The 119,528-nt window shown below is 42.7% G+C and overlaps 1 protein-coding gene across 1 annotated transcript; it reads right to left on the bottom strand.

Moving 5' to 3' along the window:
* Positions 1-15,013: 15,013 nt before the first annotated feature.
* ELOVL6 (ELOVL fatty acid elongase 6) lies at positions 15,014-94,669 on the bottom strand. The gene is made up of 4 exons (XM_066186232.1): positions 94,391-94,669; positions 44,235-44,366; positions 23,152-23,303; positions 15,014-21,228 (listed from the first exon to the last, which is right to left on the bottom strand). Exons 1-4 carry the CDS (start codon positions 94,477-94,479, stop codon positions 20,804-20,806), a joined length of 798 nt encoding a protein of 265 aa, XP_066042329.1. The 5' UTR covers positions 94,480-94,669; the 3' UTR covers positions 15,014-20,803.
* Positions 94,670-119,528: the final 24,859 nt, after the last annotated feature.

Genomic DNA, 119,528 nt, shown 5'->3' with positions numbered 1-119,528 from the left:
CTTCTTTTTAATGACTCAAATTTCCCCCTCCTACTCAGGCATGTCCAATATCAGTAGCAAAACTCCAAAACTTCCTGTGTGAGTGAATAAGTAACTGAGCTTTATTCATTAAGTGTGTTTCTTTAATATAGTAAGTTTTCAGTGATGAACAAAGACTGGTAATTTAATGGTAATTTAATATTGGAACCAATTATTCAGGTCCAGTCCCATGCTATCAAAATTGTGGTAGTGGTTTATTCCTTTGTCTCCACAATGAATCTCAGTGGGAAGACAGAAGATACACCATTATGTTAAAAAAAAATAGACCCTAATCTTAAACTTTATCACTTCCTATTGGAAATCCATATAAATTCTGCCACCATCACTGGCAGAGGATGACCACTGGAAAAATACCAGTTGGTTTTTAGAGAGTTACAGTTTTTCTATAATTTGCTGTATGTGACAGAATGATTGATTATGGTTTTAGTACCATTTTGCCTAGTAGCTTCTGGGAGACTTCTTTTGGCCTTTTTCTGCAAGTAAAGTATACTTTTTTTTGGTCATATATAATCCTCTGGAATAAAACCCATCTGTTCCTATTTAGAAAGTGAATTTTACGGCTTTATTATTGACCATACAACTTGGTAATTGTGAGTTTTATGTTTCTTAGCAAATTCTTTGTACAGCTCTAACTTGGAAAAAATAATTGAGGAAAACCCATTGAGGGTTGCAATAAAAATCATAGCAGAACAGGGTTGAAAAGCAATCCAGTAGCTTGCCTGGTTCTTTCTGCTGCAGGATAAGAACAATTACCTTTATAAAATACTGTATTCTATTATCATATTGTATCTTCTGTACTTCCAGTGATGAAAGCACCATACCACAGCCTTGCCTGCAGTAAACACTGCAGTACTTGTCTCGTCTTCCCACTACCCTCTGTCTCACCTTGAGACAGTGTGAGCTATAAATCCTTCACGCAGGCTGTGGATGCTTTGAAATATTATAGATGAGCCCCAAAAGGTCAAGCCACACATCTATTTCAGAACAAAACTTTCTGACTGACCTTCCTCAAAATGGTGGGTTTGCAGACCAGCAGGACTGAAACTGTGGAGCTTCTTGATTTATGAAGAACCAGGAGTCTGATCAAGAAACATGATTTCATTTTAGCTTATGAGTGGAGAAAAATGTCCCCCAAAAAGCCTTTGTACATGCCATTGAACAAATAGAAAAATGGCAACTTGCATATATGTGCACGTTTATGTCTGAAAACAGGATTAGTTTCCTCCAGAGAAGGAGATGCTCTGTGGTTTGCATGCTTCAGAAAAAGCTCTGTGAGTGATATTCCACAAAGTTTTGAAATTACTTGACAGCACGGAACAAGATGTTCTGCTGTGCCCAATCATTTTGACTGAAAGACACTGGAATATTAAAAGTTATTGCTGCCCCTGAAAATTTCTGTCTATCCCCAGAGCAAGTTTGTAAAGAATTAAAGGAAGCAGATCACTATGAAAAAAAAATCAAATCTCAGCTGGTACATAAATAGTTAATTATACAGATTAACTATTTATCTGTAACCTAGGAAGAGTAGCAAACCACTGATCCCTGTTTGCTTTTTACCGCACTGAGTAGTGACTCTCTTTGGACAAATGGGAATAACTTTGCCAAGATTTCCTATAACCTGTTTTTGTGGTTTGATACTCTAAGGGAAAAAGTACACCACAGTGAATTAAGAGAAGAGCTCAGGCTGTGCTATGTCTTGGTGTGCTGACAAGAGGTAAAAATAAAATGTGTTGAAAGTATGCAACTGTGAGAATGACCTACCCTCAAAATTTTATGTAAAACCAAACAGCCTACATTTGGGCAACTAAAGACCTGACCACCTTGTAGCAAAGCCCAAGCAGCCCTACATCTTAGATGAGGCTTGCAAATGCTACTTTAATGCAGGCACGAGGCATCTTCAGCACCTCAAGGTTTTCTGGGCAGAGTGTGCCTAGGCCCAGAAAGTCCCTTCTGAATAAACCCCCCTCAGCCTGGCACTGAGAGCAAAGACACTGGCAGAGGAAGAACTGAGAAATACATGCCTAGAGCTTGGCTGAGCTGGTGCAGCCCTGCAGTGTGGTGTTGCTGTGTACTGCCTGGCTGGATTAAAATTGAAGCCTCCCCTTACCACTGCCCCAGACTGCCCACCAAGCTCCCACACCAGTGTGCTGCAATACCCATCTGCTAGGAGTGATAGCAGGGGAGTGGATAGGCCTAGGAGTCAGATGTCCTCCTCTTTCTCACTCTTTCTCTCTGGATTAAAAATAGAAGTATAACAAACCACATCTAATTTGCTGTGTTTTACAGAGAGATACTGTAGTTAATGCTGTGAATTCAGGTCTAGTGATGCTCTTTGATCTTTCTCCATTGGCAAGTTTTTTACAGTCTAAACTGCAACTGAGTGATATTGTCATAGAATAAGGATTCTTTTGTCAGTTTTTAGCATTGACATTTAAAGCAATTTTTTTGGATCAATAATATAGCGCTTTTTTTGTGTGTGTAGCTGCTGAAAATCCCTGTGGTAGTCAGGCTGTTAGGAAAGATATATTTGCTTCAATATACTTTATGTCAGATTCCTGGAAAATAAGTAACTGCATCCTAAGAAAGGAAGAGGGTAGATTCTGTTCCCAAACAAGAGTCTGTCTGGTTGAAACCTCTGAGCATCCACGTTGTTTTGATTGTGCACGTTCATTCTTTGATCACCTCATTAAAGATGGAGAAATGATTGACTTGCTCTACTTTGTTCTGGCCTTAACAACTTTGCAAGATCTGTGAGACAAACAAAGACTCCTCAGGAAGGAGAAGAAGGAAAATGAGAAGGAGAGAAAATGCTGAAAGGTCTTCTGGCTTTGTGAGCTGAAGCAAAAAAAATTGATTCTGACAGTTCTTGTGGCAAAGCATAGACCTGCAGAAATTGAGTGTTTAACTTCTCAGGAGGTTGGTCTCCTGGCTGATGTATTGCCTAACAGCAATGCAAGCCATTCATGCTAGCCCACGTGCTCACCATGCTTGTACTGATCCTCTCTGCAGAGGGAAACATCAAAGATCTCTCTCACATTTCAGAAAAAAAAAATATTTAATCCTGCTAAAATTCCTTACATCATTGCATAACTGCTCGCCTCTGCTATGGAAAGCAATGGAAACAGGGGATAGCAATTCATGCTAGCTGGTTCCCTGCTGTGAGATGAACTCGGGCTCCCTTGGAGGCCAAGTTCTAATCAGAGTCCCTGTTTTCTCCTCACACTGCCCATCCCCACATTTATTCCACTCTCAGTGTTTCTGTCTTCCCACTGGGTGTGCAGGATTACAGTCCTGGAGGATTAGACCACTTCTGTCTTCACCATTTCCTAAGGGCTAGTCTGTCCCTTTGGGCTGGTGACTTTCTGGGTGGCTCCTTCAAGGACAAGGTTTCACAAGGCCTTAAGAAGAGCAATGAGTAATACTGATTGATGAAATATCAAGAAGTCTTTAAAAATTTTTTAAAAGTGAAAGTGACACTGGAGTCCTAGTGAATGGAAAGATTAGCTTTTTCCTCAGTTTAATTTTCTGAGTCTTCTCAAGGGGATGCTGCCATCTTTGCCAATTTGCATTGAGTAAGTAGTTCCCCATTGCTTTCTGGCTGGCCTGTATTATTTATGCAAACACCTCCTACTCTGTCAAACGTTCCCCCAAATCACATATGCACCACATTTAATGTAGGGAAAACCCTGGGTCTAGTTCATAATTTGTAGCTTTGGAAGATTAACTCAAAAGCACGAGTGATGTCTGAAATGTTGTTTTGTGCATCTGATGAAAGAAGAGAACCACTGGATTGACCCATCTACCATCTATGTGCAATCATTCCCTGGTCCACTTGCCTGGGCCAAAGGATAGGAGGAGTGAGAAGGGAGCTAGGAGGAAAGGGACAACAGGTGGGAGTGAGGATGTGCATCTGAAATGCAGATTTAGTAGGAGTCATGGAGGGAGCTGACTGACACACCTGAGAGTGTTTCACCATGCTGCCAGCTCTAAGATCATACAGGTTACCTTGGCTTGCAGCTGTCCCGCTGATGCTCTGAATGCTGCCAAAGAAAACAAAGAGCCATGGTTGTCTCTGGAGAATGGTTTTATCCCTCCCCTTATGAACAAGCAGGCCACACTTTTTTTCCTACTGCTCTCTTCCTTAATGGGACGAGGATTCTGGTGGGGGCGGCACCAGAGATGCTTCTCACTGCCAGAGCTCTGCTGGGTTATCCAGCTCCTCAGGGGCACCAGCAGAGAGGAATTCCTGATACTCCCACCTGTCTGGTCCATCTGCCAAAGAAAGGCAACACAGGGCTGTTGGTGTGACTGAGCAGGGTGAGAGCATAGCTGGTGGGCAGGGCTTTCCCAAAGGTGTGGGAGATGCTGCTTCTGCACCCTGCTCTGCTTGATTTATATCAGGATTGGTAAGGGAAGGCATCTCTTATCTGTTCATCAACCAGACAAGGTCTACTAATTGAAGAGACAGTGAACAGAGCAGGTTTTCTTCACAGCTCCTGCATTCCCTTTTATATACAAAATATTTTTATGGGAGCAGGAATGTGAACTATGGCCATTTACACAGGAAAACCAGATCCACCAGGTTACTGAGTGAGCCTCTCCTTTGCAAATTCTCTCTGGTTTCCTAGAAGCAAATTAAACTATCCAGCAGGAAGAGGCTAGTTAATGGGTGTAAAAGAATGAAAATGGAAATTTCTTGGGCAAAACTGTGGGACAAGTGGCACTGAGCCAGCCCTTACCTGGTTCTGTTCTCTGGATTTGTCATGTTTGTCTCTGGTGCTTGTCACCTTGTACTGTTACATGAGGATTTAGAGAGGGAAGTCAGTTTAGTTAACCATTTTTTCCAGCAGAACATCTGAAAACTCACTTAAGAGAAGTCTGCAGACAGGAGGAGTAACGTGGCTTTTTTTTAAATTTGAAGGCTGTAAATTTTTATTCTAGAGACTGATGTTTTACTAGGTAGTGAAGCAGCCTGATTAGCACATTCGGGAGCCTTGCACTTGTGCAAAACAAAAACAGAGCAGCTATCACTCTTCAGACCCACATTTCTTTTAGCAGGATCTCTACACCCAGACTGGTGTCCCACAGAGCATCCAAATTACTTTTGTGTTTTCTTTTGCACTTCAGACAGGTCGGACATGGCATGTCTGACACTCCTGCTATAACAGAGCAGGGTTGTGGCCGCACTGCAGCTCAGATAGGTGCTTCCCACCTTTCTTGGGGAGAACCTTCAGGTGGCCAGCAGGCTGTGTAAGGCAGGAGTCCACAATTGCAGCGTACATCATCCACTGGTTTTCATGTTTAATTTCCATGGCAAAGTAAAATAAAGATTCCTTCCTTCTCTTGAAATGTCCCCTGTGCTCCTCTTGAGGGCTACCTATGTGAATGATTAAAGAAAGCCCCAGAGACATTTACTTTCTTCCCATGATATATGTCTTGGCATAGATACTTGTTATTCACTCATTTGCAGTCACTTCCTAGCTCCTTCCTGATCTCAATTCTCTTGTTTAGAAAGCAGGAATTTTTGGGAATGAGAGATTTTCCCCCGTTATTAGACCACCTGAGAGGGTTGTCAAAGAGGATTTTTCTTCTGGAAGCCATGCAGCATTAAGCAGTCAGCTACCCTGCCAGTCATTTTCTCTCCCAGTTTTTGCACATACCTTGCAGTAGGCTTGGCTCATGGGTCACAGAGAGCCCTGGCTGCATGGTAGACATGTGCTCAGAATTAAGTCTCACCCACACTCTCACAGGACAGCTTCATCAAAACACAGTCCTGGTGGAAACTTGTTTCTTTACCTTTCCTTCAGATTCTATCCAGAAAACCTCAGACAGGCTTACATGTGAAGGAAGAAAAGGAACTTCAAAGAGAAAACACCCCTTCTTCCCTGCTGTGTTCCCAGGGAATATCCATATTTTCTTCCATCAGAGCTGACTTTTCACATGAATATCTCCTTACCTACCTGAAAGCTTGTACAAATGCAAACATATGACAATCCCTTTCCTGATCCAGAGGAAGTCTTCCTTCCTCCATCCTGTAACTCAGTATCATGAGACAGAATAAGAAATGACACCAGGGCAGCCAAACCAAGATCCTCCAGAGGCTTCTGCACAGGCTTGCTTGATCTCCCCTTGCAGGCTGGCGTGCCCAAGCTACTCAATTTCCCTCTCTCTGCAAACCCTGGCCTCCTGACTCCTCCACAGTAACAACCTCCAGAGTCTGGCTGGAGCACTCACTTCCTCTCCTCCTGAGCTGCAATAGCAAAAGCCTAGGCACCCTGTGATTTTAGGATTGGTGCTCTCTGCTTATAGCCTGGAGTTTAGTAGCAAAATGTATTTCTAGGGAGAAAAAGTACTGGCTGATAAAACCAAGGACTGCTATTCCAGCCCACAGCGATCCTCAGAGCTGTGAGGTGCCCAGCTGCTGCTTCTCCTGCTCCTCCCTGTTCAGGGACTTGGTGACACAGGCTCTGCTTGCAGGCAATGGGCCAAGAAGCAAAGCTTTCTGAGTGCCAAGGCACGTATTTGTGTTGACCTGCTCATCCAGGTCAACACAATCCATGTGCTGCCAACAGATGATGGAAGGCTGGCACAGAGGTTTCACCTTCATGCTGTGTGGCAAAAAGGAAGCTGAAGCTGGGAAGGGCATGGTACTTCTCAGTTGGAAAGCAACTCAGAAAAAAAGAAATATCTTGGAGGCCAACTTCTTCCACATACTTTGTGTCTGAAGTGAGTCCTTTGTCTACAGATCTGTCACCCCTCTGGTTAGCTGATCACCCAGTCATGCTCTCTTTTGGCAAGGAAATCCCAGGACCTACTTGATGATTTCCTTCATGGGAAAGAAGTTTGTTCCAAGCAGGAGTAGAGACTGCTTTTCTTTCAATTTTAAAGAAAGATATTTTTTTCAAAGTTTCCTTTAAATCCTGGTACCATAGGAAGGGAAGAAGAGTTACTACAAGAACAAAACTTAGCTTCTCATAAAGCTCAGGCTGAGAAAGTTGAAAATGCACTAGCTTAGGATCCAAGCTTGAGATGAAAGCTGGGAAGTTTTTTTTTCCCCAAATGGCACATTCCAGAAATTTTTAAGGTGAAATAAAATTCTTTCATGTTTTCCAGGTCCAGCTGGTAGAAGGAAGGTAGATAACCCCTCATCCCTCAAAATACCATCTCTGGAGAGAAGGACCTTGTGAAGAGCAACAGTCACTGGCCAGCCAGATGCAATCCAAATGTCGGATCGCAAGTCATGGCAGCACTCACTGTCCTCTTGGCTAAGCATGTGAACAGGCAGATTGCAGCAGACACAGTGTCTTCGACCCTCAAATCTCATCTTTGGGAGGACAGGAAGAAACAGAGAAAGGCAGGTCGGTAGAGGGTCTGCAGAAGGACAGTGCATCTGTGGTAATTTTGTACTGCAAAGCAGAGACTGGTAACATCATCATGGCCTCTCATAAACCAGGAGAGGTTCTTTGAGGCATTTCTTGTGCACATCTTCTAACTCCTCTCCAAATGGAGAGCTGTCAGGCTAAGCAAGGGCATTCATATCCACGTGAAACCTGAGTAATGTAATGAGTGCCAAGAACTTTGTCAAAAGATGGTTCATGCCTAGAGAGTAGGTCACACAAATCCCATAATTATGTACTACCCTCTAATCATGACATCAAGATTTTCATTTTGTGTCTTTGAAAATGTTTGCAAGGTTCAAGGGTCCTAATGCAATAATTACCCAAAAGCATAGAATTCATAACAGTCCTGCTGGTGAAATATCTATTTTTAAGAAAAACACTGGCTCCCATCCTACCATTGACATGACCAATGGAGAGATTAACTTTAGCTAAAATACAAAAATATGTTTGTCTGGATCCTTCTTTATATTTGTTTTGGAAGCTTTCCCAGTTAATTATAGCAGTATTCAGCACACACTGTAAATGTGGACTTAAAGAAAGCTCTGATGAGTCATTCCTTACTGAATGCTACTTTCTAAAGTTAAAGATTTATAGTTTAACTTGATTTTTTTATTCTAACTATTTCACCCTCCACAGAGATGTAATCCCTGTAAGGTATATATTGCTTAACAGCATAAATAATCTACGTGAATTCAAGAACCATTTGTGCTTCTCTTGCACAACTTATGACTATTGCTATGGAATGGCTCAACCAAATAGCAAGCAGGACTGGAAGTTTCACGCTTGCAGCTCTTGAAAAGCATTGTGAAAGGTGGTGGACAATATTATCTTTCTTTTTGGAACCAGTGAAAGGCATCTAATTGGAGTATGCCAACAAAAAGAATAACAAATGATGGAACAAAGAGGTATCTTGCAGATACCTGAGCAGAACTTTGAGGAAAAGTTAAACTAGTAGCTTAAGCTCTGGAGACATGTAGAATGACTACTACTGCTTTACCCAGATGGTGTCTGCCTTATCTAGGCAATCTCAATAAAGAATAGAAGTTTTGCCTGGCTAATTAACACTGATTATGAGGTTACATGTTGGGTTCAGTACACAAACAGGACCATCAATGTTGAGAGCTCATCAGCAGCTGCACTTAAGCCCAGTGTTATCAGGGGGAGAAATAGAAAGAAAATTACACACAAATCAAATCAACAAACAAAACAGCAGGTTCACAACTGACCAGCCACAAGCACTTACAGGCATCTCACCAAGCAGTCAGTCATTAAGCAATGGATATAAAGAATCCTAAATGGAGAGTTTGGTAAATGAACTGGTTCAGTACATCACAATGCCACAGTCACATCTCTGTAGGCTACTGCATGCGCAAAGCCTTTTTTTTGTTGTTATTCTCAGTGCTTCTATTTCCGTGGTTTGTTTGGGGACATGCCTAAGACTCACATTTTCGAACTCTTGCAGCAGAGAGGACACAAGTGCCCAGCCAGCCTGAGCCTTTGGCAGTCCTGGCATTGGTAGCAACCAAGTGACTGTGAATATCTCCTCAGACATGTGGTGAGTTAAAGTAACTCTTTCACTATTTCACCAGGCATCATTCTGGACAAAATAATTTGTGTCCTTTCACTCTTTTCTCCTCTTTTAGGCTTACCAGTTATTAGAGAGGAGCTACACAAGGAGAAGGATTTGCTCAATGTAATGGACTCAAAGCCAGAGGTAACCTGTGTGCTTCAACTCAGAAGGGGATGACTCAGGAACAGGAGACTGTGTGTAGAATTATAGCAGGTAAGAATTTACAAAAAAAGATCTACAAAAATACATTACAGATCTTAAACCCAGAGTGTCTGACATACTGAAGGATTAAGCTTATCAGTATGAGTAAAGAACAGTTTGCTTCAAGCATTATTGCTTAATTTCAAAATTAAAAAGTGATAGCTGCAGAATTACCAACTTGTTGGTGTCTGATATACACACTTCACTCTGCAGGCAGCTGACCAGCACTGTGGGGTTTTGACTGCTGAGAACTTTCCCACTGAAGAATGAATTCATGAAGGACTGGCAAGTGCATGCTACATAGAGTTATACAAGTCCTTTCTGAAGGCAGAATCACGAACAAAACTGTATTCTTCAACCTTTATAGTTGGTTGCCATTTCACAGCACTGCTTGTAATACTGCAAGTTCTAAGTTTGCATGGGATACTTTCAAGCAGTGAGTTGTTATTCATAATCAAAGTTATATATTCTTTAAAAAATCTCCCAGTTTTAAGAACAAACTCAGTTGCTGCCTTTTAAGAAAATAACTCCAGGAAGTTCTATACATAAAATATTCATCTTTGAGACCTTTGCAGTTAAAATATTGGTATTTTTTATATATATATAAATGCCCACATACTTTTGATAAGTTTTCTAGATTTCTACAGAATCTAAGCAGCAAAGTTAGCTCCTGGTTCCTCTTACTGCCACTATCATACACACAAAGGAGTTTGAGAAAGTGAAAAAGAAAAGAAAGAAAATAAAAAAGATCCCACACAGTTGAGAGCAATTAAATTTTCTAGAGACACTTGTACAGTTTGGACTTACTGAAGCTGTACATGATTGAAGTTCACTCCTTTACAAGTGTGGAAAGCTCCCCCTGCCAAGGAGAGATGCACATCCACCAGCCCTGGGCAGGCAGAGAGCCCCGAGAGCTGCTCAGCCTCTCTGGGACTCATGGGTGAGCAGAGACATCACAGCATGTCCTGGTTTGCCAAGCTGTGGCAGAGGTTTTTGGTCAGATGTGCAGTATCTGAAGTTATAAAAAAGGCAGGCCTGGGAAAGTCAGGCTGGGTAATGATGACAACCAGTTTGTCCTCTTTCAAATACCAGCAATTTTTCTTTCTGTTTTACCTCTGAAGTTAATTTTTTAGAAGTTAATTGCTTTTATTTTCCAACATAAGACCCTTAAGCTCATTAGCCCTGCCCTATTAAGGGAGGTGGAATGGAAAGGAGCCTTTCTGTTGCCCAGTTTTTGCTGTCTCCTTCACTCAATCCTCCCTGTGGTGGTGTATGATTTTAGAAGACAGAGATGTCTTTGTTCCTGAGACTCCTATGCAGTGTTGCCTTGCCAAGCTTGCTCTCTCTGAGCCATGCCATTTTGTGTGGTGGCCTGGAGCCATGGGCAGCATGCAGGACCTGCCAGTGGCATTTCTGCGGCCGTCCAAGACAAGTATACAGCCTTAACACTGCAGCTACCTCCTCCCCTGCTACAAACGGATCATTTCCTTTGCTCAGGGAAAAGCCCTTTGTCTCACTCACTTGCGCACGGACTGAGGTCACACCATGGGGTGGCAGAACAGGGAGTAAGTAGTATTTTGTCAAGGCAGTGCAAGAAGTGAGCAGCCTCTGAGCGCCAGAGTGCACTACCACCTCCTGGGGCACCAGGGATGGGCAATTCAGTGAAGGAAGGTCAAAAGTGCTTACAGCTGCATGGAAGAGAACATCCCAGTGCCAAGGCTGTGTAAGTCCATGGTAGTTGTCTGTTTGGAGTTTCTGTGTGGTTTCTTCACACTGGGCAAGCCAGGTGTTCCCAGCCTCTGGATGCAAATCATTACAGGCCACCAACGTTATATATACATGCATGCAATGGTCCTGGCCAGCTGCCATATCTCATTTCTTTTGTTTGAAGGAGCAGGTGTCCTGATTTAATTCAAACAAGTCTAGGATAAAGCAGGGAAAATAGCAGCTCAAAGGTGTTCTCTCAAAGAGACATATATTGCATAGGAGCAGATATTCTGGAATTTTGTTCCCTGGGTGTAGTTCATACTTAAAACTCTTAAACTCATGCAAATTTTTCTCCCGGCCCACATGGTATATTGCACTGGATGGTTTCATACTGACAAGTCGGGCTTGAAAAGCAGGGTGGAAATTCACAAAGGACCTCAGATAGGACCATGTCCTTAAGCTGGAGTCCTTGAGATTTTCCCAGTTTTCTCTTGAATGTTCCATCAGCTAAAAGCAGCAGATGTTTTTCAGAAGCCAAGTTTCCTGTAGCTTTTATGCTTTTCTGTTTTAAAGTATCCCTGTGAAGTTATTAGCACTATCCTTGTATGATTTTCTGCATTACGGTCAACATTCTATGAAAATTAACAGCCACATGCACTCAGACTGCATCTGCTAGCTCCAGGCACTCTGCCTGGCTGGGCCAAGGTCCTCTTCTGCCAACCTAAAACAACAGCTGCCTGGGGCAACCTGAGGGGCAGAAATCCCACCAAGAGTAGCCCACAGACCATGTCTTGTGGTCACCAATGATCCAAGGCTATCTAGACCTTCTCCTAGCTCCCTGGGAGAACTGACACCCGACAGACAGGGCAGGGACCCCCTAGGATGGGTATTTCTCACAACTGCAGGATGCCAGGCCCAGCACACCTGCAGATGCACTCTCCAGCTTGTGTGCGTGTGGGTTCAAGCCCCATGTCTGCACCATGCTGATTGCCATGTGGGACAAAGGAGTTCATGTCTGCTTGGGGCTTGCAAAAGCTCTACCTGAAGCAACAGTATTATGAGATATGCTTGAAGTGACTTAACATCCTACCAGCCTAAAACTCTGTGGACATCAACAGCTGTGAATTAAATACTGAAATGGTACAGAGTTGCCATCATGAAATGCATAACCATCTTATGTGATAACAGGCCTGAACAGCTTTTATCTCCCTAGACAAAGACTTTGTTACACAACAGAAAAAACGTTCCCAAGCAGACAGCACACGCCCAAATAGCTGTGATCTTACCTTACAGACAGATGCTCATCAGCCTCGGTGGACTCAATTTATCTTTTATGGATAAAGCCATGTTGAAAGAAAAGCAGTAGTGAGAAAGCAGAAGAGGTGAACAGCAAAGCCTTTGTTATTTTGTTGTCTAACAAGTACTTAGGAAAAAGGTTTTAAATGTTCTTAGCAGTTCGAGTGTCCCCATTTGTGTGCAAGTGCCAGCATTGCACTGGACAAACCTCAGATCCCTGGAATTTCTAGTAAAATTTTAAAGGAAAAAATACTGACCAAAAAAATCTTTTACATGTGACCTTTAAGGTCCTTTCAGCAAAAGTAAATTATTCTTTTGATCAAAACCTGGTATTTTCTATTACCGTTTCCTTTATTGTAACTTTACCTCCTGCCATTTCTATGGTTAGGTTTTCTTAATCACTCACCCTGTGGAGGTGCCAGCAGTGCTGGGGCCAGCAGCTGAGATGCACTGGTGATGCATGAAGAATATGAAGAATTACAGTGACCACAGCAGCAGAAAGGATTCGAGTACTGAATTGCCAACTGCAGCTGGAAACAGTGGGATGGGGACTGGAGCAGGTGGACAGAAAAGCCCTCCTCTGTTACACAAAGCAATGGATTTCAGCCTGGGCTGAACAGACAGTCAGTCAAAATCCTTGAAGTAGCAGGGCCTGGTGTTGTGTAAAGCAGAGAGGAAATGTGAAGAGCAGTGTAGATGAGTGGCAAGGCAGAGCACTGTGCCCCGGCAGAATTCATCTGGCTTCATCTGTCTCCCTCGGATCAGTAATTTAGGTAACAGAGCCTGCTCCATCTCTGTGAAAGTCATTATAAACAACTCCTTTTAAGCCTTCTCTGGTGAGTTTCTGACATAGCAGCAGGGAGGGTTTGCTGCCTGACAAGTTCTCAGGCCTCCAAAGGGCTGGAAGGTGGCAGAGCAGGCACAGCTGAAGGCGTTTATGTGGGGGTTTCTGGCAGGGATTTTGTGGGCACTTCACCCTGAGGGAGCACAGAGGTCACCAAGCTACTTGGAGGAGAATGGATAATGAATGGTTATTCACCATTTTGACATTAAGCAATATGGCAAAGACTCAAGATTAACTTCTTGGCCAAGTCCAGCATCACTGTAGAGTCTGTGTTTGTTTGCATGGACTTGATGTGAACTTTGTGAAGTGTTTCAGCTTTGTCATTGAGGCAATCGCTGTGCATGAGAGACAGAGCATGGCTGAACTGGGGCTGTGCCCTACTCCCTGCACAAGCTGGCAGGAGAATGTCAGCTATGACTCCATAGCCCCCTTCCACTGTGGCTGGGCTCCTGCATGTCCTTAGCTTAGGAAAATGTTTCTTCTTGCTGGGGTGGCAATAAACAGAACACTGCTAGAGCCATGTGGTGATGAACCACTGCCTGTCCACTCAGTGCTGAAGAACAAGCACAACACAATTTCTTTAATCCCGATACTGTCTTTCTGGTTAAGCAGCATCCCACATTTAGTGAATGTCCCCCGGATGACTAATTCTGCTGGAGACTTCTAAGCACAAGCTCAGTGCAAGCCACAGCAGCTTGACAGAGGGAACTAGAAAGAAGAGCTGACTTTTGTACTTGGGGGCATAGACAGTGTCACAGGTACCTGTCAAGCATAGAGAGCTGGAGGAAAGAAAATGTAGTTTCTGCCATAAGCCTGAAACAATTCTATACAGTCTACCTCCTGATTTTTTTCTGCCTTGTTATTGAACCACTTATTGAGCTGCATTTACCTTGGAAATACCCGTCTGCTTTGCTGCATTATTTGCTCTTTCACTCTCCCTGTGATAATATCGAAGACAGTGGGCAGCACTTCCCAGTCCGTAAGTGCAATTCCCTCTTCTTGCTGTTTCATTTTTAGACTGCTCCTTGGGCTGATTCCCAAGCCAATCCTCAGGAAGGTCACCAGGCTCTCTCACATCCCCATGTGTCCCCACTCGGGCTTCCCAGTCCACTTTACCCTCCTCCCTCTGCCTCCAGCTTTTGCTGTCTTTGCTCAGAAAGCTGTTGTGGGGCTGGCAGCCAGCGGGGGAGTGGTGAAGGTTCAGCAGGGTGATGATGCAGCCCAAATATTTTTCACTTTAGATCTTGCCTCAGAATTTGGTTAGTCCTGTGATAGATGCAAGTCACTTCATTGCTTTGTGTATATAGGGCAACAAAGCTTTTCCTTAATAGCCTGCTTTAGCTTAACTCCAAAAGAGTAAGGGCAGAACAAGCCATGAACTGCTCTTGCTGAGCAGAGTGGGGATCGCTGCGTCCGTCATTCAGCAGGGGTGCCTGTCTGCTCAAGTTGTGCTGCCGGCAGAGGGATAACTGGGATGTTCAGGGAACAATGGACACAGGATTATCCAGAAAATGGCTGGTGCAGAGACACTGCGGAACAGTCAGTGCCATCAGTATGGCAGTGACAGCACAGTGCTGGCAGGGCTCACTGGCAAGCGCTGCTCTCATGGTCTCCCTGCACAGACGGTACCATGATAGACAGGGATCCTGTTTCTACACAGACAGAAAGATTAGAGTTTCCAAAATGTAAACATGTACAATCAGGACATTTAAGCACTTAGATGATATGCATTCTCATCACAGAGATGCATGTGACACACGTAAAAAGAAGAAACCCCACAACACTTCTGTGTGGTGCACAAAAATATGAACTTGGTAGAGATCTGCTGGGAAGTGACACAGTGGTCATGCTGTAGTCTCGTATCTGGAGAACCACTTCTCTTTTTCAGTAGATGGACTTGGTGGCAGTAGAGAGAAAAAAATGGATGTTTACAGATTATTAAGACGCAGAGACAGATTTTATTTTGAACCAAAAGTTAAAATTTATTTGGAATATCAATATACCCCAAAAAAATAAAAATAAAAACTTCCTTTTATGTAATGAAATAGCCATTTGAAAATGGTAAAATAAAGATATTTCTCATACTATTCTCTTCTAGTTATTGTACACATATTAAGGTTGTTTTTCTTTTTCTGAATATAAATCTAGCTTGAGCTTTAAGGCTCCAAAAAGCCTAAAGCATGTAGTGGCCCTTTTTGAGAAAGAAGATAAGTCAATCAGAGCTGCATTTTTTCGGCAGACAGGCCTGTTTGAAGCTGTCCAGGATGGGACAGAAGGGAGATTTCTCAGGAAGGTCACTGTTTCAGGGAAGTATTATTTTATATTCATTGGGAAATACACTCTAACCCCTCTTCATGCAGCATTTTACATTTTGATGTCCTGGGGAGGGCCCTGGTTCCCCTTAGCTGTCAAGTTAATGTGCAGATCCAATCTTACTTGTGTTGGTACAGCTGATTTAAGAAATCAAATCCTACCCTGTGGCGTTTGCTCTGCTAGAAATTAAGTCAGTAACAAGACCCTGGTCATGCCTTTATCCCTGTAAGCAAAAGCCTGTGTGTGGGGCACTGGCTGCAATGGAGCATTCATGATAGCAAGATCAGGGACTTGTCCTTTAATTTGCTTTCAATAAAATAAACGGAATGGAAAATGTATTGAAATAAACCAGTGGAAACCCACCAACAATTCTGAGTCACAATTCCTCCCTTGTAGAGGGCTCACTGATGCTAGGATGGAAAATGTGACTGAAAACCCACTTCAGGGCTGAGCAATGTCCCAGATGGTTCATGTCACCACTAAGCAAAAAGGGAATTTAGGTCTTACATCACCCTCTGCAACTGGGCTCCAGTGAGCTGAAGCAAAGCTACCTGAAGTCGTTAGACATCTCACCAACAATCTCACTTTCAGCAGACATTGGATCAATTCCTCAACTTAGGCAGTATGGTCTGAAATTGGTTTTGATTTCTTCCTTGACCAAAGCCATATTCATTACTTTATGTCTGTGTTTATGGTTTCTATACAAAGATGTTATACTTCTGCTTCTGGTTCTGAAGTACAGGATAGGCTACGACTACCAGAGATAGTACAGAACTACTGCATTGTATCTGGCACTGCTCACTGTTAAAAGGCTGCTGTTTCATGGTCACAATAATTGGTCTCTTATGCTCTTTGTTGCATGAGACCACCTGAATGTTGCCTGAACCATGAGGTACTATTGTTTTCATCAAAAATGTCCCGAGTTTTTACTTTACGAGAAAAAAATAAAATACACCCAGGACTTGAACAAATTATCAGACTATGGATGTTCCTCCAAACAAATCCACAGACCCACCTTTGCACTCAGGGACTGACTGCCTAATTAACTTCTGCAGGAGGGACCCCTACATGGAAGATTTATTCCTTCAGCCACCCCATCCTGAGCACCTGGCACCGTGCAGCCCACCCTCCTTCCATGTTGCCTTTCTTCATCTTGGAAAGGAGTGAGTGTTCAGCCTGGAAATACTTTGTGCTGGGATATGGAATACATTTCCCTCTGTGTCTCTCCTGCAACTTGTGCCAAATATTTTATTCCTGCTATCTTGCCTGACTCTTTTGAGTGATTCCCTTTGCACACTTTGGCCCTTATCTTGCAAGTAAAACTTGTATCATTTTACTATGAGATGCTGGTGAGAGGTCTCTTTTGGAGCCAGCTGCTCCAACTTGGGTTTTATCAGTGAGCCCAGACATAAATCATTTGTGACTCTGAGTTACAGAAGGTCTGTAAGAATGAGGGGTTTCCTTCTCATCACAGGCACAGTTTAAAGAGGCTGCAGAATTATCCAAGCTTTTGTTCTTTTACTAACTAGTTTAAAATATTTTCCCTAAAGTCTTCACTACACAGAAGTAGTGTTAAGGAAGAGCCAAATTCTGCTGGCAGCTGCCTAAGCATCCATACTGACCTTTCTGGTTTATTTCAGTACATTGGATTAATGCATCAAAACATAAAACACAGACTTTGACCCTGGCAGAGTGATCTCATCACCAGTGGAACTTTCCTGACTTTTAACAGTGGATCCCATAACAGCATTTCTAGCATCTCTCATGGCTGTCATAGGTCCTATAATCCTTGGTAAATTTATATAAGGTTCGAGTTCCCCATGGCATGCGTGAATGCAACACAATTTAAAATAATTAGGGGAAAAGGAATTCTGGTACTGGACAGAAAAATCTGAAAATACAACTCCAAGATTCAAGCCAGGGAAAATAAGTAGGACCCAATTAGCTCTGTTTGTATCTTGTGGCTCAAAGGGTGGAACAGCAGGAGTACCGTTGAGGTGTCATTACATTAGGGTTGACAAGCTCACTGTTTAAGTATATGCAAGTGGATTAAATGTGATGTCTAAATATGATGCATGTATGTTTCAGGAGAAGAAAAATAAGAAAAAGTTTCAGCTGTTTTTTGCCTTTTTGTCAAATTCTTTAATGCCAGTCACCCCATTTGTCTCCAGTGGAAAACCTCACAGGAAAAGCCCAATGGTACAGTAGGGCCACAGGACCTGTGTAAATGTGATGTTATAATTTCCTGAAGGAAACAGCAGTGTCACAGCCAGTTCCCAGTGTGACAATAACTGTTCCCTAATTTTTCACTGTACCTTACATGTGTGATCCTGCTGCCACATCCCTACAAGCATGCTTGTCTGCAGCCCAGTCACCTGCCAGGATGCCCCCTGCCTTTGGTGCTCAACTTCCCCTGCACGGCAGGGGTGCATCTGCGCTGCCTGCTGAGGAGGTCACTCGGGCTGGTGACTGCACTGGAGCCGCTTCCCAGGCAGCAGGGGAGCTGCCTCTCCCACACCCAGCCTTGTCTGGCAGGGCAGTGGGCATGGGGAGGAGCAGGTGCTGGAAATAGGGCAGAGATACCCATGAGGTCTTTGGGAGACAGGGAAAGAGCGGGTGGATTTCTTGCTCTGCTGAAATCAGTGTTGGCATTGTCAGCGTTGCCATCCAGGACCTAGAAGTGTGGGGGTTTAATCCTATGCAATTAAGGGAAACAGAGTATTAAACAGGGTAGATTGCTGGTTGCAACCCCACCCTGTCTCATGCCCATGTGAAAGTTGGGCCACAAGTCCTTGCCATGCTGTGATGTCACTTGCCATCGATAAAGGTTTTGAGTCATGAGCCATAAGCCTCAAATTCACAGGAGATATGCAGGGCTCCTTCCCCTCTGCTCAGATAAAAGCAGTCAGGCACACCGGCTCTGTTCAAAGCACAGCAAAGCCTCCACTGACTTCAGAGAGTCCAAGATTTCTGCTCCAGCTTCAGCTCCAGACACTGGACCACTTCCAGTCCCTCTTGCTCTGTCTGAGAGACTTAAGACACACAGGACTGAGGCTCTAAATGGCACAATGGTGGGCTTTACTAACGCTTTATCAGCTAATTGCAGTTAACTTTAATTTTGCCTTTTCCACTCTTTACTGGTCTTAACCTGCTTTTTAGCCAGGGTAAAATTAAACATGAGGAAAAAGGCTTATTCAGCATTATAATTACCTACTCCCAAGCTGTATAACAAAATGGTTTACACATTTAATTGGTTTTGTCTAATATTTTCACGTATACAGTAGTCCTATTAATGAATATCATAGCTTCATTACTGCATATCACATTTTGCTATGTTTTGTACCATAAAATAATGTCAGCACATCAATAACTTAAATAACACAAATGTAAACTCATTTTCTGCTTGTTATAATTACGATTTGAGCCTGAAAAGGCCTTTGATTTGTAAGACCATTCACATAATATGGAATGTAACTTTATTTTTCTTTTGTATATAATGAGACACCGAAAGCCCTTGTCATCTCTTAACAGGATACTAAAGCAGCTCTGTTTCATGAATGACAGCACAATTAAAGCTAAAAATCATAATTAAAAAAAAAACCCCTTTGTACTGTACAATCTCAAATTAAAGCAAGAAAGATAATGACAATCTTTTGCATTAGCCAGGAAATGTGATTCTCTGCCACTGGGCTGTTTTTTCTTGTTGACAATTCACAGAATGTGTATATGGGTGTAGTTATAGGTGTGTGTATATTCTATGCAGAACAGCAGTCCCTATTTTGTTGATCTAGTTCTTCTAATTGTTTAGTTAAACTACCTAGCTGTTACAATTTAGAATACTACATTAACACATTTAACATCAAGTGTACATACTTGCGTCTTTGAAATACTAGGAACTTTTACACATTTTATTTGGCTTTGTAAGGACTGGAATATCACAGATAATGCAATCTACTTGTCTTTGAAAGAATATGGCTGTTCTCAACTAACTCTCTAAGGTTCAGAGTGAAATACATTTCTCCTTAAATCTGTAGCTGACTCCAGAGAAGAAAGAGTGTCTTCTTAAGTGGTCAGTCTAATGTTACAGTACAGATTCTGCAGAGATATATTTATTTAATGAAAGATAACTCTCTCTGGACTTTAGAGTCAAGCTGTTGCAGCAAAATTACTCCATTTAGACTATTTTTTTTCTACAGAAATCTCAAGAAAAACCTATCCCAAGTATGTTTTGTAGTAGTATCTCCACATGACCAGAGGAGGGCACTTTGAACATCTTTGCACTGCCCAGGAGGCAGATGCAGAAGCACAGTGATACCCAATGTCACACAGTCCTGCCACCTCTCCCAACTCAGGCAGGCATCCTCGTGTCTGCAAAACACAGAATCCAGATTGTACCACAGGGCTCTGTTCTGAAAACAGTGGGCAGATAAATCACTCTCTTCTCGCTAACTGCGATTTCTCCCGATTTCCCCCATTTAATTCAGTGTTGCTGCAGGCTAAATTAAGAGTAATGGATAATTCCTAAAAATCTCATGAGGGGAGTCGTCTCCCTCTCCTTCCTGAACATCCCTCCGCTATTAGCCCCTGGTAATTTAGCAAATATTGATTGATTTAACCCTCTATGACTTATCCTGCTGCAGAAATTCCTTGCCTCTAACTGAAAAATGCACTTGGAAAATGCACTCTCTGAGATATGTATTGCAACAGTGCATCTTCTCACATTAAACTCCTGTAAAAGTACTGCTCCTTTCCGCCTTCTGAGGGAGGTCACTCTGTGTCCCAGATCTGCTCTCCTGGCAGAGCACATAGCAGAGAAATCAATCTCTTCTCTTTTCCATACATAACCACAGTGTGGAGTTCAGCCAGTTTCCATGCAGGAAACACATTTTTGGGCTTCATTTTGGCTAAAGGTATCAACCTTCTATGGAAAAGATTTTAATTCTGCAATCTTGTTGTTATTATAGACAGATATTTTTTGTCACATCTGCTTTTTTTTGATGCAGAGAAATTATTAGAAAGAATTTAGAAACCTCTTTTCTTTTTTTGAATTAAAGTCTCTCCTCCACCTTGGGGAAACACACTGCTTATTTAATGTACTTTTTTCTCCCCCCTTAACATTATTCCATTTCTCTTTTCTTCTCTTTTTTCTTTCCTTTTTTCTTGATTTTTCTCTTCTTTTCTCCTTCTTTTCTAGAGCAGAGAGGTACAAGAAGGAAGTTGTCTTTCATCAGCAGTCCTTTGAGATAGAGTAGAATTCAGTGAGTCCTCACCATGATAGGATCATAAACTTACTGGGTTAAACCAAGCTAACTTTCCCTAAGCTGCCAAGTTTTAGCTGCACCATACATATATGTGTTTCCTTGTGCCTTTTTTTTTTTTCTTATAATTTTGTTTTTCTTGATGACCCTGAGCTATGGCTTCTCGCTTCTACCACTAGTCAACCTTCCTTTCTTTTCTGGTTTTGCCAATATAGGCCTCAAAGAAAAAATGGCAGAAGAGCACAAAGTAGCTGAGGTACATGAGAGAGGACCAGATGATGTTCTGCACGTGGGAATGGCACTGGCCCTGCTGCATCCAGGAGAAGACCAGGTAATTGATCACGCAACCGATCAACATCTGAGTGATCTGCGACAGGGTGATGAACATGGCAAACTTGCGTGAGACCCTGAAGCCAGCGGCCCGCAGGGCATAGTACGAGTACATGACGGCGTGTACTCCATAGTTCATGGTCATGAACCAGCCACCGCCAGCCACCATGTCCTTGTAGGAGTACCAAGAGTAAAGTAACACAGTAATGTGGTGGTACCAGTGTAAGAAGATGAGCTTCTGCTTCCTAAGGATAATGAATATTGTATCACCTGTAATAAGAACAAAACACAAAAAAAAAAAAAAAGAGGGGAGGAAATGAGAAACATATCAAACAACTCCATAATTAACGCAGTGCTCTCTTCCCTTTGCTGTTGCTGGAGTATACACTACTTTAGAGCATGAAATCCGCCTCACCTCTAAATCTGAGAGCCCCTCTGAGAGCCAGTTTGGCTTCTAATCCCTATGCAATCTTTAGCAAACCAATGCATCTATGTTTTCCTGTATGGATAACCCTGTCTGAAAACTCCATAGGTTTACTTGGTAGCCCTTTGCTGCAAAAGTTATCCACAAAAGCCTGGGGTGAGGTATGTGCACGTATCGTCTCTAACTGTGAGCCTGCCAATCATATACTGTGACTGGAAGAGAAATGCAGCTTGACAGAGAGCAGAAAACCTAGAGGAAGCAGCACAGTGTCCTCTGATTCAACTGTCTACGTGCAAACTGAAGCCAGTTAAAACCAGCACAGCCTTTTGAGGTAATACACAAAAAAACCTGTTGCATATGCAACCTACCATGCCAAAACAGATGCTTCCAGAAAGAAATTTGGGTTATAATGAAACACACATCCGATTTCTGCAAATCCATCTTACTATTGCAGGAAAGTAAATATTATTCCTCTGTCTTGCTTTTTTTCTTCCCTCTGCTTCTCATGATTGCAATGAGCATCTCAATTAGATATATGGATATACATGTATGCTACTTGTTTTCCACTGTTATACACACAGTGTTTCCAAAAGAATCACTGAGATTTGAACCTGGGAACTTAGTTTGATGTGTAAGTATCCCAGGAAACCTAAGTCATGGATGGAAGCAAAACTGCACTGTCTTCACAAGGTCTATAATAAACCATAACACTGCTGTTCACTTCATTAACCACAAGACGTTGACTCATATTTTAATAAGTAATCATATGTTCAATTTTTTGTTGCTGTGCAGTTTTAGCTGATGTTCCTCATTTTTAACAACTACATTTCTGTGGGTTTGCAGCAATTTAAGCAGCAGGAAACCAAAGGATTCTGACACAGCAAGGCAACTGGTGTCTGTCTCATTGTAGTTTTAATGCTGATGAATTGCTATCCTCTAATTTGCTGAACCAAATTACCTGCTGAAAGGTAAAGTCTTATTTTTGCTGCACACCTGTACACAGTGAGAACTGCAGTCCTTTGGGGTTTAATAAGGGTATCCTCCAAAATGAAAGCTGGAGGGCTGCTCCTTTCCATTAAAACAGCCCTTTCTTACACTAACAAGCCATGGATGAGAACACATGAAGACTGACTTTCAAGTTGGCTTTCACATGTATATCGTAAGTATCCTTATCAAGAAACAGCTGGAGAGATATAAGTTTATAAAAATCAGGACTGAAAAAGCTAGGGATATTATGGGAAATTGGTTTCTACTTGGAGGAAGCAGTCAGCCACAGCTTTCATAGTCTAGGGAGGAAGCACCTTACTGTTCATAATTGCACACTTAGATGTGTATTGAAGAACGAAAGCTGCAGAATGGAAGCAGAGCTTGACTCAAAGCTTTTTGCTGGCACGGCTGCAACAGCCCACCTCCGCTTCTGTAGCCACAGGATGTGCCAATTATACCACTCCTATTTGCCTACAAGTAGTTCGGGAAGAGGTATGGACCAGATTGCTTTTACTTCTTGACTGCCCTGCTGTGTATAATCACTGCAGTTTATTCCTAGGCTGGGAAAGGTCTTATTCAGCTGCACTTAGATCTAACTTCAGGCAAGCTGAAATTGACCTCTAGAGACTAAAACATGCAGTTTGGGGCTGGTTATGCTTACTCAGTTTTTCTGAAACTTAAATGGAATTTTGACAGTGATGAGACCCTTCTTGTGCATCCTGCATGGACACTTCTTCTCTAAAAATACACAAATGCATATGAGAGAGAGAGAGGGTACCCACCTAGTTCAGGTGCTTTGCTTAGCACAAATGCATATGCCCAGAATTTGCTGACAGGTCCAATGTAAAAACTCTGGTCACACACTGACTGCTTCAGGCCTTTGGTCATCAAAATGTACAGCATATAAGCACCAGTTCGAACAGCACCGAATATACTTTAAAACAAAAAGAGAAAATTAGAAAAGGTCAGTGGACATTTGAAATCTACAAGCATTCACTTCAAATCATTATGAGGAAAAGGCCATAACTGTGCTGAAATAAAAAGTTTGAGACAGCTTGAAAGTTGGAGAAACTCTGTTGGGTTCTAGGAAGTTACTCTGAACTCAGACCTGTAAATTGGACTGCAGCCACATCCCCTGGTAAAAGTCTGGAACGATAACATCAGTGTTTTTATTTCCTTAGCACAGGAATGATCCTTCAGTTTTCAGGAGCAGGGAAACATCTATTTCAGCTCAAAACAACATGCAGAATTTTGATACTGATGGCTGGGAAACTACAGGAAATGAGTTGATAAAATGCGGAATTAGCAACTTAATCAGGACCAATTCACTCTTCTGGTTTCCTCAGAGTTTTCTCTCATCTCTCCCTGTATTTGTTACATCCACAGGAGCTCTGAGCACAGCCATTCTCAGGTAGGGCACACCGATTTTGATGAGGAATCTCAGTCAGAGCCAGTGTTTTGGTGCAGATGTTTGACTTCATCCCTTAACAGGTCATGGTTAACAGTGGGAAAAGGTAGTTAAATCAAGCTGTGAACAGCTGATTCACCTTCACCTCATCAAAGTGAAATGCAAGGTAACAGTGTTCTGTTAATGAGAAACTTCAAGAGATTTGTAACAGTATTAATTAGTGCAATTACAGAGGGGATAGGTTGACATCCAGCTCTTATCAGGAACAAAGGCTTCTGTCTCACCAGCAAGGAACTCTGCAGAAGGAGTTTTGTCTCATTGTTTTATGGCAAGAACATGCCTGCCTGTTGTCTACCACTGTAGGATGGTGTCCCCACAGAAGCTGTGATGAGTACTGGGTGAAGGAAGTAGCTTTCAAAAAGAAATTAAGCAAAGACAGACTCAATCTATTTTGGGGTTGCGTATATCTTACTTTATGTCTACATCATACGTCCTCATCCCTCTACCCAGCTCCATCTTTTCTCCCTCTAACTTCTTTGTGACCTTGACCTAACCTGGTTCCCACTCTGCCTCATTGTCTTTCGTGATTATTACATGGCAGCAGGCAAAACAAGCCACCTAAAACTGATGTATAAACACATGTGGGTAATGCAAGCTGCCATTTATGCAAAGTGTGTGAAAGAAGGAACAGTTCCCCTGAAGTTATAGACTCCCTGTTAATTGTCCTTGTCTTGTGCAGTCAGTATTCTGTAAAAAAACATATTTTAAAATCATCAAGGCAGCCTCAAAAGCTGAGTTCAATGGCAGTTTTTATGGTACTTGGTCAGACTAGATGGTTCTAGTAAGCCTACTGCATATAGAAACTGCTACCTAACATATATAATATGCACAGAATACTTAGATTTCCACATCTGTAGCATTGATACACCCAGTCAAATCTGCCTGCTTATAAGGAACAAATGCAGCTTGCTCTCCCCTGTCCACTGCACAGAACACGCAGCACAGGAGTGCCACAGTGCCTGCTGCTCTTTGGGCTGTCAGCAGCATCACAGATGGGGCTCTACAGCCAGGTCATACCCATGGAGAAGTGCTGCATCCTGGCTCCTGCACCATTACCCTCTGATGCCTGAGGTTTCACTGTGCAATCAGGAAACTCAGACTGTGAGCACTTACAAAGCTACTATTATTATCTGCTATTTGCCAAGTGGTATTTGCGCATTGGCTCTGCTGCCAGATGAGGCCCCTTGTGCTATGAGCAAGTAAAAAACCACCCTGCTGTGGTTTTCAGGTGTGCTGAAGAAGTTTAGCTGAGTCTATGTTGCCCATTAGCATTGCCCAAAGCAACGCACATATTCCCAGGCTTAGGCAAGAGAGCCACTGCAGTCTCTCACGTACACCCACCACTTCATGCAGAGGAGACAGTGCAGTGCTCTCAGCATCTACACAGCTCATAGTGCATCCTCTCCATGTAGGGTTGTTTCCTCCCAGAAATGCTCTCTCAGCACACTTTTCCCAAGTCTTTCAGGCATCAGTCATTTTAACTCAGCAGAGAGTGCCAAAACCTGCAGGAAGAGTTTTGAAATGAGGTGCAACTTATTTTGTGTCTTCTCTTTGGTGTTTAAAACATCCCCCCCCCACACACACTTTTTTTTTCCCCTTCATTTTTTTTTTTTTTTTCTTCTCAGGAGCTGGATTTCTCACTCCCAGGAAGACAGAAGATCCTTACAGAGATGTGATTTGATGACATCCTGAGGCAGTAAACTCAGGCTAGCCAGGGCATGCTGCTGCCTGCTCTTATGTTTTGGGTGGTTGCAAAACTGGGTGGAGGAAGATCAGGCAGAATACCTAATGATACACTGGTTCTCCCATTAGCAAGTATCTCAGTGCTGACATTAAAATGGGGGGAGAAAGGGAAATTTTAAATAATGAAATCAAACAGCTGCAAGCAATATGTCTTTCTCTATAAAGAAGCTGTATTGCTGGTCTAACAAATTGTTTGCTCCTTAAGTTTTAAAACCAAAGAGAATTCTGTGCCATGAACACAAACACCAATGAGAAGAACACTTGTTTGAGCAACAGTCAAACATGATCTAACAGTGATTGGGTATGGACACTGGGTGTGTGTGTCCCACCCAGGGATCTAACCTAGACTGATAACAGAGCCACAGAGTCTGGTGGGGATTACAGTGTCCCTTTGCTGTTTTTGAGATAATATTGATGTAATTCTGCCAGTCTTTCCATTTAGCAACTACTACAGAGCTCCCCTTGGAGCACACACATGATGATTCCCACTCACACACTTTTCTACAATTCCACAGGATGGCAGCTTCCTCTAGTTCCACGACTCTTGAAGTGACCCCAGTTACAGCTGTACATGGTGTGACTCAGACTAATCTCTATTTTTTTATCAGCAGAAACCAAGGTACATTTTCACACAATTCACCATGGAAGGCTTTATGCAAAAGAAGGATAGCAAACTCCAAGTAACTGATTCAATTACCTAAATAGACACCATGAGCAGGTAGCTGCTTATAAGAAGTGCTGCATGCCAAACCACTACCTTGCCAACAAGTATGCGCCACCTGAGACTGAAAAAGATCTAATGCATGCATGCAAATGTCTTGGAGCCAGAGAACTAAGAACTGCTTTTTATGCCTCTGCCACTTGATCTTGTTTGTACTGTAAGGTAAAATCAACCAGGAAATTTCTATCTTGCAAAGACATGATGTGCAGCAGAGTGATGACATTGCTTACTCAGTAAATTACTTCTGCTTCATTCTGTCCTCACCCTGCTCTCTGCTGTAGCTTTTGTGAGGTATTGAAATGAACTGCTTACCAAAGCAGTCTATCTGGTGGGAATCATCTGCAGGGATTTTCAAAATAAGGTAGCAGTGAACTACTGTACAATTACAGTCTTTTAAAGCTAGAGAGACTGATCAGAAACAAACTGCACCATCTAATGCAGCTTTCTTATCTATTCGGGCTCAAAATGTCCTACATTCTCCTCCCTTCAGGCAGTGACTTCTCTGTAAGTTAAAAAATGCCCAACTGATATTTTACTGTCCATTGTATGATCAAAATATATCCACAAGTAAAATACAAACTAGTATTTTTCCCTCTCAAACTTGTTTTCAAACAGGGGTTGTTGGGTTGACCCTGGCTGCATGCCAGGTGCCCACTAAAGCTGCTCCATCAGTCCCCTCCGCAACTGGACAGGGGAGAGAAAATATATCAAAAGGCTCCTGGGCTGGGATAAAGGCAGAGAGAGATCACTCATCAGTCACCATCAAGGGCAAAACAAAGCCAACTTGTGGAAATGACTTTATTACCAACCAAATTAGGGTAGCATAATCAGAAATAAAAGCTGAATCTTAAAAACACCCCCCATCTTCTCTTATTTGTGGGTTTAACTTTACTCCTGAATTCTCTACCTCCTCTTCCCAAGTGGCGAGGGGAGGAGGGGGATGAGCAATGGTCCTCCTGCTACCAAAACCTGGCCACAGAAATCCAGTACTCAGAGGGCCACAAAACATATCCCATGCACGGCTTAGCTGCAGAATTAAGAAGAGTTGGAGAGCTGGCTGATGGGAAGACAACGCAGGTGTTATTGTATAAGGCCTATTGCTACTTTCTGCTGTCTCCATCCTACCTGCCAGTAGGGAGTGAAGTATTTGTTCGTCAAAAGCCCATGTGAGTAGCAGGTACCTCAAGCCTTCAGTCCAACCCCAGCTGGCGTTGGAGCAGGCTCAGCTGCTCCTCACAGTGGAGGTCATTGCCTGTTTTTGCTAGGGCTGCTTTCTATTGAGACCTATCCCTGCACTTGGCTCCTGACACCTCTGGACACCCCAATCCAGGATCAACACTGCAGAACAGATCTGCAGGGAATGTGACTTCCAAGAACAAATTTAGAAGTGCAGCATGGAATATAGCCACATGTCCTAAAGGATAGTTACCGAGTGGAAAGTCTCTACTCTGGTTTTAAAATAACTTAACCAAACAAACCACGTAATCTATATATGCAGTGCCCAGCTGGTTCAACCAGTTTCTGAGGTGTTGGACTACAGTGTGCTGTGGGTGTGCTGGGCTAGTCCAGCAGTGAGCCAGCTGACCACCCAGACAGACCTCCCACAGGTCCAGCTCCAGTTCCTAGCCTGAGGCCCAGCTGGAAAAGAAAAAAAATATTAATTCTGCCCCAACCTCCTTACAAAGTGACTCAAAGGTGTTCTGGCAGGTAAGTCTGTGCCCTGGAAGCACAAGGCTATGGCAAAAAGCACAACGCCGTCCTTCGTGAAAGCCACATCGAGCAGACAGTGGTCCTGGGAAAGCAGCTGAGATGACCACACGGACACAGCCTGCTTGTAGCGTAACATCAAAAAAAGAGGGGAAGCAGGTTCTTTAGCTGTTTTATTTTTTATTTTAGCATGTGAAATATTTACAGAGGGAGCACTCTGAAATGTCTAAAGGGCAGCAGGTGAAGATGTGGAGCTTCCTACACCTTCTTTCATGACAAATCAAACCATGTTCACCTTCCTGTTCTGGTCAGCAGCAGTACTTTGGAAGTCATTCCAAGCTTCCCTTCTGCTGCTGAAGAGCTTTCTCATAACATAATAAAATGGCCTTTCTGTGCCCTTTTGATTTAAATCCTACAGTCCTCAGGAAAGAGGAAGGAGTTGCACTGCAAATGCTGGGTCAGCACAGGAATGTGGTAAGTACAGTGACCAGAGTCTGTCAGTTCCAAAGCAGCAAGGCAGCCCTGAGAGCACACCTAGAGACAGCAGTATCTGTAAAAAGGGGCAGCAAAGTATTTCTGTGCTTAGCCAAGCAACAGAACACACACAAACTAATGAACTGATACTGGGAAAATGCAGGGAGGAAGCATGTGTAAGAAACAACACTCAGAAATAATTTTCTTGAAAAGAAATGCAGCTTCATCAAGCACTGCTGAACTCCCCAACAGTACAGATGTTAAAAGAGTAAAGAAACTCAGGAACTCCTGGTATTACCAAGCACCATGTACCAAGGTGGGTGCGTCTCCATGTCAAAGAACATCTCACAACATTCAGTCATTCCCTTGCTGTGCTTTTTAACTCATTCCTAAAAATAAGTTTGTAACAAAGCAATTTTTCCACGAGTGGTAGGCTTGTTTTGCAGTTCTCTGGAAGTATTTACAGTTTTTCTTCTCCACCTGGTAAGGGTGAGCTTCATTCCAATCACACTTTTCTTCTGCAGTTCGAGAGTACCAGCCCATCTGAGATGTGCACCACAAAGATAACACAGAAGAGACAGGGCTAGGTGATTTCTTAAGAAACTGACAGCTTTTGTTACTGGAAATTAAACTGTTTGTAGGAGATTTCCATCTGTCTCCCCTAAGACCCTGCTTTGGCCACATGAGAAGGAATGGTAGTTCTTCTGACTCAGTAGACACTGGGGGACCTCCAGAGCATGCAGGCATTGAAGGGGGCACTTGCCAACCCACAGAGGAAAGAGTCTTTTCCAAGTTTGTATTATTTTTTCCTAGGTGAGTACAGAGAAAGTTGGCAGAGCAGTATTGGGAAATGGCCTGTTCCAGGGAGGAAGGACATGATGACAGGTCCTACTTGGCAAATAGGGCAGGAGTTCTGGCAACATGCATTTGCATGGCCACCACATACTAAATATATATTTACAGCTGTATTGTAGAAAGATAAACCTAAACTACTAGTCAGATCACAGTGTGCTTGCTGCATTGCTCTTGCTGTGGTGATTATACTATCAGCCCAGTGGGAAAGAGGAAGATTTAATGAACCATTGGCCTGCTCCTAATCTAAAACTGGTCTCTATATTTTGTGGTGGTTTCATGTCCCCTAGGAGCAGAGTACTCTGCGAAACTGCTAACCATAATGGCAGAAAGAGAAGACTGTCAAACAGAATTTTACCAGTAGAATCAGAATGCTTATGGGAGTGTGGCCTCAACATCAGTAAAAAAAAAAACAAACCCAAACAAAAAACAAAAACAAAAACAAAAAACAAAAACAAAAAAAACCCCAACCCAAAACCAAAAACTGCACTTTTTTCAGTTCTCTCAGGATGTGGCTATAGAGAGGATAGTTTCTTTTTAAAGTTGAGCAATATCAAAAGGGATAAATCATTTTATCAGGTTAAAGCATTTATTAGGGTAAGGACAAATCAGGAAAGGATACACTGTGGTCTGGTTTGTGCTGACCAGAATTATGGACCAACACCCTATTGACTTTTACTGGTATTTGGGTGCTTATTCAAAGCCTATTGCTCCAAAAGCTTTTGTGGACAGATGTGCCAGACTGTTTCAAGGCTGGGAAATTAATTAAGACCACAAGAGTAGCCTCCCTAAGAGCCTGTCTGACAGAGAGAGCATTCCTTCCTCCATGGGAGGGGAGGGTGAAAAACCTGGTCACACATCAACCTTCCAGCGTACTGAAGCAAAGGACAAATGAGAAATACATTTCCTGGCTATTTAAGTTTCCTTAAACTTTTGTGTCCATGGGCACATGTTTACAGGATATCACTGAGAGAGAATGTGAGTCCTGTGGGCCCCACTTCCTGGGGGGTTGGCATGTGCAGGAACATGGCAAAGGAGCAGCACAACCCACCAGAATTTGCAATGTTTTGATCTGATTTCTGACACCCAAGCTGCTCTTGGGTTTGTGGATTGGTTAGATTTCATCGCACCTGTTCCTCTACTTCTTTTTTTTTATATGAATCACCTCTAAAGTCTCGTTGTGATTTTTTTCCACTGATGGGCATATTTGTCCACATCTGGCCAGCTCTGTAAGGGGAAGGGAGGAGCAGTACCAAATTCACTGGGCAATGTGCAATATATGATGGTGCAGTATTAAAAAAAAAAAAAAATTGAATTTTCCAGATGGAACAGATCTTCTAAAAGAGAGAGGGAATCAATTATGCCTATGAAAATCTTAATATTTAGTGTCACGAAAAGGTTGTCAGACCACCTAAATGCTATCTTAGACGTGACTCCTGTCTTAGTTTCTCTTGATGGTATTCAAGAAAATTTAAGTTACATAAATTCCATGAATTACCCAAAGTCCTGGATCTTCCTGTATTTACACAGGTGTAGAAACTATATGGCTTATCCTTGATTGCAAAATCATGATATTTCTACTGTACGGTGAAAAGCTGATCATTAAGCATGACTGAAATGTGACCAGTGACTGAAAGCTATCGTTTGACTGTTGTGCCAGATAGTGACCTACATGGAATTAATGCTTTTATTTTGATTTCACAGAGTTAATGAGATCTGTTTTTAAGTCAGTGCAAAATAATGAGTCCATGAAACTCACAGAAAAGCAGCCTGGAAAAGGATCTGGCACCCTGCATCCTAAATGGTCAGTGTGACACAAGGGCAACCTCTATGAAATATTAATTTGTATTAATAACTGACTAGAAGAACCAGCTTTGTAAGTCTATGCCTAGTTATTAAAAATATTTCACTAGGTTTGTGGGAGAACATTTAACTTTCCAAATTAAATTAACCAGTTTCTTGGTCAGTGAAGGATACACAGCGATATGGTACTCACAAAAAAGTCTGAAAAAGAACGGTATTGAGTATGGATTTGGTCACTCTTAACTCTAAATGTAGTATTTTTGAGTTGTTTTATAAGCATTTAAAAGACAGGACTTCTTAACAACGAGTTACCTTGAAATCCTAAAGAGACACTTATTCAAATCACAGCTGGTGAACTCAGGCCAACTGTTATTTTGTAAGAAATGGCAAAGAAAATGAATGTAATTAGGCTATTGTTTCATCGTCTTTCAACATTTCCAAAGTGCTTTCAAGCAATGCTAAGGTTAGTCATGAAGAGGGAGACCTGTTCTTGCAGAAAGGCTGTTGTTTTAAGACATTTGTAAAGCACTCTGTTTTGCCTCCTAGAACCGATCCAGGTACCTCCTCAGAAGGGTCTGCCTCCTCACTGAATCCACTTCATATGAACATCTCCATTCTCTCCACAGAGCAGACCTTCCTCTGCCATTTCAAAACCTTGGTCTTCTCTGCTTTCCAACAGCCAAGACCTACCACCTCCAGCCTGGGCTATCCCAGAGTTCTCAACCTAAATAATACTCAGGCCAGCCATTCCTTTGGGTCAGACATTGCTGTGTGAAGAACTGCTAGGTACAAAGCTGTTCGTAAGCTGGGGTCTATTCAGGTAACTTCCTTTAAACTTCTGTCCATGACGGCATCTCCAAGGCCCTTAACATTGTATGGATGAATTCCTCACAGAACTTTACGGCCTTTACTCATGTGATAGCCTTGTAAGGTGGTTAAGCAAAAAAACCCATTTCAAAGACAGAGAGGTGAGGCAATCTGAAATTTAACTGTCCTGTCAAAAATCTGTGTCCGAGCTGGGGTAAGAAATGATGTGCAACTTCATGAGTCCAAGGCTGTGGGTTCAGTCCCCGTATGGGCCATTTTCTTAAGAGTTAGACTTGATCCTTGTGGGTCCCTCCCAGCTCAGGTTATTCTGTGAATCTGAGTTCTGGTTCAGTGCCCTACCCATGAGGTCTGTTTGATGTAAGCAGAAAGAGGTCTGACCTCACTCTGTATCAGTGAAAACATTATAGTTGAAAAAACAGTAGACACATTCCCATAGGAGGAATTATCTTCAGAGTCCCTTGACCTACTGCAGATTTTCTTTTCCTTTTTTAAAGTTCTCTAAACCTTCAAGTCCAAAGTCCTTCATCTTAGTAACCTAAGGTACACCTATATCTTTCAAGATAAATAGTTTATAGACATAAAAGCTATTGGGACACCTCTTAACAACACTTCATTGCTTGTACATTTGATATTTTGGCAGTACACTTTCAAGATCTAAAAATACAGAGTGATGTGCAGAGACATACAGTGCAAATTTACAAAGCTGTGCTGTCCTAGAAACACCAACAGCTGAAAACGTTCTGACCTAGCCTGAACACCAGATGTGCCTTCCACAGATGCAGTCAGACCCTTGCTTTCCCTCTGTTTTCCCGTAGGAAAATACGTTAGGCAGACACGAGGGTAGATTTGGCCTGACACAGCTGGACAGACATGACAGAGAATGTGAACTTACAAAGTGAATTTCAAGAGTATCCATGCTTTTACCTCGTTCCCATTGAGTTTGCATAGGACCAGACTGCAGCAACTGACCTTAACTGTAGGTGAAAATACTTGGATGTTCTCCCTCACAGAAGTTTTGCAGTTGTTTTAACTATTGTAGTTGTTTTGCACCAGTGAACTCCTCGGAATAAAATCAGGTATGGATTCAAATCCATGATGGGGTGCTTAACTCCTTGTGACATGAGGAGACACAAAGGTGAGGTGGAAATTTTAATGCCAATATTCTTAAAAACTCCTGCTCTCCTTTACTTATGCCTTCAATTGATAAAACTACAAAAATGGAGTGTTAATCCTATTCAGCAGCAACGGAGTATGTAGCAAATCCATTTTTAAAAGGCCCCTATCCAGCCAAGTCTATGAAGGAAAAGCCTGAAGACAGAACCAGTGAGTCAACGATGGACAAAAACAGAAACCTAAACTCTCACAGTAAAATGAAAAAATCTGATTATTTTGAAGTCAGTCTTTCAGAGGATGCAATGCTTCTTTTTGTATGTTTGGGCTTTAGGACTATCGTAACATTACCGAGCACCACCCAAGCTGAACTCCTTTCTTCTCTATATTGTTTGCATTTCTCTGGAAAAAAAACCTAAAAAAACCCAGAGTGGCTAGAATTTTCTCACATTTTCCTTTAAGAAAAGTAATTTTGGGCACAGATGTGAAAAAATGTTACCAAGTTTTCTCTGGTGCCAATTAACTATGGTAACTATTTACATGCTCATTCTATATCTAGTAATTTTAGTGTAAAATTGTAAAAACAAAGAAGGAGCCTTGTGCCACCATATTTTACCCCTTGTTAACTGTGTTTAGACAATCATGTGTTCAGTTACTATAATTCAGTTGCAGCAGATAATTGAAAGCACAGGAACAACTCCCTCATGCCTGCGTCCTCCAAGGCCTAGCCTATAGATAAAATTATTTGGGATTATTTATTTATTTATTCTCCTTTATTTGGGATTATTTATTTTCTGACAACATGCCAGAAAAAGAAAAAAATACGGAATAAGCACCTTGGTTCCATGATATGCTTTTTTCTTACGATAACTGAACACCTTTAAAAGCACTTTTTCAAAAATTAACGTAACAGTCATTTAAGAGCACTTATGTTAATCTCATTCTTTAAAAAGAACACAAAACTCATCTCCTTCAGCCCATATGTCTGAAAGGCTGCAAGGTATCTATAAAATGACTAAACTATTGTAATTAAGAGCACAATTTTCACAAATGTTTCAGTCTAGAAAATGTCTTTAACTTCCTAAACTGCCTGAAAGCTTGTAATGACTAATGCCTTTGTTCTCACTTGTAATTTTACCTCTCCAGCTGAGAGAGGAGAAGAAATGCACTATTTGAAAATGTTCACTTTCTTTGGGGAGGTGAATGTGATTACTAGCAATGGGCATTCTCTGTTGCTCTCCTCTGCTCTAAGTTCCTGTATCCATGCATCCCACAGTGAGCTCCAGCCCTCTCCTGCTGGAGCTATCCTATCATTCCACCGATCCCACAAGCAGGTACTGTCTCCTGTGCCTTGCTGCCCAGCCCTCTGTGCTGCTCTGGCTGGCTCCATGGCCATGCCATTTGCCTGGACACATGAATGATGCAGCTAAATAGTCTCTCCTCCACTTCTTAATGACATGATTTTATTGCTCTCATTCATAGTGGGGAAAAAGAAGACCAGGAAAGGTAGGAGCCTTTCCAGCCAGCCTTGGCACTAGAGTTCAAAATGTGGCTCTGAGCAGCTGTTCTGCTCTAAGAAGCCACTGAAAAGGAATTTAAGACAGCGGTTGGCATCTCTGCTGGATCTTGTTTCAAATGCGGCCCTTTACAGGGTGACAGAAAATCCCAGGACTGACTCAAAAGCTTGGAAGTACACAGGCCACAGTTGAGAATGCAGCAGGAACTGTAGCAATGCTGTGTTAGGTACATTAGGTTTATTACAAACTGTATAATCCACTGCTCTGAGTAACAGACATGGGTCCCTCCAAAATGTATACAAATGCAAGGGCATGAGAACACCAAGAATTTAACAAGCCCCAGCAGTAAAACCCTCCTTCTGATGTTTTGCTGCTCCTCAGCCTCTCCCCCTGATGGTTTCCTTACTGGGAAGGAGAACAAATTGATCTTGCAGTTCATCCACACAATCCTTCTTAACAGGACTTGAAGGTGAAGGATACTCATTCAGGGTGATGTCCAAGCCACAGCAATGTTAAAAAAAAAAAAGTAGGAATAGGGGAAGATAAGGAATAACAACTTTTTTTCAGTATGGTGCTTGCTTATCCTAAAATCTGCTGGTTAGCAGTACTGGAAGTGTTTTATAATGAGGTTCTCTGGCTCTCAGGACCATGTGTGTGAGCACAACTTGAGCTGATCTTTGGAGTTATTATCAATCCTTTTGGCAGAAAACTTCTTGCTGCATAAACTCATTCATTCTTTGAGGTTCGGGCTCAGTCCTATCAAAATCCCAAAGCAAATTTGAGAGAATTCCCCTTTCACTTTTAAAAAAGACCCCTACCACTGCACCAAGCACACAAGCCTTGTTTTTCAGACCTGTCTACTGCACTGATTCAGATGCCTTCCTAGAAAGCTTTTCACTGCAGATCATTTGAGTTTTCAGTTGGGATCAAAACGTGAAGTCAGGCCAGCTCAGACTGCCTTAGAAATTGTGCAAATATTTTACATGGCTCCAAGAAATAATACATCGTTTGTACAGCTTTACAGACCCATAAGCATATGCATGCATGCATGCCTGGGTGGTGTTAGGATCCCACGTGATAAATTTTAGGGAAGGTAATGAAGTCTAATGTGATGGCTCGCTCTGTGGTTTCCAAGTGAGGGCAGATACTGTGCATCTTGCATCAGCCTTTTTTTTCTTCCTGGCAATAAATCCCTCAGTGTGGGGCCACTCCCTTCAGCCCTTCCCTCTTGTTGGCAGAGTTCTTAGTCATAACTCACCTGGCTCCCCAAACCATTACTTTGTCCTTTTTATTGACAAAACTGTAAGGAAAGTCAGACCTAACTTATTTCTTTCCCTCCCTAGGGACCTCATTAAGCACACCCAAACAGTGACATCTCTGCAGGGCTCCCGATCAATGGACACTGTCATCTGGAGAGTTTAATCACATTAACACCACAGCAGAGGAAAATCCATCTGATTCTCCCTTGCTAAAGTGGCAACCTCAACAATTCTGCCAGTTGCTGCAACTACTACTCGTAAGGCTTATTTGTATGTGCGGATAAAAGTCAATCTACCACAGGTACTGCTTTCCAGCCTCTCCTCACGGTGCCTGAATAAATGTAGTTTAATTCTCCAGATCTGCTTTCCTTATGACTGGGAAAAGCTATACTCAGACAATCCCGAGGGCAGAGCACAAAAAGAAATAATCACTAAGTGAGGCTTTGTGAGCTGGTGGAAGAACTTGCGCTGCTTAAAAAACACAGTAGAAAAAAAATAATGCTGGGTTTAATTCCCTACCAGTAGTCTGTGCAACAGAAGGGAAGATAACTGGTGAAAGTGAAAAGAGTTACGCTTGCATGGAGAGCCTTACCCAGAGCACTCAGCAGCTATGCAAGGCCCACTGGGTTTTGGCAGAGATAAGCAGGGAGCAATGGTCAGGCTGAAGGGCAGCTGCACTCAATCATCACCCGAGGAACACCAGAGGGACACTCTTGTACCCACGCACTGCTGGAAATCACATAACTGTTTTCTTACAGAGAATGAAAAATAATTTTCCAGCTCTGCCCACACATCCCTGTACCACCTCTGACTTCCAAATAGCCAGTTACAAGCTAATCAATAGTAATTACCTATCACCTGGTTTCACAGGCTCTTCAGTGTGCTGCTATTGCTTCCTGGTCATCTGGCACATGGAGGGAACAGTATTTCTTGATGAAAGCTGTTACTTCTCCAGCAATACCATCACTAAATAATAACTGGACTTTGTTGAAATTCCCTGGCAACCTGTGAAGGCTGCATACTCAATGAGATATTTTTCTTTCAAGAAGTATTTCCTAGTTCTTGGATATTTATTTCAACAAGTTTGGACTGTGGCTCAACTATAAAAAGAAAATAAAAATCAATTTTCAACTTAAGCCTTGTGTTTGGTGCAAAATCTCATAGGAATTAAGGAATCCATCTGAGGATTTCTAAAGTAGCCCATGAGGATTCATAAGCACAGTGTGCCTCTTAAGCAATCCTTAATGAATTCATCAGGGGCATTTGCACTTGTTCCTGTGTTGTTATTGAAATTATTCTCAGCATCCAACATCATCTCAAGGCAATCTTCAAGTAAGTACAGAATTGCAGTGATTTAAATGAAATCCAAAAAAGTGGCATTATCTAGTTCTGCAGGATAAATTAAAGATATTTACAGGATCAAAAGTATCAAGTTGGCAGAGTAACTGTCATGTACAGCACTGAAATGTATGTACTCAGGAGTTCGAAATTATCCTATGCAAATAAAGTCAAACAGTAATAAAGTAAAAGATTTAGCAAAGAATCAAGCCAACGAAAGAAGCCAGCCATCAGTAAAGCTGTAAAACTAGGAGATAACAAAGTAAGAAAAATCTAAGTTACAGGGAAACACTAGCATTTGACAGAATAAAGGAGGCTTAAAGAAACTGGAAGTTATAATACAACTGTAATGAGCTGCTCAGATCCATAAATTTAATACCAATTGCTGGCCTGGAGCCAGTGATCTTCTTTTTCATTTTGTCCTCAGTGGGGTGATACTCCTGCAAGCACCTAGAGAAGGTCACATCTCAGGTACTTGCCCACAGTTGGCAAATAATTTATTTTTCCTCTTTAATTCAACAACCTAGGGGGAGGATGCTGAAGGATACGGGCACAAGGAGAGACGTTTGTTTAGAAGAAGCTGAACTTGTGACAGAAGAGTGACTCGACACCCGCAGGCAGCCCAGCCCTGCGTGTGAGCACGGCCGGGTCTGGCAGTGTTTATTGACAGCTCGTCCGCAGACAGAGCCTTGGGTTTGACAGGTCATGCAAGTTAACACCTCTCAGGGTTGTGTTCCCGCTGTCTCCAGCAAGCACAAGCTGTCGGGGCTTACTCAGAAGAAAAGACATGGGGACACCAGTTCCCCAGCGATTTCTGCACGGAGAAGGCCCTTTTACCATGCTCACAATCCAAGTTTGAGGCTGGGTAAAATACTGAAGTGCCACATGGGCAGAGAAGGGAGGTTTGATTGATTCCTTTAAAATCAATTATATACGTTCTCTCTAGTACAGTTCCCTGCTTAAGCCACCAGACAGATGGTCTTTATTCCTCAAATGCACACTTCAGTCTGATCCCTGTACAAAACTGAGAGGCAAAGTTTCACTCTCAGGGGCTTTGCTTTGGGTATTGTTCATGCTGGGTGGTGGGTGACCTGTGAGGGCTCCCATGGGCTGGGACAGGGTGAGCTCACAAGAAAGGTGTAATTCAAGGTGACACAATGAGTGTCAACACACTCATTGACTGTGAGAGAGCGAAAGGAACAAGGGCAAAATAAGCACAACCAAAGCTTTTCAAATGATACACTGAATTAACTTTGATAAGATGTTCATTTTCCAGCAATAAAGACAAGCAAACTAAGTCAGAGAAAAAGAAAAGGTTTTAAAGGAAGAAGGCCCAGCTTAAGCACTAAGAAAAGAGATTTTCACAATAGTTTTTAGAAAGTCCTCTCCATATCTCCTGTAAAGTAGAATCAGACAGGCCTCACAGTGACTCTTTGGTTTATTTTTAATTAGGCCAGAGTAGGTAAAAACAGTAAAATCAGTTTACGTTCAAAATTACTTTGAGGGACACAGAAGTCCACAGTGGAGTGAACAAAGGGGTGAGATTTTAGAAGCCGGGCACAGCATTTTGTCACATGGCATCAGTTACAAATCTGGGAATAAGGATAGTTAGAATAAATAAGGCAGATATTGGAGATACATCTTCTTAGTCTGTATATTTTCATTACCTCTACACCATTTTTTTAATGCCAGCTAGATTTTGTTTTGCACTGTGTGAATTCACTGCACACAACACTGTTTGTATTTTCCTACTGGAATTACAGTAACTTACAGAAAAGAAACTTTTCTTCTTAAACTGTTAAATTTCATCCAATGGATTTTTGTCTTCTCTCCAATCATTCTGAATTTCTACTGTTCACCCAACATTCAACTTCATCTCCAAAATGGTAATTTAAAGGATGTTTCTTTATCTGTTACGTAAGAAAATCAGGTAAGTATGTAAAGATGAACATGGTCCTAGAGAAATAAATTGTTAAGCAGGTGTATATTAAACCTTTTACTGGTTTGGGTTCTGAGAAATGTCCTGAGAATATGCATTAATGCTTTACAAATACAGGGAATATTTCACTTTGAATTAATTTCCTTTTACGTTTATAAGTGAGAAGATTATTAACTCACCTTAAATGCTGCTTATTAATTTTACTATTAGTAGGCAAACATTCCTCTTTTCAGTAATTATTTTTCTCTTTGAATGTACTGTCAGGACCCTGTAAAATTTCAGTGTATTTTATGATTTTGATGGGTTGCTCAGCAACACATGAAATTAAGTTGTGTTTAAATCTCCATGGCAAGTATCCGTCAATAGCAGTTCTTATGATGGGACATAAATCTCAATCATCTTTCATCGATTTTCCTACTTACATGCATGATAACTAAAATGTATTTCAGAGTCACAAATCCAAGCAACTGAAATCTTTTCTTTAAACATACGTTTTGGTTTTTTCTGTTTAATTCAGCTCAGAACTGAGCTCTTCACATGAAGGCATGTCTCAGACTACCTTCTCAGGAGCTCTCTGCGGGTGCAAACCCCTCTACACGTGCTACTGTGCTTCCAGTAGTAAATCAGTCAACACCAGCACCGTAAAGGCGAAGTGAGTCACCTTCCTTTAGTGTGTCTTTTTGGGTTTGTCTTTCAAACATAAGACCTGCTGTTGTGGGAATTACTTTGCTTTTGAGGCTGTGGTTAGCTTTGTGGCAAGCAGCTAGCAACCTTTTAGCTACATTTAATACTATTTCTACTGCTTAGAGAAAGTGCTTACCAGGAAGAAAGATATCTGGAAATCCTGTTCTGACAGCTACTAAGTTCCACCACTGCTACAAAGCATAGCTGGATTTGGATTAGAATCTAAGTGATCTCAGGAGATGATAAGAGCATGACAGTGGTGTGGCTTGGCTAGATTAAGAGGTGTTTTTCCTCTCACTGCACCCACCAGCCACAGTTAAGCTTAGCCTCTGCCTACAAATGACTGCATCATGTTAGACATTTTAGTTTCTTTGCCTCCTGCATTGATGTGACAGTACTCCCTAGAAAAGACAACCTTTTACTACTATTAGTTAGAGCCCTGACCCTGAAACTTCTGTTGTCAGCCCCTTAAGGATGCACAGGAAAATGGTGCCATGCTGCTGTCCTCCGTGAAGACGAGGTGATCAAACACGTTCAAGCTCCTTAAAAGAAAAGCTACCCGTACACAGGCTCTGTGGCCTATAGACTCCATGTAAAACATTCAATGAATGGCCCCAACTTTATGTTCAAAGTGTCACAAATATAAAACTGACAATGCAGGTTTGATGAGTTTTGCAGATTTTTAACCCCAAGAAGTATTCAGAAACACAGAAAGACCTTTTGCATAGCTTCCTAACAGCAGGTTCCTGTTACCACAGAGCAATGTGGGACTGCTCCTCCACAACTTCAGTACACAAGCAGGCTGGGTAAACACACTTAATTAAAGTGTAGAAAACAAAACAAAACGGAACAGAACAAATCTTCACTGACTGAAACAAGTCAACAAACCTGCTAGGGGACCAAAAAACCAAACCAGCCCAGCAACCCCAGTATCTCAAACTAATTTCTCAGTAAAAGATTTCAGGAGATGATGTTTTCACAGTGGTTTCCAAGTGAAAAGCATGATTTACGGTCTTTGCTCCTACTGAAGTTTTCAGTGACAAAATGTTCAAAACTAGTCAATGCTTTCAAAGGGAAATAAAGCTGCTTTTTTTCTCAGAAAACATGCTGGCTGCCAGTGTTGACACAAGACTCACTCTTGGCTCTTGACCCGGCTCCTGAATGCTCAGCAAGCTCAGCAGGGTGGTGTAATTGTTTTGTTCACTTATAAGCGTGGCAAGTTTCCTACTGTAGCAGCTACCACATTTAAATGATCTTGGCAAGTGCCAAGGCATACAGGATACATTCCGAAGAAGGACGATGTGATTGCCTGGCAGGCAATTTCCTTTTCTTTTAAAGCCCAAAACATATCTTTTCAGCCTCTGCTAAGTGTTACTATTTCTGAGGATATTTGAAGCAGGTAAAAAGGTAGGAGCGCTAAAAGGCAGATAAACAAGGAGTCCAGAAAAAAGCCTCACACTGACCTGAGGCAGAATACTGAGGACTCTCCAGGCAGATTCTTATTCCTCAGTACAACCACTCATGGAAGACAAATAAATTACTTAGAATTTCTGTAAGGTATTGTAAAAGTCAGAGCATTTTAGCATCCCAGAAAGCCAAAGAGGAAGTCTTTTGAAATTTAAGAAGCATCTTCCTGGATCCATAGTAAGTCTACAGTCCTCTAAATGAACCTGAATTGACCTTTGGAGGAAGCTGGAATGCCTTTCAGACCAAGCAAATATAAACGCAACACCAAGTTATGACAGGAGCCAGGAAAAAATCGAATCCAAGTTACTTGAAAAGTTTACAGCATTTCAAGTGCTGCTTGCTGAGACAGTCAGTAAGACTGTGACCAATGGCGCCAGAAAGGACACTGCCGCTGAAATGAAGCACCAGGTAATGGATGTTCCAATGAACACTTCTGTAAGTCTTAGACATTTTAATGAATTCTTTGTCACTTCTCCGGTTTTCAGGCAAGAAGTCAAGGGGTTTTGTATGGGATTGCATGCTGTTATGGAAGCTACAAAGGTTTCATGCACTGTCTCACTGCAAACATTTGGGGTTGGTTTTCCCCCTTCCCTATTTCGCTCTTCTGCACACTACTCAGCACCTCAGAAGAGCAAAGCATAGTCATATAATTTTCATAATCAACTGATGCCCACGGCAAATCCAGCAGGTTAAATGCACAGTGCTTCTGTGCAGGCCAAACACCTCACACACCCCCTCCTCTCTGCTGTCTCTTTTCCTAAAATACAGAGGAAAGGGTGAGTTCTGCAGTGCTTGGGGAACCCTTGCCCCTGAATAGTGTTATTTGAGCTGATGGAGCAAGCAGACGGAGTTGTGAATGTCTCCCTTAACTGTACCCTTCTGGCCAATGCTTCTCATCTGCAAAAGCTAAGCTCTCCTCGAGTGCCTGCCCTGAGGTAGTTTCTGTGGCAGATCCATCCTGGCAGCTTGTAGCTTCAAAACATGAAGTCCACATTTTTTTATCACCCAGCATCACTCAGCATCTCATGCTGGCCAGGAGTTAGCTATTTAATATGATTATGATGGGAAACTCCAAGTTTCCTTGGAAACTTCCAGTACTTCAGCAAGTAATGAAACTGTTGATTTCAAAGTCCATCTAGGATGCGTGGTGTAATTTCAAGCTATTCATTGATCACTTGTGATTTTGGGAGGAAATTAGCCACTGAAATTGCTTTAAAACCCCACACTGTGAGTGTCAGCCACATCTCAAAATAATTTGATTTTTAAATTTGCCCTAGACATCTTATGTAAAAGAAGTTCCAAAATCAATGCTTCCCCACCTCAGATTGAGAATTAACCTACAAATGCTTTGTGTAAGCCAGCTAGTTCCTAGTGTCCACATTCAATAAGAAAGTACAATCAGAACTGTGATCCTGCTGGCTACAAACAACTTTACAGACTTATCCAAAAACAAAATTCCATCTAGGAACCCATTCAACAGCTGCTGAGATTCAGCCGTTTCTGGAACAAACAAAGACAATTGCTTACAGGACCTTAAAGCAAAATGATGTTAGACACACAGCCATAAATACAGCACCAAGTGCAATGAAATGAAAATTACAAATTTCCACAATGTTGGAACTTAGTCTCAAAGTCATCCAGACCACTAAAAGTTTTGTCTGCTCAGAGATATTCTTTGATGTGCTGACGAACTATTAAAAACCAAGCCAAAGTTAAATTCTTTTGTTAGCATGTCCTAGCTATTAGAAATACAATTTATTTTCCCCTGCCAGAGTTTTGGAAAGTTTCAAGGTGATACAATTTTGGAGAACAAAAGGAAAAGCCATGAAAAAAGCCAAACTTCTCCATTCCTGCTTTATTTCATTCTGTAGAATATCTTGGCAAAAACTATTTCCATCCTGTGAAAAGTAATACACCATTCACACCCGCTCAGTAAAGCAAACTGTGCGTAAAACTAAAGTGTTTTATGTAGTTGTGAAGTAATATAATCAGTAATTATTATATTGATATTAGAAAGATAGAAGTAGCAGTGTTTGATAGCAGTTTGTGGATGGTCTATATGTTGTTCAGACTTACAGTCCCAATAGTTCCTGATACGAAGGACAGTCCTCAGGTCTTCTGCGCACTATTACTAGTAATTTGTTTCAGAAGTCATGTGTTTGTAAGGGCTACTTTTATAAGCATTTGTTTATTCATTCATTTATCTTCAGCCTCATTAAGAATTAGCAAATTAAGCATATAAAGTGGAGTTCAGGTTGGTCAATTTTACTTCTGACTTCAACAACTACCAACAATTTGAACATGATATTCCCCATACTAAATATGCATGCAACACACAGCTGAGAGACGTGCATCACTAAAAAACAGCCTTTCCCTGTGGAGCAACCTTTTTGCTATTCAACAATAGAATTTTCTCTACATAATTTTTTGCTGCAGTCACAAGCAATTTGTGATGGAATAACCAGAAGTCAGCTCCTGATATCAGCTACAGGGGTCTAATCTATCTGTCATCAAAGCAGTGGCTTTTGTTTTACCTCACTGTAATGGAGATCAGAGTCCTGGCTAAATATTCCATATATACACACCACATAAACGTAATACTACTAGTATGTGAGAACAAGACTAACATCTTAATGAGTTTGTTTCCATTTGTAGCTTGCATGGTAAATGTATTGCAATGATTAGGTCTTTTTCTCATGTCCTCCTTTATTTTCACCTTTGTTCTTCAAGAGGTTTATTGATTTGTGCCCCTTCTAAAGCTCTGTGATCTGGTAAGGCAAAGGGGATCATTTCAACGTTAAGGAGTGGATCAGGACACAACCCTGAATAGCAGAAGCAAAGAAATGCCACTTCTGTGTGAGCCTGTTGTTCCACTAGCAGTGCTGCTGTACGTGAAGAACCCCAAACCACTTCAGGGCCTGATGTCAAAGGCAGGTGGTGTGAAGAAGTGCCTACCTGAAGACGGCGAGGCTCAAAGACCAGAGCACTAGCGGCTTCCTCAGTTCAAATTTTGCTCGTTTGTTCATTAGGTGCCGACCACCAAATATAAAGGCAGCGTACAGAGCTGAAAACAGGAATGATTTCTTCCTGCAAAACAAAACCAAAAAAACACCTGTCAAATGTTTAATTAGTATCAGATACACGGCGGAGTCACATATGGACGTCACTGCTAAGGGCTTGTGCATTTCCTTGAAAGGAAACTTTTGGAGACGTTCCTGCACCCCAGCTGAGCTTATCGTTTCTGTATGAAACTACGTGGCTGCACATACTCAGGGCTGGGTGCAGGCAAAACTGACCCTGGGGAAGTTCTGGGAAAGGACAGAAAAATTTGGCTCCTATCCTTCGCCAGTTTCAGAAGACTGAACTTCTGTGAGGAATAGAAAAGATATTGCAGAGCTCAGACACATTCCCCTGCAGGATCCTCCCTACATGGCAATTTAGTTTCCCATTGTTTCCCCTAAAAAGACACTTAAAGATCATGGGCACTGCAACACATCATGATGAGCCTCACAAGAAGCACAGAATCAGTGAGGAGAGGTCAATAGCCCCCTTAAGCAGCAGGACCACGCTGGTTGGCATTGTGCTGTGACATTCCCCTGTGGCATCACTCTGCCCCCGAGTGCTGGTTCAGGAAATCCAGCGCATTTGCTGAAAATTCAGGGAAGGGAACTTCAATTATACTCTCCAAATTGCAAATTTTATTTTTAAAACTGCCTGATAATAGTCCAGCTTAGCAATAATCACCAAATATTTGAACTCTGCTACTATAACTCATTGTAAATCAACCATTAGAGGTCAAAAAATAGACTCACCCTGGGATTCCTTCCCACAAAGCACAATATTACACTGACTAAGGCTTAATGATGTACACCATTAATGGTGGCCTAACTGGAAAGGCACCTATTCAAGAATAGAATTTTCTCTACATAATTTATCATTACATTCACAAATATAGGGTGCACTATGGTCTTGAACCAGGAGGTTCTGGTTCCTACTGTACTGCCAAGAAAGAATGACAAATACTCTCAAGGAAGGTAACTACTTCATTAATGTGACAGAAAAGACAGCTACAAGACCTTTAGGTCCTTCTGACACTGGAATCCCGAGGGCAGCAGTGGCAGACAGGCGTAAGATCAGAGAGGCATGGCACACTGCCCAGGCTTCCCACTGGGAGAGAGGCTCACCCATACTGAGGTGTTCAGATTTTCATAGGATTTTCAACTGGATTTTTAAATGACAGTATGTTGTTTCACCTCAGGATAAAGACAAGGATGTGTCGTGGTGTCACCACTGGTACCACCTCTGGGCTCTTCCACTGTGACTGGCCAGCTGAGGTTACCCTGGGGCAAGGAATCTGTCCAGCACAGCACGGTCCTGAGGGCCAAGCTGTGTGGCACAGCACAGCATATGCCTGCGTCTCCTCAAGGCAGCTGGTAATGGATCACGAGACCCTCAATGGCCAAGGATCTTCCTGGAAGGTTCAGAAAAAACTAAGAAAAGCTGTAGCATATCAGAATGGAAATACAAAGAAAGCCCATGCAACCTTCAACCAAGATAAATGAATTGAATTTTATATAAGTTTGAAAGCTAAGAAAAAACTATCTCCAAAGAGACAGACGCATATCAGTATGCATTCTGCAGCATGCCATTTTCTGCCCACTGAGAAACACTGTTTCTACTGATGTATTTATAGCTCTGTGTTGTAAAATGCAGGTAACTGCATGAAAATACACCTGATGCTCAGAGAAGGGAGGACCCCATGCCTGTAATCCACTGGGTGAGCTTTAGCATCCATGCTGGCAAAAGCCCCAGGAAGACCAGGATGACCACAGAGCCAGTACCCTCTCACCTTGTGCATTGAGATGGCCTAATTGCCATGGCAATGGTTACCATGACCAGGTTTTGAAAATCACAAAGCCTTGGCCCTTATCCATATAATACAGAGAAATGCATTTATTTTTACTTCACTGGTCAGGGAAGGGACAGAATCTCCAATCTGAACGCAAGACTGCACTTTAACTTGGCTGGAGATCAGTAAATATTTGTTAACTTCTTTGGGTAATGCTGAACCACCTCAAGCTTGCTCATACTGAACCACCCAACACAAGTCTTGTTTACACAAGACTTACGGGTTAAAAGATAGAAGCAGGCTCTTAGTGTGAGTCTGGACTGCATTCCCATCTCCTTCCCTCTGCAGCCTCTTCAGCAGCAGTGTGAAGCACAGCCCACTGCCACTCTGGGCATGGGTGAGGTCTGCCCTGCACTGATCCATGCATGGATCTCCAAAGCAACTGGAGCAGTGCAGGGAAAAAGACTGCAACACTGCCATGCAGCTGCCAACACAGCACAGGCTGCGCAGGCTGGCACGGGAGGATATCAGGATTGAAGAGCAGTAGCTAGAGACACTTTGCAGGAAGGCAAGCTAGAAGTTCTAGATCAAATACAGCCAAGATTTCAAAGTTACGGTTCAACTTCAGTTCCAGTTCGAGACAAAAAAAGCAGTCTGAATGAGTCAGCAGTTCAGGTATATGTTCTGTCTCCCTCCACTTCTTCCTGAGCCAGATAATCTATATATTTACATCAAGTAACATTTCATTTTGCTTCTTATTACTGAAACTATCTTCGGTGAGTTCAATCAATTTATTGAGGTCAACAGTTATGTTACAGTAATTAGAACAGATAAATTCTAGGTTGCTTTAGAGATTTGTAATGAATATGGCATTATTTACAATGGTAAATGGTGCTCCCAGAGTAAGCAGCTTTATATCAGCAGTGGCAGACATGGCAAGATTTGACTGCATACATGATGTGAACTGCAGAGAGCAGCTGTAAGCAGTTTCAGACAAGAAGGGACACAGTAGTATTATCTCCTATCAGAGGTAAGCACAATACTGAATAATGATTTGGCTGATCTTGAAATCATCCACTGTTTTGATGTCGGCTACTTTTTACACTCAAAGGACTTTGAATTTTCCCCATTTTTTCAGCCTAAAAATGGTTAAAAGAACTGAGCAGGCCAGGTGATAGAGTTACAAAGGGGTTGCAGAAGTATGTACTCTTAAGATAATCTGATAAACTCCATTAGACTGGTATTAACCAGTTTCCTACCAGTGTTTTTATGATGGATTTTCCCAAAGGTTCATACTACAGTCAGGTCCTGGGCTAGTGACAGAAAGCAATGGCAATCTGACAGAATTCAATTAGGTCTGGTATAATTTTAGCCAAGTGACAGTAATATTGAACAAGCATTTTGAAAATACAGAGGTTTGGAGTTGTTCTGGAGTAATGTAACTTTTCATTACTATTACATGAAGAGAAACTAAATAGTGCAGAATGATGACAAAGAAAATTAACCTTGAAACTAAAAAACTAAAATCCCTCAAAGTAATTCAGTAATAGACTTGCATCCAGTAACTTAAATGTTAGCACATTCATATGTTTGTCTTCAATTCTGTTCTGCAGGGTAACACAGTAGATATAAAGACAGGGCTGCCAAATCCTCCACATTTTTCTGGCATTTCTGTTTCTCACAGTTGTCTCCCACCTTCCTACATTTTCAGACTTCAGGGACTAAGTACTATCTCTACCGAATACAACTCCATGTTCCTATGACAAAAGTTGCCAGCTCTTTCCCCCTTTTTAGGTTTCTGGAGAACCTATTAAAATCTGTATTTGGGCTTACTACAAGAGAGGGAGGCAAGAGGGGCTATGAGCTTAAGTTGTGAGACAGATCTTCCAGGACAGAAGCAGAGATGGCAGTGTCATGAGGCAAAGAAGAGGAAGATGAGAGACAGGATGAGAGAAGGAGAAGAGAAAGGACGAATAGTAAGCATGGCAGCAAATGATGGGAGCTGGCAGCCATGTGATGGACATAGAGCTGGGACAGCATGGAAGGCAAGGAAGCTTGAAGTCCTTTCTGCACTGGAACTCTTGGAAGGATGCTTCCTGTATCCATGGGCACACCTATGGCAGAGGAACAGAGACAGGAAAAGTACAAGAACAGGGAGGCAGAAGAGGCAGAAACTGAGAATGATAAAGGAAGAAAGGAACAAAGCTTCTCCTCATTTCCAGCCAGGGAGTCCCATGCAGGAAAGCCCACTCAGGCACCATGGAGTGACAAGAAGAAATCAGCCACCCAAGCTTCAGGCAGGAAAACACAACACTGAGAAGGGGCAGCAAATAATCCAAAGAGGAAAGCAGGAAATGGCTAAGGATTAAGAAATCCTGACTAACTCAGAAGCACTTATTTATAAAATGCTGAAAAGATAAGAATTACCATGGGGTTCTAAAATTAGGGGCCAAAGCCTGAGGGTATGCCTCATGTGCAGTAGAGTGAGACAGCCCCTGTCTCTGATGCAAAGTGAAATAGCCCTGAATATTGCAGTACTGCTGAAGGAGGTGCTTTCGAGCGCAGATGCACTGTTGCCATTTTCCCCCCTGAAAATAGCAGACTGAGTCATTATTGTAGAGTTCTCTGATGTTAATGAGTAAACTGAAACAGATATATATATATATATATATGCGTTATAAAATTGACTATTTCCACAGGATTTTCCTTAATCATTAAGGAAAATTCTTATAGAAATGCCCAAAGGACAACCTTATCACAGATTGTTTAACTATCTTTTATCATGTCATACAGGATTATCTGAATAACAGCATTCAGTAGGGGAGTAGTAAAGTGGTGTTAACCCCCTTTCTAAATTCCATAGGATTTTGTAAGCTTTTTTTAATCAAGACATATTTACTTTGCACATTCAAAGCTCATTTTTTAATTCACTACTACTTCTTCATCTGTTGTAAAGGGAGCACAACAGGTTAAAAAAAAATATCCCACTGCCGCTGCCAGAGCAGAGTGTTGCTTGAAAGTAAACAGGCAGTTTCAGGTTCTTGACGTTTTTCTCTTGGCCTTCTTCATCACTTTTTTATTGATGTAAAAAAATAAAATAGATTTACTGAAAAGAAAAAGAAATAGAAGAATGTTTGGCTATATGAAATATAAGGGAATTTTCCTACTGTTTTCTCCCAGCTTTCAACAGAAAGTAACACCAATCACTTGTGTTTATAATCAAAACTGCTAACTTGAACTGCTAGCTCAAGTGCTTTAATCCGAACCCATGTGAATCACACACCATACCCATGTCCACACATCAGCCAGCAGGGTTGGTAGCCTTGGTAAAGTTACTTTCTCTCTGGTGCTTATTTAAAAATCACACATTCTGTATAAAAAAGGGTGTGAAAATGCTTCTCAGTCTCTCGGTGTTTCTACCTCAGAAATACTGTCAAAGCAAACCTTTCTCTCTCTTCACTGATATAATTTTGACAGAACCCGCAAGAACAGATCCAATGTGTGTATATGCCAGATCTGCGTACAAAAATATCACCTGTACTCCTGGCTTAGATCTGAGTTCCTGCAGCTGCTTCCCATTGACTGTAGCAGACTTCATCATAGAAAGAGAAGGACACACAGAAGAGGAAGACCTGTCTGATACACACATGCCAACAGAATCTGATTTATTGCTACAGCTCAACATCCTTTAACATTTATATTTAGCACAGCAATGATGACAGTCACACACACACGTAGGTGATTCACTGATGATGGCCTTTGACGTAAAAAGCTATCAGAGAGTAAACGCAGACATATCTCATACCAATCATCTGATCCCTTGATTTCTAAAGCCTGCATCTCAAAAGGCCATTCAGCCTCCTCGTGACAGGTACTGTTGGATGCACAAGTCTGTGCTTCCCAAAAGGCTGGACCAATTCTCCAGGCACCTCTCTCCTGTCTGAGAGCAAGGGAAGGGGAGTCAGGGCCTGGGAACACATATGAGACAGGGACTGTTATTCCCCCACAAGTGCCTTCTCTCTGGGGTGCTGTTCCTATCACCCAATTCATGTAATTACTGCCAGACAGTACTTGTGTCAGTGCCCCGATCCCATAACCCACACAAAAGAAAGAAACATGGGGCCCGGAGGCTGCCAGGAGGAATGCTGTGGGAACTGTCCCAAGCAAAACGTTGCTGGAAAGGAGGGAAGATGAGGAAGGCTTGCGTGTGCACTCTTGCTCTATGAGTGCTAGTGGCTGAGCTGAGGGGCAACCTGAAGCCCAGGTCCCCCACTGCCCAGATCAGAGTGCCAAAGGTGAGAACTGCAAAGGCAGCAACCTCTGAAGAGCAGAGCAACTATTTTTTTGTGGTGTATCACCAGCTCATAGCCTGCTCTGGTCCAGTGGAGATAGCTCCAGTTCACCACCAGCCAATTTGTATGAGCACCGACCCAGGGGACCAAGAGGCTGCCCCCACCTGAGCCTCTGCCCACACTGCATTCAGTCAGACTCAGGGGCAGGAAACCACTGGCATTGGCAGGGCAGCCAACAGCCCTAAAATTACAGAGAGGAGAAACAAGGGCACGGAAGTGTGGGGCATGGGAGAAGGTGGTTCATGTCCTGCACCTCCCTGATGGTTGCATCTGTTCTGTTGAAATGTTTGCCAGTAATTTGTAACATTCGTGTTTGTAAAACATACATGTTACAGAGTATTAGCCATGCACTTAAAATGTGGGCAGCTAGGGACAAAAAAATCAGCAAACTTTTCTTGTTTTCTCTGAGAGTGGGAAAATATAAGCATAAGGGTGAGAAAACAAAGTTAAAATTCAGGAACAATTTCGGTTGTTTTTTGTTTTGGTTTTTTTTTTTTTTTCATATAGAAGGGGCAAAGTCAGCTCTGTAGCAGAGTCCCCTGTTCTTTATAAGCCTCATAAAGGCTTGATGGAACAAACCATAAACCTGTAAAAAACTCGTAAGTTAGAATCCCAAATATAAGCTATGTCACAAGAGAAAAGAATCTCTCAAACAGAAAGCATTTCAGAAAAAGACCCCAAAACAAGTTCTAAAACTTTGGGTTTTGAAACCAAGTTGCCAAAATTATCAGTGAAGGAAAATCAGCTTCATCTCTGGCTCTGCCCCCAGACTTCCTCCACTTATGCTTTGAATGCAGACCCACCCAGTGGAGATGGCAGGTGAGTGTTCTTGCCATGACAACAGCCACCCCTGAAGTTTTCACCTGGCACAGTCAGCAGTGGAAGTTGCAGCCCAGTGGGTTGGGTGACTGGGGTGAGCCACATCATAACCTCCTACCTAGTTGGCATCCCCAGTGACACGGTTCAGCCTAAGTCAAAGCCTGCGTCAACTGATCCTCAGTTGCCACCACACATCCCAAGGATGGGTGACATCCCAGGGATGGCATCTGACCCCACTGTTACTGACACTGATCACGTGTAGCAACCATTTTTGCACAACTCCCTCCGAGATTTACAGTGCCAGTGCTAAGAATTGAATCTAGCCCCACAGGAAAAATTATGACCATTCCTGTCCCAGTTAAGAGCCTTTACAGAAGCTCAGTGAAATCTGAGAAACTCCTTGACTGGGAGCCTCTGCTAAATCCATTGATATCACTCTGACAACATATATAGTTCTTAAGACTAAGATTTGGGGTTATAACAGGTGACAAATCAGGGTGCCCCAATTCCCCTTGGATACATCCAGGTTTTTCCCGGCTTTGCTAAGACTTTCAGGTCGTTGAGATGGTGGAGAGATGGCAGAAAGCAGAGAAGCTAATGTAGGTCATAGGCACTGCACTTCTGATGAAAAGCTACAGTACTTTCACTTTTAATTTCATCAATGTAAATGTAAACCTCTAGCCTCCACAGTAAAAACCTGGAGCTAGTAAACACAACTGCAAGTGAACTTGGGGACTACTAACCTACATCCTTGCTAGCTGAAGTCATTCTGTTTGTTCTTACCTCTCACCTCAAAGCAGTCAATGAAGAAGCTAATAGAGGTATGTCATACAGACATAGCATGAAAATAACTAGATCTCCAAACTGGCTTACTCCTTTGATCTGCTTCATCTCATCAAAATAATCAATGGTCATGACATTTCATAATTTTACACTTAAAGGAGGACGCCAACGTAAGTCTTTCAGATCTAGGAAGATCTCTGAAGAAACTGGAAATGTAATTTATATAGACAAGTGCAGCTTTTTTAAACTGCTTAGGAGATAAATATTTGTTTATTAAACAGGACAAAACACAACTCAAGTAACAGATCAATAAGAATACTTCATTGAAGCTGCCTTTGCCTGTGCACCTGCAGAAAGCCTCAGTACCACAGTGGCAAGCTCAGGTCCCTCCACCATTGCAAAACCAATTTGTAAATATTCTGGGAAAGTGTCTGTTGGATCTCAAAAAACATTCAAGTAAAAATAAAAGCAGTCATTCCAGATGAAACATGGAAAATGGAGGGGTTGCAAGCAGTGTGTTATTTTTCCATCTATCCTCCCTAAAAGACATTCCAGCAGACGTTGCTCCCTTCCAGCCTTCTGCAATACGACCTTAGAAAATGATGTTGCTACAACTGTCAGTGGATTGCAAAACACAAACAAATAAAAACTGTTCTGATTTCCCTGAGAGCGTTCTCAGCCAAAACAGACAGGCACAATTTTCCCATAGAGCAGAGTGCAATGTTAGAAACAGGACATCAAAAAGTAATGCACAAATAAGACCTTACAGCCAGAGCTTGTTGATCATCTTATAGAAAGCATCACCGTAAAACTTTTTCAGTGCTGAAAAACATTAAATTATCCTGGACGAAACCAAACTAAGGGGATGCCTGAAAAGCATAGTAATTTAGAATACTGTCCTGGATCTGGCCAGGACAGGGTCAATTTTAGGGTAGCCAGGAGGGGGCATGGCTCAGACCCAGAGGTTATCCACAGGCCAGAGGTAAGGGAGTCTCTTCTGGGGAGAAGGGGCTTTTGGTCAAGTGAGCGTGGCAGGGGGAGCTGTCCAGTCCTGTCTGCTGCAGGGGGTTGTCGGTGCGAATCCTTCCTGTCCTGTACCCTGTCATGAGTACTGTTGCCGCTACTGTTTGTTTTCTCATCCATTGCTCTTTCCAGTAAATTGTTCTTATCTCAAGTCATGGTGACTCCAATTCTTCTCTGCAGCAGAGGAGTGGACAGGAGGGGAGTGAGTGGAAGGAGAACGAGTTTTAGTAGGAATTCTAAATTGGAACATACCATTCCTAAACCATCTCAGATATGCACTTACTCTCCTTTTCTTCCCCACCTGAAGACCTAAAACGATATACATGGATGAGAGCAAGCCAGCAATATCATTTGGTGGCTTAGCTTTGATTAAAAGGGGATAACTGGTACCAATGATATTGCTGTAATGGAACTGTGGAATAAAATGTCTTGTTTACAGATTTTCTGAATGTCCAGGCAACCTGTGGAAGAGAAGGGAGCAAATGGAACTCATAAAAAAGGACATTTTGTTGGAGAAGCAAATGAAAGATTATCTTCCAGCATCCCCCAAAATCAGGTCATCTTGAGAACAACTGCCTGCTCTGACTGGTCCCATAGTACTTTTTGATGCATGATGTCAAGGACTGCTTGATGTATTGAATTGAATCTTCAAGAACATGTGACCTTTGTCTATGGATGAGAGAGCCAGTGACAAAGGATGCTAATGGACATGCTGCAGTGAACCCAGACCCTACTCTTGACCAACAGGAAACCGGCAAAATCCAGACAAAAAATGGGGCAATCTTTTCATTATCTTTTCAATTACCTCTCTAAAACAAAGAGCTCTGCCAAACAGCCATTTTCCTTCATAATCAACTGGGAATTGGGTCACAACAAACAGAAAGGTGTTTTAGCAGAGCTCAAAACTTGCAACACAAAGCTGTTTGGAGTAGCTAGGAAGCAGGTTTACATGCTGCTACCTCCTTCCAGCACACTGCTTTGCCACTTGTCTAACATGTCCACTGGCAGGGGAGGTAGCATTATCTGATTATGTTATCATTACCAAATGGAATTTTCATAAACTAAACCTTACTAGTACCTATTTAAGAGTTTCTTGCTTTTCATTCCCAGTGGAGGCTTCAATACTCAGAATAATCTAATAAATTTCCAGCTACTTTCAACCTGTCACAATTCCGATGTGACTGATCGTGACCTATAGCTTCTCCATTAAATCCAGAATTGTTTTACTTGAAACCAGTCAAGGCAGTATCTTTAAAGCAGACCCTTTCATATGCAAAGGTTGAGGCAAACTGACCTGAACCCAACTAAAAGTCTTTGAGGAGTATATTAAACACCATGAGAAATACTGGAACCAATAAACTAGTGGAGGTAATTTTCTAATTACTGTCAGAATTTTCAAGATCTGAGGTGGACAAAATTTAAGAAGCAGGATGACCTGTAGTGGAAAAAATGGGACAAGGGAATGTAGCAAAAGCTATACAATCACCAACACTTGTTCCTCAACTAAATATCACAGCCCGGCTGTTTAATGGCCATTTCCTGCAGAAATCCCACTTGTGCTCCTGAACAAGTCCAAAACAATTGGCATAAACCAGCAGGACTGGCACTAAGCAGTACAAAGTACATGGCATTAATGTAGCTTATCTCCATTCTGTCAGCAATATGGTTGTGACAGCTTGTTCTGGCTTTCCACCTCTGCCTACAGCATCACGCTTGGCACACGCCCCTCTGTCTCTTTCAACAGGTGGCAGGACCCACTGGGTCTCCCAAACTAAAGAGTCTGAGTCTCTTTTTGCTCCCAGCCATAAGGGTTTGACTGACTGCATTCTGCCCTTGGCCACCCCCTCACCTAATTCGATGGGATACTAAACTGCTTAGCCGTATTTCACTTTCCATCGCAGCATAAGAAGACCAGGTTACTAAAGGATTAGGAAGTGTAACATTAAAGTGTTATACATAGAAAGAGAGTTGCCTGTCCTAGTCTCTGCTAAACCTTGCCCAGAGGGGACCTGTTAAAAGACAGGAGATGCCAAAAGGAAAGAAATCACAGACAAAAGGTAATGAATCTGGACTATGGTGGAAGTGGCTGTATACATGACCCAAGAGAAGAAAAAGGAGCATTTTGAGGAGATAGCAGTGATTGACATCCAGCTCTTCTGGACAGGCAGACAAATGGAGCAAGCAAGGGCTATAAATTTATATATATTCATATATAAATATGAATAATTTTTTTTAAAATTCATATACATCAACAGTTAGAATTTAATGGCTGTGGTCACTAAGGGGCAAAAAGCAGAACCAGATCATTGCAAGTGAATAGGAGAGCCTGTTAGCATGTCAGTGATCCTGCTTCAGATTCTTTTCATACAGGAAGCAGCCTCCCATGAACGTAGAGAACTTATTTAAGTTACCTGACCCTGGCTTGTTCTCAAAAGTCACATAACCAAAATTTGTTTTACATCACCTAATACATTCCATTTGCTGTTCTCTTCTTCATTGGATTGTATACCACTGCAACTCGTGGATTTTGCTCAAATTTCTCTCCATGGCAGATTTACTAACTTATGGGTGGCCTATAAAGTGGTTAAAAAAAATCTGTTCCAGTCAAAAGCCAGGCCAGTCCTACATTAATTTCTGTATCACACAGCTACTATAGTAGAATACTCTCCATTCAACACCTATGCTTACCACTTTTTTTTTTATAGGGCTGTTGTGAAGTCAGCAGTGAATCTGCCTCCTGTATCTGCCCACTGTTTCCCCCGTCAGATGACACATGAACGTATTTCCATCCGTATCTCATTCAAGGATGCTCTATTGCCTTTGCAAACAGAATACAAGAGTCCCTTGGCCCCTGCATGCAAGATTTGGTAGACAGGAGAGGGGGAAGAAAGTCATCTTCTCAAAGACATTGTTTTCTCAGAGGATGCCCTGAGGTGCTTCAGTGCTTTGCAACTCTTCCACCAGAGCCCACCAGCTGAACAAAAGCAACACCCAGACACTGGTGACCCTCACTCCCCTGCACCTGATGGCCCCATCACAAACCCCACACATGCAACTGGGAAATATCTGACGCTTCCTTGCTAAACCTGCATGATCCAAGCACCTACCACACTCTCCAAGGGTGGGACACTCCAGTTTCTGGGCATTAAGTAGACATTAACAGTAGTCTGCTTTTATGAGCTTCTCCTTGGGAAGGTAAATGCTATCTCTTTGAGGTTGGCAATGATCAACACAACTGCCTATTTCCACCCAGCTAACCTAAGTGCCCGGAGAAAAGGTTGCACAGCTGTGTATTCAACAAGCTTTTCCACTTCCATGATACCCTAGAGCAAATGGCAGTTTGCTAATGTTTACTGCTTCTGGTTTTGCTTTTGCTGTAGCTTGCTTTGAGACTTATGAGTGTAAGCATGCTATAAATGCACATTAGAGACTTCCACAATTACTCTGCATCTGGACTGACACTTCACTCCAGCCTGTTTTCCAAAAAGCAGATAGTCTTGGAATTGAAAGCACCAAGGGGAAAGAGTTTTAGGGAGCTATACAAGTGATTCCCCTTCTGCCCCACTGCAAGGGGTTTTCTACTTTATCCGATTTCTCCAGAACACTGGGACTCCAGCTCACTAAAAACAAAAACATTTTAGAGACCTTGACCTGCACCACCACCAAGTGACCACCAACACAGACATGTGCCCGTGTTTGCCTGCATCTTGACCATAGTTCTGGTGTGTTGCAATCAGCCTGTACCTGCACTGAGAGCCAGCAGCGGTGGTCTCGGTCACAAGCTCTGCTTTGCTTCTTTGAGGCTCCAAGCTGCTAGGTCCACATAGCCAGCACAGTGCAGGGGTGCACCAGCTCACATGGACGTGTCCAGTGCAGCCCTTCATTCTGGTCCTTCCTGCTAGTCTGAACCACTTGCTGAGGTGACAGTGAGTACAGAGGGACAAGTGACAGAGAGAAACCTCTGAAGAAAAATATTCAAGTCCTCTGTCTTTTGCCAAGAAGGAACAACATTCATGCTCCAAGTTTTGGTTTGGCAGTTTCAGTCCCGTTGGTAGAACAGGCTGGGTCAAGAAAAAACAGTCAGTTTGTGATTCACTGCAAATTTTTTTATTTCAGCCTACAAGTTTGTGTTTTAGTCCCTCTACGCCTACTCTATCAGCAAAAAGAATCAGCAACTCCCCCACCTCCCGCCTTAGACATTTGGCAATCTCATAGGACCCTGGTGACTTGTTCAAAGATGTATCAAGCCTGTAGTTGCAGAAGTTTGTTCTTTAGGGAACTGAATTCTCATAAATACAGCTTTGAGCTTCTCATCCACATTTCTGAAAAATGCTGGACCTGTGTTACAGTTGCCACTCCACCCATCCTGACCCACCCCTGGCAGCTTTTGCTCTAAATAAAACAAGGATATTAGTGCGGCTACAAACCAGATAATGGACGTAACTAGACTCTAGTCGCAATTTTACCAGTTGTTATTACTTAAATCAGACTGTGCTTCCTTGTTCTTTTACCTCTGTATTTAAACACTGTGCTGATTTACACAAAATTCTCTATATCACTATAACACAATTCATGTCTCAAACATGCTTGTTTGCTTGGATGGTGGGAAGAATAAATCCCATTTCTACTCCTTACTCACTCCGGATAAATACATCAGCATGATGGATAAAAATTAAATACTACTGATAATGCTACTACTGGTAACATGCTAAATGAGCCTTTTAAATAATAATCAAAGAAAATAGATTTACTCACAAAAGAGGTATCTAGTTGAGAATGTGGCACCATGTAATTGAAACTTAACCCCAGTGCTATATTTGCATTCACAGAAAGACCATAAACTTTGAGTAAAACTATATTCAAATGACTTGGCTAAATTTGGTGCTCACAGGCGGTGCTAGGTTGACACCTTTTTGAGAAGGCTCAGGAATTGATTCCATTAGACCTAGAATCTACTGATAACAGGATGTATTAATAAGCAATGGTTTGGGAACTCCTTCAGGTAGAGAAAAAGCTGGTAATGTGCCTATGTGAATTTAATGGCTTCACTGATCCAAAAGAGCAACAGTGCAAAAACACTCTGAAGCAGCTGCTTCTCTTCCTCATCATGGTACACTGAAGCATTTTAAACCATAGAGTTGTTGAAACTGTAGGGGTGGCACATGAAGCACCCTTCTGGCATACGTCCTGCAGCCAAAATGAAAAAGTGAAAATCCTGGCACAAAACCTAAGCATCCTGCAGCTAATATAACTGGAAAGTAACAGAATAGGGTCTTGATGTCCCCTCATGGCTTATTCTTGTATGCTAATGCACTCTGGAGACAGTGAGCAGTCCTGGAAAACTCTCTGCATCCAAAGCTCCATGAACCCACCAGGACTAGGGCTGCTTCACAAAAGGAAGGCTCCTTCACTGTTTAGCTGGTTTTCCAGCAAACTTTGTGAGCTTTCTGAATAGTATCTCTGGGGACAGAGTTTTAGACTTAGAGCTGCAGCTCTTTCCTTTCACTAGACAAAAGCTCATTATGAGATGTTTCCCTGATTTCAGGCCAGCGTCCTGCAAGCGAGCTCATCCCAAATGCTCCCACACCCACTGCCTTTTAGTCAGCCTGGAAAAAATAACTCTGCTTCCCCCAAATTAAAGATTTTATGGAGAGGTAAAATGGGCTGGGGAAATATCTGCCTCTGATGGGTCTGAGGAAGAGGAAGGCCAGACAGGCAGTGAGAAGGTTGGTAAATTAAAGTCCCTGCAGCTGCCTGCCAGCAATGGGCACGCATCACTGCTCCCGTGGCTCCCTGGGCCGCAAGTGTGTGTCGCATGAAATAAGTCCATACTTGATGATTCAATTTCTAAATCATCGTTTCCATGCGGTGCCTGGGGGCAAAATATAGGGCTCTGTCATCCTTCCTGGAGCTGTCAATACTGGGCCAAAAAAAAAATGGAGGAAAAATATGGAAACAAAAAGCTGAGGAAACTAAATTCAGGTCATGGCTGTGTGTTGGATCAAGCAGCTACAGAGTGAAGGCAGGTCCTTTTGCTTTCTGCTCAATGCCAGACTTTTTAACAAGACTCTCCTTGGTGAATTTTCTTTTGTAATTAACAAATGAAAAGGAAACATGCTTCTCTGAGTTAAAAGAAAAAAAAAAAAAACAAACAATGCAGCTGCCTTTTGTAAACCATTTCCATTTTTAATACTAGGAAAAGGTTTTGCTGCCTCTGCTTAAGTACAGTCTTACTGTTCAGCCTTCTCCAGTTGAAGGAGGGAGAGGGGGAACAAGCAAGCATCGTAAATGATTGAGGATTTCTGCATTCACATTAAATGGTAAACACTAACAAAATAACAGTGAGAAACAGTTTCTAGCACACAGGATGGGCAAATCTATCACAACAGACACAGCGGGTGGCTGATCTCACAGGGTCTGAAGGATTATCTTTCTCCTCAGCCTGCACTTACCACACATGCTTTAATTTTTTTTTATGATCTTTTGATGCTTTACATAGGCTCACACAATTCTTCCCTGCTTCATGTCTGTTAAAAAACCCTGGCAGGTTGAGTTTGCTCTCACGCAAGAGGGAAGGTGAGGAAGGTACATAATCACATCAGTTTTCTTGGCAGCAGAAGAAACCCACAGACGCCAGCCACCACTAAGTGTAGGCAGAAAAGTGACTCCCAGTCATTAGGACATCCAGACTCTGGTAGACTCTGCTTTCCAAGAGCAAAAGAGTTTGTCTGCTTCAAAGATGGGGCATGGCAAGTCTGGGGAAAAAAATAATTAAAGACTAGGTGATGGGCTGCATGACCCTTCAGGTTCCCTACAAAATTAAACTGGGCTTGGGCCTGCACCCCATCACTTTCTGTATGACTGTGCTGAAAGTGATCACTGGGCCCACAGATCCAGGAGAGGAAAAGCTCAGTGGTGCTGGGTACAGCTGGGTGTGATGCATAAAGGTGGCAGACAGGTCTCACCTCTACCCTACAATAGAGTCTTTCTGCAAACAGAAGCATGCAAGCCTAACACCTTTAATTTGCAAAAGCTTCTCCCTTGCCTTCCAGCATTTGCAGTGCCAAAGCAAATGCCCCAGTCTGCAAGGCTGGGACTTGCTGAGCAAGGTGTACACGGTGAAACTCTGACTGAGACTCCTGAAAAGCACGACAGCATAAAAATGATACACCGTCATCCTCTGGGCAGGAAACTTCCTATAAACCCCATACCTAGGAGAGCTGCAGAGCTATCAGCAAGGAAGGGAAATTGAGAGAAGGAAAGAAGGAAAGGAAAAGTAAGTTTGGAAGCATTAAGAGACACAAAGATCTGCCCTTGCACAGCCATATAGTGACTGTCAGTCCAGCTCATCTGCTACATCATCTTCTGCATCCTTGTAGCCCAGTGACAAAGGATGGTCTCTATCTCCAGGGCCCCTGAAGACAAGTGCTGTCTAAACCACTCATATACAGAGACCAGGACCTGGGATAAGGCTTGAGAAAGTCTCATTACTCTGGACCTTGAGATGGGCTGGAGTGACTGCAGTGGCAATGGGATCAGCAAGGATATCCCAAAGTGGTCCTTGTCATGGTATGAAGTCTGCCTCCAGCACAGTGCTCTGTAGACCCAGGGGTTTTAGCTGCATTGATAATAGCTGGCAGCTCAACCCAAAACTAATAAATTAAAATTGAGATTCCTTTGGGGCTGACTCATAGCAGAAATGTAGTCTTTTACTGGCCTGTGCTTCCCTTCCCCCATGTGCTTGCCTCCCTCACAGCAGAGCAGTGAAGAGCTACAATTTACCAGTGAACAGGTTTCCACACCTCCCCAAGCCAAGCCCAGCTTTGCTCAACACTCCACATCCTTGCAGCTAGACAAACAGTTTAAAGGCAACTCCAGTTTAGAAGGCAACTCAGAGCCAAATGTTTAAATGCCTTACTCAAAAAAGCTCACTGAGCACTATCCATGCACAGATTCCTCCTGCTTTTCATTTGTTTTGCTGAAATGCTTTGCTGCATCAGTGCATTGATCGGGCTGACAACACTGCTTTCCTGGGAACTAAACAGTAAACTGTTTGCTAGGCCACTCCTAGCAAACATATCACTTGTAGTAAGAGCACATTTTTGTCTGTCTTGGTTTGGGTCAGTGGCATTTGTTATCCATCACCACAGAATAGAGACAGGAAAGAGATTTCATGGTTTGGCCCTACACTGTGTGTGCAGAAAGGAGAGCGAAAAGGAGCCTGGCTCTTAGTGATAACAGCATTTATCTGAGCTCAAGGCTTGGTAAGTCTTGGAATTTTTTACCAACTGATGTTGACAAGTCTCTTGTAGTTTCATCCCCGTTCCCAAGAGACCTCCTTAAGAACAGCCTGGCAGTGCACTGACGGCACTTGGCAGCTCAGCCATTGTGGCAGCCGACGCCAAAAGGGCTGACAGGGAATTAACTGAGTCACTCTCTCACTTCAGCTCAGGTCAGCCCAGGTCGCAGCTGAGGTGATGTAGAGAGACCTGCACTGATGAACCTGTAAGGGTGAACAAAGGGCTGCCAAACTGGTGTTTGCTCCCAGTGCTAAATGTGCTTTTCTACATAATTCTCTAGCTGTAACCATGCATGTATCAAGAAAAAATAGAATCACAGAACCTTTGAGGTCAGAAAAGACCTTTAAAATCATCGAGTCCAACCATTAACCCAGCACTGCCAAGTTCTCCTCTAAACTATGTCCAGAACTGTGACATCTACATGACTTTTAAAACCTACAAGGACAGCGACTCAACTACCCCCTGGGCGGCCTGCTCCCGTGCCTATCAACCCTTGCTGTGAAGAAATTTTCCCTAATATTGAATCTAAACCTCTCCTGGTGCAACTTGAGGCCATCTCCTCTTGTCCCACCACCTGTTACTTGGGAAGGACGTAAACAGGATGAAGCCAGACTCCTCTTGGTGGTGCCAAGCAGTAGGATGAGAGGCAGTAGGTGGAAACTGGAACACAGAAGTTCCATTTGAGAAAGAATTTCTTTACTATGAGGGTAACTTAGCACTGGAACAGGCTGCCCAGAGAGGTTGTAGAGTCTCTTCTCTGGAGATATTCAAAAACCATCTGGACACAGCCCTGAGTAACATGTGCTAAGGGGCTAGATGACATCCAGGGGTCCCCTTCAACACAAATCATTCTGTAAAAAAAGACCACCCCACAAATCACTGCAACCTCCTTTCACATAGTTGTAAAGTGGGATAAGAACACTCTCGGGCCTCATTTTCTCCAGGCTACACAACCCCAGCTCCCTCAGCCTCTCCTCATGGGACTTACCCTCCAGACCCATCACCAGCTTCACTGCCCTTGTTTGGACACACTCCTAAGTTAGTGCAACTTACTGGGCAGAGGGTAGGGAACAACTCTTGCTTAGGGCATAAGTTGGCAGAAAGCACCTATTTCTATGGCTGAGAAACATAACTCAGCAACTCCAAGCCAAACATAAATGCTGCAGGCAAAGCAGCTCTACTGCCTGTCAAAGAACAAACACATTTGTATCCTGTCCTTTTTTATCTGCACAGGCCCAGTGGGAAATAACAGACAGAGGATGCCAAACACTGCCAAAGTATGTGGTGAAACTGCACAGAAGCCAGAAAAGATTTCACCTCTCTCTGACTGCCAGAGGAATACTTAAGTCTGGTCCAGGCTTAGGGGCATTAATGGAAAATACCTTAAAATTTCAGAGCATTTTGAAAAAAATGCTTATTAATCGGTGGACCCTGTTTTTGTCATTTGACATCCCTAAGTCAGACAGCAAAACTCAAGAGTTTTAACAATCTTATTTCTTAGTCCTCCAAGTCCCTGCCCAATGCTTTTCCCTGCTTAAGCAAACTTTCTTAAGGGACTGATCAGCTTTCAGTGATCTCTCTTTCTGTGTGACTTATTCACAGGCAAAAGTGTGCTGAACATATATTCCCCTTCCCTGGGGTTCCTTGCAGTACCCCTGAAGTGTTTTATTCTGTCTTTTCATGACTGGATTGGCAAGATTACTACACTCTATATGGGTGTGTTTGCTATATCTATATTGCACAGTAAGTGAAAAAAGAAACAATTCAAAAAGCTATTCCTCTAACACATTCACACAGCCCAGCTTTCAAGAGTGTGTTAAACAAAGGTACCTCAAAGGCGGAACTACACATCTGACCATGTTCCTGCTGTGGCCAACCATTTGGAGTCAATTCAAGCCATTTACAGCTTCTGCATCCTTACAACAGGCATTGGCTGGGAGTCAGAAGGGGATAGACATCAATGCAGGCTTGCCTTCCTGCTCCCTTGCGAGACTGCCACTCATTGCATGCAGGTGGCATCATCCCTGGTCCTACTACAGCTTAGCTTCTTCCCAAGAAAAACTGGAGTCCCCAGGTTGGCAAAGAACATTCTGTACAAAGTAGGAGCAAGCTGCACCCTACTAAAAAAAAACCCCAGTTTTTCTCTTTCTATTAATTTTTGGCCTGTACAACTCAGCTGAGCCCATTACAGTTCATTTCACTGGCATTTGTGGCAGTGCTGCAAGACTGTAATTTGCACTGGTGCCAGGTAGTCTGCCTTGTGAATCTGCATAGTACAGCTCCATTGTACATTTACTCTAGTGCAGGTTTCTCTACAGTATGTCTGAAGAACAGAAATAAAATCAGAACTTGTTAGGAGCAAAAGTAACTGAGTTTCATCTTTGGTTTACAATAGCTCACTGGATGCAGCATGTATGTTACATGTCAAAGTACCACCTCATGAACTTCACTGTAGGCCACTTAAGTATCTCAGTTTAGTTATCCAGAAGTAAAATAAATATGTAATTATATTTTCTATGTCTGCATCATCTTCTTAAAACTTTGGAGACCCCCACCTTCTGCAATGTCCTGGAACACAACGGTTTGCTGGAGCCTACTTACAACACAAAAATCAGAGATAACAAAGACCAGTGAGAAAACTACCCTTTTCTGCTAGTTTCTTATACCTGTGCAAAATGCCACAGCATTATGAGTCACATAAAGACATGTTCATATGGACAGATTCACAGTAACAACTACCCATATACAGTACTTGTCCTAACAGTGGACTACTGGTAAATGGCAGCTGACTTCAGGCCATAATTGCAATATAAAGTGGTTCATCTACTTCAAATGCCTGCGTAACCTCGTTACTGCTCACATTCTTCTCACACACTTTTTTACTTCAGTCCAGAACAGGCTAGTGCCATTTTACAGACAGAAGACTGCTACAAAAATAGGCTTGGCCACCGTCTTACCTGTGCTTTTGAGTCTCTTCTGTGGTGGAATGCTGCCAATGGCAAAACTCAGCAGGAACAGATTTAAGACTTCTTCCCTTTTCTCCCTCCCCAACTCACTCTCATAATACCCAGGTCTCTATATATCCAAATGAATCTTGATACTGGGGTGCATTTGGTTTTACCCAATCAGTGACAACCCTCCTGCCCCATAACCTTTCTTATCTTGCAGACCTTTTGGGTGTCTGTGGGAGGAAATAAGGCACAAAATATTGCCCAAGACCCTGCCTCTAATCAAGTTCATTTCTGATTATTCACTTCATTAACTGACTGCATTAGGAAACTGCAGCATCAAGCACATCACATGTAGGGCACACCTGCACTCTCCTTTTTAATACATCTTTATGATTTGCAATGTATTTCTCTCATTTAGAAGCAGAATATAATTTCCTAACAGAGACTGGATTTATTCAGATGCATAGAAGTCAGTTGTCTTTACCACTGACAGATGCACTTCAATGTAATTAGTTTCATGACTATTAATGAATAACTCATTTGAACTTTTGCCACTAAAATGTTAATGAGTAAGACCAGCTAGTGGCTTGGTAATGGGATATAGATCCTTTTACAGTTTGCTAGTTTAGATCTGGCCCATGTCCATCATGACCAAAGGTCACTACTACCTGAAGACTATTTGATAATCTGCATGAGATGAGCTGGTAGCACTAAGTCCATGCTCAGCAAGAAACAGCCTTATAATTTCCCCTCAGCAGAAACACAAAGCTGAGGAAGATCACTGCTACTTTTACATAGCTGTAAATTTCAGACAGTAGGACTGTTCCCCCAGTGTCTTTCACAAGCAATGCATTAAAAGAAGGTGAAAGAGAAACAATTGGAGTTGAAAAAGCTTGTGGATTCTTTGTGCAAGACACCATTAGCTGCTCTGTGACTCACTGTCACAGATTGTTTGCTTTTAGTACACTTGTAAAGAGAACAGGAAAAATAAACCAATGCTAAACCCAAAAAGGATCATACTGTGTCTAAGGTTTAGCTGGTCACTCACTAGGTTCAGAAGTGCATTTAGCGGTGTGAACCATGCTAATCCTGGTATATTGTGCCCTCTTGTCAGTCAGCAAACCAAAATACACACCACTTTCAGCAGCAGCCAACACACTCTGTACCCATTCCTTTAAAATTTTATACTCTTCTGTTTGGTACTGATACAATTCAGCCCATACATAAGCACATACCAAAATTAATACATTCACCCTGACAGCATTCCAGTGCAAGCTTTAAAAAATATTGTTACCTCTTCACAGACAGCAAAATGTGACATGAACAAGCAACAAAATTATTTGCTCGAGGACTTAAATGATCAGGGACTTATGACATTTTCATGGGGAACTTTAGGACGGGTAGGCACAACATAATTACACAAACAGAAATTCTAAGCACTCAAGCTGGGAACCCTTCTCTTACGACTGCACGCGGGCTCGACTGAGGTTATGTGTCTCACTGACAGGATGATACCTCCAGCACCATGTCCCTTCACATTGCCACGTAACTCTTGCTTGTGTGTGGAGTCACAACAGACATGCAACGAATCCTGAACAAGCACCCTCCTCAAGCACCGATTTTGACAAAATAGGCAATGTATGCAATAAATGCAATCCCCTAGCTTACCTCAGCTTTCCCCTTCTTTAGTCTCCTAAGAAGAGTTTTATTTGGACTGGATTATCTTCTGCAAGAGATTACTGGTGGGAGTTCTCACAAACCCTCACCATTATTTTGGCCATGGAAAATGAAATTAGAACTCCTGAGTGGCACCCAGTCTGCTGTGGATTTGGCACTGTGATCAGAGCACTCTTTCAAATGTAGTTACAGGCTATGGCCTTCCAATGTCCATGTGTGCAGATGTAGGATAAACTAAATGCTTGCAGGGCACTGTTATCCCATGAATTTTTGAAGAATAATGATCAATACTTAGCATTTAGTCATATCATACAGGATAGTAATTCTAGCTTACTTTTTTTTTAAAGGAAAAAGGATTGCAGCTTGGGTAAAAACCAGTCACTGATCTAACTGGGAAGTTGTCATATATTTACATTTACACATATATGACTGAGCCTCAGCAATTGGCAATACGTGAAAGAGCCAAGAACAACTTTTTGAGCAGTATTCTCTTAGATGTCACAGGGAATAGAGACTGTAAATGCTTGTGGCAAAGATCTTGGCAGTCTGGTTTTCAGAGCAGAGCTGCTCAGTACCTTTTGCAGACTCTCACAAGGTGTTTCTGACCAGGAAACTCCCAGGGAGATATTATAACCATCAGTCACTTTGAAAACCTTGAGACACAGTAGATATCCAAGACTAAGCATCTCACTTCATACACATTTCAAAGGGAAACTTTCATATTATGTGGTGCTGCCTTAACTCCATAGCTACTGGCCTGCTCACAGGCACTCTTTTCCCACCATTCCCAGATTTCACACAAACATTGCAGCAGAGTAATGAATGTCATGTGTTAAGATTCAAACAAATAATTCTTCAATTAGTTAAGAACCCTCCAAATCTGACACCACATAAACAAACATGGCTTTCACCCAAATTACACACACACCCTTCAGTAACAACCCAGCTGCTCTGTGCTTACACTTGCTCGTCTCCAGCTGTGATATGGAGTCACCCCTGCAGTCCTTGCACAAACACCTGCTTGCAAAGAGACAACCTTCCTAGGTAAAACCCTCAGCACTACAAAGGCTCCAACCAAAAAAACCTTTGACACACTACAGTGTCTTGATGAGTGGCTAGTGCTTTACTCTATCTAGGAAGCCACACCAACAGTCAGCGCTGTCATCTTAACCACATCCAAATTATTTGTTTTTTGACTTTAATAGTTATTCTAAACAGATTGGGTGGCAGCTTCCAAAAACATACTGACATTAAAAGGCTAGGGCAACAGAAGAATTACCTCAATGTGGCAAAACCAAATCTGTCTGAATTCAGAGACTTGACAGGAAGAATGTGCACTTTTAACAGCACTGCTTGAACACAAAGCTTTGATTCTCCAGAAATGGGGCATTTTATTCTGTATTTACATTTTTCCTCAAACAGCAAGGTATGGCACTGTTGTACTACTGACAGATCTTTTTATTGTTTGCAATGATAATTTCTTTTTTTTTTTTTTTTTAAGTATTTTGGATTCTTCTGAAGTGGGATCTTCTGCATTTCACAGTGACATTCCTGAAATAACTTTGAAGAAGAAATAATGAGCCTCTCCTTACTTTACAGGTTCTCTAATACAACATAAGCAGCTTTACAAGGCTTAGCTAGTCTCTGCTGACCTAACTGCATATTTTACTCCTACAATAAACTAAAATAAGCAGCCTGCTTCTACAACAATTGACTAATTGACATAGTGCCTTTGTTAGTTTCTTAATAAAAAAACAATCCTAGTCTTTCAAAAATCAGACATTCCAAGTAACAGTGGAGAAGATTACTAGAGAGAGAATAGGAGGGAGGCACACACATAATAAGCAGATCAGTGCACTACATTTGTGGTGTGGGGTTTGTTTTAGGTTTTGGGTTTTTTTGGTGGGTTTTTTTTGTTTTTTATAAAAAAAAATTTCCAGCCATTTAGGGTGGTTTTTTCATTGCCTCTGATTGATTTTCTCCAGCACAAACCCTGTTCAAATCCCTGCTGGCTGCTGTGTTTGAGCACTCTGCAATCAGCACTACGGTGTCTGTATGGGATCTGTCTGCTCCTGAGTCACTGAGTCCCTGCAGAGAGCATGAGGTCACTTACTGCTAGAGCAGAGCACTCCCAGGGACCGCCTGGAGCTCGGCTGGACTGTAGAAATGTCTTTTACATAAGAGACAGGCTCCTCTCTGCTGCCCACCATCAACTGTCCTGCCTCTGCTCGAGAAGCAACCAATAATGGGTTTTTTATTAACACAAGCATTTAGGAAAGACAAGCTTGCAAAATTTACTATCCGGAACATCTATGTCTCTTGGACTGCACAAAAGCAATACCTACACACACTCTACACACACGCTGTGTGCATACTGATATTGGGACGTATGGGGGGGAGAGGGAATTTAATTGGAACAAACCCCAAAACTGCTTTCTCAGACCCAGCCCATCACACCTGTGATGGCAGACAGCATGTAGATGTGATATCCCCAGTCTACTTCTTTTGTGTTTGCCCACAAAGGAATCAGAAAACAATGCTTTTAAATTGTTATCATTAAACTCACAGAACTAGTGCCTTATGGGAAAAAAAAAAAACAAACAGGCAGCACTCAATTCAGTTTAAGCAATGGGGCAGAAAATTACATGTTGATACAAACTTAATTCACAAGGGTTTAATAATTTTTTTCCAAGTATTTCATTCTATTTTATCTGAAAATTTGGTTTCTGAAACCCAAGTGACAGCTCTGAGCAGCAGTATCTGATCAAAATTTCTGCCACCCCCTGGCTTTATTCACTGCACTTTCACCTTTCAGGGGAAAAAAAAAAAAAAAGAAAAAAAAAAAAAGAAAGAAAGAAAGAAAAAAGGTTTGCTACCCCTACCAAAGCTCAGTGGCATCATTACTTTTAGTTTCCTCATTTTCCTCATTTTAGCTTCACCTTCTGGCTGAATAATTTGGTCATCAAACAAATGTGATAATCCAGCGGAAAATGAAAGGCAATGGTATCTATAAATATTGTTACATCCACTGCAATAAATAAATAAAACTAATGTTACAAAACTATACAGGTAACAGACTGAACATACATTCAAGTTGACCCTGTGAACAACAGTGAGCAAGAGTAAAGAAAAGGATGCATCTCGCCTCCAGCAGCTGTTTATGTGACAACAAGCTTTATGTCCCAGAATGCCATCATCAACACTGGTAACACATGAAATGGTAAAAATGAAGAACTGTGTTTGGCAGTTAAAGTAATACAATTTCTGAACCTTGATTCACTACTGAAATTCCAGAAATTCTACATGAAAGGCTTCTTCCTAGGGATTTCTAAGAATATATGCTTTTTCTAAAGATGTGCTTATAACAAGAAGAACTGACAAGAAACACTTAAGGAAAAGACAAAATTTTCCTAGGTGCCAAAACATTTTACAGTAGTCTCCTTATGTAGGTTACTAAGTTGTTCCAATGCACAATGAGGCTTATTACCAGCCATAAATACTGTGCATAGGACTTCACCACTCAGGCACAGACCCTTGTTCATGCTCCCTTTACAAGATGGAAGAACTCTTCAGTGCTCAGTATTTTCTTTCTTTTCTGGTGCTAACATGACAATTTTGGATAAAATTATCAGATAAACGCTTAAATTTTACCTCAGAGGGCATTTTCTGTGGCCCTTGAATCATCTGAACGCTCTTTCACAACTTTTCCATCTTTGCAATAATACTGTCAATACGTGTATTTTTTTCAATATCCAAAACAATTTTTTTGACTTTATTGCATGTTTGTCTCTTTGGGCATTGACTTGAGCATCTTCTGTGGAAGGAAAAACCTGACCTGTCTATAACAACAACAGCTGATGCACTGGCACATCCTCCAAAAGGGCTGTTTGAAATTAGAGGCCCCCCAGAATACTGGATGTACCATTAAACATGGGCTGCGTGTGCTTAATTTCTCTACAAGGCACTCCACCAAAGATTAAAAACAATCAAGAAAAGCTGAGATTTCCTGCTTCTTGCTATAAAAAAAACCCCAAACACCAAAAAACTCAGAGGCTGAGTGGCACAAGACTAACTGCAAAATGGTTAAGCTACCCACAAATGTTTCACTGGAGGTCATTCTCAGCCCTTGGAAAGAAAAATGAAAGCAGACAAACTTAGGATGGCTACATCTAGAAGCACCACCTGAGACCTTAACCACTACCTCATCAGAAGTAAGCACCACTGCCCAGAAGAGCTCCAAACAGAGTGCAGCTCAGCACCCATTTAACACTTTTTACAGTATCTTTCTTGGGATAAGATGGCTGAAGAATCAAAGGAAGGCCTTGCAAACAACTCACTCGGCAATTCTGAGGTGAGATTTTGATTGCACGAAAATAAACACCTTTGGCATTATCATTACAAAATCAAGTTTATCTTTGTCCTCTTGCCTTGTTTGAATCGCCCTGGACTGTGCAAGTGAACAAAACACCCGATTGTGCAAGTTCAGAAAGGTGATATTTATTCAGCAAATACATTAAGAAACTGAACTTCCAAAACATCAGATGCATGAATGTAATTGTTTTCCTGTAATTATTCTAAAATAAATAAATACCATCACTCCAAATACAGCTGTGTAAAAAGAGTAATTCTGCATCATGTGCATAGATTCAAAAAGTATTATTTTCTATAGCTATGGATATTTTATCAATTCAATCTCATATTTCATGTTGGATGATCATAAAATGCTTCTTAATGAAAATTTAGGGGGCAGAAGCCATATGGCATTTCACACAGAAACTTCTAATCCAACCAGTGATCTTTACATACACACCTCAATCACACCAAGAAAAATCATCTTACCAAAGACTGCATGTATCACCAGCCAGCCAAACAAACATAAAAGAATTGATTTTAAGTTTGACCATACATTTATTATTTATTTACTTTTCTGTGGCTGAGAGTATTTTTGGCAGTAATCCCCATACTGTGTCATTTCATTGTTTCTCCATTAAAACTGCCTTTCAAAAGTTTACATGTATGCGTGCATCCATCCCTACAGCACAGCTACATACACTAGATAATCCAGATGAATAATCCAGTAAGTATCACAAAACCCTATAGTTTTTAATTGCAGACTTACAGGACGACTTTGAGAACAACTGCCTGCACCTCCCTCTGAATCAGCACTACAGAAATCTGGAAAGGTCGTAGTCAATTCTAGAAACTTTTAGTGTATATGCAGCCAAATTCATCCTTTGGAAACCTCAGAACTAATGCACCTCTGAAGGCAAATGAAAGAATGACCCAGTTTTGAGATCTTCAACAGTGATAAAGCTTATCAGTGGCATTGAGTCGAGTTTGATAGCAATGAAACCTGCCTCCAGTCTTGCTCCTTCTCAGTCAAGAAAATGGACATACCAAGCAGTTACCAAAATAAAGTCAAGACCAATGTTCAACTGCTCCTCTGTTTTGTTTACTGCTATTAATTAGGCACAAATTCCTTGAACTTTCAAGGGGTTATGGATACCCTGAGGTCCCAGTTTCATTTTGCTGGCACTCACTAAACTTTCAAAGGATTTGTCTGCCTCAGACAGTCTCTTCCCCTTCTGATCTGAAGTTAAGTCATGACTATTACTACAGCAACATGGCAACAAACAGGAAGCCCCAAGGCAAGCAGTGCAGCTCAACCCAGAGAGCGCAGAGGATTATATATGGTAATGTTTGTTTGTGCAACACTCACAACTTCATGTGTGACCAAAGTGCAGGAGCGTGTTCCCCAACCACACAGTGTGGCTACCTGCAACCAGTGGAAGCCATAATAATGACAATACTTCTCTGGGAATGCCTGAAGGGAAGATGGTGCCAAGCTCATACCATGCTGTTTTCCTCCCACGGCTGGCAAGAGGATCACAATCCCTCTGCAATTCATCTTGCATAACTGAGGACTGAATTCAGCCCCCAGTTTTTCAGATAGCAAACTGAGCTGAAACACTATTCATTTCACAACGCAATTTGCCCTAACCATTTCCAAGCAGGTGCGTGTGTGTAGGCAGGTGTGTTAAGTAAAATCAGCCATAGAATCACAGAATCAGTTACCTCTGGGATCATGAAGTCCAGCCTTTGAACACCACCATGTCAATTAGACAATGGCATGCAAGACCTCTTGTCCTGTCACTTGTTGCCTGGGAGAAGAGGCCAACCCTCACGAGGCTGTACCCTCCATTCAGGTAACTGTACAAGAGAGCGAGAAGGTTCCCTTGAGCCTCCTTTTCTCCAGGCTAAATAATCTCAGCTCCCTCAGCCGCTCCTCATAGGATTTAACTCTCCAGACCTTTCACCAGCTCCATCGTCTTTCTCTGGACTCACTCTAGCACCTCAATACCTCTCTTGTAGTGAGGGGTCCAGAACTTTACACAGCACTCGAAGACCTCATCGCTGCCCCGCTCCTGCTGGCCACACTATTGTTGATACAGGCCAGGATGCCATTGGTTTTCCTGGGCACTGGGCACGTGCTGGCCTTGTGTTCAGCTGGCTGTTGACTAGGATCTCCAGGTCATTTTCCACAAGGCCACTTTCTAACCTCTCTTCCACCCAGCCTGTAGCACTACCCAGGGTTGTTGTGGATGAAACCTAGGACTCAGAACTTGGGTCTTGTTGAAGCTCAATCAACACATCTCTCAAAACCAAGGGTACAATTAAGGGGAAATTCCCAAATGGCTCAGCCCACAGCGTAGCACAGGAAATGCAATAGAAATAGAGCACTGTATTTCTTCTCCGTTTCCTGTTTACATAGCCCAGCACTGAATAGATACTATAAAGACAAACCCCATAATTGCTGAGAATGACCTTTCTTTGCAGACCTGATTAACCTGAGGAGCACTTCGGCTTCCCAGGTTAATTAGGTCCGCAAAGAAAGGTCCAGACCATGCTTCATAGGCTGTTTCCTTCTTCTTTCTAATTGTCTCCATCCTGGACTGAAAGGGAGAGGTTAAAAAATACATAGCCCTTTTCTACCAACCACTAAGCAAACTTAAGTTTAGCCACCTTTACACTTTGGAGCTGTTAACGAGTGATCCAAAAAGATTAGACAGAATACAGAAAATTTCTTTTGGCCTTACAGGAAACGACAGCCTGAAGTTCTTTGCAAATAAGCTAATTTTTTAAGCCTCTGAGATGCTGACCAGGCTTAAGCCTCTGAGATGCTGACCAGGCTTTGGGGATGGTTTTTTTTTTTTTCTTCCCTGGACTCATTCTCCAATCTTCCTGCTTATTTCCCTGCTATTTTAACTGCCTAAACTACACTGAATTGAACTAAATCTAACATAGAATTATGTAATCATTCTAACAACTGAAAAGTACAGGGCTAGCTGATTCATTCATTATGATCTTCTAAAATGACTTCAAAATCTGCCTTCTGTGAAGACTGTGACTGAGCCTAAAAACATTGCAAACCTGCGATTTTTCTCTCCCCACATAGACACTGAAGTGCAGAGAACAGATGGATCTCTGCACAGTTCTGCAAGCATGGGAATGAGGAAAGAGCATGCAGTGTCTACGTGAGTTTGCAATTTGGGCTGCCCATCACTCTTCTACTGTAGTAAGGAACAGTATAATACCTCTAATAGGTAGTAAGGAACAGAATGATTGTCATTTTGTATTGGACACTCTAGTCTAGTCACACCAACCTGTGCAGGTTCCTGCATCACCTTTTGTTACGGAGGAATAGCTTATATAGATGTTGAGATATTATTTTATCAATCTCTGAAAGCTCACCATTTAAATACAGTCTGTCTGTCTCCACAGTTAACTCCAATGTGAAGTCCCGTGCAGAGCATCCAGATTCCCACATATCACACGTTGAAGCTTCAATGCTCTCAGGAATTTGGCTGCCTGATTTTGCCTTATTTGATCTGTCAAAAAATTGGCAAAACACTACTGTGCCTGTATTTGGTCTGCTACATCTGTTGTATAGTAGGACAGTTATTAAGGTTCCCACCTATGGAGAGCAAAAAGAAGAAACACTAAATAAGAGAAGAGAGCCTTGATGTCTCAAGCAAAATTATTTTGTAACTGAACAGCAGTTGCATTAGAGATTAACTGTTAGTAGGAAAAAATATGACTCTAGAAAATAGTCTAAAGATAACAGGGATCTTTCTCCAGAGAGCTTTTTCTGCAAGGTAAGAACATTACATCTCAGTAAAACCTGAGCCTTTTTTTTGCTTTACCTTTGTGCTTTTTGATTCTGGAAGTCTGTACTTGATACTTCATTTCCCACTTACTTGACTTAAAACTTGGTTCTGACTTACGAATCTATTTGCAGAAGATGACAAATTTATAATGCTGAAAACTCTGCTAATATATTCCAGACCACGTTGCTAAAATGACAGAAGTTTGAGAATTAGGTCTTCTAAATTAACCTCTGATCAGACTAGGAATACCCAAGTAAAACCAGAAATGTACTGTACATAACTGAAGAAGTTACAGAACAGAATTATATACAAAAGAACAGTAACAGCATTGTTCTATATTTCATTTGGAAAAAGTAACACTAAAAGGTTTTAAACCTTCTCTGAATTCAATGAAATGAACTTATATGAACTTAAAAATGTACAGCATGTTGAAATTTTAGACCTAGTTCACATTCACTATAGGAAATCAGTGAGAATCTAAATCAAATACTTTCAATATTCAAAAACTCTAATATAATTGAAACCTGGACCTGAATCTTTCATGTTTTGCATGCAGATTTGCTGCATCTTCACCCTGAGGTGAACTGGAAGCAGCCCCCAGAGTGAGAGAAAGGATACCATCTCATGCAGGACCACAGTTCAGGTGGATACCAAGTAAAATGCAACGACGAAAAACACAGGAGTACACACCATGCATAGTGAAATGGAAACAGGGGTTATCCCCATGTGTCAGCGATTGCAGATGCAGTAAGTCTTTACAAAACAATGCTCCTTACATTTGCTTTTGAGCAGTGCCGCAAAATTGAGACACTGCATGATGCTACTCAAGGATGCATTATTTTCTACACAAGGGTGATAAAACCATGTCTGACATTAGTGTGACTGCAGCCTACTGGATAACACACAAACCTTTGGTGAGGAGTCCAAATATAGTTATTTGTCTAACCTGGGTTAGAAATAGGATTACCATTTAAATGCATTTCAGTGTCTACTGGGATAAGCTATTCCACTAAACAGTTTCCTAAAGGCACAACAAGACTCCTCTCTTATTGGCGATTGATGGAGAGACAGGAAGACTGATTCATGATCAGAATTCGATTTTACTCAGGTTTTCCAAGAACTTATATATCATTTCAGTAAGGTTAATAATTTCTACTATAATAATTAGGTTAAAAGATCATACAAGCAACTTATGCATTTTACAACATCTTTATTGTAGGGGGTTGATTGAATCTTTTCCTTTAAGCAAATTTAATCCCATCTCCTCATAAGCTCAAAGTTCTGTTTGTTCTTGCCATGGCATCCTAGTCACCAGACCAGCTATGCTAATTGAGTCTGTCTTACTCTCGGTCTTGTGTATTCCCACACTCTCTCTACAAAGCTCTTGACACATTACAGAAGTGTTTATTGCTTCTGCTTACAAGCCAAAGATCAAAAGATATCTTGAACAGATAATAACATGAAAAACCGAGAGGCAAGCCATGAAAGTCTTACGGACAAAGCACTGACACCAGGAACCAAAGACTACAGCTTTGGTTGGATGGGTTTCTTCATACATGCTTAATCACTGAATTTAACCAGTGAAAGCGCTGTGTAGCCCTTTATGAACTAATAAGCAGCCAGGAAGAATTTAGATGAATACTAGTTATGGTGTATTTATGGAAAAGCATACAGCACGGTTTATGCTGGAAGAGACCTTAAAGATCATCTATTTCCAACCCCCGTGCTGTAGGCAGGGACATGTTCCACTAGACTATGTTACTCAAAGCCCCCTCCAACCTGGCCTTGAACACTTACAGGGATGGAGCATCCACAACTTCCCCGGGCAACCTGTTCCAGTGCCTCATCACCCCCACAGCAAAGAATTTCTTCCTTATATCCCATCTAAATCTACACTCAGTTTAAAGCCATTACTGTCCTATCACTTTATGACTTTGTAAACTGTCCCTCTCCAGCTCTCTCATAGTCCCCTTTGGGTACTGGAAAGCTTCTCTAAGGTCTCCCCAGAACCTCCTCTTCTCCAGGATGAACAGATCAAACTCTCTCAACCTGTTTTCATAGGAAAGGTGTTCCAGTCCTCTGATCATCTTTGTGGCCTCATTTGGACTCACTCCAACAGGTCCACGTCATGTAACCCAATCAGCACTCCCAGCTGGTAATGTCATAATTAAACAAAATTTGTCATGTGCAAGTACCTGCAATATGCCTGCAATACATCCGTAGCGTATCAACATCCTCACTGCTTAAGACTCAGGCAGATGTAAACAAATATTGAGACGGATACTCATAAACCAGTCAAATAAATAAATTCCAGGATGTGCACACATTAATTACCTCAAGTTATTAAACAATGAAGGCTGATCCAAAGTAAGTCAGCAGACATGTAGTGCCAACACACGCTAAAGAAAACAAGAGACAGAAAAGCTTGACAAAATATTTAGGAAAGTCAGATAGGAATAATCTCTGTATGAGAAACAAGTATTTATATGGCCTTGAGGCTCTTCTCTTTTTGAGTCAGCATTCTTTTATGGTTCCTCATGGTATAGAAAAAACTTGTCCTATGGCATTAGTGGGAGCTTTGCCTGGGTTTGCTTCCTGAAACACAACAGGAAAAATGTAGCAGCCAAAGGTAAAGACTTACAAACTGCTCTTGTACTTTTCTGATATCAGCCACAAAAGATGCCCCCTGTCAAAGGAAAAGTACTCTCATTGCATGGCTACAGTTATACAATTCTGAGTAAATCAGAAAACCATCAACAGTCCTTTTGAAACTCTGATTCTATTTTTTTTAAATAAGGTGTACATGTAATGTGCATTTAGCTTAAAATCTAACTTAAAAGATCAAAATACTTGAATCCTGAAGTACCACCAAATCCTACCTAGATTACTTTTTAATCACTGCAAATCAGGATAGAAATTGCCAGCTAGTAGAAGGCAGATTAAATGCTAATGTAGTTTAGAAACTTTGAAACTCAAAACTGAATTAGTGGAGAAGCACTCTTAAGCCTAAAGAAAAGATGTTCAACTAACACAGAAAAAAGTGGTGGTTGATACTTATTCTGTTGTGCTGTAGCCGCAGGATGTTTCTCCCAGGGAAGCTGAAGAGGGCTGAAAGCATCTTGTGCTAGGCTTCACTTCAGTGAACAAGGTCGCATGGTCCGTTGGGCAGCTTCTCAGACCTCCTTGGCTGGTAAAATATTTTATGCCCCATTTGAACCAAACCAAATCTTTTTCTTTCTTTCTCAATCAGCCTTCCACCCAATGCCTCTGCCTGGCAGACAAATACAGGCACCATTTTCAAAATCAGCCAGTGATACTGCTTACAACTACAGCATCTTTTCTGCAGATGGCTTTAAATTTTACTCCAAATGCAGATATGAAGTCAATGTTGGTTACCACCAGCAGAAAGAAATTCAGCCAAGTATCTGGGAAATACAGGTACTCTTTCAGAGAGCTGCCAAATCTGAAGCTTTAAGAAGTATCAATATACAACGTAGGCCAATAAGTAGTACTGGATTAAACAGGAATGCTATAGGTCTATTAAAATCATTAAAATTAACAACTTGGACTTAATAACCTCTGCATTAAGATGCCTCAATGTGCTTGTAAAACAAACAGCTGGAAAATCTGATCTAACTATCCATATAACTAATACATGGATATTTCCTTGACTCTGTCTGCAGCCTAAAGTACCTTCCAGAGGTACCTCTTTCTTTATCTTACAGAAAAAGCCAAGTGGCCAGCTTTGGGCTGGGGAAGGCACATGGCACAGAGCTGAAGGGTCAGCAGCTTGGAGGCCAATCAGGGTGGAAGGAGGCTTAGAGTTTACAGCCTACTGGGAATCCTGGTAAGGCAACAAAGCCTTCTCCTGAATTCTTAAAAGAGGGGATTTGAAAACTGGGTGGCAAAGTCCTGGTTTCCATTTTAAACTCTGCACTGAAGCAATTTTTCATCCCAGAAATTCATCATCCAGCTGCACAAAGGAACATAAAACATTACTGGGAGCAGGTGCTGCAGTTTGGAGGTGGAGAAGAGTTCATCTGTTCCAGCACCACCGCTCACCATGTTCTGTGAGAATGTGTCATGCTGAAGAAAAAGCTTACTGCTCACCTTAGGCAATAGAAATGAAGAAATATTTCAGTAGAGCAGACCTTGCCAGAATACACACTACCACTAACTGCTAAAGATAAGGCATCTTTCTTAAAGCTCTTGAACTACTGTCTGTTCTGGAACTGGCTTCTGTTCAGTTGGGCAAAATAAATCTAGATGTATGACTTACAAAGAGGTCATGACAGATGTTCTTTGCCAGTAAGTATAACACAAATTCAGAGGAAGCTGGGATAGAGAAGATGGACTAATTTAATGCAAAACAAAAGCTCTGCTCATCATTTAGTTCTCACTGCATGGGTTCAAGGTGCCAGGCACTGCTTTTGAGACTCAGTAAAAACAAGTGGCTTTCAGAAAGATTTTGACAATTCTATTCCCTTTTTCAAAAACTTCTGCTTTACTGCCCCACACAATGATATCATCAATGTACTGCAGATGTTCCAAAGCTTATTCCCAGTTCAGCGTAGCCTGGGTAAGTCCATGGCAGATGGCAGGGCTGCATTTCTACCACTGGGGCAGTGGGTTTCAGATGTACTGCATGCCTCTCCAAGTGAAAGCAGACTGTAGCCTGCATTCTGCTGTCAAAGGGATTGAGAAAAATGCATTAACAAGTGTACAAAAGTATGTGTACAAGCACACATTGTCTTGATATTGTTTGAATATATACTTGGTCCATTATGTATTCAGAATCAATGACAAAAATGTAAATCCTGAAGTGAGTAAAGCTGGGCACAAATCCTTAGCATTGCCACTGAAATGCCTGGAGGGCTTTCAGGGTTTGATTCAAGAAGCTGACAGTGATTTCCACTATGAAGAACCAGCTAACAGAAGACACCAGAGAAGCTGCATGTTTAACTCCCTCCAGCACTTACAAAAGTCACAATCAAAAATGCCAAGATTTTTCTGAAGTTTCTGTTTGCAAATGCTAAATATCACTGATCTCACTGAATCTGGAATACTGAAACCTGCAATAAGAAATCCTATAAATACTGTTTAACTTGAGAAAACCAATCATGCCTAAGAAGAATCAAAAAGGCAGCCCTTTCCAGGCTAAAGTTCCTCAAATTGTTCAGGCACTCAGAGGTCTGGCTCTGTTCAGCTGCTGATGTGCAGAACCAGAATAGAGAGGCTGCAGTTTCAACACAGGGAGGGTTTTGAAGGCACCACGGAAGCCAGATTCCTCTTGGCGATCTTGAGCAACACTGCTTGTGTGCACCTAGACTGACACAAAAGTGGTGAGCAGGAAGGAGAAGGTGGAGGCAAACAGCATGTTTTGTTTACAGCAATGCTGCTGCAAGGTGATGCTGTGTGGTATGATCTCATGGGAATGCGTACATAATGCTCTTTGAACCATGAAGAAGAAGCTGCTAATTAGTTCCCTGGTAATTGGCCATGCAATGTCTATGCACGAGGACTACTGTGAATACACTGGACATCATCTGATTAAAACAAGAGAAAGGAGCATCATGTGATGGCAACTTAATGAGATGAGCTTCAAACTAGACCTAAACAAGCTGGACAAGAAAAATAAATGATGGCTTATTTAGATGCCCTTGAGAAGACAAGATAGTTGCAATCATCTGTGCTACTCATACAAAAAGTTTAGGAGCCTGGGATTTAAAGGGAAAGAACTTGAAGACATAATGCCCTTGCATACTAACCTGGACCCTCAAATATTTCAGGATCATCATTTAGCATCACTGGCATTTGAAAAGACATGTCAGAAATGAGAGGTACCTCCAGAAGTATATGAACATTGCACATCAAGAACAGGCATTCTTTGAAGTGGCAAGAGACATGGACACTTAAAGGCTCTGGGTGAGAGATCACAGTGGGAAAGCACATCAGGCTGTGAGGATGCAGGACTGCTGCAGCACAGCTGGTGAAGAACAGCCAGATGAAGCCCTTCCAGGAGCAACCTAAAACCAGAGTGGGTGGTAAGCAGAGCCTCTGACCACCCATACTTCTTCTAAAAAAGCAGGACAGTGGGGACCCAGAAGCTCTGCTGAGTTTCATAGCCATACCCATGTATGGCTCCCATTTAAAAAGTGTTTTCAGACACAGGCTGCCTGTGTTAGTCTTTTGAAAGTGAAAACATGAAGCTGCCTACAGGCCATTCACTGAAGAGCTGGACTTGATGACTCTTGTCAGTCCATTCCAGCTCAGAGTATTCTATGATTCTGAAATTCATTGTCCAAAATAGTTTGGGGAAGCAGGTCTCGAAGAGACAGCAAGACCGAATGCAGGCGGTTGTGTGAAATGCCAGGCAGTGATGCTAGGGATGGCCCTGCTCAAGAGCAGAGTGTCCCTGCCCTCCTTCCCATGCCAGGGGTCTTCATTGCCAGGGGTATTTCAATGCTGTTATTCACTTGCAGGTGAATGATATTAACGTTTGTATCCAAATGTAAATACCTCCCACTGACACAGGAGCCAAACAGAAACACGCTGATTATACAGTGTCTGGGGCACAGCCCTAGTAACAGAGATAAAAATCAACACATCCAGGGAACAAGAAAGAGAAGGCAGTGCAAGAGTGAGTCAGCAAACGTAAGCAGTATGTTAGTCAGGCAAGCGCTTCTGAACGCGCCACGAGGCTGCTCATGCTGCAGACAAAGTCACAGCCCCAAAAACTTGGAAGACCATCCTGGTGTGAGGGCCCCCACCTTTTTGCAGGGGGACCTCTGAATTTTCATACTGGTTTTGGGAAGGATTTAACGTCGATTTTTTCCGTCGTCCCCACCGTCCCCCTGTCCTTAAGCCTGAGAAAGGAAAAAATCTGTGCCGTGTTTAGAAAGACAGAGACGTGAGCATGGAAATCTGGTAAAGCAGAGGAGGCTGGCTGTGCTGCTGTGTCAGGTGTCACGATAAAGGCTGCAGGTTTCCAAGATTAGCCTGGTCACTTTGTAAGCCATGAAATGCTCCACCGAGCCTGTTTAGCCTGTGGTTTGGCTCTTTCTCATGCCAGCCTGCTTCTTCTGCAAAAGACATGACTGAGTGCCTCAGAGCACTGCTGTGACATGGCCCCATCAGGGCTGAACCTGTGCAACAGCCATGGGGAGCAAGGCTGCACTGCTCCTCTCTGGGGCCACACACAGCACAACTGACCGCATCAAGTCAAAGGGACACTGCCGCAGAAAGCAGTGAGGAGGGAGAAAAAGCAAGGCACAAAGCCAGGAAGTTTTACAGAAGTCACTGGATTTCACGTCATCAGCAAACTTACTTGCAGTTTTTCTGATCTAAATCCTGTTGTTCCGCCACTTTGAAAATCCAGACTCTAATTAACTCACATGCTTATATACTCTGGCGCCTGAAGGATACTTGCTTTTGCAAATGATATTTATAAAGCAAGAGCTATTTAATACCTGCTTAACATATATCCATAACCTTCAGAATGTCTCCTATGAGTCAACACAGCCTGACTTGAAATGACATCTTTCCCCTTTTTGTTCTATAAAGCTTTCTGCAGTGTACAGCCACTATCCCAAAGCACAGCAGAAGGCAGCCTAAGCCATTGCTCATATTAACTCATTCAACACTGGGTAGTTTTATTCTGGAAGAGGAGCACTTGCACAGAAAGGATTGCATCTAAGCCAGTCTCTGGAAAACAGACCCTTTTCAGTTTAGTCTTCATGCTTTCTAGTAATCTTCCATACGTAGCCATTTACTCAACAGCTAGATCCTGCATTTAAAACTCTTCATCAGTATTTCTGCAGGAAGCCTGGGTGGCTTAGTCCAACAGGCAATGGTAGAGCCATCTCATTACTCATCCACAAAAATTTACATCCTCTTCCCATTCCCATCACGGATATGTCTCCCACTGATTTGGATGAATCCCAGGCCCCAATTTTAATAATGAAGGTCCTTGACAGTCCCTAGTTATCCAGACGGGTGCCTTACCCACTCTTTGAATGGAGCAGGTTGAGCAGGATAGTCTAGGGACCACACCACATGACATTATCACAGCAGACCGTGGAATCCAGTTAGAGAGGGATGTTTGTCCAATTCACAACTTAAGAGTGTTTATCCCCACTCCTGCAGCCATAACGAAACAGCTCAGACTGCATGGGTGCAACATTTTGGGCACACGAGCACCTGAGTACAGATAGATGCCATTGTGGGTACTATTTAGGACACTTCACTTCCATGCTGTGCTTTCTCCAGGACTGCTTTCAGGACAGCTACACAGGCAGCCTCCAGGCAAGGCAACTGGAATAGTGTGCTAGTTTACTGCCTCTGCTGGTCCCTTCCACTCTGCCACAGGAGATGACAGTCTCAGGAGGAGTCATTAAAGGCAGCTCAGTTTACCCAGCTGTGGCAGTGCTTCCACGTGTGCAGCACGGGGCTAAAGTTCAGCCCTGGGAAGCTACTCCAGTGCCAGCAAACCCCAGGCAACCCACCCTGATATCATCCCCTTGTGCAACCTGGCTGACAGGGAGGCTGTCCCTGTTGCCTCATAGACTGGCTGACATTCAAAAGGGAGCATTTGATCCAGCAGCCAGGAAAAATGCATGATGGTACCAAATTTATGTCTGTACATGCAATGGGGGACTCTCCAAGGTTTGGGAACCAAAGTCTAGCTTTCTTTAAATGCCACACAGGACTTGGGAGCTAAGAAGAGAGATCTCAGCTGAAAGTCAGTGGAAATGGTCATTTTCGTCTGGGAAGACTTCCAGCTGCAATGGCTTTGGGCAGCTCTCAGAGCAGCCCTTTTGGCTGTGCGGATCCACTTTCAAGGCATCCTTCCTGTTCTTAGAAATGCTACATTATAGAGCTTTCTGTCATTAAAGCACTAACTCACCAAGAATGTGACTGTGGGATTCTGTCTTGATCTTAGCAAAGGGAAAAAGGATTCTTAAAATACCATAACTTTTCATGGTAATACAGTGAACACAAGCGTCCCTCTTTCAACATGTACAGCTATTTTGCAACACAAGAACTACCTGAAACTCCATCAAGTCAAGACTCATTCTTGAAAATATAAACAAGGTAAGTGGGTTAAAGATGTCTGAAGCCAAATTCGTATCCCCTGTAAACAGATATAACACTATCTAGTTTAATGGAAAGGAGTCTAACTCTCTGTCAGCAATAAATATGGATCGTAACTAAGGTCATCAGGACACAGCCTATGAAGACAAAATGCTGGGCCACAACCATAAAAGCATAGGCAAGATACCTGTGGTCTGTCAAAAATCTCCCTCAATCCTATTTGTCATTTTATTGGAAACAATAAAAATTGCTCACAGTACTTGCAACAGTCCAATGAGATACAGCAAAGGACCACCCTCAGTATCTTACACACTTACCATGCCTACCCCGGAGCCACCAGCATTCATTAGGGAAGATGCTCCATGGCACCCCAACAGCTGAAGTCACAAGGACTGCTAAGCCAAGAACACTTGGAAAGCCCGAGGTCAAAATCTACATTACCAACTTCAATGCCAATACATGATAGATGCTAACAGATCCTGTTTTGTTACCCTCGCCCAATTTTCTTCTCCATCAAGGGCATGTCACTATAGAAAGCAGAGGAAGGAACTCTGCTTGTTCCCCCCACAATAAAAAGCTGTGGCAGCTCTTCCAGTTACGATTTCTCTCTTTAGATTAGATTGCCCACATTATCAGCCTGGTGTATTTTTTTCTAAATGCAGGCACAACGTCTTTTCTCTTCATTTTCTCCTAACATCTTTTCCAATTATTCCATTTACAGTAATGACCATTTCAAAATATGTGAATTGTCATAATTGTTTTACATACCAGATGCTACATTACATTTAGCCAACACACATAAGTTTAGGAATTAAATATTTTACAGTGAAGTCAACAGCCATTTTACTGTGGACTTTACTTAGTATTTTTCCACTCAGTGACTGGGAAGTGACTTTTAAAAGAGAGGGCCCTTTTATACTAGTATATGTATGGGTACATATACTAGGTACAAGCACCCTTCTTTGGTTATTACTGCTGTATTCCAAAAACCAAGGACCAAGTGATTTTATCAGAAGATGGCAGTGGGACTACCCCAATGCAGTGCTTTTTCTGTTCACCAGGAGACAGCTCAAGGCCGGGCCTGTGCTGCCCAGCTCCACCAGCCCAACACCAAAATAAGTACCAGCTGTTTCCCACTGTGTAGAATATTCTACAGAAACATCCAGGGCTTCCCCAGCCACCTGTGCTGCTGATTTGACTGCTCCTAAAGGGGGAAAAGATATACAGAAAATGGAAGAGGAATGGGAAGAGGGTGATAGAAAGTAAAAACCAAATAGGCATCTGAAAAAAGAAGAAAATGCATTACGGGGGAGAAAAGGAAGAAGGATCAGGAGAAATAACTATGGTCTAGTTTGCTCCCTGAGTTCACTCCTCTACATTCAGTAAGAGACGGAGCAGTTTTACAGTAAAACTTCTCTCAGTTGCCCACTTCCTGATGACTCAGACACCTTACATAGCAGGCATCTGTGGTCAGACAAATGTCATCACCAGAGCCTGCAAGGTGCTCCTAGGACCTGACTGAGTGAGCAGTAATATAAACTGTCTGTAATCACTAAATAACTGACTCTCAGACATTAAACAAAACATCCTGAGCAAACATCCTGAGCAGGGCAAAAAGACATGTGGAAGGATCTGGAAGTGCATCCACTGTAACTACCATCTTTATGCAGGGGCACCATTACACAAGGACCACCTTTCACAAACATCAGGGGTCTGGTTTTCAGAATCTTTCTTTCAGCAAAACGTTTTCATTTATTTCCTAACAAGTGTGAGCATCCTGAGTAAAACAGCCTTCAGACAAGTGTTCCAATAGGAATAGCTGGTGTTGATCCTATCTTTCAAATAAAATTTTGAAATTTGTCCATGATCTAAGCACTGATATAGAAGAGGAGCTCTTGGAAAAAGCTGGAAAGCCTATCCGAATTTCTTAAAAATAAAAAATAAGCATTTCAGTCGCGGTATTAGAAGTTAGTGAACAAGGACACTGAGGATTCCTTTCAGTGCTATAACATTACTTTTCTTCATGGTCTTTGGCTGTTTGGAGCCATTCTCTCCCCAGTGGAACAGAAGCAAAACTCCCCATTGGGTCACAAGAGATAGTGGCAATGTAGCTGCACAGATCTGGCTCTCATAGTCCAAGCAATAGTTTACCTAAACTTTTAAAAAATAGTGAGTTTTGTCTGCTTGGGATACTAGTCTTAATCTAAACCCCAAGTCAGGGGAAAGACAAGAGTTTTTCATTGCATTCACGCGCAGTGCCTTACCCAGAAGGAACCTTGCCTAGCATGAGACTCCCAAGCAAGATTTAAAAGTAATGTATTTAACTCCAAAGAATTTACAGAGTTCTAAACCAACAAATAATGGCGTAACAAAATAATCTGATTATCTGTGTACACTGCCATTGCAAGGGGCAATGTCTCTTCCAGACAGTTGTTGTGTGACCAAAAATAGTATTTTCTTTATCAAGCATGTGATCAAAAAAAGGATACTTAAGCACACAGGAGCAGTCAGGTCAGATCAAAGGTTGAATTAGGCAGTATCTTGTTTCAGACAGTTTCAACAGCAATATTTTATGAAAAACTACGATGGGGAAATGCCCTCACAAAATAATGTAAAGGCAACATTATGCATCCTGAAAAACTTCTACTTACTGAACAACCTGTTTCATCATGAGTCTGAAACGCATACTGCACACTCTCGTCAGTAGTTCCACTTAGCACATCCTCACAGCTTCTGCTTTTACCTAGGAAGGGCAGTGAGATCACCCACGGGTTCAGCTGGGTTTGAGCTGGATGCCCATGCCCATGGAAGATGCCACGCACATAAGGAACAGGATGGATCCTCATCCACAGCCGGGACTGGGGCTGAGGTGCAAACAGGGTCCAGGGCAGCTGGCAGCCCTGGGGCTACTGTGCCAGCAGAGCAAGAGTCTTTGTGAAAGCTGAGGCAGACAAGAGCATTTAGACATCCAGGTGGTGGACAAAACAGCTTGGAGCTTTCTGCTTGGCTATCAAGCCAAGGCGAGTGAGGAAACACGAAGGAATTGAAATGTAAGGTATCTGCATCATTTCCGGCTAATAACTAACATTTCCTTTGCTTGTGACCTGCAAAGATATGGAAAAGGAGTTGGACAGCCAGCTCCTCCAGGGAGACCAAAAAGGAAGAGCCACGGCTTTCAGCTGCCTGGAGATGATGTATGTTGGCAACAACAAAATTCTCATTAATGTTTACAGAGGACCTGCATTCAGAAGAATCACATTAGGGGACCTAGGGGGTAAATGTCCAATTAAAGCTAAAAGGAAAATTACATAAGGAAAAAGACAGACTTTGTAAACATTTGTTAATAAACCCACTATCTGAATGGCACAGTGCAGCAACTCTGGCATCCCACTTTTGTTTATACTTAGGGGATTTTACTGCTATCTTAAGTAGTTCTTAAGGGTTCTAAATAAATAAATAAATAAAAAATAAAAGAAAAAAGAAAACTGAAACCCAGGAAATTTTATTACTCAAAAGATAAGATTCCTCTTTTTTCAAAAATTAACTTGGCCCATTGTTTCCTCCCCTTAAAACATTAATTGGCACTTTCTTGGGATTGCTTTTTCCAGTAGTATTTATACTACTGATGGCTCAAGACATATAGAGCAGACATTTGGTCTTAATAACACTCTTGACTGACCTTAAGTTTTATGTCCAGGGGTAACTGAGGCCATCAGATATCAAAATCAACACATTCAATCTGACAAGCTCACAACCTGGATGATGTCCAATTCATTTTTACTCAGTTTGCAGACTTCACACACTGAAACTAATTACCAACAAATCTTAAAAATTCTATTTAAAACTTATCATCAGATGTTGAATAGTTTGAAGTTTTATTGGACTATTTGAAGGACAGTTCCTTTCATAAATTTGCAATTAAAAATAGTCTGGACTTTTGCAGTTTAATCCCATGATACCAACACTGAACTGTCTTGCCTCTAATATTACAGCAGCTCTTCTCAGTCCTCAGTTACCACAATCAAGGAGACAAACTTTGCCCCACATCCTTGGCAAGAATAAAGAATTCTTTGCTGCTAGTACAAGTGTAAAGCTGCATAGTAATAATGTAAGACCATTATGTCTTCTGTACTGTATTACCGTAGTTATATAAAGGTCTTACCACCTCAGGATCACCTTTGTGACATGGCAGAAAATCAACTTTGAATATCCCCAGAAAGGAATTGTTCCCTATTTTGCAGCAGAGGAACTGAGGCACAAAGAAATTTTCCAGAGATGACACAGGTCCTTGATTTCCATTGAAATGATAGGACTCAGCCACCTGACTGATGCCCAGCTTCTAAAACGTGGCTATGGCTGCCTTCAGTTTGAAGTCAGGCTCCCCACAGCCCCAGAGATCTCATTCCCCTGCATGCCATGCACTGCATAAACCACTGTCTGTGCTCTGCAAGGTCCCAACTCCCATGACATAAGGTAAACCACTCCCCTGCATCTCCCCCTCTTCTTGCCCACTCTGAATACCAGCTCTTCTCACAGGAGGTCAAGGACTGCTCAGCAGATGCAAGCTCTGCCCATCATTTCACGCCATGCCTGCCCGGTAGGACCTGGGCCCCTTCTCTAGGCAAACTGAGGTCATGTTGCTTTTGGAGTCCTTCCACCTTGCTCCTAGTATGTAAATAAAATTCACAGCAAAAATAGTTTGTGTCCTCACAAAAGTCAACAAGACTTGCAATTGACAGTTTGCAACAGAGCGCAGAGTACAAGGCACACTGTGAAGGGCAGAATAAGGTACCATTGCTACATTGGCTCTGAAAGCAATCATATTATTTGCAAATCCTGCATACAAACTGATACAGTTTTCTCCTTCTATTACCCTCGCTGTTCCCTGTTCTGTCAGCAGCTTGTGAACTGTTAACCTGGGTGTCCCTGCAGAGCTCCCCAGGGGGCTGCACCAGCCTTCCCCAGCCTACCCAGGAAGCCCCAGGAGATGTGATGCTGTGATGCACACAGGAACAGCACGGCTTGTAGCAGAAGCAATCTGGGACACTTTGGTCAGTGATGGGGCAGCACAGTAGATGACAACCTTACCACTCCGACCCAGAGCAAGGCTCAACTGGGGCTGACAAAACTGTTGGCAAGAAAAAATTTACTGGGTAGCACTACACAGGTAATGTGGTTACACAAACATCTCACATGTTGATATAGCTTAAGCCAGTGAAAAATTTATTTTATATTTCAGACAATGCTAATTTACAGTTAAAAATAATGGTTTGATCTGTGCTCTTTTCCATTAAAAGAAAAAGCACCTAAATTCTTAACAAAGCTTTCCAAAAAGTGTTTTGGAACGTCCACCTTCCTGAATGTCATATTCATTACTGAAAACAATGGCGAGTTCCTAAATTACTTCTTGCTCCACTCCTACAAGTTTATTATTCCCAGAAGTATGTGGTGCTTCACAAAATGGAAAAGGAGTCTTCACTCTCAAGAGGTGTAAAATCATGGAAGCAACATGATGACAGGTGTGTTCATACTCTAGGGACAGAAAAACAAAAGGCCAATGCCTATGTTTCAGTGGTAGGCTGAATCAAGACACTGATGTATTTATCTTCAGGATGACATTTTGGTGTCCACCATATTTTTGGAATTTTTTTTTCCTAAGCCCACACAGACAGAAAACACCTGAACTCTGAAAGGACATCTGCTGTTATTCCTCATAGACTCCATCCTTCTATTTTCAAAGAGCCAAAATCCTGTGATACTCCTAAACATCAGTCTTTGGCTCAGAAAGGCCTGCAGGATGAAAGAAAGGAAAAGAAGTGGGATCCTCTAATCTCTGCCATGCACTGGTGGTCCTGTCAGCTTTATGGCCAGTTTGCACAAGAGAGCAAGAAAAATCCCCTCTGGAGAATGACATGTGGAGGTAGGCTAAATTTTTGGGCCAACTGAATTCTGCTCAAGTAAAACAGTCTCTCTGTCAAAAAGAACCAATACACATCCTCCCTTTGAGTCCTTGCTGCAGCACAGAGGAAAGCACAGGGTGACTGCAGCGTCCCTCTCTACATCCTTCACTTGGCATCTAGCACGAGCTCGGAGTGGGGGGGGAAGTAATTTACATCAGTTTTTGGCTGCTACGCACATATGCCTGGAGAGATACGCTCACAGCCTCTCACTCTTGATTTCTGCATGAGGTAAGAGCAGCATAAGTGGATGAGGAGAGCTTGTTCTGCATTTAGGAAACAAACCTGTCTAGGATGATGGTGCTTGTGTGAATTATTAAAAGGCAAATGCACTTACAAATCCAAATTAGCTGACCCTCTGCCCTTCCACATTTATCTCTAGTTTTGACTTAAAAGAAAATCACACCAAAGGATAAATCTCTCCAGCACTGCTCCATTTTCTGCCTCTGCCACATAAAAGTTTTGGTAACAAAAGGTTAAAAATAAACCTAAAAATAACTTCCCTCACAGATGTTTTCTTTCAAATACATAAACATTTATCTTCAACTAAGGTCCACTAAGTTAATTTCAGAATCAAGTTTGAGTTGTCAAATACCCTTAAAATGAAAAAACTCCCAGCAGTCCTTTACGCGGTCCTCTCTTTACTGAATCATTACTTCAGTTAATGATAACAAAACCAGCCAGTTTCTGCAGCAGAGCCCGAAAGCATCATTAGTGAATAACCAGTTTCACTTTCATCCTGCTTGTCCTCCTCGGAGCACTACCTGCGAGCATGTTGCCGGCTGCCAAGGGTTAAACCTCGGCTTTTTAGGAAGCAACACAGGAGGGGAATGAGAGGGAGAGGACTGAGGAGAGCCTGCCCAGGGCAGCAGCTGGCAGGAGGACACGAGGCTGGGGCAGGGATGTCCGGAGCGCTGCAGCCGCCGGCGGAGCAGCAGGGGAAAAGTTTCTGTGATTTTAGGCAAGCCCCGGTGTGACGTCAGCTCTCCCAGATAATCTCGGCGCAGTCAGCACAGGCCTCCTGCCTCCCCATTGGCGAGCCCCTCGTCAGCAGACATCTGAAGATAATTATTATTGGCCAGACAATTATAACAGGAACGACTGTCACTTCGTGCTGATGCCCGAACCTGGTGCTCTGCAGCACGATGGAGAAGGACTCCGGCAGTCACCAGTCCATCCAGGCATTTCTGCCACTCTGCCCTTCCTGAGCACCAGCCAGTTTTTGCTGCCTCACTGGCTGCAGCTGGGAATAGGGATCTCACTGCTACAACACTTTTTGCTGCATGTCTGACTGAACTGTGAATTTTCTCCAAAAATATTAATATACTTACCCATAAGAAATAAAGGACTAGAGCTGCATTGATTCTCATGCAGCAGTTCAAAGAAAAAAAAAATCCTCTGCAGACTGTGTATTTCATACCACTTCCCTCTTTGAAGAAGTTTGGGAGAAGGTGCTGAGAGAGTTTGATTAGAGAAATCATTTTAAGCAGTTATTTTAATAAACGTTTGACTTAATGCTGAAGGTACTGAAATCACACCTCTCATGGTTTGAACACAACGCAACAGTATCTTAAAGTGATACTGTATTTTATATTCAAAGCTAGGTGATGGCATTATACTTAAACATGTATCAACAGCTTTCCCACAAAATAAAGTGTAAGGGGTTTCATGACAGTAAACGGACCTGCTGTTCTTTCTTTAGCTTCCCGAAATCCTGCTATTGTTAGTTTAGGAAAGGCAACTGATTGGTAGCTCTTGCCATCAGAGACCAGGAGGCTGTAGGTCCATCTTCACAGCCTCCAACCTAGCTCTACCACTCCTGCCTCCCTGCATGAGAACCAGGCAGTCTGGGGGCTATACCATAAAGGCATGCATAAATATAAAGCCAGGCATTCAGGGAGGCATGAAACTCACCAGCTCATAAGTATCAGGCAACAAACTACTCATTTCTCCTCAGAAACAGCACCCTCTTTACAGCACCGCTAATCCAGGCCCAAGCTTCTAAGAGGTCTCAGTGCCATGCACCTTGCAGCATGGGATCCTCCACATCGTGAAGCAGGAACACCTGGAATGAGGCGAGGAGGACCTCATCCACTGCCAATAGACCAATTTGCCCTCAGATGGGATTTCAGGGGTAAATGGCAGTAAGGAAACAAGCCCTAGGATGGGGAAGAAAAGACTGTGTGCCAGCCGCTGGTGAGGATAGAGGACATGCACTTGCCCCAGGGAGTGACGGAGTGTGGAGCAGGCTCAAGGGACAAAGGAAGAGGGGCAAGCCTTGGCTGAACAGAACCAGACCTTGCACCGTGATCCTTCCCGACCAATCATACCAGTACCTAGGGTTGGGTGCATGCCACTACCCCTAGGCTTTGCATTCACACTTTTCCAGCTTTAGGCTTACACAGTTTGAATTAAAAGGGCTTGATGATGCTTTAAACAAATCAGAACTCAGATGACATATAAAAGGATTCACACCTATCCTCAAACTAGGCTACATCCTCCAATGCAACCTAGTCAGACATCTCAAAATCCAAAAGTCAGGGTCAACTCCTTACAGCCAATTCATGCCCCCTAACACCCTACAGCCTTTTTTTCTGTGTGCGTGTATGTTGTAAGGTAACAAGACATAGTTCTGAGATGAGGTAAAAAAGCAAATGCCACACCTATAGAATTTGTTTACCTTCATGTTAGACATTGTAATAGTATTGCACCCTGATTTAAATAACAATTACAGTAAAAAATCCTGCCACGGTCTTTCCTTAAGCAAGTCCCCCTAGTCTGTCTTGCTGGTCAAAGAGCAAAGGAACATGTTTATCCCTACATACTACTACCTGACGACCTCATCTTGGATGGCTCTTATGTTAAGGATGCGTACATTAAGGCTACACCTACAAAGTGCAGGAGCCATGTACTGCCATTGATGTCTGCATACACAAACCTATTGAGTCATCCTGATAGGAAGTAAAAAAAGCTGCTGTAATTTACCAGTTCAGCTCCCTGCAAAACTCAAACGCTTAAACAGGACCTGTTTAGTTAAGCAAGAGCACCTCTTCAAGATAAAAATGCACAATTTAACCTGAAACTCGGAAGAGTCTTCAGCAGCATTTTCAGGAAAAGCCTGCCACAATAGAAACGTCAGAGGCCACAGCTCTGTTTCATTTCCAAAACCATTCCCAGGACACAGTAAGATCATTCTCCATCACTTTCATCAGAATCAAAGATATTAATTCATTAGTTCCCTCAGAGAAGGTGAAACTAGACTGAAAAGCATGTGGACATGTACGATCGTGTCCCTTTAGCTGTACAGCACCAGCGTAACGCTGATGGTCTCCTCCTCTGAACCTGGAAAGTGGGAGCCTGGCGTTACGGAATCCCAGCTGGCAACCTCTGCAGCACATGAAACTGCCAGGAAGATTTTAATAACACTGCTTAGTATTTATGGAGTACCTGACATCTTCAAGGCACTCGGCAAACATCACCTAAGTCATTAAAGCACCTCATAAGGGCATTTCAGCATTATTATTCCCCACTCCCCTGGTCTTTCTTTGCTGGGGAACCTGAGGCCTATGAGAGGTTATGTAATGTTCCCAAGGTCACATCACGAAGCACAGGAGAGTCAAGGAGAAGATGCAGGAGTGCTAGTTGCTAGCTCTTTAAAATAAACTGTATCTCTCCTGTGTTATTTGACTACTATATACACTCACGTATCACCCCCTCCATCCTCTCTCACCAGCATGTCCCATTCTGATGCCAATTTTCTTCTGGAACATGGACAGAAAGGGAAGCATCCAAAACTCCCAGCCCAAGAATATTTATGTGGTCTCCTTTCTCCTGAAATGAGTGACACCAGGCACCTTTCAAGAGGTGATGAACTCACCTGCAGAACAGAGGGAGACATACATGCACTCAAATGGTCATTTTAATTATACTGCTCTTAAAATTCCCCAGACAAGTCACTAAAGGATTCTAGCAAATCCCTGGCTGAGATCCACCTAGGATCCTGGACCATTCTGCACTACGAATGGAGACACCAAAGCCTGGGCCCAGAAGCAGTCCTACCCTCCCATTGTCACATGAGGGTGGCATGGGGAAGGTCCCCACTCAGGAGCTCAAAAGGGCAGACAGCCCTGCCACAGGAGGGCATGCAGGCAATGTGAAAGTTGGGGGCTAGCTGGGGAGAGAGACCACAGGAGCAGCAGAAAAGGCGAGGCTGGGCACTAGGAGAGGGTGGTCAGGGACAGTGCATCAGCAAGGCACAGGTGAGCGGGGGCAGACTGTGAACACAAGGCCCGCGCATGTGGACAAAGCCAGGAAAAGGAGTGGGGCAAGGGGGCAAGTGTGATCCAAGGAGGAATCCCGGCCCCGAGGACAGCTCCGAGGGCCCCGCGGAGGGAGCAAGGGCAGCTGGGGCGCTCTCTCCATCCTCGTCTCCCTGCTGCCGGCCAAGGCCCAGGGATGCCCCGGGGCAGCGCTAGGCAAAGAGCAGTCTCCCGGCACAGCCACTCCCGTTCGGCCAGGCTGTGTGCGTGCCTGTGTCCCTTTGCGGGGCCGTCAGGCTCCGGCTCACCGCCACCCGGGAGGCTCCGACGGGTCCCTGCGCAGCCCCGGTCCCGCCGCGGCTGGGCTCGCCCCGGCTCCCCGGCCGCACGCACACGCCGGGAAAGTTAATAACCGCATGGCTGCAAATGAAGTTTAATGCGAGCTGGGGGAGGGGGAAGGCAAAGGGGCTCCGCGGGGAGCGCGGGCAAACGCGCAACTTGTTTGAACGAGGCTGCAGCGCGGGGAGCGGTAGAGTCGGGGAAGGATGGAAGCAAGGGAGGCCGAGGGCAGAGCCGGGGCACGTGTGCGGCTCTGCGCCGCCGGGCCAGCCGGAGGGCCGGGGCGCGGCGGGAGGGGGCGGCGGTGGGGCTCGGGCCCCGCAGCGCACCGCGCCGGCGGCGGGATGCCCCGGCCTTGTGTAAGCCGGCGCGCTGGACCCCGCCCGGGCGCGCAGGTAGCGCCGGCGGCAGCGCCCGTGTGCCCGCGCACGGCGGCGCCGAGCCGAGCCGCACCGCGCCGGCCGGGCGCAACCCGCGCACCCGGATGGGCTCAGCGCCTCCCCGATCCGGGCGGGTGGCAGGGCCCGGGGGCGGCACTCACCAGTTTTCCTGCATCCACTGGATGGCCGCATGCTCGTTGAACTGCTTCTCGAATTCGTATTCCTGCAAAGTCAACACTGACATGTTCATTGGCCCGGTGGCCGCGGAGCCGCTCCCCGCGCCGAGATGCTGCCTGCCGCCGCCTCGGGAGCCGGGCCCCTGCGCGCCCGCCGCCGGAGAGCCCTCGCCTCTGGCCTGGCCCGGCCCGCCCCGCCTCAGCGGTACCCCGGGTTTAGCATAGCTCCGCTCCCCTCCGCGCCTCTCCTCCCGGGCCCGCCGGTCTCCTCCTCTTCTGCGGCCGCCGCGCAGCGCCCGGGGGCGGCGCGGTCTTAGTGCCCGCCCGCCGCCGCCGCCGCCGCCGCCGCCCGGGACACCCGCCCCCCGCCGCCCCTCGCACAGCCCTGGCGCTCCGCGGTGGACAGCGTCGGGGCTGCGCTCATGGCAGGGAGGAACAGCTCGCCCCCCCCCAACCCACCCCCACACACACAGCAGGCTGTCAAAAATAGCTACAAAAATAGGAAGCCCCCACCCCTGTGTTGAATCCATGCCGCAGCGCCCTGCGCGCCCTCGCCGGCCAGCTGGGAGCTAAAGAAGCACAAGCTCAGATTTAGCCAGAAGGGCAGACGCATACACTCCCTCGAAAGAAGCCTACACACCCCCCGACACGTCCTCTTTTGCATTTAGATCCCAGCGCACCTGTGCAGCCTCCATGCCACGGGAGTAGGCTCTCTGCCCCCCTGTCCGGCCGGGTCCAGCTTGCTGCGGGGACAGGGGCTGCAGCTGGGTGTCCCCATGCGGGGGCCACCGTCCTGCAGCCAGGCTGCCCCGAGCTCCCTGCTGTGCGCAGGCACGCTTTTGGATGTTACAGTATGCATGGGGCTGGAGGAGCATGGGCAGAGACCCCAAGTCTAACTAACCATCACCTGCTGAGCTGCTCTCGCAGTTGGGTATTTATGTAGCTTTAATTTTCCTTTCCGTCTCATCTACCTCTTGCTGATGTTTCCAGCTGAGCTTTTCTGACTCCAGCAGCATCCTAGATGTGCGCTGCAGTACGAACCGAGCTAAAAGAGTGGTCCCAGCCCCCACTGAACTTGCAGTCTTAAGGCAGGAGGAAAACAGTGCCAAGGAAGCCAGCCCAAGGTAGCAGGTCCAGCAAGGTCAGCACACTCTTGACTCTCCTGAACTTCAGTTCTCATTGACATGGAAGTCTTTAGTATCATTAAACCCAAGCACTGAGAAAGTGAAAAAAGAGAGCCCTCAAATATTGAGACATCAACAGCTAATCAGTCTGATGATCCTGCTTGCATTTGGACTCCCATGTTCTCCAGAGTCATGTTTTTCAGCACATTAGCCCAAAGGTCTGAAGGCCTGCTTCCTTACAGTGGCAGCTACCTAAAGTTGGTGTCAGAGCTGGTGAAGTGCACAAGATGAAGCTGAAGGTTATGAAATGTTATGTTGAGGGCCTCTTTAGGGTTACGATGGCCATGGGGCTTCAGATGAGGCTGACTATTGGCCCTACAGGGTTTCTGTCTACCTGGGACCTCAGCTGCCAACCAGACTCACAAAGCACCTGTGTGGCATTCAGCCTTCATTGCAGAGTACAAGACATCATGTAGAGGTTAAGTCAAGTAACACTTGAAAATTTACTGTAACAGTTTCAGGAAATACATTAACAGCCTGGAAATACTAAACCCCACTGAGATTTATCTGAGTCTCAAAAACTCACTGGGGACTTTTCCAAGTTTTCCATAGCTCTCAGGACTTCTGCATACGTTAAACAATCTGTTTTCCTGTCCTGCTCTACCTGAAGATTTCCCCTAGTATGTTGCTATCTACAAGTTAATCCTGCAGCTTAGGGTCACTTGTAAAATCTGCAGGAACAGTGGAAGAGCATATAAAACCTTCTTGGCCTTGAGGAGTTTGTAAGAACTGCTTTTAGTTGATTACAATGATCTCAGTCAAGAACAGTAAGCAAAAACATATAGTCTATTTTAAAGGAAAATACCTTTCATGTAACCATTTTTGAAGTAATTTAATTAATTCCTACATGAAAGCACAAACTTGAAGTGAAAGTAGGAAATGCCTCTCAGGAGAAAGGATGTGGGTAGAATGATGCGGTCTCGAGAGACAGGGAGTACAGTGTTAGTCCCTCTGTGCTTGTTCATGTGCATGCCTCTATATTGTTGTGGTTTTTATGGGGTCCTCATCTCGTTCAGCAAGTGGACAGCATTACTTTTTTATTCTATTTATTTAGCATGTCTCCTAAGGCTGTGTAGAAGGCATAGGAGGTAAATGATACATTTTCTACCAGATATGTGTTTATGCAGTTTCTGTTTACCCAACACCCTTTGGTTGAATAATGCAAGCCGCTTCATTCAGGATTTACAGATAACTCTCTAATCAGGTTGGGCACCTTACCATTATCATTTCTGCTGCTAAGCAAATACTTTTCTCTCCGTCTCATAGAGTTAACGTATTGCAAAAACCATTAGGCTTCTATTGCTGTAAGAAGTAATTTTGAATAGTTTGTCTTGTTGATGTATAGCTAGGTCTCAACTAAACTCTTAGCAGGTACTGGAAAATGAGATGCTATACTGCTGACAAGTCAACATTAGGTGTAAGTGGCAATGAGACTTGACATTATGATTTAAATGTAACATCGATTGCTAAAACATACAAAGACTTGAAGGAGGCCTGTGTGCTCAAGAGCTTATTTCCAGCTGTATCAATTAATACATCAAAGGATTTAATGTCTCTGTCTGTGATTTTGCCATACTTGAAATAAAAGCAACATACAATAAGGGAAGCCATGGAAAGCTGGGTTCTTCTATATACCTCATAATCTAGAAACAACTCAGTGATGCTCTTGGATAAGGAAATGGGAGTCAGTGTCAAGAATGAAGATTCTTAAAGATGAAAGAGAAAGATTTCATCAAGTACCAGGCAATGAACAAAAAATGGCCAAAGGGTGTTTATGGCCAGCCCAAGTCTACCTGGCAGCTCAGGCCTGCAAATTGTTTGTGGCACTGCATTGCTCCTGGTCTCAACCATGCGCAGCTGGGAAACTGCCTGAGTTGATTCCATGCTAAATCTAAGCAAACCCTGTTAACCAACTGTTTATTCTGTGAGCACAGAATAAATTAATAGTAAACACTAATCTGAATTACAATGTTACAAGGAAATTTAAAGCATAGTTATTGTGTCATCTTTAAGGTCTGGAAAATAGCCTATGTCTCAATGTACTCCCTTTTGTCATGCTACAGTGCCCAGGGACTTCAGCTTGATCACATGCTTAGAAGTCACCTGTGTGCTCTGAAACCGTCTAGATCTGAGCTCTTCTGAAATATTTTTAGTGCAGCTTATGCCAGTTACCACAGAAAAAAATGATGGGCAGGAGCTAGCTGCAGAGTGCAGGCTGGGCCTGGGGAGCAGCTCCAGGGTGCAGCCCTTGTGGGTAGCTCAGATGGAAATCTGCCCTTCCTCATTGTCAGGGCTATGATTTAGATTGGCTCGTTAAAGGCTTACTATTGTAAGTGGGGTAATTTTATCTTTGTCTTCGCATGGTTCACCTCCTCAGCCCCTCTCAGTATCTCCTTCACAGCCATAAGAACCAGAAGCATTCTTCAGTTTGAGCTGAAGCTCTACTCAGTGGTTTGTGACAAGAAGTGGAAAATATCTATGGGTTTGGATCACATGACACCTTGTATATAAAGCACAATCCAACAGCAAGATCTCCCTTCTTACAGCCATTTCCATATAAATCACCACATTTGTATTCGCTGTCTTCGCACACACTAGTAGCAGTTCTTAGCATATCCCAGATGGTATTCATTCATAGGCAAAAGACACGAGTCTTTTTCTGCATTATCTGCCAGTACATCTGCAGACCTGTGGAGTGCTTCATCTGTACAAGCTGGGAAAAGCACAACACCAACAGTGTCCTTCCTTCTCTACAACCTTGGGTAGGATGATACCAGTAAATCGGAGAGAAAATAAATTGACTTTCATTGTTCAGAGCTCAACAAAAAGAATCTGTTTTGTAAGGCAAGGAGGCAAGATGCAGAGGCAAAAGGCGAAAAGTTCAAATATGGGCACATAATTTTGGAGCTGGATGCCTGTGCTGAACTACCTTTTTGCATGCTGAGATCATGATAAAGGTCTATGGCAGAGATTGGAATAGGAACTGACTTAAGGTATTTGATGTTATCTTGACATTCCTATGTATTACTTTTTAATTGAATTAAGTTAAAAATGGAAAATATGGTTGAAGTAATGGGGTCTGTACAATCACATTCTAAAGAATATTTTAATTTTACATTACAGTACAAAAGAGAAGCAGAAAACATGGCTTCAGATGCCTAGTGGTGTTATTGCGGGTGTCTGGGTAGGTACGCATGTATTTTGGGTGAAAAGTGGAAAGATGTAGACATAGCAACAAGTGTGCATACTTCAACATTTACTTTTCGTGGGTTTTTTCTATAGTTTGGATTTCATGAAAGCCTGTTTCTGCATATTTCATGATCTTGGAAAGTGAGCTGACAGGTGCTTTGATAAAGTAGCCGCAGAGCAAAATACTGGGCACCCTGAAAATCTTGTGACTGGGTATTTTTCTTCATGATTTCACCCTCCAGCAGTGAGACTGCCTGCCAGCTGTGGTTAGGAAAGTGTCATCAAACAGGCCTGGACTTTTCACCTACTTCTGCTCTGTGCAGGTTCAACTGCTTCCAGAGCCAACACAACTGATACTGCTATCACTCCTGAACAAATCAGTTCACTCCCTCCCACAAAAAAAACCCGCTGATAATGCAACAGTGGCATTGCCAAATGGCTTACAGGCTCTATCCCAACGGTTTCAGCTTGCAGTACAAACAGATTGCCATTCTGCTGCAGAGTTTTCTGCTGTATCTTGCAGTGGCTCTGGAAAGACCTGCTGGTCTCAGCAGGGACTAGATGTGGTGGCACACTTGCTGTCTGAAGTAATGGAGTCAGTGATGGGATTCGGAAATGGTATCCACTTGTTGCCTATTTGAAGATGAAAATTATCACTTGGGCTCCTTAACAGCAGGAAGAGGATTAATTCCTGTTAATTATTGCTTAACTGTTAAGGTTATGATTACTTACTACTGTTATTAGATCAAATGTGAATTAATGTGCTACACAAGTGCCATGTAGAGATTATTAAATTGAAGGACAGGACTAAGTCATAGTTATGCGGCATAATCTTCCTGCTGCTGATCAGATCATACAGGTATGCACAAAGGCTCACTGATTAGAAAGAAGAAAAAGAAGGTCTTGCTCTTCCATGTAATAATGAGACATTTAACCATACAAATATTTGATTGTATTCACTTTTAGGGAGTTATCAAAAAATAATTGTGCCTCAAATAATGCTTAGGCTGATTCTTCAAGACTGAAAATGGGAAATGATTGCTGAGTTTTCTCTTGATCTTTCACTTCATCAGTCAGACTAAACCATGCAGTCAGTGAGGAAGGGGGTACAAAAGATGAAGAAATCTTTATAGTCACCTCCTTTAAAACCTTTAGTTCTCAGTAGCAAAGTCACTTGCTCTGTGCCATCTGGAATCTGTGCAAAAATAGTATAGAAAAGAACTTTACTTTGCATTTTAGAGATGCATGCACTTTAAAGTAGAAGAACGAAATGCTTTATAGAAACAGTTGCACAGATAAGCTGCTTTTAAAGAGCTTCTTTTAATTTTAAACACATCTTTAAACATCTTCTGCACATGAATTTTCTGGCTTCATAAGTGCCTTCTGTTGGCATAAAAAGTGGTCTGTGATAGCATTGAAAGAAATGCTTTCTTATACATGAAGAAAGAAGAACAAATTATGATAATAAAACTAGAAGGATTTTTGTAGGAAGTCGGTGGGGTCAAGGGTACGTTTTTGTGCCCAGCTGTATGTTAAATCTGCTGTCAGTATTTCAGAGGTTTGGGGAAGTCTGTGGGCGGGCTCTGCCCCTGCTACTCAAACCTTGGAGTATCCTATATCCCAGCAGTTTCATCAGTGTAGCCGGAGCTATGTTATGTCATGGCTGAGGACCCTTAACATAAGTTGCTTCAGTCTTGACTCATTTTCAGAGAGATGGGTGTCTGGTAATGCTGTGTGAGATATCCTGCAGTATTCTTCTTGGCCTCTGGCAGCTGTTCCCCTAAATCTCATGTCCTCTGTACCAGCCCAGAAATGTGCTGGATACCCTAGCCTACCTACCCATGGATGCAGTCACCTGCAGTTGGGCACATACCCATGCCTGTGTGCCTCAAGCTGTTTGCATTCCAACAGAAGAGCCACAGGAATGACAGTTGTTTGGAGGATGAATGCTATTTGGGGAGTGTTCCAAAATAATAAGTCATCTTGCTCTCTGCACTCCAACCGATTGCCACACTGGCAGGAAGAGAGTGCCTGGGTGGAAGGGCTGAGCCAACCTGCTTGCCACAGAAGGGGAGTTTCTGCTCCTTGCTCTCCCGTTGGTTGTGCATTCCCCCTGCCACTGCAACCCTGGCATTCCCTTGGCCCCTCCATCAGCTGATGCATCTCACTACAGTGGGTGGGTAATTCATCTAAAAAAAGAAAGGTAAACAGCTTGTGCAATGAATTGTGTTGGCTCCTTGAAAGGTCAGGTCTGGCCCATACAAAGGGGGAGTAGTGTGCTTGGTGGTGCAGCTGGAATTGGGATGCTCCCTTGCACTCAAAGGGGCCAAGTGAGCCAGCAAGTTGTGGTGGTCAACTCTTGAAACACCTCCAGAAGCTGTGGGATGGGCAGGGAAGAAAGACCACCTGCTAAGTATGGCAAGGGTGCTTAAGTGTGAAGGGTCAGTTCTCTTTGGGTTTTATATATTACTGAGCAGACAAGTTGTTCCTCAGTTGCAGCTGTCTGCTTGTTTTAATCGTGTTTTAATCTTGTTTTGCTGCTTTAGTGGTCATCTATCTACCAGTCTGTAAACTGGGAAATACGTACTGCTACAGCCAGGTGCTGTCCAAGGATGAGCCCACAGCATTGCAAGCTTACAGCAGAAACAACTTCTCACTCAGAGAAGCAGAGTGCTTGAAATAGATTAGCCCTGGGCCAACTATTCTGATCAGAAAGGGGTAGGTTCAGGCTTTATCAGCTTAGTTAACTTCTGTCACTCTGATTCTTTAGCCTTCTGATGACTGTTTACATATTTCTAGTGGAGTCTCTCACCAATGTAACATAAACAAGTAGACTGTTTTCGTACCAGTCTGTGATGGACTGGTGAACTGACCACTGGGGTCAGAAAAGTGTTCCTCTCATCTATCAATCCTTGATCAAACTCCAAATCCTGTTTAAATCCCAAATGATAATAAACTCTCTCTTTCTCTGCTCACCTCTGAACCTGAGTGTGGTTCTTTCATGCCCATACTGGTGACAGACTTCTGCTCAGTTGTGGGAGAGGGCTCTGTTTAAAGTTTGGCTCTCAAGTGGAAATGAGGGAGTTGTGGTACAGAGTTACAAGGGTCATATATAAGTTGTCACATGGACATAAAGTAGGACATTGTTATATCAGTCTAAGTAATATTGAATACGAGAAAAGGATGATAAAATCTGGAACTATGGGGTTTTTCTCCAACATTTTTAAAAGTACACGTATTGGGAAAGATCCTTCCAGGGATAAGAATTGCTTTCCCATAGGAAGATACAGAAATATACCACTGTCTTTGATGTCAAGATCCTTTTTCCCGTCATTTCTCTCTGTCTTTTCCAGGGCAGTCCAAAGAAGAGAGATGAATTTTCCAGCATGCTTATATAACTATTGGATGAAGGTTTGAATAGGTCAGATATGAGCACTGATCAGCATGAGGAACTGAACAGAGGGAGATTCTTTGCATTTCCATATGGGGCTCCTCACTAGCTTCCTTAGGAAGGACAGAAAATCAATGTATTTCTTATCTGAGCCCCTCATCTGTTCAAATCAACACCCAGAAGACAGGAAATTTCATCCCTTGCTTCTTATAACTTGTGTTGTGGCATGGTCTCTGAAGATCAAAGTGCTGATTCTTTATTATGGGAATCAACAGAATATTTGTTGGGCTTCAGTCAGGCCCCAGAAGCAGGCATGTGCAAACACAATTTATGGTTACACCCCAAACCTGTGAACTTTATGGATTTTATTCATTAAGACTAAATGGGTCAATGGCAGAGTTTCTAAGATGCTTCTGACAAGTCACTTCTCTGCTTCATTTTCTCTCTAAAGAACAAAACTCTCCCATCACAGCTGATACAGAAGGCTAAATTCATTGCTGAGTTTTAAATGTAGGGAGAGCCTTAAAAGGAAAATGTTCTTTTATGTACAAAGCATAATTGTTATGTTGCTTATCTGTTACGTATGTTGTCCATATAATAAAATGTACCCTATTCATACTGTTCATAGTGTCAATGATTGACTGTGATTTGTAGTCATCAGTGAAGAAAGACCCAGATGCCATAGTGCTATATCTAGGTGTTAATTACTGTCATGTTGTATAATATGACAATTGCACTTGCCATGATGCTCTACTGAGACAAATAGAAAGCTCAAGTGTGCTTTTAATCATGCCGCAGAGGGACAGCCCTGACTGGGGAGAACACCGAGCTAAAATGAACACTGGGAGGCATCACAGGAAGAAGGGTTCCCTGAGCTCTCCCTCGCACAAGGAAGGCACATGTCCTGATTTGTAACTCCCTGAAGGACCTTTATCACTTTCTCCTCACATGTTGGCTGAAAAGGAGGAATGCCCTCCCTCTGCTTTGGTCCCTTTGAAATGCTGCACAGACTAATAGAGGGGCAAGGAATCAGAGCTTCCTTGGAGAGGAAGGGCCTCCACACCACTTCACCTCAGGCCCATGGCTCCCTGTTGAACTAGGCAGAAAAACTAGTTACGGGTTAGAGCTGGTGGGTTTTCTGTTTCTTGCAAGGCAAGCACATTGCTAACCAGGTAACTCGCAAATACCCGTGAATCTAGTGCGTGAGTTTAGTGGGAAGAAATGGTAAACCTCAGCTGCCAGGTCAGGAAGCCTGGCTGATGCACACATCCAAAATAAGATCAAACATAACATTAAAAAAAAAAAATCAAAACAAAAGAAGCAATATTCTGGCTGTGCTACCTTCCTTTCACCTGCCCAGACCAGGTGCTCATGTGCTCTGGCACTAAAAGCAGATGCTGTGCCTCTCTTGGAAGTGACAGAGACCAGCATGTTTTTTAAAAAAGACCCCAGCTCCTCTTTGAGTGCGTCTGGGGTCAGCAGGAGCTGGTTCTGCTGAGTGTTGAGACTTCCCCAACCATATGAAGTTCAACAAGGGAAAGTGCCAGACGTGCACCTGGGATTACATACAGACTGGGGAACAAGAGGCTGGAGAGCAGCGCTGCAGAAAGGGAGGGGATTGTCCCGCTCTGCCCTGCACTGGGGCAGCCTCATCTCGAGTCCTGGGGGCAGTTCTGGGTGCCACAATAAAAAAAAAAAAGACATTGATCTGTTAGAGGCTGTCCAAAGGAGGCAATGATAATGGTGAGGGGCCTTCAGGGGAAGCCTTTGAAGGAGGGGCTGAGGTCACTTGGTTTGCTCAGCCTGAAGGAGACTAAGGGAAGACCTCATTGCAGTCTCCAGCTTCCTCGTGAGGGGAAGAGGAGGGGCAGACACTGATCTCTTCTCTGTGGTGACCAGTGACAGGACCTGAGGGAATGGTCTGGACTTGTGTCAAGAGAGGTTTATGTTGGATACTAGGAAAATGTTCTTCAGCCAGAGGGTGTTTGGGCACTGGAAGTGACTTCTCAGGGAAGTGCTCACAGCACCAAGCCTTACAGAGTTCAAGAAGTGTTTGGACAATGCTCTCAGGCACATGGTGTGATTCTTGGGGATGGCCCTGTGCATGGCTGGGAGTAGGTCTCGATGATCCTTGTGGGTATCTTCCAACTCAGCAGATTCTGTGATCTCTGCTCCCAGGAACATCCTGCTGCGGTTGCTGCCTCTGCTGCTGGTCCAGCTCCCCGCTTCTGCTGGGTGGCTGTGCCCTCTGCTGGAGCCTGTGTTTTGGACACTGCTGGGTAACAGCCAGACCCAAAACCAGGCTTGGGCAAAAGGGCCAGACAGTGCTAAAATTCAAGTAAGCTCTCCACAGCCCCCCTCCCAGCTGTGCGTGCCCCTGAGGGCTTCCCCAGGCTGCTGATTCAAGGGATGGGGCCGGTAGCAGTTCTCCCCCTCTGGTTTTAATGTCCTGTTTGTTGCAATGGCATCACCGTTTGGTTTGGGATAGATTCTGAATAAACCCTAGAGCCAGGCACCTGAGCTCTGGTGTTTTGCTCCCAGGTAAATTTTAGGTGCAGAGCACAAGAGCTCTCACTATCGGTTCATCTCTGCTCCAGTGGAGGTTTAATTAATTCCTGCAGTCTTTACAGCAATTTCCAGCCTGTTAGCAGGCTTTCTTCCCCAGTGCCAACTCCATTCCTCTCCACTGAATAGAGGGATGGCAAGCACCAGCCTTAGGACTGAGAAATCCTGATAAGTGGGTCCAGCCCCTGAACTAGCTTTTAATGTTGCTTCCTCCTCTATTTGGCAGGGAGAATCAAGACTCTTGCACCAAGAGATAATTTGGAGGTTGGCCCTGTAAGTTGTGGTTTGTGAGAGGCTTTTGTCACAGCTTCACTGGATGTTTGAGCTATGCTGAGTTTGTTACTCAGTACCATCTTTTGTGCTGTCCTGAGTATTCTTAGGTACTTGCAGACTATTTCCTGCTGTTTCCATGCAGCAAAATACAACTGAATTGTATTGAAATAAATGAAGCAGATACAGAAAATAAGATACTGTGCTTATGCAACTTATTATTTATAAACCTTAGGGGAATTAATCTCATGAAATGTATTCTACTGAAGGATGTCTTACTCTGGAAATATTAGATAGGAAGAGGGGTACAAGATGGATGAAGGTACTTCATGAAACTCATTTGCTAATAAGAGACAGATTTGGAGAAGGACCAGAATTTGGGGCAGATTTTTACCAAGGGTCAACCACATTAGCTGTGTGGAAGTCAGTGGAGGTAGGGCAGTTAACGTCAGCTGGTTCAAGTCTACTATGAATTCCATCATAGCTTTTTCCTCTGCCGACAGCAATGTAGAGAAGGACTCCATATCACCTCCACATCCAATGCAAACATCCCAAATCAAATTTTCATTAAATGGTTTTGCAAAGACCCCTGAGAGATCAAAATGAATAGTAAAATGTGTAACTGACTTATTTATTCTGAGATGCCTTCCCTGGCACCTTCATGGATCTGCATTTTGGGAATAGTTTCTGCCCTCACATTCAAGAAGTGTTGTGGGTTCACCTTGAATTTACCTTAGAATAATTAGGCATTTTTGAAGGGAGTCTCCTTGTTAGGGAGGCTGTGCTCAAACAAAGCTAATATTCATGCATACACACAATTACTATGGTCTATGCATAGTGATGGGAGAAATTTTGATCCAATTGCAGAGCGAAACTGGTAAACCTTCCCATATTACTGAATTTCTGGCATCTATAAATGAAAGTTTCTAGACTGACTCAGTGTGGACAGGCTGAGGTGTTCCCTCAGGAGCCCTGAAGAAAGTGCTGTATGTGTCTGTGTTGTGGTTTGGGTCTAAACAAACAGACTTTGTCCTGTCCACAACTTATGTAGGTCACAGTCACTGTTTTGCTCAGATAAATAGGAAATACAGGCATGTTTTTTCCATATTTGTTCTTCAATGCTCTGATAATAGCAGTCCTTTAGGAGTTTTTCCTGGTGGTTTACTTTTACAGGCTTTCCAGTTTCCTTTCATTTCCAGACTTACTGACCTGAAACGTGTCACCCAAAACTAGTAAGCCTTGATTTTGGAATAGTTGAAGGAATAAGGATGACAAATAGCACTATATGCTGCATAGAATAAATTACTACTCCAAAATTTTAATAAAGTAAAAAAAACAAATACCAAACAGAGCAGAAAGAAATCACATCTTTCTACCCATCTGCACACACATGCCCCAAAACCTTTCAACTGAGCTTGGCATTTTGTACTTCTACACCACAGATTTCCCTCAGCATAAATACATCCTTGCTATAACTCCAGTGACATTAATGACTGCCTTTCAATACATTTAACCTCAAAGACCTGATGCACTTGTTGGGATCAGCCCTGATCAAAGGAGATCCTCATGATTTTCAGTCTCACGCAAAGTGGTCAGACTGGCTGTGAGACCGTACTTTTGATTTCTATCGTCTGGCTGAACCTTTGGAAATTTCCTGTGAAACGCTGCACCTGAGTGTATTCAGAATAAAGCCCTGAATTTCCATAAAAAGCTCCTAGACTGTGTGTTTCAGCCCTTCCTCCTTTGTTGCGGTGGCTGGGAAGACGGTCTGGAGTCAAATCAAGTCCCTTTTGAAATCAATGACAAAACTCTTTTCATCTATTTTCTCTGCAGGGAAGCCATGCTTTGAACTAGAAGAAAAATAGCAGGGACAAAAACTACTGAGGGTCTACAAAGAGTGGAGAGAAAGGGAACTGAAATAGAAGGGGAATTATTTTTGGGTGAGTGTTAGATAACTATACTCATTCAACTTTGTCACCAGTGATTTTTTGTATGGAAATAATGAAAAAAAAATTTTGTTTTTATGCCTGTGTTTTAAGCTACTATGCACCTTTCTTTACCATTCACATTATTAACAGTAAACAACATTAACCCTCAATGTAAAATAACTCCTAGGTATTTTGTAAAATGCAATGTAACATGCAACAAAATGGCATTTTGTGTATTGTAACCGGTTTGTAACGCTGAAGTGGGACTAGAGATCAATTCAGAACTGTGTGTACCTACATGTAGCATGACTGACATAGACATACCTTTCATTTTTGACAGCTGAAACTACGAACAGTTTTCCTGCTGCCTTTCCAAAGGCATTCATCTGTAATTCCAGCCTGGAAGGTCACTACCCTCTTTTTCTAACAGAAAAAACTTTGTCTACCAAAAGCTGTGTTGTATCTCTAACTGCAGGGAAGACTGAGTCAAAGTACAAGCATGATGATGAAAATGCAGGTTTCAGGCTTTAATAGCACATCTGTAGCCCCTGTCCTCCTGCTGGCCATAATAATCTCCTCCTTGCTCCAACACCTGTTTCTTCACTGTCTTCACATTTTCAGAGCCTGGCTGACAAATGTTCACCTCCGTCAGATGTTAAGGAACTGGTTGATATCCCCTTTATTCAAATAATTCATAAATACAGGTGACATAAGGACCTTAACTTCAGAAGACATTTTAAGGGCAAGTCCTACTATATAAATCATAACCATCTCTCACCACCTAGATAAAAAATATTTCATGGATCTTCTGGCAAGATTTGTTTAATTTCTCCAAACCCATGTGTATTTACTGAAATCAAATCTTCAAACATGCAATATGTAATTTTTATAGCACCTTTCCTTCAACATCTAGAACTGTTTCATATCAGAAAAAAATTTCATTTATACAGTAAGAAATAAAAAATAAAAATTAATCCAAATTTATTAGAAATAGCATTACAGTCAGATATCCACATGTGGAAACTATCTAGGTTACAACATGAGCATAGTTGTACCATAAACTTTAATTATTAAACAAAAAAAAGAAAAAGCAAGACTGGATTAAACTTTGCTGGCAAATGCAGCTAAGTGTAAGAGAGAATTCAGTCTCAAGTGATCACGCATGAATTCAGCTGAATGAGGTTGGATCCTATGTTTTCCTCTGCCCCAATAACTTATTTTAGGATGAGCTGAAATTTCTTAGTGCCTTTGAAACCTAAAGGTTCAAATTTTCATTCTGAAAATGTTTTTTAATGGCTTTTTCAGCTTATGAGTAAAATTAAATGCCTCAGTTACCAGAAAACTAGAGAAATATTGATTTGTTTTCCCATTCTTTAACTGGGGAGGAGGGGGAAGGGAAAAAAAACCACCCAGACAGATGATTATAAATCAGCTTCAAGCTTATTGCTTCTATTCCCAACCTCTGTCTGGCCCTAAAAGTCTGACCTGGCTTCCCCACAATATCATTTGTGCTCCTTCCCTGGTTTCCCAGTTGTTTGTGCACATTTCAGGCCCTCACTACTACACTGGATCTGTCAGCCTGTTCTGTAGATAATACAAAGGGAAGCTGTGACCAGTGTTACTGCAGGTCTCCTTTCTGGTTTTTCTGCTCTCTCTTGTGAAAAGTAGTCTTTTTATTCTTTCTTTCCACGTCAGAATGTTGGGAGTAGGCACTGCCAGAGCCAGCACTGAAATGTCTCAGCTCCCCTGTACACAAATGAACCTAATTGAGCCCACATACAGGTACAGCTATAATTTGTGAGATGTGCAGTGGAGCGTGCAGGCAATGATCCCAGCATCGTAGCTGACAAGCAGAACAATGAGGTGTTCTGTGCAGCTTGGACACCAACAACTTTCTCAGCTCCACCAGAAAAACAGTAACTCAGATTTTACAAAGCAGGGTTTTATTGCTGAAGGTGCCAGGCTTTTAAGAGGTACAGGAACACACCGGGGAACTGACAGAGTTGAAGTACTGTTCTACTCCTACTGCATTATTACAGGGTACTGAGTCTGTAAGGGTTATGTTTATGTGGAGTCAGAGAGTAAGGTGTGTGCGGGAAAACATGTTTTTCTCTTGCAGGAGCCACTCCCCTCCAGCAAGGCAGTGAGGTGTCTTTGAGAGCCTCAGACAGGATTGAAGGCAAGTCATCTGCCTTCGGAAAAGAAATATCAAAAGCAGTATGCATGATCATGCTGGCCTCCAGAAGTGGAAATGCAGATCAGTTTCCAGCCACATCCTTTCCTTGCAAATGCAAGTAAAGCCAGTTATGGTGATCTCTGGGACCTGGACATTTATCTCACCCGACCCTGGATCCCAGCATTGGCCATGTGTGCCAGCCAGCAGCTGTCACACAGTGATAAATTCTGGCCTCTATGAACTGGAATTTAATTTAAACAAATAACTTATAATGGCAGGATTTTCACTCCTGTAGTCCCCTAAAATAACCTGAAAAACCTAAAGTTTCGTAAATTTCACCGAGAATACCAAGGCTCATCAAAGGTGAGGTCAAAGACAAAACTTTCATCATTAGGTGTTGTTACTTAATGGAAGCTGGTCACTGCAGTAGGCCCTTCCTCCTCCTCCTTTTCTTTGCTCTGTGCATTTACTGTTACGTGTGACTTTGTAAGGGACAATCACTGTGTTGCTGAAATGCTTTTTTAAAATTATAATTTCATTAAGGTATTCTGGTAACATTTCCAATCCATTTTCTGTATTCATTATCTTTTCATTCCCAAGTAATTTAGTTAGTTACAGCAATGCCACTAAGAAGAAAAAGCTCAACACTTTGATCTCAGCTTCTTTTATCAGGCTCAGAAATACATATTCTATCTAACCAACCTCTAAGGGCAAAACAGTAGCAATTAAAGGTAGAAAACACAGTCCAAAATGTCCTCTGTTCCACCCTCTGCTCAAAGGGGAGAGAGGAGGTCTACTGCCCACAGTCGCCATTTCAGTACAAATAACACTAATGTGGTGGTTTTAGCAACAACAACATCAACAAAACAGAAAGCATTGCATTCCTGTTATACAAATACAATATCCACATAACTTTCACAATAAAATGCTCAAGCCCAGCATGTGCTCCTTATGCTAATTATGGCTGATCCATGATAAATAATCTAAATTAATGTCTACTGCCTCATAGGCATAAGATATTATTCTTCTGAAGGACAGCTCTGTGTTTCATAACATACTAAGTGTCAACATTTGAGTGGCTACTATATGTACCTGACTGTGCAGGCAAGAAATTGCATCTGCACTCTAAGGCAAAACCAGGACTTTGCTTCTTCCTGAATTCAGCCTATTCCATGTCTAGTAAACAGCAGAATGGAAATGTTTGGCAGAGGAGGATATCGGCCAAGAAATATGGAGAAGGCAGCCCTGTTAAGATTGCAAAAGTCCATCTTCTAGATTCAGTATGTCTGAATTTTGCACAATTCTCACTCATGTCTTTAATTATTATATGTAGAAAGCAAGCTAACCAGATGCGCTTCTCTGGGAGTAATGGTTGCTGCAGTTTCCCAGACACAATTTATGCAGTTATGCATTTGCAAAAACCTTCCAGTGATTCTGACAGGAGACAGGCACTTGCATTCCATAACAAGGTGGCAGCTGACGAATATTTATTTTTTCCTTTGGTACCTATCTTGTCTGCTTTAATTGGCTGCTTGGGAATGCACTCGGAAACCTAGCACAGAGCACTGACACTATGGTGCTCTGAAATGGTGCCATCAAAACCATTTCCTTTTTAAACTCAAGTGGCAGTGGGGGAAAGTTAGAAGATGACTGATCAGAAACAGTAAGGTTTATACACGTGATCCTGTGGGGGAGCTGCAATTTTCCTCTCTCCTTTCCTTTCATTTCCTTGCTTTGCTCTTTTCTTCCTGGGATCTACCGTCTTTGAGGTCGAGGGTGTTTTTTCTTTGATATTACATAGCACAGCGGGACTGCCATACAGAATTAACAGAAACAACACCACTACCAATAATAGTAACAACAACAGAAGCTTTCCTGGAAAAAAAACCCCACTGACTTCCCAGAAAACTGAGTTCTCCTGTAATAAATAGAATTACTTCCTCCCAAGCTGAATTTGACCTATTTTGAAAGATACTGAAACAGGGAAATAACCTAATTTCTTCAAGTATGTGCACTCCAGTGGGAAAGTTTGCAGTCATTACCTTTTAGAAATCAGGCTATGAATTTTTCTCTTTGACAGTTTCTAATGAAAGTTAATGCTCAGTAATTTTAGCCTTCTTCTGGTAAGATTAGAACCACTGTGGGGAAGGCAGAACAGAGAAAACCCTCATTTCACTACAAGTTGCTGAATTAACTGAACCTGAAATGCTTTGCAAATGTGTGTCTGTGCCAGTGAAATTTAAAAAGAAAGGAAACAAACAAGGTCTCTTCAGCAGGTTTCTTGCATGTCCCATTTCCCAGTCTGTTGGCAGCTCTCTTCAGAAGGAAAAGATGCCAGGTAAGCTAAGTCTGCCTGGTGCACAGATCTGGCAGGCACAATTTTTGGGTACTTTTCGGACTGAAGGCTCTAGCGATGTCTGCTATGCAGTTAACGTAAGTCAAGAGCAAGGATGCCTTCAAGTGCTGACATAAAGGACTCAAAATATTTTGTTTTTCCACTTGAGTTAGGACAAAAACCAAACTGTGTTATCTCCAAATCCTCAAAGGCATAGCATTACGTTTCTTTGCATAGGTTTGTGGCTTTGGACAAATCACACAGATATCACAAAGGGATATCTGAAGATGGTCAGAAAGACAGAAATGTTTTGCAATGGGAAAAGCTTGGCTTTCACTATGGAAGATTCCCTTGCTGGTCAGCAACCTCCTATATTCAGCATATTGTATATCAAAACACAACGGTGCTTGTATAGGCCTGATTTCCCCCCAAATTTAAAGGTTATTCCACCACAGCAAAACAGAATTTCACCTCTGTAAGAAAGGCAACAAGATGACAACATAAGTTCATTCTCCCTTGTTATTTTCTTCCAGTGGCAATGCTGTCAGCATTGCTGGGACAATAAAATATGAGGGTTCATTAAACCACTACTAAACCTAATAGTTACAGGAAAATTGCTCAATGAGTGGCAAGACCATGCAAATATTACTGTTGATGGAATATTCTAACCATTGGAGAATTTGAACAAAAAAACATTTACAATTGCTTTATACTACTTTTGGGCAAAGGTTGCTTGCATGCTGTAGTGACAAGCATGGTTTTTTCAGCCAGTCTGGAGTGTAGGTACATCAGGAATGTTAACTCAGTGCAACAAGTGTGCCACCTCTTTCTGTTTTAAGGGCTCCGGCATCTCACAGTTGATGGCTGCGTAAACCGCGTGCCCCTGGTCCAGCGCCAGTGCAGACATGTCCGAGTGTGCCTCAGCAGCTGTAAACAATCCAGGCCCAGCACACAGAGGCCTGTGTGGCTGTGAATATTACCCTGCTGGGGACAGATCTGTGAATAATAGCTACTCTAACGGCTTGTGGCAGATCTGAAAACTGATGGAATTGTGACTGATGATGCGGTAGAAGTTACTGCTATGGAGGAAGCAGCAATTCAGCCTTGTGGTCCCATGACAAGTTTTGGCCTCATCAGTATGTAGAGCAAAGCAGCTGCCGTAATCACAAATGACAGCTTGGGATTCCTGGGCTCCTGAGGTCTCTGAGAAGACTTGCAATCACAGGCTGGCCTAGTTTCCCCCTCTACCAGAAAGGTGGAGCTCATATACCAATGCTTGCCTCAGCAATGGTGGGGAATATCAATCCCTATCCTGAAGCCCCCTAAGTGATGAGGAAACTCCTTCCAATGATTGCTAGCCCCAACCAGGAGTTATCAGAGTGACCCATTAGTGATGTTCAGAAGCTGTGCCTGTGCTGCTACATACATTCACATTTGTACGAAAACAGCACAGGAGGGGTGCCTGCAACTTCTCACGGGAGGAAACAATGCCTCTCTGTGCAGTTACCATCAACCTCATATATGTGATAAAGTATTCTCCTGATTTTCTCTCTCTTGAGTAAATTAATCTATCATATAATTTTTAAAATTATTAAACAGTGTGAATAGTTTGAAAATATCTACCTAATTTGTTTTTTTCAAAGCTGCATTTTCTCATTTGTATTAGGCAGGCATTAGGTGGCAGTATGGGCTGGAGACTTTAGCATGGGGCAATGGGCAAGATATGCATATTCTTGATTCCAGTAATAAGATGGAAAGAGTCTCTAAACTTTCCTTTCTGCCTAAAAAATGAAAGTGTGAGTAATGGTCCCCTGACATCCTGTGAAGATTAATTAGCTAATGTCTTCACAGAGTTCTGTGCACGAAAAATGTACTCCATGAGTACAGAAATAGTCAAGTAAAGAGTTTTTCTTTTGCATCAGTTTCATGTCACACATTTTGTCCTTGATTTCTGCAGTGACACATTTGATCCATAATTCAGCCCATACATTTTCAACTATTCTATTTTTAGATTTCAGAGAGACAGATTGGAATTTATAGCTAAATCTAACTTCCCAAACCATAGTCTGACAGGACAGATCAGAGCTAAGTACACAGTAGTTAGTGAAGAGCTGACAAAGTGCTTTCATAAAGTTATTGCAAAAGTGGAAAAAACCCAGTGGGTATTCTAATCCATCTCCTTGCCTCTGAAACATTTTTCTTTATGTTATAATTGTACAAGTTCTGTATCTCAGATGGTGAAAATGTTAGAAGTTTTCTAGGGAAATGCCCTGTCTGACAACCAAGGAAGACTCAGATTTCCCTATCAGTTTCAGAACTAATTTTCTCCAAGGTTCAGCCTGTAGCTTCCTGAACAACATGCCTCACTCCAATCTGCATCACTTTTCAGTGTGTATACGGGAGTATGGCTAGAGCCTGTCCAATGTCAAAATACCTCAGCTAAATTCTGATCCGAAGATACTTAGACCCATATCTGGATCGTGCTTGAACTAATTTCAGTGACTCCAAAATTGCCTTGTATTATTGATATTTCAACTCACAGCATTGTATTTTTCTTGCCAAGCAAACAACATTAGGAGGACATCTTCACCTCATGCTGTGCTTAGGGCCTGGCGGCAGGCAGGTCTAGACTTCAAGCTTGTGTTTTTACATGTGAAATCCAGAACTAATGCCATCTTTAAAGCTACCATATCACACTTCAGACTCATTTCACTGGCTCTGTATTTCTATCTTGGACATTTCTTATCTTTCAGCATAGCTGCTCTGTAAAATTTTCCCTTCCTTTGGATTAATTCCATCTTTTCCTCAGCCTCAGTGTTAATTTACATATTTTCACTCAGAATCTCACACTGTTATTCTGTGCCTGTGTTATTATCCTCTACCACTTTTTTTGTATCTTCTTTTATATTTCCTCCAGGGCAGTTACATATACTTTCACATCATCTGCAGTTCCCCTTACTCTCACATTAATGAGAACACCTGCATAAAAAACGGAGCCTAATACAAATCCCTACCTCATCCATTTTCCTTCCAGGATTAATTTCACCCTCATGTGTTTGTATAAAACCCCATGCTTCTCAGACCTCCTTTCATGGCAGGGAGTCACTTGGCTTCTCTGCTACTCTCATTGCTCCACACCTTACACATGTTATTTGCCCAACCAACCTTTTTCACTTGCATTACTGGATTCCTTTTTCTTTTCAGCCTCAAACACTGGCACTTTCTTACCTCTCTCTTGACAGCCAGATTTCTATGTACATATGAACAGTCTAGAACAATTTTTTCAGTATTCAAAGCACGTGGTTTCAGGTAAGACCCTGACCTCATGCTTGTATTTATGGCTCTGTATGGATGATCATGCAGTTTTATCTCATCTATTAACTCACATATTGTTTGAGCTACTCTCTGTAGTTTTCTTAGATTCGTGGCTCCCAAGGCCATTGGGGATGACTCTTGAGGAGAACTCCCCTGTCTTGATTCCCATTAAAGTGTAGCTGTAAGAAAAAAGAAAAACAAAACAAAACAAAACAAAAACCCAAGAAAAAAAAGTTTTACGGTTGCTACCATAAGTTTTAATGAGAGCCTTACTATTAAATCCATGCTTCTGGTCCCATTTTTCTGGCTTCAAGGCTGCAGAAAGCCATCACCAAAGCTGTCCTCCCTGGTAAACTCATGGATTGCAAATTAGGCACCCTTTAACTTCCTTTATATAAAATACACACTAGCTCCTGGGTTTTCTGCCCCTAATAAGTATTTTCCAGATTCTCAATTGTTCTTTAACTCTTCTCTGAACCCATTTCAGGTTGCCAATATTCTTCTCAAATGACAGAACTGGATACAGATTCCATTAGTGCTCTCTCCAGTGCCAAACAAAAATATCATTGCTCCATTGCTATTTGAGCTATCTCTGTTTATACATCCAAGGACTGCATTAGACCCTATCCTGTCAAGGAGAAGCTTATTACCCCAGCAGCCTAAATTGCCCTTCCCATCCTTTACAGAGATGCTGCTTTTTGAGATGCAGGAAGATTTCGTCCCCTCATTTTTATTATTATAAATTGCACGCAGACCATGTATTTGAGTAATAAACTTCAGTTTAAGACCTACGCTGTTTAGGTTATTCTCAGTTTATTCAGAGAATCACATTGTTCTGTCTGGCTTTTAAGCTTAACATTGCTGTCATTGTAACTTCTTTGGTTTCTGGCAGTTGGTCAATGATCAAGAAGCGGCTACGAGCTGACCACTCTGGAAGCTCGTATGTTTGGTCATGGTTACCTGCTTACATATACTGAAGACTTGTCACCCGTCTTATTTTTTAAGATGTGCTATGGTAATTTTGTGGCAGTCTTATTTATTATCAAAATGTTACATAAGACCTAATCAAACTCTTACCAGATGTCTGAGCACATTATATCCCCCAATGCTAGCCAAATTTATCTTTTTATCTAGCAATCTATTTCAAATATGAAAGCATCCATTTAAGCTCTTTAATAAATAGCAAGAAGTAATAATTATAAAGTCATTAATTCTCTCCTCTATTTTATTATTGTATCCCATTTAAAATATTTTACCCAGAATGAATGTCAGAATGAGAAATAGCAGTTGAAAGCATCTGAATCATGCAATCTTCTGATTGTAAATATTGGCATAGAGCTGAAGATGCCTCTGTCTCTAAACAGTTATTTAAAATTCATCCTAGAAATACTGAGATCCCCAACCAGCTCATTTAAAACTCCTGGCTGTTGACAAAGCAAAATAGACTCTTTCTCTCATTTTAATGGATATTTTAACAAAGTTTTTGTCCTATGTGTCCCAGACTTCTCTGGGAACAGAGTGAGATTGTCTACCAAACTTATCAGTGATGGCTCCATGTTTCAGCTAGGTGCCCTCAAGATTTCTCTCAGTTGGCACCTACCTCTGGAAGCAGTAGTATCCCAATTCTGTCTCTGAAACGAATCCCTTCTGAACAGTCAAACTGGTACTTTTGCTTGTGTATCATCCTAACAAAAGCAGGTCTCACAGGTGTCATCTTAGCAAACACTCCTGGCCTCTCCCAGCAGCCCCTTGAGCCTGCTTCTTGCACAAAGCTTAGTGGGGACTCTGAGCCACCATATGCACTTTCCAGGAGGTAACCTGCAGTGTGAAAGGCAGAGGCACCTGGTCCTTGGGGCTTTTCAGTTTGATTTGAGGACATGGGAGCTAGTTGTTGCCCTTATCCTCAGAGGACATTCCTACTTGGAGTGTCCCTAGTGGATTACCACAAGCCTGAATTTAAAAGGAGGCTTCAAGCTGCACTCACTAAAGCATTTGTCCACACAGCTGGGGCCAAGGTCCAGCAAGGACACTCTTCCAGGAGTTGCTCATGGCCCAGCTGTCCTCACAGCTAAGGGAGCCTCGCCAGCAGCACGCATAGGCAGAGCCTGTAAAACACCTCTTAGAAATTCAGCCTCAGGGAAGACACATTTCCCCTCCTGAACTGCCCCATTTAGTGCATGTCTTCTGGTGGGAGGCGAAGGATGAAAGAGAGATACAGACTTCAAAGTTTACATCTCCAGTTAAGAAAAAAAACAAGATTCAGATCCTGTTTCATACAGGATGACCTGGACTCTAGCTTTATTCAGCAACTTCTATGTTAAGAAAATATTCAGTAAGCAGGAGAAGGGAAGAAGAGGGTTAGAAGCTTCAAGCTGTTCTGCTGCTACACAAAAGATGGGTGTGAAGAAATTATATAAAAATAATCCACCTAAAAAATAAGTAGAAAAATAATGGTAATCCTATTTAGACTTGGTGATTTTCACTATATTTTTTATTTATGAAACTGTAATCCTAGAACAGTAAATACTGCTATTCTTTATCCTTCCATGAAGATAATGTGGTAGAAAGAAAGGCATGTAGCATGCAAAAAAAGCACATTAATGGAAGAAATTGATCATGTAATTAAAGGAGGTTTGTTTTTTTTTTTTTTTTATGAAGCTTAAGAATGTTTTAAAACAGCATTACATAATGGAGATTTCTAAGTGATTGCTTTCACAAAACACATAGTATAATAAAAATGGGGGGAAAAGACCCCAAACCTTTCAACTATTTGATACTGCACAAACACACTTTGTCAACTATAAAACCTATGGCTTCAGCTGAGACTTGTTAGTAGGCACAACTTCAGCTACTGCAACTGAGAGCAGGCTTGTATGTGCCTGTGCAAATGGGCTCCACACAAACTCCTCATTTGCTCCTCACTTATTCTTTCTGCACTAGTTCCCAAGAGCTATTTAGCAGTCCTGGTTGTTCAGCAATCTCCTGTGGTTTCCACACTGAGGTAAACAATGTCATGTGGGGTCCGAGTCTTTGCTCATAATGTGCTAATTGAAACTTGGCTTTGGGAAGGAAATGAAAATGAGGAGAACTGTGGCGGGTCAGAAAGCAAAGGTGAATTTTCCTGGCCATCCAAAAAGGTGAATTTTTCTGGCTGAATGAGGTATGTCCTGATTTTGTGCCAAAACAGGGCTCCAAGCTGAGCCAGAAAAAATGGAAACATCTCCCACAGTTTTGGTCTGCCACCCTGCCATAAGCACGATTGGCTTATTCAAAGACCCCTGTTTGCGGCTTTGTTCATCCAAAGCTTGATTGCACCCTATGAAGCAACAATTAGTGATGGCACAGAATTAAGCAGATTTGATCTGTGAATTCAGCCATTATAATAGCTTCTGCTCAGAGTTCCCACTTTTATTCGTTTAATAGTTGTGATTTTGGTTTGACATCTTAACCTGTGTGGTAAGGAATATTGTAAAAACGCTTTCTCTCATAAGATGCACCACAACCCTCTCCTTTGCTGTGATGGTGCTATTTCTGGGAGAAGAATTTCTTGCACTTCTCCTGGTTCTGTGGGAGTCCACTGGCAGCTCCTCCATAGCTTTCTGCCCATGCTTTTTTGGAGGATATATTCAATAAGAACACCACTCGTGACATCCTTGCCCAGATGGGGTTCACATGAAGGTACTGAGGGAGCTGGTGGAAGAGCTCACCAGGCCACTCTCCATCATTTATCACCAGTCCCCCCCCGTGGGGGTCCCAGATGACTGGAGGCTGACCATGTGACACCCAGCTACAAGAATGGTTAGAGGAGGATCAAGAGAACTACAGGTCTGTCAGCCTGACCTCAGTGACAGGAAAAGTTATCAGTTATATAATCTTGAGTGGGATCATGCAGCATGTACTGGACAACCGGGGGATTAAGCACAGCCTGCATGAATTCAGGAAAAGCAGGTCCTACCTGGCCAACCTGATATTTTATCAGGGAAAGGCTGTGGTTGTTTCCAGCTGGACTTAGAAAAGCCGTTGATACTGCCTCCCATGGAATTTTCTTGTAGGAGCTGGCAGGTCATAGCTTACACGGATGCACTCTTTTCTGAGTTAAAAACTGGCCAAAGGGCTGGAACCAAAGAGTGGGAGAGAATGGATTACATCCAGTTGGTGGCTGGTGACTAGGAGCCTTCCCCAGGTCTCAGTGTTGGGGCCAGTTCTGTTTAAAATCTTTTTCAATGATTTGCACAGGGGGATTGAGGGCACTCTCAGTTAGTTCACAGATGACACCAAGTTCTGTGGGAGGGTTGATCTGCTGGAGGTTAGTAAGGCTCTGCAGAGGGATCTGGACAGGCTGCATCCATGGGCTGAGGAAAACAGTTTGTGGGTCATTAAAGTGAAGTGCCCTGTCCTACACTTGAATCACAACAACCTCAGGCAGTACTGCAGACTGAGAACAGAGTGTCTGGAAATCAGCCTAGAGGAAACGGACCTGGGAGTGCTGGTTGACAGCAGCTGAACATGAGCCAACTGTGCCCAGGTGGCCAAGAAAGCCAAGGGCATCCTGGCTGGTGTCAGGAATAGTGTGGCCAGCAGGACCAGGGCAGTGATTGTGCCTCTGTTCTCCAGCACTGGTGAGGCCACACATAGAATGCTGTGTTCAGTTCTGCAGCCCTCACAACAAGAAAGACATTGGGGCACTGGAGCGTGTCCGGAGAAGGGTAATGGAGCTGGTGAAGGGTCTGGAGAGTGTCTCACATGAGGAGCAGCTGAGGAAGTTGGAGT

Source organism: Chamaea fasciata, unplaced genomic scaffold (genome assembly GCF_029207755.1).
Source record: "Chamaea fasciata isolate MVZ Bird 193981 ecotype frontalis unplaced genomic scaffold, bChaFas1.0.hap1 SCAF_6, whole genome shotgun sequence".
NCBI classification, from domain to species: Eukaryota; Metazoa; Chordata; class Aves; order Passeriformes; family Sylviidae; genus Chamaea; species Chamaea fasciata.
This window is presented reverse-complemented; position numbering and strand designations above follow the sequence as displayed.

What these genes read in the sequence shown, in the direction of transcription:
- ELOVL6 (XM_066186232.1), bottom strand. Translation starts at nt 94,479, where the DNA reads ATGAACATGTCAGTGTTGACTTTGCAGGAATACGAATTCGAGAAGCAG. An exon ending in CAGTGGATGCAGGAAAACTG is followed by an intron (nt 44,367 to 94,390) that starts GTGAGTGCCGCC and finishes TTTGTTTTGCAG; the next exon opens with GAAGAAATCATTCCTGTTTT. An exon ending in TTGAGCCTCGCCGTCTTCAG is followed by an intron (nt 23,304 to 44,234) that starts GTAGGCACTTCT and finishes TTTGTTTTAAAG; the next exon opens with TATATTCGGTGCTGTTCGAA.